Source organism: Lathamus discolor, chromosome 5 (assembly GCF_037157495.1).
Source record: "Lathamus discolor isolate bLatDis1 chromosome 5, bLatDis1.hap1, whole genome shotgun sequence".
NCBI classification, from domain to species: Eukaryota; Metazoa; Chordata; class Aves; order Psittaciformes; family Psittacidae; genus Lathamus; species Lathamus discolor.
The window spans coordinates 6,847,583-6,991,761 of NC_088888.1; the positions used below are offsets into that span (position 1 = coordinate 6,847,583).

Consider the following 144,179-nt stretch of genomic DNA (forward strand, 5'->3'; position numbering starts at 1 on the left):
AAGGAGGAAATTCTTTCCTGTTAGGGTGGTGAGGCACTGGAATGGGTTGCCCAGGGAGGTTGTGAGTGCTCCATCCCTGGCGGTGTTCAGGGCCAGGTTGGATGAAGCCTTGTGTGGGATGGTTTAGTGTGAGGTGTCCCTGCCCATGGCAGGGGGTTGGAACTGGATGATCTTGAGGTCCTTTCCAACCCAAACTATTCTATGATTCTATGATTCTTTACACCCTCTGTGTCCTCAGAGCCCTCCAACATCTGTCTGGACAAGGCCATGATCCTGGCTGGACCCACTTTGAGCTGGCGGTTGGACTAGAGCCCTCCAGAGGCCCTTCCAAACCTTCATTTTCCTGGGATGCTATAGCAGAACATAAGGACTGTACCTTAAGGTACAGAGACCAATTGGGAGACCAAGGTACCGCTCACCCCACAGCTGCAGCACCGAGTGAAAGAACACAATTGCGGGCAATTTTTGCCCAGGTTCCTCTCTAGTCAGAGTGTGCTTCTTTTGATAAGGAGTCTTTAACTTTGATTACTGCAAACACTCCAGTCAAAGGCACTCAGCAGGTAGCTATGGCAACCCCTGAGATAAGTGGTCTAAAATACACCAGGTAAAATAATGAGGGGATAATAATACGGGTTTAGTTCAAATAAACTATTAAGTGTGACTAATGGTTTTACATTAAAAAAATATTCATACACCATATTTCTGGGCTATAAGTTAGTCATGGTTTGAGGCCCATTGTTCATCCCGCTGCTGCAGGTGGTCTCCGAAGAATACTGTTAATATTAATGCCTCCTGCATTTTGTTAACCCAGCACTCGGCAGCGGAAAAGAAGAAGTCTTGTAGCTCCACAAAATAAAACTGTTAAAGGGAGAAGAGAGAGGGGAGGGAAAATTACCCAAGCAGAGAGAGCTGCAGCCCCTCACAGAGGCCGACCGAACCTAATGAATGTGACTCAATACTTCCCTCCCCAGACTGTCTGTATTTGGACCCAAATCAAACCTAGTAATTAGGAGGCAGGTGATAAGTGCTGTGCATACTCAGCAAGAGACAGTCATTACCTAAGGAAAGCTTATGATGATGTAAATAGTCTAATGTATTTTCTTACCTTGTGGCAAGGAGAAGGACAGCTGGAATTCTCTTTTGGAATTCCAAGGAGCTGGTCTCCTGCGATTGCTCCTCCAGCAGGATGTTATCCCGCTAGCAAGAAGGCAGAACTGAAGCTTGCTGGAGCTACTCTTCTGTTCCATAGGAGATCATAGAATCAAGCAGGTTGGAAAAGCCCTTCAAGATCATCCAGTCCAACCGTTCCCCAGCACGGCCAAGGCCACCCCTAACCCATGGCACTGAGGGCCTCTTCTACACGGTTTGTGAGCACTTCCAGGGCTGGTGACTCCAGCCCTGCCCTGGGCAGCCTGTTCCAATGCCTGACTGCCCTTTGGGGAAGAAATTGTTCCCAGTATCCAGCCTAAACCTCCCCTGGTGCAGCTTGAGGCCGTTTCCTCTTGTCCCATCCCTTGTTCCTTGGGAGAAGAGACCAGCCCCTCCTGGCTCCATCCTCCTTTGAGTAGCTGTAGAGAGCAACATCTTGATTTCCAGAATATAAAACAGGAGACCATATTCCCTCTTAACCTCCTCTTCTCCATATTGCTTTCCTGTCTTCATCCCATCCTGAGCACAGGCTCCCCCTTCTCATCTTTCCTATTGACTGTGGTCACACAGAAGCAAATAGAGCTGTCCTAACACCAGGAAAGAATTCATCCTACAGACCTGGCACCCACCCCAACGATTTTGGATCATAAATCCTGCAGCAGTCCTTACAGCTTATTTAGTTGGTTCACCTTGAAGCATCTAATACATAAAAGATTGTTATGTTATTTTTGTCCAAAGTACTGCCATTATGAAGTGGACATAGTAAACAAAAGTGGTCCGTGTCCCTTCTGTTGTTATCCACTGTCATTTCTAGGTAGTTACAGTAAACCCTGAAGACCACAAGCAAAGGGGCTTTATTGAGTTATCTTTTCTTATCGCCAATGAAAAATGACGTTTGGTTGTATTTTTGATCAATGGAGAGGATCACGTGAGGAAGAACACAGTCCGTGGGGTTGCTTTTCAAAATGGACTTTGTAATTGATTTTATATTTTAGACTCTTTCTGACCAATTTAAGTGCCTCCTCCAGGAGCTTTAGGTATATCTGCTTGGTTTTGTCAGGTATTGCCTCTGGAAGAAGTAAGCTTTGTATCACAGCAACAGCAGCTGAAATAGTGCAGTGTGCAGGGTTTAATCAGCCGTTACCCAGGGTAAGATTGTTCAGGTAGGGAAGGGAGAGGGAGCAGTAGGTGGAAGCCGTTTGTCCTCTTCAAGCAGTGGGTCAGGGCAGACAGGGGCAGGTACACTTCCAGCCCTCTGCATGACCCAGCAGTGTTTCTCCTCCCTGTTTGTCTTGTTCCCTGCTGTCTCTTAAGGCATTTTGAGATGAGGACACCTTACAGAGTGATGTGCTCTCAGCAAAGTGGGATGCTTTCTTAGGCCTGGGCTGAACTGGGAACCAGTGTTCTGTATCTTTCTGTTAATGTGGGCTTCAGCCAACCTTTGCTCACTGAGTGTCACCCCTCTGGGCTTGGCACACATGGCCTGGATGTCAGGACGGTCCAGCCCCTGGGATCCTTGGTGGTTACTGCCTTTCCCCCCCTTCCTTCTTTCTTTTTTCTTGTGATTTCCTTTTGCTGCCTCCGTGCTGCCCCTTGGACTACAGTGAGGCTTTCTCAGTCTCTCCTTTCACAAGCTGGGACTCTACAGCTCAGTGAGTGGGCAGCATGCCCTATGTCATCTGTTGTACTTAAACCCTATCCTAATCCAAGTGACAGCTCCCCATGTCCCAGCTCGCTTTAAGAAAAGGCGAGGGAATGCTTTGTTCAAGTCAAAGACCCAGAAGAGGCCACTTCTCAAGACGCCAATGAATAGGCTGCCTCAGAAAACGAATTCTGGGCTCCAGGAGTAAGTGCTTGAATTCTGGGGTAGAGACACACATAAGAATGAGACTGATTCTCTGCTTCCAGTGCCAATTCCTTCGTAATTGAGCTGCTATTAGCAACTCCGGGGCGGTGCACTGTGTGTTTTTATGGACCAGTAATAGACGTCGAGGGTGATTGGAGGCAATCAGCCTTCAGCCTAGAGTTTTACAAAGCCCCAGATGTGTGAAATGATAGGCCACTGAAGTCTTCCCTTCTCAGACTTATAAATACTCCATGCTCCAGAAAGCAAGCCAGCTGCTTGCTGACGGGGAACAGGCGAAAGTCCTGTGGTCATGGTGTTGTGTATGGCCTGGGTCACTGAATCAGAAGGGTCGTCCTGATTGCTCATTCCCATAGAGTCCAGCTGGGGTTAGTTGTAACAATCTGAGTGGCAGTGAATGGTACCAGTGAAATGGGGCATGGTAGATGTGGCAATGGTCTGGCAGTCCCATGCAGCAGCAAGGAGGTTTTGTGTGTCCAAACTGTGTCAGTTCTGCTCAAGCAAGGTATGGGCTGTTACAGAGGTGATGCTTGTAGCCAGTCTGGGCGTCCATGTAAAGGCATTTTCCAAACTACGTTTGAGAGCTGGGTACCACTGAGCCTTGTACAGGAGTCTGCTTGACTTCAAGGCAGCGGCTTGGAACTAGATGAACTTTAAGATCCCATCAAACCTGAGCCCTTATGTGATCCTGTGATTCTCAAAAAACCCAAATGTGTTCCATTCTCTAGCAGGCATTGAGCCTTTTGACTTTGAACCCATCAAGCAAACAGGAGACATGATGGATGCTAATATAAAAACGATTCAGCTGATGGAGGGAGCAGAATGGGGAGGCATTTAATGTTTCTCAAGTAAGAAATCACTAGGGGAAGAGGGAGCAAACTGTGCTTGAAAATAGATGCTAAGGTGTTTAAAGCCAGAGGAGAAACTCAAATCAAGGCATTCTCCATTTTGGAAGTGAAATGAAGACAAATATCTAGTACTTTAATAAAGAGGAGTCTATTAACCATAGCCTATGCTTACCAAGGACACTCAGTTGCGCTATAGCAGTGTGAGATGGATAACTTTGCAGTCTCTACCTGAATTGATGTTGCGGTGTTGTTAGCACTAAGAAACTCCTTCCCAGGCAGTGCTCTGCTTCACCCAGGAGGGGGCTGGTGTCTCTGTTGCTTTATGCTTTCTCCTGTACTCCTGTCTGAAACCAGGTTTCAAGTGAGACTGTGGGGATATCAGAACAAGCAGGGGGTCAATTCATGCCTAGGAGCTACGTGAGACCGTGAAGGAAGATGTGCCGTGAAAGCCCTACTTGGCTCAGTGCTGGGGTTTTCTTGTCACATTTAAAGGTGTAGGGATTTCTGTGTGAAAAAATAGCTGCTAATATAGAGCCATTAATGCTAATAAGAGTCTGGTTAATTAAGGAGGCTCCCAAATCCTGTCTTAGCCACATTAGCCTGTAGGATGGCTGTGACTGGGAGTTGTAAAGTAAAAACTTTGAGAGTGTTGCTGTGTTTCTCCCCCGGTAGGAAGGGAATTCTGGCTGTTTGGAAGAGGGATCTGGTTGGGAGGCAGCAGAGGGTGTCTTCAACTGAAGAACAGGAAAGGAGGAAAATGAAATGTGCTGGTGTCTTCAAGACATAAATCAAAGCATAAATCTGAGCCCATTATGGATCTGCAATAAATGTGGTGATAAATCAGAGACAGCTGATAATGTAAGAGTAATGCATGTTTGCAGTACAATCACCACATTATATTAAAAGGTAAGTGTCCATTTACAAAGCAATGATGAAGCAGTTCTGGATGCCTTGAAGTTCACCTTGTAAAACTGCTGGGTGAAAGGAAAAGATCCCTGTGTTGGATCCAAAGGGAATGCCAGAGACGCTGGAATACGTGGAAGAAGGCAAGCTGCCTTTGCTTGCCCAGCGAGGCTGGCCAGAGGAATGGGCAATTGGAACTGATCTCCCAGACTTGCAGTTCCAAACCTGCCTTCAAAATGAGGGATCCTACCAAGCAAGAAGGACAATGGTTTGCTTGCAGTGCTGCCAGACTGAAACTGGGCTTAAAAGTGCTGCAAACCCCTCATAAAGCACTTGGTAAATATAAACATCAGTTGTGACTGCGATGCGATGAAATGAAAGCAGTAACTAACAGCCAGGATTAACAACCACAGATTTTGTGTTGCTCTATAAACCTTGGCTAGGCAGTGAAGCAAGGAACAGGGCTGCGTAATTGCAGCCATCAAAGTGCAAGTGTTCTCACCGCATCAGAGCAGAAGAGTCAAATGAATACTGCAGAGCTTGGGAGGCTGTGAATTCATTTCAGTTCTGTAAATTTCCATCCTATGAGCTGTATCCTCAGCTGGTATCCTCGCTTCCATAGCTTAGACCCAGGGTGCGCGGTGGAGTTTGGGGCACTTGCATCCAAGACAATGACTGCTGCTAAGATGAAAGCAGGAGTAACAACATTGTTCATGGATGCTAAGGCTGGTTGGGGTCATTAGGAACCAGTATCCTGCCCTTCTATAATAATTCATGCCTTGAAGCTTCACCCAGCAATTTCTTTAGCTAGTCCATAGCTCCTGATGCAGTTAGGATGTGCATCCTATAGCCAGCTGGCTGTAGACCTTGGGTGATGGGGATCCTACCATGTCCTGAGTGATTGATTTCACTTCCTGTTAGGTATGTTCAGCTTTCAGTGTTGAATGTATTTTGCTTCTTTTGGAAACGGAAGGATTCATACTTCTCCGTAGCTTTTATAACCCGCACTGAATGAATTTAATACCGGTGGGAGCTTTGGGGTACATTTTTCTTTATAAGGCATCTTCCAGAGCTCCAATAGGCTTTTTTTTTTTTTTTTTTTTCACTCTTTTGGAGCATTCTTCCCTCTTTAACCTTCACCTGGAAAAATAGATACATGATCTGTTACAGTCCAAAAGCACTGCTTTGTTCTGATCCGGCATTCCCTGTGGCTGGACAAGAAACGTTTTGCCTGGAGTCTCTATAGTAGGAATTATTTGTATTTTTCGTTTTTAAATTTGAATATATTTCTTCTTCAGTAAAAATTCATCGAGGGCAGCCAGAGATTTTGCTGAAGACTGTGATTCTGTGAAGACAGAAGCATTTTTGATGAGCTCTTTGCTCTCCTCTACCTCCCTCCTGTTTCTGTCACGGTTTGCATGAGAAAAATGAAATATCTGGGTTTTGCCTGCCTTGATCCATTCGTTTTGCTGTCTGTGTTTTAGGTGTGCTGGTGTATTACCAATCAAAGTACATAGCCCATTAACAACCTTGACAACAGTAAGTAATGACCTTGGGTTCTTCTGGAGCAGATGGAGATTGAATTGCTGCATGCGATCAGAGAACAAGTTATTCCTGCCTCATTCCTTTATGTTTTGGGACCTCACTTGGTGGTTAACAGCAGCCAAGAGAGATGTTCTGATCAAATAGAAGCCTCACATCTGGATTTTATTTTCCCTTGTCTTCTCTGGTCACTAGGCGTGTTTGGCCTTGTATTGGGTGTCATATTGTGGCCTGATGATGGGCACACGGTGTAGGACCAGAGAGCATCTCCAGTGTCATTGTATCCACTCCATGTTGAGCTCTATCTTATGTTCACCAGTCATCTTGGAAGGCTATTCCAGAACACCCTGCTCTTAAGGTGATACATAAAACCATGGGGAGTGCCTCTGTTTAATTTACAGCTCTTACCGGACAAACTGTGCTTCTTTCAGACTCCTCAGGTCCCTCTTATAAATAATAGGGATGGTATGTGTCTACTGCTTGGTAATGAAGTTAGGAATTAGAGGGTTGGAAAAGAGAATTATTATCTTGGACTCGGTGGACTCCAAAACATGGGTCTTCAAATAAACCCCAGTAAAACTTGGTCATGGGGTGGCAGTTCTGCTTGTGGAGAGTAATTTATGCTGTTTTAGAAAAGCATTTTGACTCAGTTTTGCTTTGATGGTCAAATTCAAGCTTATCTGAGCTTACCTGGAACTTTAACAGGGCAATACCTGTTTTGATCAACTCAGCACGCAGTCTTCAGTTCCTGTACATTAATGCAGCACGCTGCTTGTGGATGGAGTACAGCATGAGGAGTATGCACCACCCATGTCTGGATTTCCTGGTTTGAACTTCTCTCTTGAGAGCTTATTCAGAAGCAAGTGGTTCAATAATTGAAACGTGGATGAAGCCATCTCTTTCTGGCAAGTCTGATCTCCTCTGCCTTCTTTTTTCAGGTGTTCAAGATCTACTACAGCTTAATTTCTCCGGGGAATCTTTGCCTTAGTTCCACTCGGAAAATTTCCTTGTTGAAGGAAAGTAACTGTGTAAATAACCCTCCAGCTTGGGCACCCTGGCCAAGTACCTTATGGCATTTTTCTCTTAGAATTTCATTTGCTCTGCTGGTTTAAAGTGCAGCATTCACACAGAGCTCGGGAGCCTCCGTGCTGCCCTTCATCCCTGCCTTTATCATGATCAGATGAGCCCTTACGGTGGACAATGAGACTTCTCTGCACTGTTAATAACAGTTCAGACCTATGGAGCTCCTGTTTGTTTCTGGCAGGGGACATTGCTCTGCAATGGCTCAGGAGCAATTGTAGCCCTGTGTGCTTGTAGGTGAGCATCAGTTTTACACGTACTGCAGGTTTGCACAGTCGCTGCCACCTCAAAACCTCCACCGAAGGCAGAAATGTGTTTTTCAGGTGGTGTTAATGTGGTTGTTGCAGGGAAAAAAGCCTGCAGTGCAGTCGCTTGGAGCTGTACCTGATGTTCAGGCTGTCAGAGACACTTAATTAGCACTCTGCTGCCTTCAGCTTCTATGAGCAGCCCACGAATCACTTTCAAACTGTAAATTTGGGCTGACTCTCAGGCTGGGTGACTGACAAATGTCCGAGGAACATTTGCGGGGTCTCTTACAAGCAGTCGTGCTCAATCTCAGCACATGAAGTGTGCAGGCTTTTTGGTGTGTGCATTTATTCATGTTTGTAAATGCGACCTACTTGCAAGAGAAGTGTACATTAAAAGGCTATAGGAATCCAGAGGTATTTAGCATGTTTTCAGGCTGTTTCTCTTTGAGATGTTGGAAAAACTATCCCAGCCTGCAGGAGAGTCTGCTGTTGCTGCCTATTAAGTACACTAAGCCATGCAGTGGTTGAAGACTTCCATGCATGATAGATTTCACAGGTATTCTTATGGCTGAATTAAGTACAGAAGAATAATTTTCCTCTTGTTTTTCACCTTTTAAAATGTAATGTTTCCTTCCAATATGGCCCTACCGATTTTTTCTAATGTGAATATCATTGGCTAGATTTAAAACTAAGCAAGAAATGAGCGAAATAGGAGGAGCCCTGGGTTACAGTGATGGTTGTGTTCAGAATTTCCACTGTAAACACTGTGATGAGTTTTTAATCAGAATTGTGGAAGGAGGGGATAACATCGAGTTCCAGTGTTGTGAGCGGTACATTTTGGGTTTTTGGGGGAAGAGATGTGCCATGTGTTTTAGCAACGCAAGGGCTCGGTGTCTGCTGGAAAACAACGGCCTGCATAAGTAATGCTGGCTGCAGTGTAGGGGCTGGAGGAGGAGACGAGGCAAAGCTATGGGTGGGCAAACAGGCACCTGATGAGGAAGGGACAGACCAGAAAGCTTCCTGAAGAGCCTTAGTCCTGGCTGCGCTGTTAAAAGACCTGCCATAACATGGAAATGGTGGTCTTGGTAGCGACGTTCCTCTTCTCTTTCACCTCTTCCATTGTCCAGCCCTATGACAAGGAGGTTAATTCTCAAACATCTGAAGAAGCAGCCCCTTGTTTATGTAGTGCTTCTTTTTCCTTTCACTCACACTGATGTTATTTCAGCCTCCTTTGGGATGCTCCAAGTCATTTTGGTTGCTGGGGCCAGTTTGCAGCAGTAGTTGCTTGTGCTGCTGGAGAGCTTGTTCAGCTTTGCTGCATGTGTGTTGCATCCGTTGATGATGGAGAAACTGAGATGATGGAGAAACTCTAATGGTGGAGAAACTGTAATGATGGAGAAAAGGAGAACTGTAATGTTACTGCCATAGGGAGAGCAGCTGGAATGACACAGAGCCCATGACTTTGGTGAGAGGAGCTCCAGCCATGCATGGGTGATGCTCTTAAAAATCATCCTGTTCTTTCAAATGCGCTGATAACCAGCTTCCCTACCCATAAAGTGCCCCACTTCTGTAAAGAGGAGCACAGAGGCGCTAATTTCCCTTGTGTCATCTTCTCTGGCAGGGCAAGGGTTCAGGAGCAGTGTATTGTGTCCATGAGGTCTACCCAGTGGAGTAGAAGATCCACCTCACATGGGTACCCCAAGGGCTTGTTCTCTGCAGCAGCTGGGAATGGAGAAGGCTGCTCCACAGGTAGAGCCATCCATGTGGGAAGAGGGATGTTTCCTCACAGCTGAAGTTTCATCTAGCAGAAAGGGGCCGCAACATTCCAAACAAGCAACGCAGGCAGGCTCTGTGTTGTCAGATGACCCAAGCAGACACCATCCTGCTTCCCTTGCAGCTTGTTCTGCTGCTATCAGCAAGAGGGTCCTGTTTCACTCTCCTCAAGGCCTTGAGTCAGGGAAAACCCTTCCAGAAGGGCACAGAGGCATGAAGAGTGTGTCAGAGAAGTGAAGCTGAAAAGCTGGGCAGCAGGATGGAGTGGCATAAGGGGCACTTAACAACTGGCAGAGTCTATGCTTCTGATGCTGTTGTGTGTTCTCCAGTTTCCTGCCTGCATTTTTAGCCAGAACTGCAGCTCTCTCCTAGTGAAGTTGCTGTTTTCCTTCTCTTTCCTTACTGTATTTCTCCTTTTATCCTAGTCTTTTTTCTTTTCCCTCGAAAAGCAACAAAAGCAAAGGAACAACCAAATCTTCAAGGCAATTCAGTCTGGCAGGCTCAAGGTAGCGCTGCTAAACTCACCTTGGCAAGTTCCACTCGGTTAAAAGACACATTTGGCAGCTTCTTGCTGCTTTTCTTAAGGAAAGTCTGCCCTTTTTGGTTTGTTAAGCACCTAAAATGCTGGCTGAGATTACAGCGCTGTCTTTTAATGATCCCAATAGAGGCTGATGCTGCTTTTTTGAGGCTTTTACTGCCTGTCCTGTAATTGGTAGCAGACAATTGACGTGCAAGTGTCTCATTTGGGGAAAACTGCAAATTTGCATGGTTACGATGCTGCAGATTGCAGAGAGGTTATTCCCAGCCTCGCTCGTGTAACACAGTGCCCTGCTGAGGCTTCAATACCACCGAGACACTGCAAGTGTGCAGACCAGCCCTACCTGCAGTGAGGGGTCATACAGGAGAGGCCAGGTCTGGTCTGCAGACTCCATACGGTTGCAGGGCTGTGTCAGCCCAGAGGAGCCAGGCTGTGGGTGGACATGGCCTTTGCTCACCATCTTGGCTGTACATCAGGAGGAAAGAGGAGTCCTTGAAGCTGAAGGGCAGTGCTCAGAAGAAATGAGGATGCACAGGGTGAGGGCCTGCCATGAAGCTCTCAGCAGCTCAAGCTGCTTGAGCCACTTTGCTAATGCACTCCTCTCCCTATTCCCCAGCCCCAAGGTAGTTTAGGTAGCATTTTTCCTCACTATCTTTGACTTTTCCGTGCTTTCTCCATCTCCTGGTATACCAGGACTGGTCTCCTCATCACAGCATCAAGTCACATGTGGTCTGGTGGTGGGCAAGGATTGTATCTCTTTGCCAAATCCTCATGCTGGGAGGTCACATTCGGTCCTGTGGCCATAGAAACTCCCATTTCAGGGTACAATCCCTGTTTTATGTGTTTCTTCTTGCTAGACACATGACTTCGCTTATTCAAGCTGACTCTGGGTGAGTGATTCCTGCTCACTCAGTGACCAGGATGTCTTGGTACAGCTGCCTCATCCCTATCACTCCCTATTGAGCTGCTGGCATTCACATCACTTTCCAGCTATAACTGCATCAACCTCAAAGCCAGGCAGAAAGCAGCAAACCATTCTGGGCACAGTCGTGCTCCTCATGCCACCTCACCAGAGCGATTCCTGTTTCATGCTGGTTTCTGCTGGTTGCTGCTGGGTGTCTGTCAGGTAGGCAGTTCTTAACCTGTTTAGTTCATGCTTTATTGATGCTACATAGTACACACTCTTTAAAACCTAATGCTACTTGATATTAAGTCAAAAGCCCTCTGAAGATGTAAGCGTATTACCTCTGGACAGTTCCCTTTATCAACCAGATTTGTAATCTCATCACAGAGTGAAATCAGGTTTGTTTGACAAGCCCTATTTTCCCTAAACCCTGGTTGATTTGCCTTGTTGCGTTCCCTTCTTTACTTCTTCAGAGGATGGGTCCTGTATGGAGGCTTCTACAACACTCCTGGACTGATGCTATGTATCTCTTTCACTCTGCTTGTGTTTTTGCAGCATTGGCAACACATTACTGCCCACCGAGGCTGCGGCGCTGGGATGATGGGAGAAGTAGTTTCTCAGAAACCAGGCTGTAACTGTGACTCAGAGCAGGGGAACAAGGGATCCCATGGGAGGCAGTTTGAAGGGCGAAGTAGCTTAGGTAGGAGAAGTGATAGGTCCTGAAGGACAGCACTGTATAGGTGCAAGAATGGCCATCCTGATATTAAAGACCCACAGGACACCTCCCAGGGGAATCATGAGCTGGCCTGTTTCATGCTCACTGAAAAGCGGACAGGAACCAAACTGAAACCAGTTGCTCTGTGGGAAGTGCAAATTCAGAGATGTGTTTTTAGGGCACTGAGCACCCAGGGGCTTGGGGCTTGGCTGGGCATGATGGGTGGTTACTGCAGTATAGACAATGATGTGACTGCTGATGGTAGTATATATATACTGCAGTATAGACTATAGTGTGACTACTCTTCAGTTTATCACTGTCCTTAGTCTCCTGGGGTTGGTGAACCAGAAAGGCCTAGATTTGCATGGGAACCGTGGTGTTAAATACAGCTTCTTGACATCTTCACCTTTTCCACCTGCCAAGCCCAACACGTTAGCAGTGACACTGGGAAGGCAGCCTTAAGGAGTCCTCCTTCTAAGAGCTGTCAATAAAGATTACCTTCTGTAATCTGCTCCCTGCCTGCCTGCTGGATGATAGGGACAGCACAGGGACAGTCACAGAGTGTCCAAAAGTAACACCCCATTAGTGCAGACAGGCCACCTGCCTGACACCAGGCAGCTTTGATAAGCATTACAGGGAGGTTTGGTGACCTTACATACCCCTCTGCTACTGTGCAGTTAATCTCACCTATTAATCTGACCTATTCCGATGTCCTATTTTGTCTACTTTGTGATGTTCTCCTTTGGATTACTCCCCAAGCTACATAAAACAGGGCTGAGCAGGGAGGTTGCCTTCCTACTGTACTGGCAGTGCTTAAAGAGATGAAGTGGGCTGATGTGCCTGAATGAAGCAGCTCGGATGCTGATGCTAGGCACTGAGGCTTCAGTGCAGCAGCTTCTCATCCCCCTTATTGTCACTGACTGCAGCTTCCTGCGAGCAGAGGTAGTGGCTGCAGGGCAGGTAGGTATGGTCATCTTTCAAACAGGGGAGGGGAAAAGATTCTACGGGGGAAATACACTCAGGAGACTAACCAGGGATGGCCATCTTCCATGGAAGAATGTTATACTCTGCTGGTTTTGTGTTGGTTTTGTTTTTGCTTTTCTTTATTTTTTCCAAAAGTAGGTAATTTCCCCCCCATTTTATTTAATAGAATGGCCTTGCGTGCTATAACCCTTTCTCATTGCCAGTGGGCTGCCCGAATTTCCAGATACACAGTTTAGGGAAGGAGAGAAGCTCACGGCAGAGGAGACACTAGAGGGCAACATCGTGCAGCAGTGCTGTGCAGGAGATGGGCTGGCTTCGTGCTGGAGTCAAACGCTTTTGCTGTTCAGCTTCATACACAGCTTGATCCGGTGGGCTCGGTCATTCCTGAACACTGAGGTCCCTTCTAAACCCTTTTGAGAGGTCCAGTGACCTTACAGAGGTGGAGACGCATTAAACAGAGAGGGTCTGTCTCGTACAAGTGCCCTCAGCCATGCCACGTTGGAGGGATGAGAGGAGTTTGTCTCCTGAATCCCATGTGCTTTTCCTGCTCTCCAGCATACCCCAGGGTTTAGCAAGTTTCTTCCTTATTCACTATGAGCCAACTCCTGAGAAGTCTTATTAAGAGCCAGATGTTGGGCTTGAGCATCTTAATTTGTGGTGGCTCAAGCTGATGTGAGAGCGTCGCAGCATCAGAGATGAGCTGAGGCTGGCAGTCCCCCTGCCCCACTCATGCAGGGTCACCCAGAGCAGGTAGCTCAGGGCTATGCTGAGTTGGGGTTTGAGTATCTCCAAGGATGGAGGTTTGACAGCCTCACTGGGCAAACTCTTCCAGTGTTTGATCACCCTCACAGTAAAAAAAGCCATACGTTTAGACATTAAGGTCTTGGTGAGGAGTGATGGGTGGCTTATCCTGCATCAGTCAGAGGCAACTGGATGGGGTATGATGGAGGTCAGTGCAGAGTCCTCCCTCCCCACTATGACTTATTCAGCAAAGAGGAAAGGAAGGACCATAATGGTCCCTCCTTGCATTTCTACCTAAGTCCAGCAACAGCCCCAGCTGTTGTCTAGGTCACAGTGAACACAAAGAGGTGGTTCTTCATAAACCATGTAGTTAAACTCCTTGCTGCTAGCCGATGCAGGACTTACATGGTGTACAATGACAGCTTTCCTGGTTAAAAAAGTCCTTCCAGGAAGAATTCTTCCACACCTGGGAATTGTGAACCCCATTCTCCCACCTGATTTGGGAGAGCTGCCCACCTCTCACTGCTCAACAGCCTGGAGCAACAGCTCTTTTTTTCTCCTCCAAGCTTGGCAGCTCATACAACTGAAAACAGAAAGCGGGCTCATAGTAAAACGTGAACATTTCAATTCATGCATCTAATTGATATTATGCCGTAATTAAATTATATTCCCATGGTGCGTATAGCATCAGGTTTGTAGTAATACAAATAATTAGTAATTAACTCTAATCAGATCAGTTAGCAAATGGCAGATTCCAGATGAATAAGCTGGCCAACAGCGTGTGTGGTGAAGAAAGCCAAGGAAGGAAGAAGAAAAACTCATTTGTGGTGACGGATAACTGATGGATAAGGGGAAAGTGAAAATAACTGGCAACTGATTTTCAAGAGATCGCAATCTTTAAAGATCCTCTAGTCAATTATCGTCACCCTGGAGCTCAGTTCTCGGAAGATGCTCCATTTAGACCTGCTGCACTCTGCCCTGAGTCCCTCCTATGCCTCCTACCATGCTTTGGTGCTGAAGTAAATCAAGGGCCTGTGCAGCAGCATGCACAGACTGCTTTCAGCCATAGGAACCTTCCTAAGCTGACTCTCAGCTAACAGTTCCTTGATGATGGCAAGTGATTGTGGCACCTCAGGGCCTTCCTCAGCCTGGCAGGAGCAATTTGAGAATGGGCTCCTAACCAGTTGCTCCCATTAATCTCCAGGCAACTGCAGTGCGGCAGAGCCTTGAGCTGCAGAAATAGGTGGAATAGGGAAGCCCAGGCATATCTGGTGGGAAGAATAGTCTGAAAATGCACCTGGGCATGGGACTCAGTAAGGACTGAGCGTTAGCACAGGTCATGGGAGACCAGGGTAAGCATCTTGATGGTGCTACAGATGCACAGAGCCTAACTTGAGCACACTGCAGTATGCCTCCAGCCAGCAGAGAATCACAGCCTTCCAACACATAGCTCGCAGCTTGCTCTGAACTGTCCTCTGGAGGCACTGGTTTCTGCTAGCTACTGCAGGAGAAAGCAGAGGCTAGCCCTCCCGGGCTGAAGCTGGTTGTCAGAAATCCCTTTCCCTGAAGGAGTCCAGCAGGAAGTTCAATGTTCTGCTGCAGAACGCCCCAGAGATACAGGCATGGTCTTCATCTCAGCTCTAAGGATGCTGAACTAGCTCCTGAGCAACACGGAGGCTTAGCAAATAGTTGCAAGTGTTGGAGTTTAGAGTCTGATGGGATCACAAAAGCGGGAAGAATGCTGCTGCCTGTTGACCTTGCAGAGCCGATCAGTTGAAGGTGTCATGTCTAACCTTCAGAAGGAGATTGATGTCAGGACTGGATGGAAGCCAGCGCTGCACAGAGGGAGTGTGCGTCTTGATGCCTGCAGCTTCTCTTCTGAGAGCACCTGTGTGGAGCTGCTTTGCTGTGTTTTGTCACGGGGCCCCAGCTCTATCCAGCACCAGCCCCACCAACCAGCACTGAAGTCTTGTTTCTGAGCTTCTGTTTTCGCTCCAGATGTGTGGGAGCATCCTCTGGGACGTGAGACCATGGGATGAGGAGAGTACATGAGGAGATCTGTGCAACAGTCTGCTGGAGCGTCTTACCCTTCAGCTCCAGGGTCATGATCTTCACTGCAGAAGAGGAGGAGTATGTAGTTCCAAGGATTCATTACTCAGCGCAGAGGGCTTAGGAGAGCTGTTCTTCATGGGGCCAGGGAGAATTTCTCTACAGCCCAATGACGTGCGAAAATCTGGGCATAGACTTCCTATGTGAAAGGCAATATTGCAATCTGAACGTCTCTTTCTGCATTGAAATACAGCAAAATATTGCAGTCTGGCAGTCCCCTCAAATAAGAGTAAAAAGAAAAGATTTGTAACCATTTTGGTTTGGATCTGTCAAACCAAGTTCCAGTTAAAAGAGAATTCAAGTTGTGCTCTTGCCAGCCCGGCTGCAGTTTGATCAGCATCAAATATTTGAGAGACATATAATTTCAAAAGAGAACAGCCTCCCTCGGAAAGGTCAGTGGGAAATATGCTGCCATTGGGAAAGGGTTTTGCAAAACGCCCTTGGAGCCGACATCTCCCTGCAGCCAAGCTCTCCTTTTGATTAAATGGCATTTTTCTGATGGAAAAAGTTCTAAGCACACATAAAATGATTAGAAAATGTAACCGGCTCTAATTGCTGCTGTGTGCCAAGAGTGAGCCAAAAGGTCCCTTTCTTGGAGGGAGGCAGGAAAAGGGAGGGTTTTTCCTTTGATGAGTCAAGAAGTCACTGGCTGCTTGGAAGTTATTGGTGAGAGTTCAAAGCAAGGCTTCAGAAATGGGCAGATGAACTAATTAATCACATGAAATAATAGAGGAAGGCGAGGACAGGTCGTGGTGGGTGCAGTCATCTCAGCTCCTTTCCAGAATCCTATGAATAGATGAAGAAATGGGAGAAAGAGATATATTTGTGTGTAGCACTTAAGGTGGGAGCAATGGTCTACAGGCCCATATAACGCGGTAGGCAGTGGTTTATCAAGCTGTTTGCCAACCCTCCAGAATGGGAAGTAGCCTTACAATGATGTATATATGTGCGTTGCTCTACCCGAACATGTAAAAGTGCATTAAGCAGTTTGCTGAACCAAGGGCTGTCTGCATGTTCATGTCTCTCTCCTTTCCTGGTTAGAGAGTATCTCTGCAGCTTTGGTGTGATGAGGGCAGTTGGCATAATGAGAGCTTGTAGTACCTCAGTCTGCTGCCAGGCTCAATGCAATCGTTGTTCCCAAAGCTCATAACTTTCAGATAGGACTTTTTTCTGCTTTTCTCTACTTGTGGACTCTTTCCAGAAGTGCCACTGTTTGATGTCATCTTAAAGGTCCTTTTCCTCCTGCATGCAAGCAAGCATTTGGCCTTCATGAGATGTTTTGGGTTACTCATTTAATGGCTCAGTTTTGTGGGTTGCTGTTGGCAGCGCAGCAGTTGTACCGATGCTCTTCCTGGTCTCCAAGATGGTTTGCTTGCTTGATGAGGCTGTCATTCTGTTACAGCTCTTAAGTTGCTCTTAAGTAACCGAAGCAATTTAGTAATAATACAAGCTATTGATTCATGAACCTGGTTTTGAAAGAAAATCTATATTATTTCACCTGCATCTTGGCTCATTTGAGCATTCATTTATTTCTTGTAATCAGTCTTGCCTCTTGGGTATGGCTCAAATGAGTAGAAAATAACAAATATGCCAGGACTAAGGTAGGTGTTCTTAAAATATACTGGATAAACTAATTCTAGGTCAGAATTAAGACATTGGGCCCCAGTACTAAATGTGAGTCAATTGCAGTCCCTTGGGTGCTCAAATTTGCTTTCAGTTTGGGGGGAATTCAAAGAGAAGAGTTGCAAATTCTTCTGGAAGAGCAGAAACTGGTGGTCAGAACACATGCTGTTTTGTCTTTTTGCTTGGTTTTACACAAAGAAAATGTTATTTCTGAGGGTCATGCAGCAGGTTTGTGAGAGATAAGAAGTTGGGGGAGCAGGCAATACATTGGAGAGCAGAGATGCCTCACGAAGGGCCCTGGACAGGCTGCAGAAATGGATTGCTATGGACATGGTGAAGGCCATTCACTGAAAACAAACGTGGTATCCTGCCTCTGGGACATGATGACCCAGTCTTGGGAAGCGTGTGAGGGAGTTAACTAGGAGCCAGTAGGTGCCCTTGCAGCACAGTAGGCTAATGGGCTGTGTCATCAGAGTTCAGAGTGAGTAGAGTGATTAGGGTGATTATAGTGATTATAGCCCTTTCTACTTGGGACTGATGAGATCTCACCCAGTGTGGGACTCCCCAGGACAAGAGACAGAGGAAGAAACTGGAGTAAGTCCAGCGGAAGATACTGAGCTCATTGGGGGCTGAAGCAGAGGGCATTGAGCAAGAGGCCAGAGTGGAGACCTTCAGAAGCCCCTGCAAAACTAATGTGTTCTATGGTCCTACATGCAGACCACCATGCCTAATTCCAAAGAGGATGGCTTCAAAGGTTGGTAGATAGCCGAGATGAACTGCCAGCCCCTGGAGGGCAGTACAGACTCTATTAAGGCTTATCATAGAAGAAATATATGGCCAATTTGGATGAAGACCTGCTGTCCTAGGGGCTGGGTCCCTTCTTCTGGCAAAACAGTGGGCAGCATGCTGCTAAGGATGTGTCAGTACCACTTCCATACACAACCATCAGCTTGCCCACACCCAATGCTAACAAAAGATGCATTGAGAAAGGTGACAGGGATTAAAACCCCAGCAAACAGCTGACTCAAAAGCAGAGAGCAGGGAAGCAGCAAAGCGTAGCTCTCACCATCTGTCACCCATTTCATACATCATTATTGATCACTATTGCTCTGCTTGTTTTGTGTTGAAATCCATGGCAGCATTCTCCTTAATGGAGAACAAGTCAATTGATTTCTCTTAGTCTTTCTGTACTGCATTTCACATATACGTGTGTGTGTATACATGCACATAGACACCTGTATATGTATGCATATGTATTTATGCACGTTTCTGTACATATATGGCACTAAAAAATGACATGATTCTGAAAGAGAGGGAACACCTCTGAGTTTTCTGGAAGGACAAATTGAATCTGAGAGGTATGGGAATACCTAACCTTGCATTGGGAAGGGAAAGCTGCTGTAACCCGCTGGGTACATCACTTCTGATGCTTCACCTTGGCACAAGCACAGCCTGCTACTGGTCAGGCAAGCCAGTAGAGAGGGGGAGTTTTGACCCCAGCAAGATAGTGTGTGATGGCAGATTGGATGTGGTAAATTACAGATTCTCTCCTGTTTCCCACCCCTTGAAGTCTGTCTCCAAGAGCCATTTCCCACCCCTCTGCTTCCTTCCCCAGACAGCCACTGCCATGAAACGGCTACAGCAGTCTGCCATAAGTACACTGGGACACAGCCAAGGAAGGAAATGTGATGGCATGAAGTGGAGTAGCTCCTACCTTCTGACCATTGCATGCAAGCAGGGTCCTCAGAGCTGCCTCATGACCAGCAAACAGGAGACATACGATGTCCTCACCGTATCACCATAGACTGCAACACTGTTGGCACCTCCTGCTTTCATTCCTTTGACACAGCCATGATCCTTGTGTCTGCAACACTGACTCCTGCCCATGATGTCTGAAGTAAAACCCAATGTTCTGTTCTGCACAAGGGAAGTGGAAACATGGGCTGCAGTGACCAGGCTGCCTGAGGAACCACCCCACAGCATCTTTTGTGCTGGCCTGATAGAGAAAGCAGAGGATGCTTTCAGGATGCTGAAAAGGCCTGGATTAATTTAGTTGGGAAAACTGGCACTGTTCTTGTCGTCCATCATCTCTGCCCCTTGTTTTACATTTGAAGTCATCTGAGCCCAGGACTAGGCTACTTGGACCGCATCTGGACCTGAGGAAACCAGGAACATAACAAGGTCTCCTAGGTGCAGCCCTTCTGCTAATGTTCATCTTGTGCTGCTAACAGCCAAGTGTAGTGAACTCTGAGACTGATGAAACCTGTTCTCCTGCAGACTCAGTGTGCACCATGGCCTGTCGTGCACGCTGACCAAAGCTCCACCGCTGGCTGGGGCTTTCAGCAGCCTAAGTGTGTGCTTTCTGATGTCTAATGCCCAGCGTCCTCTCTCTTTGTGCCCTTCCTCTGGGCGCAGCGATTGGGTGCATCTCCGCTGTTGCACTGCTCCTTACTGTGAAGTTTACAGACACTTTGTTTTGTTAAACATGTCCACTCCCTCTGCCAAGTTCTATCAAAAGTGGCTACTGAATTAACAAGTCCCTCAGGTTAGAAACACCCTCCAGCCATCACTGTACGCAGTGATGCAGGAAGAAACGAAGAGGAGATTACAGAGGAGCTGACGGTTGTTGGCTGCCCGTGAAATCCTTTTGGAGCTCACCACATGGCATTCCTCAAGTTCTGGAGGGAGGGTGCATGGCAGCCAGCCCAGAGAAAGTGGTTGCCACCGCCATGGGCAGGCAGGCTGGTGTCTGCCCCCATCTTTTCCAGCCTTGGGTTACAGTGATGCTCCCAAGCAGCCTCACTATGCCCTCTCCTTGCCTCAGCAGGGAGCTCTTGCAAGCTAGCCAGACGGTGGGTGTCGTGTGGAGCATGGGAGACATTCATTTCAGGCTGAGAGAGATAAAAATGCTCAAGGCTAGGAAGATTCCCAAATGAAGGCACTGAGAATCTGTGGAGGTATCAGGGGGTTGTGAATCCCGTCAGATAGCAGATGTAATGTGTAATTAGTCTCTGACCCAGCACATTATTTGCTGAGCATCTCTCTGTTCTCCCGAGCTCTGAGACATTCACAAAGAGGGTTTTTTTCTTCCCTATCAGTGAGTCTCCAGCACTCGTCATGTACCTTTTGAGGTTAATCCACAATGGCATCCTACATCCAACGATTAAGCTGGAGCCTTCTGACCCTGGACTTCACGGTTTGGTATTTTTCCTCATAGTAGATCTTAGCTCTCACTACAGTTTGTCATTGGTAAAGATGTCAGTGCCGCTTCTTTGACATTTCCTGATTGAGGAGTCTCAGGTCTCCTGGGTGAGACCTGTTTAGAAAGTCTCACTTATCATAGAATCATAGAATAGTTAGGGTTGGAAAGGACCTCAAGATCATCTAGTTCCAGCCCCCCTGCCATGGGCAGGGACACCTCACACTAAACCATCCCACCCAAGGCTTCGTCCAACCTGGCCTTGAACACCGCCAGGGATGGAGCACTCACAACCCCCCTGGGCAACCCATTCCAGTGCCTCACCACCCTAACAGGAAAGAATTTCCTCCTTATATCCAATTTAAACTTCCCCTGTTTAAGTTTGAACCCGTTACCCCTTGTCCTCTCACTACAGTTCCTAACAAAGAGTCCCTCCCCAGCATCCCTATAGGCCCCCTTCAGGTACTGGAAGGCTGCTATGAGGTCCCCACGCAGCCTTCTCTTCTCCAGGCTGAACAGCCCCAACTTCCTCAGCCTGTCTTCATACGGGAGGTGCTCCAGTCCCCTGATCATCCTCGTGGCCTCCTCTGGACTTGTTCCAGCAGTTCCATGTCCTTTTTATGTTGAGGACACCAGAACTGCACACAATGCTCCAGGTGAGGTCTCAGAAGAGCCAAGTAGAGGGGCAGGATCACCTCCCTCGACCTGCTGGTCACGCTCCTTTTGATGCAGCCCAGGATACGGTTGGCTTTCTGGGCTGCGAGCGCACACTGCTGTGAGGGAAGTAGCGAGGCAGTTGTAGCCTCTGAGAGACAGACTGACTTTTGGACTTGATGATGTTAAAGGTCTTTTCCAACCCAGCTGATTCTCTCTATTCTCTCTGTGATGCCAGGAAACTAAACAGCATCTCCCTGTGTGCAAACACTGGAGGGCAGAGCACTCTGCTACCCCAAAAGTGATGCTCATTAAAAATAAAGTAACCTTTAGCGTGGAGAGAGCACATAAGCAGCAATGGCTTCTGAATAACAGGTAGGTTTAAGGGCTAAGTTCAAGCTAGAATGATAGGTACACCAACTCACTTTCAAAAAGCTGCTTTGAAAAAGGAAAGCACCCACAGGCATTTTCTTGGTGTCCATCTGTAGATAAGGAAGCTTTCAAGGGTCTATCTTTACCTGTCAGTACTTCCTCCTTACTTCTTCCAATTCACCATTCACAGTAGATGCAGCATCCCTGTGTCTCCTCCCTGGTTACACAATGTCCATGAAGGGTTACACAACCCTTCCTTTCCCAAAGGAGAAGTTACAAACAAAGAGCAACCATCAGCAACAAGCAGCCAACAATGAATAATGAGTGTTTTAGCTCAATAATTTCTTACAGCTTTTCATAGCCACTCTTGAATGGTACGGCTCGAAACAGCAGGACTAACTGCTATAGCAATTTATGAAGATCTCTCTGTCTGACTGTGATTTCCTGGTTCATACAGGTATGTACACTGTGGCATTACTCAGAAACACCAATGTCATCCGGGTAAGGCAGATGTCAAATTTGCCTGAACACACAATAGGAAGTTCATGGCACATTTATTCTAGGAATCACAGAACCACAGACTGGTTTGGGTTGGAAGGGACCTTAAAGCTCATCCAGTTCCAACCCCTGCCATAGGCAGGGACACCTTCCACTAGAGCAGGTTGCTCCAAGCCCCTGTGTCCAACCTGGCCTTGAACACTGCCAGGGATGGGGCAGCCATGGCTTCTCTGGGCACCCTGTGCCAGGGCCTCAGCACCCTCACAGGGAAGAACTCCTGCCTGATGTCACATCTCAGTCTCCCTAGATGACTAGCAGTACTACATTGCTAGTCTCCAGGCTTAGTCTGAAGCCCAACAAATCAATGCTAAAAACTGCCAGTGACTGCAACAGGTCTTTGGGTCCAGGTACAGTATGGGATGCTCCATACGGATACTTCTCCATGTAGCTGAACTTGGGGTACTGAGGTTTCATTCAAGTCTAATGCTTCACATCCATCCAAAGAAAGTGTCACACGGAGCATCAGCAGCTGCGTACCATGTATTTTAATAAACTGTATAACTAGCAGAAAAATAGTTTTGGATGTGTTTGTCCTCCTCCCCCCTAAAATTAAAAGAAAAAAGTCAAATTAAACCCAAAATTATGCCAACCCCAAAACAGGAGAAAAATCCTGCCCCAGAGCAAAGCTGACACACAATACAGAGTTGGAAAATAAAGGTCTTTGAGACACTCTTGGGTAAAGAAATGTTTGTAAAACACAAGGCAGCGAATAATAAAATGCTTATTGTTTTGATCAGCTTCTCTCTCTGTATATATGTATATGGAGATACACATATATTTATGCTGATACACCCTTGGTGGGATGAAATAGTACATCTGTAAGACAAAAAAGAAATAAATAAAAGGTTGATTGTGGGGAAGCAAATAATTGTACCGTTTCAGTCAGCGGAGTAAGGACAGTGCTCAGTTTCCTTACAGCGTACCATTGCGCTGCTTATCGAGGGACAACCTTGTCTCTCCGTGGCTATGTTGTGTCCCTGGTCCACGGACGAGCTGTGAGCTTGTGATCTGAGTGGTCTCCTTCACTGCTCCATGTGCGAGCAGGACCCCAGAAATGCATGAAGCGTCCCTTCCCCTGGTTAGTTCCCATGCTTTACCGTGATTTGTAATTTATTAGCATTTCAGTTTGCATTCCTCCCCACCCCCCCCACCCCCCCGCCCCGGTTTCTTGCACTGCTACGCAGGTCTCCATGGTAAGACGGAGCGACCCAGGTGAGCAATATGCCACAGGAATGTGCCGTTATCACGATATGACCGGATGGAGGAATTCGTTTTACAATGGATCTCATGCTACTTCGACTTCACCCTCAGTCTGCGGAGCCAAGTCATGCAGCAACCTCAGCTGTTCTGCACTGGGTGGGCCTGTGGGTCACATCTTAATCCAAAAACAAGGAAAGGAAAGAAAAGAATACTTTTTTTTATTTCCTTTTCTCCTTCCATGGAAACCTACCCACACAAGAAGAGTAGGCAATGCCATTCTACGCTGAGGTCTCTGCTTCACTCTTAGGCAAGTAAGTCCTGTGTTCAAAACAAAAGAGAACATATTCTTCTTCCTGTTGTTACACTGCCAGCCACCGTCCAGGCTTTCCCAGCTCTCAGTGCAGTGCTTAACAAGCAAACCAAGCACAAGCTCATGCTGGCTACAAAGTTCAGGTCCCCGAAAAGGTATTGAGAGAACAGCTCAGTTTGCCAGCTGCTTGTAAACACCATATAGCAAAGAAGGAAAAGGCAAACACCCCTCTCCACACCTCCCCCAACTTCCTTTTCCTTTTTCCTTTTTTTCTTTCTTTTCCTTTTCTTTCTTTCTTTCTTTCTTTCTCTCTTTCCTTCTGTTTTCTCTTGTACGGGGGGTCACGAAGAGAAGCAAGACTTGTGCATCACAGACTGCGGAACTATCCCCCCAGCCAGCTTCCCACCCTACAATAATGCACAAGCCCACGTTATCCTGTACCTGCCCCCGGAAGGTGTTTGTCTCTTCATCTTTGTGGAAAGTCATGCAGTCTGATCTGCTGGGGGGGTTCTGCAGTGCAGGCGCCGGGTGGCTGGTTCTCCCCCTTTCCTGAGGCTCATAAATGATTGGTTTTGGACAAATAGGCAATAAGAGCCACGGCCACCCCAACGTAGATGCCAGTTCCGATTGTGATGGACAGGACAGCCAGGAAGAGCGCTCGCCGGGAGCTGGAGCTTGCATGGTGGAAGTCCCCCTTGGCTACTGCTTTGTTTGTCTGCAAGATACACAACAACAACAATGCAACGTATTTACTTGTTTCCCCTGGAAATGAAGATGTGATGCTCATTTCTTGGCTGAAACATGGTCCCGGGATATGACAGTGAACTGGTTGGAGATCAGGTACTTGTTCAGCTGAATGAGGTTATTTGCACAGTTAGGATGATTACTGAACCAATGGCATCTCAAGTGGTACTTTTAAGTGCCTTTAAGCTTAAACGTACCCTAGGATTTAATACCATGCATCATGATGACTGCTGCGATGGCTCAGCCTCCCATGAGAATGTGGACATACAGGCTGTGAGCCAAGGATCTGCCGTGTCACTTCCAGACACAGCTACAATCCTCTTTTGGTGAGGCACTGGAATGGGTTGCCCAGGGAAGTTGTGAATGCTCCATCCCTGGCAGTGTTCAAGGCCAGGTTGGACAGAGCCTTGTGTGGGATGGTTTAGTGTGAGGTGTCCCGGCCCATGGCAGGGGGGTTGGAACTGGATTATCTCGAGGTCCTTTCCAACCCTGACTATTCTATGATTCTATGATTCTCTGATGTGGCTGGATTCCAGCCTGGCTGGGAAAAGTAACAAAGGAAAAGCCCTATAGAAGTGCCACTTGCACAAAACCACTCTTCTATGTTGGCTGAAATGGTTGGTCTGCTCTTACCTGGAGAAGGACAAGAGAGGCTGAATTTTCCCTTCCACTGCAGTGCTTTTAAGCACACTGAGTAGGTGGAATAACTGGCTTAGCTTCACTCCCATAGTAAGGCCAGACACCATCAGTTCCCTTGCATCCACCTTAGGCTTGAGCTTTAGTGCAGGACAAACAGCTAGGAAACCAGAGCTAGTAGACACTCTTTTAGCCTTAATTCAGATGAACACTTATACAAGCAGGGCAGTTCCCTTGATCATCAGAGGGTTGACACACAAGCTTAGGAAAGAGGAGTTTCCATTTTGATGGTGTTTTTTGAAGTGGCTTTTGCATCTCTTGCCATGGTTGCCAGTAGCTCAGAAGACTGATCCAAAGCTCTGGCAATTGTATCACAACTTCTATGTAGCTTTGGTACCCAAGCAGGTGCCTTGAATTCAATCTGATCATCTGGAGCTCCCAAAGTAGTTTGTCAGGCTTTTTGGCTTGAGCACAACAAACCTCACAGTTATTATATCTCTTAGTACAGCTGTCAATAACGAACACAGAAAGAGTCACTTCCTCACTGATGGATGTCTCCTGTGATGATCCCACAGCCACACTGACATCAACGGGATGGCCACTGCACAAAGCTGCATCTGGAGTTTCAGAACTATTCAAATACTGGTTCTTCTAACACATCCTTCCTTATGCCTCCAGGACAAAAGCAAACCCCCTGCTCAAAACAGGAAAAGGCAAGCTAAAATTGGACAAGACTGATCTACCCATTGCCAAGACCACATAATGCCATTTCAGGGGGCCTCAGCCTCGCAACATGATGAAAAGAGGATGTCCTTTTTGTAGACGATGGTGTGATATCAGCAAGGTCACCCAGCGGGCAGTAACACATCTGTCACTTACCAGAAATGTCTTGTAGAAGCATATGAGCTCCGTAAGTTCTGAGACAGTCCCTGTTCCCTTGCAACAATGAGTGAGGAATTCATAATACTTTAATTGTATTTCCCCACAAATGCTCGATGTGCTGGGACATTTTCTGCTTCAGTGTCACCTATTGCTCTATTTATGTCTTTTATTTTGCTATCTTGCTACTTAGAGCAATTTACAGCAGCCAAATGACAAGCTTTCATGTTGAAAAAAAGGCTTCTGGCCTTTCTATCAATGACTTTATTAGGAGAACCGTCTCTTCTCATTCATCAACCTAATTTTTTAAGCATAATGCCTTATAAATGTTTCAGGCAGAAACCATGTCAAGCAATACGTATTGGAAGAGAGATAGACTAGGCTGCAGGCAGGGGGAAAATGATAATGTCAAAACAGCAACATCTAAACACCTCCCAAGTATTTATACACCTACTGCCATGTCCTCTAGTTTAGCTGGGTACTCACTTTGCAAAGGATGACCAGTCAGTGACCATGGATTTCATGAGCTTCTTGTCTGGGACCTCCGAACACTCAAAAAGAGCCCTTCCCACAAAAACCCCAGGAGCTTTAGGCATCATGGATGTATTTGTTAGAGCGGCTTAAAAGTTATGCCAAGGAAAGCAGAGAAAGCTTTATAATGACTTGGTCGTTCAGCTCTCCAAGCATCTGCTGGCCATTGCAGCATTAATAAAAGGCTTGAGCAGAGACGCTTCTATACACTGCAGTTAGGCTGGATTTGTCAGATGAAGGTAAATGCACTGCACTGAAGCTATTTGGGCTTTTGGACAGAGTGTGGTAAACGGTTTCACACCTCAAAATGGAGGGAAACTTTGAAAATGTTGGAACATTTCGATGTGACATTTCTGAAATGTCACGTTACGCTATGAAAAATTCGGCAACATTTTGGGTTGACCTCTTGGAAATGAAACTTTGTGCGGTTTCAAAACAGCATTTTTTCGCTGAAAAACAGATGGAAACTCAAAGGGAAAAGGAGCCATTAACCAAAATGTCAAATAATCTGAAAACTTGACAGTATGCCTTGATTGGATTCAATAAAAGAGGTCAGATCTTCCCAAAATGATGAGCGACCCAAAGGGATTCAGAAGGCTGATTTGTCAAGCAGTAATAGACCGTTTTTTCCTATAGGATCTTCAACCTAGAGACATACCTGTTCACAGAGAACAGCTTTTATTCTTGATGAGCTCTCTGATGACATTTGTGAAAGGATTAGACCTATGGTGAATATCTTCTGCTTGGGGAACAGGCCCAGGCTTTCACTGAAGTCCTAGTTTCCAACAAAGTACCTAATCTGAATGTGGGGTTTTTCCCTTTAACCCAATGCATGTTTTGTGACTTGGCAAAATCAAATCTGTCCTACATCAAATTCTGAATGTAGAGTGCATTGGTAAGGGCACATGAGAAGGACAATCTTATATTCCTCCTTTATTCCATTCAGAAAGGTTTCCATTGTGATGGAGAAATCATCCATGCAGAAGTCCCCCTCCATCAGTGTCAGACTCGTCTGGAAGGACTTGCTTATCATTAAGAAAATGCTTTGTTGCTATACCCTAATTAGCAAAACCTTCCCATTATCGCCCAGAGTCGCTATATGCAAATTGAAGCATTTCTGCAGGTTTAAGCTAAACAGATCTGGAAAACAGTTGCTACACAAAATGCAACTGAGGCCGGTTTTAATAGGTTAACATCTGGCAACTAATAAATGTTTTTTCTTGGCTTGTTTGGGCTTTTTTAAACGGGGATCAGGTCTTTGGTGTCCCTGTGCACGTTGAAGAAATCCCTTGGTTTTGGTAACCCCCGTGACAGGGGGATGGAACTGAACGATCTTTAAGGTCCCTTCCAACCCAAACCAAATCATTCCGTGATTCTATTATCCAGTCCATTCGATGCCTGACACAGAGAAGTGACACTCTGGGGCTTCCATGCCAGGGATGCCTGTGCTGTAGCAAAACCCCATGTGGGATATGAGAACAAGAAATGTCTTGTGTGCTCATCTGGCATCCCTATCCATCCTGGAAATGGATTTCTGTGAGTTCCTCTTCACAGGCTCAGCTCTGGGCTCACTAAAGCAATACTGGCTTTTTATTACTTCTTTGCCCTGACAAGCAAAGCCCCAGCTATGAATGTTACTGGGCTGAATCCTACCTGGTATTAACTAGTCCATCATGATTGATGCAGCCGGGACTGGCGGAAGAATGGAGATCCAAATGCCCTACTAACAAAGGGCTTGATTCACTACAGCCTCTTCAAACTAAGTGCTTTAAATTAACTATTAGGGAATACAAACAGCTATTCTAACAGCCTTAAAAGTGGCTGCAGAAGTAAGCACTTTTCCTAATCAAAATGATGTTATCTCAGGAGTTTTACGGTACTTCCATTCATTCGCTTCTTCCTTTCTCTGGCAAGACTGTGGCTGGCAGCCAGATGATTGATGAACCAATTTAATACAGTCTTTGGGCAGCAGCAGGACCAACAGGTTTGATAAACAGATCAGGGGACAAGTGCAAGACATGGGATGAATTATGAGTGGGGGATAATTCATCGCGTGGCACCGGACAAGTTCCCTCACTGCACAGCCAGAAGATGAGACACTTCTTGCAAAGTGCTTGGCTCCCAAACCCCCTGCCCCTTGGTTTTCCCTTGGTCTGTGTCCTCTGGATGCCCAGATATGACTTCCTGATCAATTTGCTAGATACTGGCACGGGTTGAGATTAAAGCTGGGTACTCCAAAGCTAAAAACAGGGGCTTGAGAAAATGCCAGCCCTCAATCAATCCTCTCTTTAGAGACCTTGGAAGTCAGCCAGGAAAGTGAGGAGGGGCAGGGGAAGGAGGAGTAAGGAGGTCTGGAAGGTTTGTCTTGCTTTGTATAACTAACAAAATGAATGTCTTGTTGTTTAGAAACACTTTCAAGGTACTTCCCTGGAGTTTCCACTTGAGCTTCTGCAAAACATATTCATCATGTCCCTGGGCTGCATGTTTTATGGGCTGGGAGAAGATGAATACTGTACCTCCATAGCTGCAAGGCCAGAAAATTCTGCTGCATCCCGCAGTGACTCATATATCACACTCACAAAATACCTTCTGGTACACTGTATCTGGAAACAAGAAACACATTGATCACAATTATTAATCCTGCCTCATTGCCCTGAGGTGGGAGAGCAGAGTGGCTCCATGTAGGAGGAGAATGGGGTATCCTGACCCCTTTGGTGAGGTGATGGGAGGACTTCTTTTCGTTTCATGGTGAAGGAATGGCCGGAGGGGAGCAGGGATGCAAGGGCTCCATGAAGACACTGGCCGGACCTTGGGTCTTAATTCTATGAGTGGCATGCAGAAATTGCCACAGAATGAGGAGTAACTCGTACAGAAAACGCTTCTGGTCCCGTATCTTCTCCTGTCTTCTACTCAAAAGCTCTGGTGACTGCTTTTAATTTGCCCAGCTTCTGCTGATCTCCAGTTTCTGGGCAGTATCTTGCACCTTCAGGCTCGCATCACTTCACTTTCATTGACGGTGAGAAAAAGACTCCAGAGACTTTGCTAAAGATACAGATGGGGAAGGGTGAAGTCAGGATCTGCCTCTGGACCATGAATGACAGCAAAGAGTCAGCAGTGGAAAACATGGGGCTGGCAGACACCCAGCACAGGGGCTGGGATATAGCAGGAGAGTTTCAGGAAAGAATCAGGAGGACTAGGGATTCTCATCAAACAGCTCCACAGAGTGAACTGGTGAATTACACAGATGACAAACGGTTCTTTGCTGTGTCAGGCATTTGCATTACATTATGCCTATCGTATAACAGAAGCTTCAGCCTGTGGCAACTGGCCTTTCAGGTACCAAAGAGCTCCTCTGGAGGTTTCCATCATTTCTGCTGGGATGTTGGTCCAGGAAATGGACATGAGTCTCAAGCAGACATTCTCTGTCTGGAGCTCACTGTGGAAACAGTGGGGAGCAGGCGTCACAGTGAAGTGCAGGCACTTCAAAACAAACACAAACCTCTTAGGCTTGATGCTGGACTTTACCACTTACACTTCTTTTCCTCTTCAAAGGAAGGCATCCAACCCAGCCTTCAGGCTGCAGTGTCCAAAATCAATTGCTGGATCACCTTCAGGAAATTCCCATCCACACTCCAGTGGTGATAGGTAGACGCTAGATAAGTTGCTCAGGATTGATGTCTTTCAGTAAGGGGTCAATCCCACCCTGAGCATTTAGAAGATAAAAGCACAAGATCTTGACCATACCCTGCTCTCTGATTATATGGTAGCACTGAGATCTAGTTGGGGTGGCTGATAAGGACAGTGAGGCAGTAAATGCTTAGCCTACGTGGAACTTCCTCTGGGGCAATGCTGAGATCTGTGAGTACTTGTGAAGCAGTGAGAAAAGGATGATACAGGGATGTCACTGGGGTTTCATTAACACACGGAGAGGGGATAAACTGGCATATGCAGCTGCTGCTGCTTTGCTCGAGGCTTCTGCCAGATGTCCTAAGTGCTCTGCTGCATCTCAGAGTGATGAAACAAAATCCAGTGTGAAAACCTCCCCCTGAAGGCTTCCTTTCAACAATGGATCCTCATTCTAGTAAACAGGCTTGTGGCCAGAGTATAGCACTGTGCAGTGTGAGTGCATAGCAGCGGACACTGCTTCCATCAGCAGCCCCTGTGACCTGCTTCAGCCCCTTCTTTACCATGGCTGGTAAGTAAAGGCAGAGAAACAACAACAGGCTCATCACAGTGGAGGCAGGAAAAGCTACCAGTGTGAAGGCAATGAGAAGGGACAGGCTGGTGACCACCCTGTGTCTGGACTAGTCTCTTGCTTTGCACTGGAAGTCCATGTGAGGTTTAACCCAACCTTTCTGCACCCAGCCCTCCATGTGGTATTCCCTTCTCTGTGAGCATCACCACCTTTGCCCTGCAGCAGCACATGAACTTCCAGCCTTGACAAAACCCTACCAAGCTCCTGGATAGGAGGCAGGTGAAGACAAGTGGCCTGACTAACAGGATCTCCACTGCCACCAAATCAAACGATGCCGTTTTGGTGGGAGGGGATGTAATGGGGACAATATTTATCCCTGGAAACCCATGAAAGGCTCAGGGGAAGAAAGTGTGAGTGTGGAGAAGAGGGAGTAAATAGAGACCAGCATGAGTTTGCCTCTTCTGCATTATCAACTCTCATAACATCTGGGTTTCAGTCATTGCATCATTTTGGTATCAATGTTTTCTGCTGGAATTTGAAATCCAACGGAGGCGAAGACGTGACTCAGCCCCAGGCTGGTGCTGCCTGTGGCGTCTGATTGTGCATTCAAGTGCAGATAAAACTATAAATGTCCGAGTGAGATTTCGACACTTGGAAAAACAAGAGCATAATAATGAGAACAGCAGGCATAAAAGGCCTGAATGAGCAGAATGTTTTTAGACAAGCTCCACAGCAACAGCAGTTCATTTGATTGCACTTGAGAGGATGAGACCTCAGCCCGCGATACAACGGCAGCTCTGTTTTCCGGGCATATACAAGAATTTAGGATGTTTATGGTAGAGAAGATAATTTCTCCCCCTCCTCTTTGCTTCTAGCCCTTCAGCAGATGTTGCCACTTTGTGATGGAAGAGGAGAAAACTTGAGACAGGTGGCATGTGATGAAGCCCGTTTTACACACACTGACTTACATATGCCCAGACGGACTTGCGCATGGGTTCATGTCCATACACATGCGTATGTCTCAAAGGAGATATTCTATTAGAATCTGTATTTCTGAGTTCATCATTGACATTTTACCGATGAATAGATCATGGATATTATTTGGGAACAACATCATGGAAGTATTATAGACGTCTATGCTTACTCTGCTCTTCAAATCCTTTCTTCCTATCTGCTTATGCCACCTCTGGACATGGGTTATTGGGTTGGAATATTCATCTGTTCCTAGGAGGACTCAACATTGCTGGTTTATAACGCAGGGTGATGTGCTCAGTTAATCCATTATGCTAATATGCCATTCCTGTATTTATTTAACAAAGCACTGTGGATTTTGTTAACTTTATTTAGTCTAAGAACTAAAGTACCACATTTTGAGCAAAACCACCCTGTTTATTCCCAATTGTAGTACACAAAAAGCACTGTGAAATCCTTCAGCTTTCTGCTAGTGTTTCTGTTCCCATTTTTATCAGAAAATTCTGAGCTGGTAACAAGCATGGGAATAAGATAGAGGGCTTTTGCCTTTCCGATAGACCACATCTTTCAAAACTAAATCTACTCATTTGCTTTCTATTTCTCTTCTTTCCTCCGGTTTTTAAGATGTCACCACTGCTGTTACAATAGGTCCTATATTTACATGGCAAAAAGATACTGACCAAAGTCCCATGAAAAACATGACTGTGACATTCCAGAAGATAGAAACTCAGGAGGAAGGTTTTAAAAGCTCTAGAGGACAACAAGAAGGAGATCTTATACCTTTTAAACAACTCAAACTGTATCCAAGATTGACTGAGCACGGGAAGAGACGTTTCTTTCAGACCAAGGGCAAAAGAGAGTGGAAAAAACTATGCTGAACACAAACCTGTGCTATCAGATTAGTTTTAAATAATGGAGGTTAATTTAAGGAGTTTATAGAGGCAGCTTTGAAATATTTCATGTTGCTTTCGAGCTTTCCTTTGTGTTTCGGTTTGGTTTTTATCTCTATATAAGCAAAAACTACACCTTTCAGATTAAAAACTTTGTTCCAAATGAAGAAGAGATTAGTTTTGTTCTACTTGGAAAGGTATTGATATGGGTTTTCGAAAGCCTCCTGAGAGAAGAAATGTCTCAAAACAACCTGTTTTCTGAAACCATGCTATATACATATTTATATACGTATCTATATATCTGCACACACAGTATTGACAAAGCAACTGCAGTTTGGCGCATAAATTCCCATTTGGCTCCAACATTGGTCATTATGCATTCAATTTTTAATCGCTTTTCAGTAATTGACATGTTGCCTCCTCAGAAATATGACCCCTTCTGAGGAAGACTCCTCTTGTTTGGGTTGCGATGGCCTCAAGTGAACAAACTCCTGTGGAGCAGTCACCTTCCTGAGAAGGGATGCTCTATGGGGCATTTTGTGCCTGCTGCTGGATGCAGACCTGAAGCTGCTGTTGGTACCTTGGAAAGCACCTAGACTAAAAGGGAGAGACCAAGGAAAGTGTTCCTGGCTAGGCTGCTTGTACTGTTGGGGAGAGCTGGAAGCCGCATTAAATGGGGTGATCTCCGCAGTACAAAGATGATGTTCCCCATCCTCCTTGCCTAGCCCCAAAACTGTGCTTGGATGGGAAAAGAATGAAAAAAGAGAAGAAAAAACTGTGCTGTGAGACAGGCATCCTACCCAGACACCCACCAGCATCTACTAATGCCAGGATACACCTCTGCACAGGCTGAAGAAACCAGAGTCATGCTCATCTCTTCATTCAACTCCGTTCTCAGTAGAGGAGGACTCAACAAGATCTCATTTTTCATTATGGGGAAAGTTCATCAGCTGACCTGGAACAATTGATATGTATTTGTCACCATTGCTGTTGGCATGGAGATGGAAGGTCTAACCTTGTATTAAGCTGTCAACACCCTGAAATGACTGCTCTGTCTTTACTATGACTCAGCGTCTGCAAGACAAGAACTCCATGTTCTCCAGCAATAACACATCACATCACCGTGCTGTCATGCCAGCAGATACTAGCCCCTAATCTCTCATGTACAAAAGTCCTCCCTCCTACCACTGCAGTACTCCCAGGCTCCTGTGATTCAGTGGTGCGGGGCTTGATGCGTGGGGATTCCATCCCAGGGCTTTATCTCAGTCCTTGCTCTTGCCCTGTAGATTTCTTACCCTTTGATCTCATGTTACTCATTTCTGCTCCCCTTGTTGCCCCTCTGCTCCCTGTTCACCCTCTCTTTCTTCTACCCAGGCAGCAGCCCTGCTTTTGTGTTATGTGGATGCTATCTCCACACCAGCAGGAGCAGAGCTCTCTGCAGAGCTGGGCTGTGGGTGTATAGAAGACATCCAGGCAGCAGCACTACCTTGCCAGGGGTGGGCAGCTGGAAGGAGCCCAGCAGCAGCTGGAGTGAGCTGGAAAGGCTTTGCTCATCCTCCTGTTGCCCAGTGAACGGGGTACAGAGGTGGTGATAGATCAGGGTAGCCCTCCTGGAAAGCTGTTGCTGAGGAGTAAGTCACCTGCCTGAGCACTAAACAGAGCCTTTCCCAACCCAGTCTGTCTGCTGGCATCATAGAAAGCAGAGAGACCTTATACCCGCAGTGCCTTAAGCAGCACAGTGAGGGACCCCTCCAGGTCTTGCAGCACAGAGCTGTTGGTTTCACCTCCACAATGGCAAGAACGTCCTGCTAATGTGCCTTCATGGTGCCCGAGTCAGCTCCTACTCTTGCCCTCAGGAAGAAACTAAATTGGCTTGAGATGTGCATCCTCAAGGATTGCCTAGCTTTGCTACTCTTTCTTCCTCCAGCATCTTACTAATGCCTACAGTAACCACCTTATAATATTGTCTGGCTGCAGGTTTGCTCCCCAAATCGCCTATTGCCATACTAAGAGAAAGGAGCAGGATGGAGTAGAGCTGCAGCAGTTCTTACACTGGCATCTTGGGACCATTTTATTTTTGATTCATGGGAGCCCCAGTCAGAATATTTGCTGCTTTGATGATAACTGGTGGAAGGAAGAGGCCATCCCAAAGGTCTCTTCTCCCTTTAACAAACTGCTCCACAGGGGTAGGGCTCTTCCTCACTGGAAACCCATTAGCAAACAAACATAAGTCCTCATTGTCCAACAGGGAGGGCAGAGATTGCTAATAAGGATCCTTCTTAGTGGCTCTGAGGGGTCATTAACAACCTGGCCAAGTTTTTTAATATCAAATTATTCCAAAGTGGGCAAATGAGAGCATGAAGGTTGCTTCTTTGCTTTTCCTCTCCTTTATTCTGTTGCATATATATAACAAACATCTTGCTGCCCGTGATTTAATTGGCCTTGCTGTGTCTGCCAAAAGCAATGAGAGGTGGAAATCAAAGTTCCTCTCTCCAGCCAGTTGGCTTGTCTAGCAGCAGGAGGGTCAAACCTGAACAGTGGCTGCCACAGAGGCCAGGTCCCTGTCAGCAGGAGGGAGGAGTGTTTGTGTGTGTGTCCCTGTCTGCACATCCTGCAGGAGGTGGGGACTGCACAAACACATTCACGGTGGGAAGATGCAACCTGTAGGGCACACTCTTTTCTATGAAGAGGGATAAAAGCCTCTGTAGGATGCCCTGGTTCAGCAGAGGACTCCCTCTGTGAAATGTGAATCTCAGGAGTCAGACCAGGGTCCTTCTGATCTGAAACGACTTTTGCTTCTTGCTCTCCAGTCCCTTCCCTTTAAATACTGAGAGCAGAGTGTGCTACCCTGGACATAGAACCACAGACTCATAGAATGGTTTGGGTTGGAAGGGACCTTAAAGCTCATCCAGTTCCAACCCCTGCCCCTGCCACGGGCAGGGACACCTTCCACTAGAGCAGGTTGCTCCAAGCCCCTGTGTCCAACCTGGCCTTGAACACTGCCAGGGATGGGGCAGCCACAGCTTCTCTGGGCACCCTGTGCCAGCGCCTCAGCACCCTCACAGGGAAGAACGCTGCATCTGGCAGGATGGCAGCTGCTATGGAGAAAATCACTTTCACATGTAAGTCCCTTTAGTTTGGCTATCTTGTGTCCAGGACTAATCCATCACAGTGAGATTGCTACAAGCCTGTCCTGCATCACAGGCTGAGATAATGGGCTCACCTCAGCCTAAGGCAGCCTAGGAGGAACCAGTGCGCCCTGGCACCTCATGGACCACTTTATCTTGAATTGGTTGTGCCAGGGTTTTCCCAAGAGCTCAGCCAGCTGGGGTCAGACAGAAGGGGCAGGCGATGCCAAACTGTTGTAAAACCTGCCCTGAGTAAGAGCAGAGTAGTGACAGAGATCTGGTCTGTCCCTGGCGACCAAGTCCTCAGAACTTGCTCAGAGTGACTCTCACCACTTGGAGAGGGCAGAGGAGGAGTAACAGTCCCACCCGAGTTATGCAACAAGGGTTTTGCACCAAATGATGTGGGAGAGAATGGACCGCGTCCAGAGGTGGTAGCAAGTGAGCAGGGTGAAAGTCGGGATGCAGAGATATAAACCCTGTGGGCGCTTAAACATCTTCCATCATACGATGGTGGAGCTATAAAAGGAGGGTCATGCCAGTGAAGCACAAAGCCTGCCCTGGTCTGGTATCTCTGTTGCATTTGTCAATCAGAAGTTTTCAGCAGGAAGTAATTTGTATGTGTGGGGATTTGATAATGAATTATTCCAGAGCTTGCCTGCTCTCCTCCCCCTTTTCTCTCTTTCAACTCTCTGCCCCACTGGGTTAATACGTGCTTCATGACTGAAATGTACCATGAAAATATCTACTAAAATATTCATGAACAACCGTTTTCATTATTTGCTCAGTGCTAAATGAGTCTATGGTAGCTATGCAGGCAGAAGTCTGAGGCAGCTGTCTGCCTTGGTGACCAGCACTCCCCCCGCCTCCTCCTGCTCCCTGTGTGTCTCTCTCTTGCTCTGTCTAAGCTGTAAGCCCTTGAGGACAGGCTTATGCCTTTCTTTTATCATTTCCAAGGTGTTAGCTTTGATCTGCAGAGCACCTAGCACAATAGGGATCCTTGTCCTGGACAAGTGCTGTTGGCAGTAAAGCATACACAGACATTAGCACACATACACATCCTTGTGACACTGTCAATTGTCCACACTTTTCTCCTCCACTAGAAAACAGCACAAGGCCAAGCAAATGTGGTTTCCCTGCACAGTGGAGCTGGATACAGGAGCTCAGCATCATGCTTTGGGGCACATCTTTGCAAGGAAGGGAACCTGGTCTCTCCCCCAGCCCTGTGTCTCGGCTCAGACCCAGCAGACCTCCCCACTCGAGTTCTGTGGTACCTAGCTGCCCACCTAGCTGTTGGAGCTGCCGAGCTGTCCACGGGAGGCTGTGAACAACATTTACGCTGTTTCTTCTCCTGGGAGGGCAATATATTCTCCTCGTGGGAAAGACAGACCTGGAGGTTCTCTTCAATGGAGCGCAAAGGACTGAGGGAAGCGCTCTCCATGCTCCTGGAAGTGCAGACAGGGAGCTTAGCTCCAGACAGGGCCACGGATGTAGCGATGGGCATGACAGATCAAGGTTCCTACAGTAATGTCTTCTGCTGTCACCAGAGGTACATCACGAAGCTGTTCACTGGGTGATGAGTGCAGCTTTCACTCCACATATGTACCAAAGCGGGGCAGCTGCTTTCTGGCACATCTAGGTGGGCACTTCTCTGACTGTCACCACTGTGTGAGCTGAGAAACAGGCAGTGACATGGCTCCACAGAAAGAAAAACACCAGTACTACCAATAAAAGAAGCGGTGTCACAGCCTGGAGTGAGTCCCCTTTCAAATGAGCCCTTCACTAGGGGGAAAGAATAGATGTATTATTTGCAAGGATGTGGCTTGAAGCAAGGCAGCAGGTCATGACAGCAATCTCGTTTCAGTTGCCATTGCTGCTGTTGCAGCAATTGGGCTGAGTCACTTCAGTGCTCTTTAAAAAACATCTTGCCTTTAACTTCATGTGATAGAGAACTAAGGTTCAGGCCCTTGCCCATTGTAAGGAAAGTAATGAAAAGGATGTCTACAGCAGTTTGAGGTTACCTTACTCTCTCCTTTCAGATTCCTAGTGCTTTTGGAGATCCTTAAATTATTTCCATGGCCTTTCCAAAACATTGGGGTGCTAGTGCCAGGGCACATCTTCCAGCTTCACACTGGAGAATCATGGTTTAATCTGGCTGGGGTGGCAGAGGGAAGCTGGCTGAGCGCACATAGGAAATGATAAGCCTCTTGAAGCTGTTTGTGTGTGACTTCCTACAGTCCAGGATTATATGTGGATGAGAATGCCTTTGGTCTTCAGCTTTAATGCTAATTTCTTCCTTCTTCAGTTCAGCTGCTCCTTTCTAACACTGGATTTCCTATTTCAGCAACTGCAAAGGCAGACTGATTCAATTACAAGAGTAATTCGAGAGTAGTGCTCAATTTTCCCCTTTTACTGAAGAAGTGCTTTCCTTTTATAGTAGCAAGGGCAATGCAAAGCTTATCCATAATTGAGCCTTGGTGGAAAGGCTATTCCAACAGGGTATCAACCTCCTCATGTCAAAAGGACATTCACCTAAAGGATAGCATCTCTCACTCCCAACTTCTTTCTTTACTTCCATTAACATTTTACTGTGATTTACTGTTGTGTTTGCAATTTCCAATAAAAACACTGAAGTTTTCAGTGTTTCCAAAGAACAGAGATGACTGGGGGAACATGGGAAGCTGGCTGGGATGCGAGGTACCTGATGTGTTTGCATGAACACCTCCTACTGAGTCCCAGGGAGCCCTTTTCCTGTGCTGTACAGGCAGATGAGATGCAACGTGCTTGTGGCATTGCCAAGGATGAGAAGCAATGTGGAGTGATGCCTACTGCAAAGTGTAGAAGCTGAAATACATCTCATGAGCCTATGTGCCATGAGGTCCTGTTAGCACTTACTTAGAAAACAAATACATATTTAAAAGGGAATGTAACAGCTACAGAAAATTGCCAAACCATTCTATGATTGCTGAAATTATTGAAATCCAAGCAAACAAAGGCATGAAGATGTGCAAACCCAAAAGAGGTAGGTGACAGAAGTGACCTTTATGGCTCAGGGTCCCCTCCACTGGCTTCCCTGTCCCTCTTGCACTGGGTACTCTGCAAACTAGAATGATTCACCCTCCTTGGAGCACTTCCTAGCAATAGCCATCAGCTTAATTACGCTACAAGGAAGCCAGAAAGGAGTTCATGCCTGAACTTCCAAGGGCAGGAGCTATTTGGAAGCAAGCCCTGTGGTTATCCATGTCTGATGCAAAGCTTGGTTTCTTTGGGACGCAAACGCAGGAGACCAATTGCACACCCAGTGGCAGGTGGAAGGTGAGGCAGGCTTAGTGAGACAATTACAGCTAATTTTCAAGCCATGTGCACTGTAATGTGCCGTGAATAAAACATCCATGTTCACATCCTGCGTCAGTGCAAGTCTGTGTGCTTATAATGAGATTTCAGTTAAGCAGGGAAAACTTCTGTAAGAAAAGCAGCTCCCCTCTCAGTGCTGCCATCCTAAAGCTGAGTGGCAAAACATCATTTTCCACATATTGATGGATGGGGATAGACTCGGAAAAAGCATCTGCACAATAGTTTATTGAAACATATTGAACTGCCAGTATATGGCCTCTAATACCAGGTATTTCAATACATGTGGTGGTTTAACCCCAGTCAGCAGCTCAGCTGAATATTTGCAAAATGACTGTTAACTGCTCACTAGGCGGCAGAGGGATGCTACAAGAGTGTAGGTGAGCAAGCAAGAAAGCTCTTGGAAGGGTTCCCCAGGGTCTAAGGACACACATTCTGCCAGCTTTCAATGTTCCTGCTATTAAAAATAATGCTAAATTACCTCAGTAATGCCATCATTTCTGGTGCCACAGGATTGCCGGGGAATATAAAGTGGCATTCTTGGAAGATGCATGCCTCCTCCTCTCTCAGCAAGTCGGCCTTTCCATCAGAGAAAGCAGGGCTCAAAAGTCATGCTTCACCAGCACAGCCTGCCCATGTGGAGCAAGCCTGAGGATCCAGGACATTTGTCTGTAAACCAAAATCATGTGGAGGTCCTCCAAGGAAATTCAGGGATGCATAGGCTAGGAATCAAGGATGATATCCTGATGTAGGAAAGCAGAGTATTTTGTTTATTGCCAGGAGTTCTACTTCTGAAATCAGATGGATGAGTTAATATGGTGGGTGGGTGGTAGTTACTGCATTGGATGATGGGCTTGAACCCACATCTGTGTATATTTTATAGTGCCCAGAGAAGCTGTGGCTGCCCCATCCCTGGCAGTGTTCAAGGCCAGGTTGGACAGGGCTTGGAGCAACCTGGTCTAGTGGAAGGTGTCCCTGCCTGTGGCAGGGGATTGGAACTGGGTGAGCTTTAAGGGCCCTTCCAACCCAAACCAGTCTGGGATTCCATAATACCTGATGTAAAGAAAATCACTGTAAATCAGATGCCATCCTCAAAAGAGCTCAAAATCCCTTGGATCAAGTTATGAGTGAGGACCATTCTTGTTTTTGGGGAAGAAATTACAGCTTTCCTGCCGCTGTCAGCTGATCCCTATGGAGCGGAGGAGGCATTCGTGTTTTGCAAATGGGCCCGGGCTATTTGCACGGAGCTGCTGCAGCTCCTCTCACTGTTGTTAAGCTTCCTTTGAAACTTTCCGAATCAGTTTTTTTACACCCGCCCACCAGGAGAATGACACACTCCCAACAGCAACACGCTCCTGCTGGGAGCACACACAGGGAGCAGCCGCATCTGAGACACCAGCTCTTCCCCACACCTTCCCCTTCCTGCAAGGACACCAGCGCACATCGTCAGGGCTCTTGCCTCGAAGGGCAGCATCTATCCTTTGCATCGGTCACCTCAGAGTGCAGTGAACACAGGGAGGGGAAAGCAAGATCTCAGGTCACGCAGCATAAGCAAGAACAGCCTTGGGTCCCTCAGACCACCACCAGCTGTGGCTGGTGGTTGAGCATAAATGAGTGGAAATTGCTCAAGGAAGCTGTGGCTGCCCCATCCCTGGCAGTGTTCAAGGCCAGGCTGGATGGGGCTTGAAATAAGCTGGTCTAGTGGAAGATGTCCCTACCCATGGCAGAGGGTTGGAACTGGATGAGCTTTAAGGTCCCTTCCAACACAAACCAGTCTGAGTCTATGATCTGAATCCTTGGAAATCTCATCTCTAATGCTGCCAGGCTTGGAGGAGAGACTGCGCTTTGAGATACAAAAATGCTGGAGATCAGTGCTTACTCCATCAGCAGCACTGCTCTGCCTCAGCAAGCCTGAACCAGGAAAAAATGAGAGCTTGTTTAACAGGAAAGAAGAGACACAACAAGCGACACAAGGCTCCCCTACACCTGATCTCCAGCAGAAGGAAACAACTGATGCCCTGGGAAGCGTAAAAAGGCAAGGCAAGGACATCATGCTATTTTGCCTAACCCACCCTCTAGTCTTCAAGGCAGGTTGCCATGGAACAGGAGTGATGCAGAGATCTCAGATCCCTTTGTTGCTTTGTTCAGTTCTTTTTGCTGTGAAGATCTCAGCAGAACCATCAGCCTGGCTCATGTAGTCACTATAAATAAACATAGCTGCCTACTGTAATATCAAGCAATGTTCCAGATAGGGGTGCTGCCAGAGCAGCTGCTTGCTGCCTGATCTGGGTGAAGAGGACGTGCATGTCGAGAGGGGGATGTGCAGAATGCAGGATTTGCAGAAGAGAGGGATGAAAATCGCTGTGGCTGCTTGTGGAGTGCTCACTGAAAGTGGTCCTGTTGGAAGCAGACAGATAAGTTGCAATGGAGGAAATAGCTGTCAGCCCCAAGAGCCCAGAAATACCGATCCCTGAGGGGGAATTTGTCATAGCCCTTTCTTCACCAGTAAACTTGCAAGGCAGAATCTTAGATTTACAGAAGCGAACAGCAGGGCCTGGCTGGGAGTTTTCTCTCTCTCAATGTGTTTTATGTCTGTTTGCCTGTAGATGGAATTTGACAGCACACTGACTGCTCTCCGTGAAGGTTTTCCTGGGGATGTGTAAAATAGCGCTGAGGAAGGGAAAATACTTCAGTTCCAATGCTCTGCTGCAATGCTGCTCCAAGGCAACTGCACTTCGCCTGCCCAGTGTCCCTCCTTTACCTGAGGACCTGTGTCCTCACTGGGACTGCATCTTCACCATGATGCGCCATGGACAGGAAGTGCCAGGATGCTCCTGCAGGGAGTCCTACCAACACTCAAGAGCATGAATATAAAGGAGAGCAATTCTGTGTGGAAACATATAGACTTTTAACTGCAAACGTGGGTTTTCTTTTGTTTTGCTGTGCCTAGTGCATTCTCACCAAAGCAGGTTTTTTTTTGTCGTTAAACTCTATTTTGTAGGGAGCTAAAAAGGAAAGCAAACACTTCTTTTGGACTAGCTGGCAAAACCACTTTAGATGGCCATAAATATATCAGCACAGCTTGCTGGTGTGAATTGATAACTGTTCTTAGTCATTCACGATGGGTTTACTGAATATTAAGAAACCCACATAACAGTTTTCCTCCTGCTAGAGGAAACTACCTTTCATTTTCAGAATCTAGGGGGTTAATACAATAACGCACCAAATGAGTAAATGTTACTCCAAAAATACACAGGCTTGAACTCAGCAATCCTGCAAAAGCAGTTAGCTCACCATCCAGGAAAGCCACCAAAATAGTACAGTATGTACTGTTTCTAGATGATGCCAGAAAAAGCAAACATGAGCAAGTTACAAACATAACAGAGCTCTCCTGTCGGTTTGGTGAGATTACCTTCGCCAAGCAAGGGACACAAAACCTGGAGGAGGAAGTGAGTATCATGCAAAGATGAACGCCAAACCCAAAAGCGGGGTCTGACTGAGTAATGGCACAAAAGCAACTCACAGATACCAAGAAGAATTCAGAAGGAGCCAGCCTGGAGTCCTGATCCGTTTCATGACACAGGAACAGAGCACAGAAGTTGAAAACTAAACCTTAGAGTCTTCAATACACTTTTTAATGGCAAATGGAGAGCTGTCGCCTCGTAAGGCAAGGTCTCCAGGTTGATTTTTAACCATCAGACCCACCTCTTTCCCATCTCTTCATGAAAAGCATCGAAAGTTCAAACCTGGAATTTTACCCAAAGGCAGATTTTTGAAGTCCGGAAAGAGCTCTCAGGGTGGGAAATGATTTTTTTTTTTTTTGCTCCAGGTGATGGAAAAACTAATGGCGGAAGGAAACTGACACCAGGCCTTCCCTGCAAACTCTACCTTGCTCCTTGAAGAAACGAGCTGCTTTTCAGTCCTATCTACCTTGAAAGCGTGCTGGCATTATGCTTTCGAACAAAGGTGAGCAGCAATCTTGACAGGAGAGCAAGTAGTCACCCACTCCAAGACTGGGAAACAGGCTAGTACGGGAAGGGCATCAGCTATCAAGTACCCAGCAAACTAGCTCCAGATTGAGATAGATTGCTGATGTGTAAGATTAAACACTACTGTGACTGAAATTGGTCACAGAGCAGCGAGCAGAGGCATGTTAATAAGTCAGTTCCAGTGTGTATCCAGCTGTCATAAGAGAGGATTTTAGCAAAACCAATTATAAGCTTGTAGAAATCTTAAACTCTGCTTATAAAAGCCATCCCTGACCATTCATCTGCACTGGTCTCTGCTGAGGTCAAGTGGTATTGCATTTCCCCTCTTTACCTCTAGAAAGCTTTTCCTAAACCTGAACCCAGACCAACCTCACTGCAACGTAGGACTGAGGGTTTTAGCCATCCTGGAGTGGATGTGGAGAAGAGCTAATTCCCTCCTTGTCTGCACTTGCCTTTCACATACTTGAAGTGCTCCTGCATTTCTCCGTGTTCAGTTCTTCTACAGGCTTTTCCTCTGCTCTGCTATACAGCAGCAAGGAGTCCTAGCTGGCATTCAGGCACTGATAGCACTGCCACACACTGAAAACATAGGCAAGAGCAAGAAGGAAGGGCTGGCACAGGCAGAGATAATAATATGTATTATGCTGAATTTTATGTCACGACCAGAAGGCTCTTTATTACATGATTTTATTCTTTACAGCTCCCAAAACAGCAGCAAATGCATATAGTAGACTGTAAACCTCTGCAATGTAATCTATGTAAATCACAAATATAAAGCCATGTAATGTTCCCTTGTGGTGATCCAACATCAGCATCATCAGCACCAACAAAGCCAAGGGGGACCCATTAATGCTTTCACTGGCATGTCTTTGCTATCAGAGATAAAAGAAAGGACTTTCTGCCTTGCTTGGGTTGCACTCCCAACACAAGTGGCCACTGCTGGCTAGGGGACCAGTGGATCGTTTTGTCACAGAGATCCTGGTGTGAAAGCTGACCCACAGGACTGTATAAATACAGCCCTGAAAGTCATCCCAGAGAATTCTCTTTCTCCTGCTGGAGGTATCTGGGAGCTGGAGGCTGAACTAAACCCTGGAGAGTGGGAACCCCAAATGCTTGAGTGGGAGCCCCACATGCTTGCATAAAGGGCAGCCAGTGGTTACTGCTTAGAAATTTCCTTGCAGTCAGGAGAAACTGAAAAGGATTCGAAATTCTTCCCTGTGAGGATGCTGAGGCGCTGGCACAGGGTGCCCAGAGAAGCTGTGGCTGCCCCATCCCTGGCAGTGTTCAAGGCCAGGTTGGATGGGTTTGGAGCAACCTGCTCTAGTGGAAGGTGTCCCTGCCCATGGCAGGGGTTGGAACTGGATGGGCTTGAAGGTCCCTTCCAACCCAAACCAGTCTCAGATTCTATGACAGGGATCTTCTGAGGATGTGGCATAGTTAGTGGAAGGGACCTGGGGTATCTCTGGTGTTGTGGTTTAAGCCCAGCCAGTTACTCAGAACCACGCAGACATTCGCTCACTCCCCCTTTCTCTCCTGGCTCCCAGATGGATGGGGAGGAGAATCAAAAGAATGTAACTCCCATGGGTTGAGATAAGAACAGCCCAGTAACTAAGGTATAACACAAATCACTGCTGCTGCCACCAATAATAATAATGATAAGGGAAATAACAAGGGAAGAGAATACAACCGCTCACCACCTGCCGACCGATACCCAGCCCAACACAAGCAGTGATCTAGCCCTTTTGGATAACTGTCCCCAGTTTATATACTGGTGTCGTGGTTTAAACCAATCCACACAGGTCGTCCACTCACCCCCCTCCCCCCGACCCTCCCCACTCCCGGAGGGATGGGGGGGAGAATCAGGAGAATGTAACTCCCACGGGCTGAGATAAGAACAGCCCAGTAACTAAGGTATAACACAAATCACTGCTGCTACCATCAAGGATAATAATGATAAGAGAAAATAACAAGAGAATACGATACCACCACCGAACGAGTTTGACCCCCCTGAAGAGAGAGAGCCTGCCCTTCCGGGTAACTCCCAGTTACCTCTCCGGGCATGACGTGCTGTGGTATGGAATACCTCTTTGGCTTGCTTGGGTCAGGTGTCCTGTCTCTGCTTCCTCCTGGCCTCCCTCGTCCCCACCAGAGCATGAGGCTCACAGAGTCCTTGGCCAGAATAAACATTACTTAGCAACAATTAAAAACAACCGGTGTTATCTGCTCTCTGCCCAGGCTGGAAGTCAAAACACAGAGCTTGCACCAGTCACTAAGAAGGAGCAAAACGGCTCCTGGTAAACCCAGGACAACTGGGCATGACGTGCTGTGGTATGGAATACCCCCTTGGCCAGTTTGGGTCTGCTTCCTCCCGGCTTCCCTCCCTCCCTGGCAGAGCACGAGGCTCACAAAGTCCTTGGTCAGAGTAAACGTTACTGAGCAACAACTAAAAACATCGCTGTTATCAGCTCTGCTCCCAGGCTGAAAGTCAGAAACACAGCATTGCACCAGCTACTAAGAAGGAGAAAAATGACTGCTACTGCTGAACCCAGGGCATCTGGACACAGCCATTCCCTGTATAAGGAAACTTACTCAAGAAATTTGAGAATGTGAACAAAGGAAGTGCCAAGACAAGTGTTACCTTTGACTTGAGGGAAAATGAACCCATGACAAAATGGGTTTAATGATCCCAGAGGACTTGCTTTTATTCCTAGCTGGGGTGTTGCATGAGAAATGAGTTCCCTGCTCCTAACCCATACACAAACTGCCCAGTGCTGCTGTGTCAACACCACCATGGAGCAGCAGCTGGTGGAATTCAACACTGCACGATTGGCTTCCCCTCCGAGGTTTTGAGGGGACCCTAAACTGGCATTCAGCCCATTTCTTGCCCTTTTTCCCACTTGTGACTTGAAAGGAGGTGAGGAGGAAGCAAAACAGAGGTACATTCGCCACTGCATGGGAATGCTTGCAATCCAGGACACGGGTGGCATGCTTCTGATGTTTGTGCCGCTTCCAGCTCCTGCAGGGAAGCTGCCCACAAAGAGCTCTTTGCCTCTGAGGAAACAGATTCACTTGCTGTGAAAGATGCTGCTTGGAGATGTTTCACTAGAGGAAAACTGGTTTGTGAACCAATCAGGAGCCCTGGCTGCTGAAATGATCAGTGGCACATAATTTCATGTTAAGAGGCATTTGCCACCTGAGGGCCATGTTAATGGAGTCTGACTGGGTGTTGATTTGGTTATCCTTTGCTGCTAGGTACACAGATAGCATCTTGCACAGGCAGGCAGGCTGCATGCTAATGATCCTTCCTCAACAGAGGCTCAGAGGCACCGAGCTCTCCGAGATCCTAGCCACGAATGTGAATCAGAGCAGTCGGGGCATCCCTGCAGGGGTGGCTCAGTGGGAGGTTGGCTTCCGAAGTCACTCCTGATACAGGGGGAAGGCTTAGCCCATGTCCACATGCTGCTGAGGCCACCGCAAAAGGAGCCCTGGGAGCTTCTGGAAGCTGAGGAGTGAACTCGTCAAGTGTCCCAAGAGCATCCCAAGAGAGGAACATCGTAGAATCATAGAACCATCGAACCAACAAGGTTGGAAAAGCCCTTCAAGATCATCCAGTCCAACCATTCTCCAGCATTGCCAAGGCCACCCCTAACCCATGGTACTGAGGGCCTCGTCTGCACAGTTTGTGAACACTTCTAGGGCCGGTGACTCCAGCACTGCCTTGGGCAGCCTGTTCCAATGCCTGACTGCCCTTTGGGGGAGGAATTGTTCCCAATATCCAGCCTAAACCTCCCCTGGTGCAGCTTGAGGCCGTTTCCTCTTGTCCCATCCCTTGTTCCTTGGGAACAGAGCCTAGCCCCCTCCTGGCTCCATCCTCCTTTCGGGCGGTTGTAGGGATGTTATAGGTCTTCACATGTTATCCTGTGGGTACCATTTCCAGTGAGCTCTCATGATGTTAGAGAACACATGTGGCCAGAAAACAAGCAAGTTGAAAAGGCAACTGCCCAAATGGATGCGCTGGCATTTGCTGATGCAAAGCTGTATTGACAGCTCCTGTAAAAATGCTCTCAGGACAGCATCCAGAGGATCTAGGCTTGCACTCAGTGGTGACAGCAGGTATGTCGGAGCAGCAGTAATGAGTGAATAAGGAGGAGAGGGAGTCTGGCTGGTTTGTGTGTGATTTCAGCTCTTAACTGCTGGATAAACATCCCACCTGCCTGTACTGCTCTTGGGAGCCCCAGATGTGAGCTGGTACCCTGTAGCCCTGAAAGATGGGCTCTGCCCCAGAGAAGTGCAGTGATTTGACATGCCTTTGTCAGGGGGCATCAGGGTCCAGGTATGCCAGGTCCTGTACAAAGGTGTGGTTACAGACCCTTTCTCCTCTGATTTCAAGGCCTGCCTCTCATACCCTGGATTCCTAGCAGACTGCTTTTCTTTCTAGCAGCCATATTTTGGCTGCTTAGCCCAAGGTGTTTCCAGTCACAGATGCTCCCCATCAGGCATTCTCTAGGGCAATACTGTTCCCACTGACTTCACCCCGTGGTTCATGAAAACCAGCAGCTCTGCAAAGTAATCCACTAAATCTTGAAGTCACCCACTCAAAGTGACACATGACAAAGCCGTTGCGGGAAGCGATGTGAGCAAGAGGAAAGGGGGGTTATTGGTAGGGGTGGAAACATGCTCCTTCCCTATGGAAAGACTTTCAGCCCAGAAAGGTGAGATCTGCTTCAGCCCTTCTTGACACTGCACGGCGCTGCTTTCATTCATGTTGACTTCATGGTCCCTGCTCTCAGACCCAGCTGATAAACACATATGACTAAAGAGTATCTCAGTGCTCTCCATTCTCCAAGAGAACATTGTGTCTGCCTCTAACATGGTTTTCTTGTTTACCGTTCTAAATAACAACCCAGTGGTTGCAGACTGATGGGCAAGTTGAGCTTAAAGGTCTTTGCCGTGCCTAGCGTCTATGATCTTATGAGTCATTTCAGTCAGAAAAAGAGGAGGCAAAACACTTGAATGGAACTAAAGAGACGTGACATCATGATCCTGATTCCCTTCTTTGGAATTAGAAATAAACTGAATTATGCTCAGCCACTTACCATTAACAAAAAATCTTTAATTTTCTTTCTCCAAAATACATTTTCCTTCTCTCCTAAATGAATTCAAGAGAGAAAAGCAAGAGGCTTTCTCTTGTATATACTCAAAGCAGAGCAGTCTGCTCTTTGAGCAAGTGATAGAATTTGAGGCATCACAAACAAATCAGCAATGTCTCAGCTACATGTACAGCCAAACACCAACAAAAATATTTAACAGCAGCTTCTAGCAGCACTTTTTGTTCTGGCTGCTTAGTTGAACATCCTGTCCTGCTGGGCTGGCTAAAAGGCCCTGGTGAGATCCTCTTGGCATGGCTGTTGATGCCTTTCAAAGTACTGCTCTTGCTGGCTCATTTAATTTTAAGGTGAGAAGTCAGGATTTTCCTCAGTGGACTGCATGGCACAGTGCAACTCACAGCGACACGTAGCATCACATGAAGTATTCACCTGCAAAGGGGCCTGAGCTGGTTCAAGGACTTCCTATCATTCCCAAGCAGTACCCCGGGTTTGAGACAAGACACAGCAGCAGATGATGGCAGCCAGCTATGAGCTGTAGTTTCATCTATAAAGGCTTGCTTAACAGTATAGGGATACTGGAGTATAATTCACCCTATCTTGAAAGACCATCCCTTCCCTTCACACCCCTTCGCTTCCCATCTCTGTCCAGCAGAAGAAACACCAGGCAGGGTATCTAGCTGTCACCACCTACAGTACCACCATTGCCTTCAGTCTCCCTGTTCTCTCCTTATTAATGACACAATCACACAGTGGAAAAGCAGTTGTTCCCATCAGCCCATGCAGTGGTACAGAGCTGCATCCCTGCAGGATCAGGGTAAACGTGCATCCTCCTGACTGCTACAGCAAACAGGTGTCCAGAGTGGACATCTAAGAGGACATGCAGCTCACATATTGGCCAGAGATTACAAACAGTGCCATTTCTATCTTTTACCCTTGATCCTCAGCGTAGCAATTGCTAGGAAAAATGATCTTCTTTGCTTTGCCAACAGATGCAAGCACATATGGTGAAGACTCCAGGTTGGTGAGGTACAGGCTGGTAGATTAAAAGAGGAGCTGAACATACTGGAAAGGTGATTTAATGCCGACAGTAGTGTCACTGCTCTGTGCTCATACTGGAGACAGCAGATGATGCACATTCTGCCAAAGAGATTTCACAGAGGTTCTGATTTTCCTTTGCACAGAGCTATGACAGCAATCTCTCAGCTTAATTAGCTATTGCTGAAATATGTCACACTTGGTAGGAGGTAAATGATTTTGGCCTTATCAAATAATTTGCGAACATGCTGTTTCCTTTGTGGTCACAAAAACATCACTGCTGCAAATCCACGAGGGAGCTGTTATGGATTGGGGTGGCGGGGGAATTTTGTGATAATAGCAGGGCTCTGTAACAAACCGGCAAAAGCAAGGAAACGGGAATCTCTGCTCTAGGTTTCACTGTGGCGTTGCTCTCCGTGAGATTGTTCAGGTTTGGCTGGCTTCCCAAAATGAGCGGAAGCAGCTATTTCCCCCAAATCACTTGAGGCAAATAGCAAGTCAATGTAATCTTCACACTTAGCCTATTTCAAAGGTGAAACACAAGCTCCAACTGCAGCTGCAAGTCTGAGCTGCAGTAGTTCACATTCCAACTGCTTTGACACTTTTCCTCCTAAAGACACCTTGAATTTATAGGCATGATGGCAAACCATGGCATCTTTTACATCTGAAATGACTGATGGATGCACCTATGTAAGGGCTGCAGGGTAAGGCCACCAAATTAGGAGGCAGAAAAGCAGCAGCGTGAGCTCCTTCATAGACGAAGTAAGGAGGCAGGCAGCAAGGTCAGAAATGGGAACATAAACAGTTGGGAGGCCAGCCTAAGGACAGCCTCCAGTGTGAACAAGTACTTCATAGGTCCCTGTAAGCCTGTCAGCATCAGCAAGCTTGGCCTGTGTAGAGGACATGGCTGTTCTCTTCCTCCCCACTGTTCACCCCCTTGGCTTTTTGAGCAAGTTTGGACTTTTGGTTGTTGCACTCCCACAAAGGACCCTTCTGAATGCATGGATTGCATTTGCTGTGCAGAAACCTTCCTGAATGCCTACCAAATGCCACATCACCTACCACGTCTTTCCTCCCTCTTTTCTAGGGGCCCTCTCTGATGTGCCAGGTGATCAGAGAGAACACAAATCTCATCTTCTGTGTGCTTGCTTTTGACACTTTTTGCCTATGAAGTAGCTAATGAATACAAGGGTGCTTCTTCAATACTGATGAACAACTCAGCAGCTTGGATCCCACTGGGTTTCAATGCAATCTGCATCCCTTTGCTTCTCTGGGGTTTAAAGATAAGCAGCAAGGTCCGTGGCATCAATGGATGTGCTGGTCTCAGCACTGCAAAAAGCACGGTTCCGTCAGCGTGCCCTGAAATCTGTGCTCCTCACAGGGCTGCTCCCCTGAGAAAAGCAGCATCCTGTGTGCAACAATCCCAAAAGTCAGATTTATTTCCCCTCTCACAAAGCTGCACTCTGCTGTCCCCATTTCAGCTCTCACAGCGCTGTAATTCATACGGCTCCCACCCACCGCCCCAGCAGCATTCCCGATGGCACAGGAGGAAAGTGAGCTCAACCTGCAGACTGGCAGTGGTGTAACTGCACCCAGCAGGACACTGTTTTCTCTTTCAAGGCAATTGAAGCAGAGCATGCCAGTGTATTTGTGCTTCCTGCAGGACAGATTACTCCCTTCTACACATTCTCTGGTATCAGGGAAGATCTTTCCTAGTGTAAGGACATTGATACTAAGTTTGCATTGCAGGGACGGGCTGCCTGAAGTATGCTGCTTTAATTAAAACAGTATAACTTCTGCTTGCAATTAATCCCTAATGGGTTTTGAAGATTGGATCGTTCATTTATCCTGGGCCCCAGTAAATGGGAAATTTCCAATTCAAGGAGTGTGGACCCAAGGGGCAGAGAGAGCAATAGCCAAACCCTTCAGATCCTGACTGCAGGGATAACAAAGCAGGGAAAGTGATGCTGTGCAATGGCCAGAGGGTCTTTATCATGGTCCCCTTCCAAAGCCACCCTTAAAACCTTCCCAACGCTCATAACCGTTCCAAGATGAAGGCCTTTCTGCTCCTGAGACCCCAGCTCCCTCAGTGAAGGGGAGCCACTGTTATGCCCCATTTAAACCCAGTTTGTATGGCTGAGTCGGTCTCATGTTGACACAGGAGTACAGGAACCCTGAACCAAGACATTCCTCCCATGCCACAGCGAAAAGCTGCTCCTTGAGCTTACCTTGAATTTTGCTTAAATGACACTTCATTCTTCCCTGTTTTCAGTATTTCTAAGTAACTTTAAAAAATATACAGAGAACATACACCTCTATTTGCAGTTTATGAGCAAAAAACCGGGCAAATCCAGTTCCCCAGGCTGAACCCAACACCCTGAAATACTTAAGGATTTCTTGCTGTTAATAAAGAAATGAAGGGACACTAATGCTGCTCATTCCTTTTCCAGGCAGAGTGCATATATGTGCTAGAAACCTCTACGATGATCTGTTTTCTTATCAGCAGACATATAAAGTGCATATTATGGTGTTTCTATTATACAACACAGAAGTTATTAGAAATGAGGGAGGGGTTCATGAGGTATCGCTTCTATGACCCAGAATCAGAATACTCGATGGCTTGAAAGAAGGTAGATGGGGGGGAAATGGTAAAGTGTTGGCAAACCAGAGTGAGATACAGTAAGAATAAAAGGCTCTGTCCATGTGATTTAAAGATTCATTTTCATTGTGGGGATACTGAAAATCCTGGGAAACAAGCAATTTGTGCTCACAACTATTTAGGAATAGCCACTGAAAGTCACAGGGCAAGGTGGTCTTCACCTCGTTTAACAAAGGAAAGCTCTCAAATGTGAGACATCCTGGAGACTCATCAGGAAAGGTTCAGGTGATGCTCAGGGTGAGTCCAGCTTAAGCTGAGCCAGCCTGTCACAGATACGGTTCAAACTGAGACTGGGTGGATGCCCTGAAGCTTCAGCAAAGACAATCTGGACGGTCCTTGGACTAATGCTGTGGCAAGGTCCCGTGAGGTCACTGAAGTTCTTGCTTTACAATGGCTTCTGTGTAAGTGAGGGGTCCTAATTAATTACTTAATTAGTTGTAGTGGGTAGAAACCTGCTTAGAACAACGCCATCTGTGTGACAAGGTCAAGGAACGGGGACACGTTCAGCACAATTACTGAGCGTCCTGTCTTGAATGGAATCCAGAAATCCCAGGCTGGGATAATTACTATTTAAATTAGTTCAAAGGCCCACATGTCTCTGGACACCAAATCCCATTTCCTGTGTTATCACACCTGGGAGGATTTGGAACTTACTCTGCCTGCCATTATCAACCCGAGAACCACCTTCACCTTTTGTGGCACGTCCTTGCTATAGTGAAGGGAAGTGCTGGGAGCAGCTACTAGGCTCTGAACCATGGACAGGGAATTCTCTGTCAACTTTTGGTCCCTGTTGTGAGGGGAGGACCTTTCACATCAAAAAAACCCAGTACAAATCCCTGCCAGAGGAAGCTTCCTGATCAGACCTGGGAAGAAAGGATTTGGTCTTTCCTGCTCTGACCATCCCATTTCTACACCTCTTGCTAGAGACAACAGCCATCAAGAGAGGTCCCTCCTGGTGATACACCTCATCATGGTGGGGCAGACACTAACACCATTGGCTATCTTTGGGATTGCAGTCTGGGAATTCTGGGTAATAGCTGGTTTGAACAGCATCCTTTCTCCTGGACTTCATGATGGCGAAGCACTCACACCAAGGAAGGCAGGATGAGGAATGGGGTCAAGCGGGGCTTGCCAATTCCATCTCTTCTGCCTGATGCTGTGACCCTTCTCCTTTCATCTCTGGCTTTGCCCATACCGTTGGATGAAGCTGAGTCCCTCAGTGGACATGTATGGACTTGCATTCACCCAAGCAAACCTGACTGCTTCACACTTCTTGGAAATACGACAAGAAACGACAAGATGTGGATATGTCATTGACAACTCCTTGCCCATCATGCCCCATAAAGAGTGTATTTTAATACTAAACTGGCACTCGGGATTGTCACAATGTGAAAAAACTGGTGTTTCCCCCCCAAGCACATAAAATACTATACTGGTTTTATTACCAACAATACATCATGTGTCTTGATGGGTGCATTTTAATGTTCTGCCTGCCTCTGTGGATACAGCTGGAGGCAAAGCATCAGCAAATGCTGCTGTTTAGATTAGGAAACAGTGTTTCGGAACAATGCAATAATATTAGATAATTAATTAACCTTTCACTTCTTAAAGAAAGATTTCAACCATTTAAGGCACAAATGAAACAAGGGCTGGAAACAGGGCTCTGCAGAGACTGGTGAGAGGTAGAGTCAAGACTGTTACAGGTCTTGGCCAGAGCTATCAAAGGAGAGTACTGATGTATCTGTGTGCCCCTACAGCCCCAAACAGTGGCTGCCTCAGGGAAGCTGCTCCTGCTGGGCTTAATACTTTGCCCATGGTCATGGGAAGAAAGTGCAATCTCTCCATCTACTTTAACGGGACAGGATGATTTCTGTTGGCTTTGCTGGCTCTCAAGGTTTTTGGCTGGCACAGAGCTTAACCTAACAGAGGCCCTGTGGCCACTGCCACTAGCAACAGAAGCTTGTCTTTCACTATGTTACCTTCCAGGGTCCCGTCGTAAGACCCCTTTGTCTGCTTTAGTGCTCACTTGAAGAAATGGTTGCACTCAGTGGGGAAGTCTGTGGGCTCACTGCTAGGACAGCCATTTGCCCTGGAGGAAAACCTCAGTGCACAGCCACTGGAGAGATGCATGCTCCTCAGGCACAAGAGCTGAAAACAGGGAGTGTCCTCCCTTCCTATCTCAGATATTTTATGAGCTTATACGACAGCTGGGTCCCTTACAAGGTTCCAGTACCTTCTACTACCTAAAGGGGACGACAAGAAAGATGGAAGGGGCTTTTGACAAGGGTCTGAAAGGACAGGACACGGGGGAATGGCTTTAACCTGACAGAGGGGAGATTGAGACGAGACATTAGGAAGAAATTCTTCCCTGTGAGGGTGGTGAGGCCCTGGCACAGGGTGCCCAGAGAAGCTGTGGCTGCCCCATCCCTGGCAGTGTTCAAGGCCAGGCTGGACAGGGCTTGGAGCAACCTGCTCTAGTGGAAGGTGTCCCTGCCCATGGCAAGGGGCTGGAACTGGATGGGCTTTAAGGTCCCTTCCAACCCAAAACACTTCGTGATTTTATGATTGTATTGTTCTGCCTTGCAGTGGGTCCTTGCTGAGGATCTTTGGATACGATGGTTAATCCAGCATTTACTCTAGGCTGAAAAGCCAAGTCATTACTCGTGAGCATGCAGTGCCCAGCTGCAGGTAGGTCTTAGTCTCTTCCTTTTCAGCTGATTCTTGTCATTCATCCCCAGATGAATATATGAAACCTTTTACTCTTTCCTGCTGCTGGGAAGTCAGACAACTCAATGAGGAGTTACAGTTGTCTGGCAAGGCACTTTTGCATGCCTAGATCACTATACTCAAGTCTTCACTTCAAAGTGTTTTCTGCAGCCCATTTGAAAGAGATATGTAGATTATAATCAGAAATGATCAGTTCAGTTTGCTGCGCATCCAAACCAAGTAGTAATTCAGCATCCCTCGCCAGAACAGCTGCTGGGAGATAGCAAGCTGTATATTCAAGATTACAATATAGCCCTGGGCCTCTGGTACATGATGTTAATCTCTTAGAGGAAGAAAAAAATACCCGAGTCTTCTGCAGACTGATGAAAGGTTAACCTTAAGCCTTTGCTGTTGAAAACATCCATTCACTTACTACTGCATACATTAAACTTCACATGCTTGCCTCCTTTTGCTTGCTTTTGTTTTGTAAAAGGGTGCATGCTACAGTGCCAGATGAAAGAAAGCTCTATTTATGAACAGCACCCAAAGAACACTCCAGACACACACTCTGTTCTCCTTGCCACAAGAGAATTCAAGGGAGATCATTTACCACCCTGGATGTGAAGAGTGTTGTAATGTCACCAGGCTCCTGAGGCAGCATCTAAAGCTTTTTGGCTTTTCTCACAACTGAAGCAGACACTGGGATGGGCAGAATGGGGGAACCATGTTCCATTCCCTTCTGCAATGGGTCTCTGGCTTTCTCATGCCTCTTTCAGCTGGGCGACCTACTAGGGGGGTTCAAAATTGTGTCCCCTGCTTCTGCCTCTGGACTGGGATCAGCATCACTGGGTGATTTTGTGAGTACTACGGACACACCAAGCTTATGGCAGGCGTGCGTGCAACCTGTTGAAGGGGCATTATTCTACACTGAAACAATCCTTGCTGTCTCATGAGCCTGCGAAATAGTGAGCCAATAGATGAGCAACAAAAAGTAACAGCAGGGTGAAAAGAGGATGCCAGGAAGGAATAATGTTTTGTACACTTGGAGAATGACTATATCGATATGTGTCTGGGCTCTGGCTGGCTCAGCATGAATGTCAAGCACAGAACAGTTCATGTGCAAAGCTATTGCGCAGGATGTTCTTGCTAATAAAAGAGACCTCCTCACCTCCTCAAACATTTTGAGTTGGTTTCTTTTGTGTCCCAAAATTTCCTTATAATTAAACACCTGCATAATGAATTTAACTCTCCTGGGAATGTTATTTGCCAGCTACCTTTCCAATTATTTAAAATTAGCTTAAGGGCTAAAGCAATCAGGCCACTCATTAATCTAATCCCTTTTTGTAGCTGTAGTTTGTGATTTGGAAATGTGACCACAAGATCAGAAGGACAAAGAGCAGTGAAGAGGAATCTATGCAAGACACTTATAAAGATCCCTGGCCCAAGACCTCACCTACAGTGTACTGAAATTAGCAGCTGCTGAAACCCAGCTCACTGCAAATGGACATTTTCTTGTGTACAAACACCTCTCTTCTCAGGAGACATCTGCCATGAAGGGAAAAGTTGGTGTCAGCAAAGTTCACCCACACTCAAACCAGTGGCTGGGAGCCAGCTCCCACCTGGAAAGCAGAGAATCAGAGGTGCTGGCAGTTAATAAACCCTGCTTCATAGAGTCAGTCACAGAATGGTTTGGGTTGGAAGGGACCTTAAAGCTCAGCCAGTTCCAACCCCTGCCATGGGCAGGGACACCTTCCACTAGACAAGGATGCTCCAAGCTCCATCCAATCTGGCCTTGAACACTGCCAGGGATGGGGCAGCCACAGCTTCTCTGGGCACCCTGTGCCAGGGCCTCAGCACCCTCACAGGGAAGAATTTCTTCCTAATGTCTCATCTCAATCTCCCCTCTGTCAGGATAAAGCCATTCCCCCTTGTCCTGTCACTACCACTTCAGCTTTAGCATCACCATCACCATCTGAAGCAGACCCTGGGGAACTAAAGGATCACGAGACATCCTCTGCCACTTCATCCAGGACTCGGATTTCCCTCCCCTCTGAAAGGAGCATAAGTTGCAAACCCTGAATGTACTGAACCATGTGATGAGCTTTTTGCAAAGCCAAGAGATGTCACCCAAATATCCCTAACCAGGGGCCAGGGACATCCATTTCAGAGCTGCTCTTCCAAGAACAAGAAACCCAGCCCTCTCACACAGCAACATATGTTCCTGGCTATCTCAGCAGGTAGTTTCTCTCCTTGCCACGGCTGAGAACAACAGCCATGTTATTTTACGCTGGCACAGGCTGTACTGTTCAGTATTCACTATCATCCTCTGCCTGGCTGATTTGCTATCTCTGCCTGCCCTGTGGGCTCTCCTGACCTGGGGCATTATCCTCTGAGCATTTGCCTTTCACTCTGAACCTGCACAGAGACACTTGGTGTCACTTGATGCCTGCCCCCCACAGAGTTGTCCTGGTTAGGACAGCGGCTATCATAACAATTTATTTACTCCCCTTAGCTGCAACCATCCCCCCCATGAACAAGCCAACTTGTGAGCCACAGTGGCAGCAAAAGCCCCTTGCAGCACTCATGAAATATTACATTTAATCCTTCGTAACAGGGGGAGCCTCAAACCTGCCTTTCTTCATGCAAGACCTACCTGGAAGAGTAAGCTGGCCCTACCCTTCCCACCCTGTGCTCATACCACACTGTGCTCCCAAATTAATTCTGGCCATCACAGCCTCTCTCCCACTCTTAGTTTCTCCGTCCAACACTGCGTATTTCCCTCTCTCGATGCCCTCCTTGGAAAGTGTGAGCGATCCTCAGTCTCACTGCTGAGCCTAGCTACTGGAGTGAGCCACAATGCACTGATGTGTGTGTGCATATATATATATGTGTGCATATCCATTTGTGTCTAGATAGGTAGATAGATAGGTAGATAGATAGATAGGAGGATAGATAGATAGATAGATATTCTCACTAGTGGACCTCCATCCTGCTTAGACAGAGAGGAGCAGGATGAGGCTGCTGGTGCTGTCTGCATTTGTTGAGTGCTCTGAGTGTCTTTCGGTGGTTTGTATGGGCAGTCATGTACCCATACAAATACATGGTGTATATGTGTGCTTTGTGTGTGTATGCCTGCAGCGAATGCACCTCCAGCCTTGCTGCTGGTTGGACCTGCAGGCATGGAGCAGCAGCAGCTTCACCCCTCCTTGGGCTTCTGTATTTTCCTCTAACAGACTCTACGTCTATGTCTAATGAACACGCATGCATGGCCAGGGTAGCACCAGTTGTGTCTAGGATGCCTGGGCCACATGCAGGCAGCCCCTGCCACAGTCTTTGAGTGCACAAAGCAGACAAGGGGTAAAAGCCATTAGCTGGAAGTAAACAGCACAGGCGAAACCCTTCCAACTGAGGCTCCAGTATAGATGCAAGTCAAAGCACAAGAAACGTCTGTCTGAAGCGCCATATGTAAGTATAAGACAGCTGTCTTGTGGCAGCTAAAATTATGGTGTCATTCGATGATCCTGAAGTGCTTCTCCTTGCAAGAACTGTGTTTCAGCAGGAGTGCACACATACGCGCTCATACAGAGACAGTTTGCAAGCAGAACTGTATGAGCAGTTTGCAAGCAATGTTCACCCCACGTTTCCTCATCGAAAACCTTGTTCTCAATGGTTTCAATCTCTTGCCAAACTTCAGGCCTGCAATCTAACATGTTAGACACAGCTATTCCTGTGTTTGCAAACGTGGCTGGAAGAACTCAGCTCTTTCTTAAGGTGATCACTCAGGAAAAGTACCAGAGCATACAGCTCATCCCAGTGAGAAGCTAAGTCGTGGGACACAAGGGTCTGAGAGCCACATAGCACCTAGGGGCAAAGTCATGTCAGTGTGGACTGGGTCAGCATTGCTTATGGGACCTGGCCCTTTGTGTGAGCCCCTGGCTTAATTCCCTCCTCAGTAAGACAGATTGGCAAAGCCAGATCTTCCAACACAAGTGAGTGGAGGGGGAGTGATTCCCATCAGCTGAAGAGCTGGCATGTCGAGAAATCACAGAGTTCTATGAGTCGGAAGAGTCCTTAAAGATCATTTAGTTCCAACCCCCCTGCAATAATAAATACTAACTACAGAATCCTCATTCACCAGCTATTAAGACTGAAGCAGGTTCAGAAGAGCCCGAAAGTCATGGTGTCTGCCATCTGCCTTACAACTACACGAGGGACGCAGCCTGGTGAGTGGTGGCCCTTGCAGGGGGTTCTCATGCAAGGACAGTGGCCATACTGTCACCCCTTGGTCACCTCAGCAAGACACTAGCACAGAGCTCTGCTGGGATGATTTCTGCCACAAAAGCCCTTAGCAGCTCCGTATGAGCAGGAACTCATTCTGACTTATTTTGACTCATTCCTGACCCAAGAGGATTTAATTGTCTGGAGGTTTTATTCATCACTTTTACAGCTCAAGGGCTGTAAAGCTTCATCAGAAGGCTGCCTGCATGTGCCTGCACTCACAAGCACACACAAAGCTGAAGAACTCAGAGATCTGCTTTTCAAGGGATCAGCAGAGCCAACTCAAAGCTCTGCATGACTGGCAGCAGAGACAGGGCTGGGTAGCCCTTGAACACCTCCAGTACCCTACATCCAAGCTGTGTGACCCAAAGTGACAGCCCAGCTTCAACTCAGGGATTATGTGATTGGTATCCTGGGCCAAGATATCAAAAAAAAAAAGGACTTTTTCATGTTATACTTAAGGAGGTTAAAGCTCATCTTCTTTTGACAGCCGGCTCTTTTGTACAAGCGCTACTTAATCCAACAAAGGATGCGGTGCTGAAAAATCAACAACCTCTCTGGAAAATGCAAAAGCCCACTGTCTGTTTTGCCAGCGTCACTTCAGCAGTGCTGAGCAGCACTCCCTGCAAGTGTACAGTTCAGCCTGTTACTGTGCATAAAACAAGTAAAGAAAAATACTCCAGGCTTTTGGGTTTGTCTGTGCCTTTTCATCTTGGGTACAAAGGGATTCAGCGTCACCGGTACAAGCATAGGCTCATGGTTGTGGATGTCAACTTCTTTATAAGCTATGACATTCTGTTTTCTGACAGAGAAAAGTGGGGCAGAGAGGAAAAACAAAACAGGGTGGGCTGGTAAAGCATGGAAAGGTCTTAGCAGTGCCAGCAGGCAGTCTGGTTGAATGTGGCACATCACACTGCCATCCATGTTTTTCCCTGTTGAGATGGGGACTATGAGACACATTTCTAATGAATAATAGAAAGCACTTGGCTGTTATTTTCCTGTCCTTTTCAGTAGTGGCTAGATGTCAAAATCTGATGAAGAAATGCAAAGAAAGAGAAATACATTCATGTATGCGGAGCACATAATCTCTGGTCTCTGATAAAGGTTAAGCTCATACTGTCTCCTCCCTCACAGCGGGGGGACAAACATTATTTCTCTCTTCTCCCCAGTGACCACTGGAACATGTCAAAATACAGATTTTTCAAAGCCTCTCTCTGAAAACTGGAGAGAAAGGCTCCAAACGTTCCATAAGTTATCATGAAGAAACACAGGCTCCTCCTCTGCCTGGTCATCTATGCCTCACATCGGGATGGAAACCAAAGAAAATCCTTTCACCAGTTTCTTTAAAGCCAATCCAAGCAATGGCATTTGGAGTTGTGCCCACTCCAGCAACCCATGGGATGTGGCAATAATTACAGAGCTATGCATCCTTCAATCATGGTATGAAGGAGGTAATTATGGCATGAAGTAAGAACAGCAAATGGTGAAATGCTTGCTCTTGTGCACTTGGACTCCGATCTGCCCCTGGCAAAACTCACATGCAGCTGGGAATGAAAGTGGGTTTGGAGGCTATTTGAGCTCCTACACATGCTGAGAAGTGTCCAGTGGGATTTTTCAGGTGTATTTCTGTGCCAGCTGGACACAACTCCATGAAGGTTGCATGGAATGATAGAATCTTAGACTGGTTTGGGTTGGAAGGGACCTTAAAGCCCATCCAGTTCCAACCCCTGCCATGGGGGGAACACCTTCCACTAGAGCAGGTTACTTCAAGCCCCATCCAACCTGGCCTTGAACACTGCCAGGGATGGGGCAGCCACAGCTTCTCTGGGCACCCTGTGCCAGGGCCTCAGCACCCTCACAGGGAAGAATTTCTGCCTAATGTCTCATCTCAATCTCCCCTCTGTCAAGTTAACAAAGTTAAAGAAATGAAACTTGGGATCAGAAGTTCACGAGGCGATGCGCTGCTCCTGAAAATTGGATATCCCAATGGAAAGGAACTGGTTTTGCTTTTACAGAGTGCATTTCTGAATCCACTGCTCCTCCCTGCTGACTCAGCTGATGCACATCTTTTCCACCATGCACGCAGACCCTGCACAGCTGCATCTTAGAACCCTAGAATCAGCTGTGTTGGAAAAGACCTTTACAGTCATCAAGTCCGGCCCTTCCTCCAGCATTGCCAAGTCCACCACTAACCCACATCACTGAGGGCTATAGAAGGTTTTGGCCTTAATTTTGGTTTCGTTTTTTCCACTGGAAAATGCCAATTTTTTGGGGTTTTGCAGAGCCAGTTTCAGTGAAGGCTTGTGGATTCTCAGGGTTGTGATAGAAGTGCTGGAGGGGATGCAGGCAGGGAAGGACAGACCGATGTGCCCATGCTGGACCGGGATGAGCAGGGACTTGACCATCTTTCTGCAAAAGATTTGGGAAATGAGTTCTCAGTTCATTCAGCTGTTGTGGACAGAGCTAAGACAAAAGACTGGAGCAAAGGAGAACTCGGGTGGTAGCACTATCATCATCATCAGTTTTTAGAGGGGAGAGTGAAAAGATTTCTACATCGAACCCAAAGCAATAATCAGAAATCAAAACTGCTCAGAAACAGTCCTTCCTCCTGGCTGGATTTAGCCACCGCTTGTCCGAGTGCATCCAAGGGGTTAACTAACAAAGGTTAATTTATTATCTCTCAACCTATTAAGAGCAAAGCACTTTGCTGACAGCTCCTACCTTTAGGGAGCCACATTCAGTTCTCCATCAGGCCCTTGCAACCCTAATGATTCTGTGATCATGCTAAAACAAACAACACCCAAGTTTCCATTTTCCAGTGCCTATATCCTCCAGCACAATACTGTTATCTTTCCCTGCCTACACATGGCCTTTTCCACTTTCCCTATGCTTCTGTTTTGTGGATTCATGCTGGCCCCTGGAATCAGTTCACAGTTAATGTGGACGCTCTGTCCTCCATACACTGGTTCTCAGCACCATTAGTTTCTCAGCCATACTGCTGTGAAGTACTTAATTACGTTGTTCATTTTGCGTTTATTGGACTGTGCTGTGCTTCCCCTGCATTTCTTAAAGTACCCCCCAGGCCTCCTGAAGGAACGCTACCACAGGACACGAAGGAGCACACTGTTCTCTCCAGCACAGAGCAAACACACTGCTAATGGTGTATTCTAATGGTGACAAACTCTCAGCCCTTCCTTGGCGGCAGCACTGGTGCAAACCCCTGCCTAGTCCATGTGTGTGAAGAGACATGGCCATGATGGTTTACTTTCCACTCTCATCGTCATCGGACAAATCCCTCGACCCAAGCTGGAGAAATCAATAGCACTCAAACAAGGAAACCTGTTATTTTCCACTGGACAAACTTTAGTTGTCTCAGAAGCTTCCATGTTCCATGCAGACACTTCATTCAAAACAAGAAATAGTGGTGCTCTGCCTTAGATATTGGAGACTAGTATTCTTCATATCTGAAGTGCTGGCTCTCTGACAAAGAGCCAAAGGTAGTTGATGTTTAGAGCAGACAGGTTAGAAAGACGGGAGAAAGGGTGAACGATTTCAGTGCTGTGGAGTACAGACTGTAGTTGGCAATAGACATTTCTATCACCAGTAGATAGAAATATAAGTGAATGTTCCCTTGCAGTCACTGATGGGACTTCCAGTGTGACTCCTTTTCTGTCACATTGCATTATCTGCCATTCTGGGAAACTCAATAATTACTCTGCAGGCACTTCTGAAGACACACTTGTCGGAACAAATGATGGGGCAAGACTTGATGGCTAGTTAGGCACTGGCTGGAAACCTGCATGCCCACCTCATGAAGGAAACAAACCAAACCAAACCACTGTCACTTCTCTGGTAAAAATATTCCCATATTAAACATGGACGAGAAGAACAGGCTGAGCAATTTTACAGGGGGAAAGGAAATGGTTCCTGGAAAGTAAATTAGTTTCTGCAGAACAAAAATTACTTTTCTGCCCCTGGAAGGATATTACGTGGTTTGCTCTTCCAGATGAGCAGTTCAGGAACCAATAGATTGGTTTCCCCAATAGGAAATCCAAGTGTTTGAGATAGCAAAGGTGTTTTACACTCAAAAGTCATGTCCACAGAAAATCCACAGCTAGAGACCACACAACCTGACATGGAACCTGACCATCATCAACTAAACCCTAAAATATTTTGTAGATTCCTCCCTCAGCAAAGTATCTCACAAGACAACCACCACTATCAGAGGGACATACCAAAGTGAGGAACATACTACCCTCTTTAAATACCTCCCATGGCCCCAGAGAAAGGATGTCTTGCCCCACATTTGGGGTTTGGTGAACTTCCTTTGCTGGTGCACAGTGATGCCAACTCCCTGGATACAAAACTCTGAGTTACCAGGAGATGTTTGAGCATTACCTCATGAGACAGATAAAAGGCAGCAATCCCCAATGGCCAGAAGCAGCAGAGCATGGAGAACACAGTGAGGCCGAGATGGTCTCTGGGTGGCATCATCAGGAAATTGTCTTCACTTTCGGTGTCACTTGAGTAATCGCTCTGGAATAGCAAGGGAGAGAGAAATAGAGAGGTGCTGGTTAGTGGCATCATGATCACTCTTGTGCCATGGACCAAGGCTGTGATCATCTCCCCGGTCACACCAGGGCAATTCCTCAACATCAAGACAGGTCTCACCAACTGTGTCACAGGCTCCACCACCACTGAATGAACTTGATGTGTTCTCTCTCTTACAACACAATGCCAAATCCTGAGCTTACTGGATAGATCTTCCCTATCCAGAAACCTTTATGACTTTGGGAACCTTTTGACAATTTGGCTGCATCATTGGCTGCCTTCACTTTGTTCTTGAGTCTGGAAGAGCTGCACCTTAACACAAGGAAGCTGTGGCTGCCCCATCCCTGGCAGTGTTCAAGGCCAGGTTGGACACAGGGGCTTGGAGCAACCTGCTCTAGTGGAAGGTGTCCCTGCCCGTGGCAGGGGGCTGGAACTGGGTGAGCTTTAAGGTCCCTTCCAACCCAAACCAGTCTGGGATTCCATGACACCAGAGGAGCTGGACATTAGAGGGTCCTCTGAGAAATCAGAATTACTTTCACCAGTTACAGTCAGTCTGGGTTAGATAACCAATCACCAATATGGTCCTTTCATGTTGAACAGTCTCTTTATGGATTTACATGGAACTTTTCACAATTACATCCAGATATCACTAACCTGTCTGAAAGCTTTTCACTCCAGCAGAAGTTACGGAATAGCATAGCTGATGGACTTACAAGGTTTTAGTGGTGAGCAAGACTAAACAGGCAAACCTTTACTTAATGTTAAGTTAGATGAGTTTAAGCAATCTGAAATACCAAACTATTAGGTTTTACTTTTTAGTGGTGTACCTCCAATGCATCCCCCAACCAAACAACAAGCAATCAAAAGAGAACCTGTGTAACCATTCAAAAGAATACCCAGCAAACAGCATCCATTTCCTGGCTGAGATATTCTGTTCATTGCTAGAGCAAAGACCCCTCAGAGTTACTCTCCTGACAAATCGCAGTTACTCCAGGCTTTTTACTGAGCTGGTAAAAACACAGTGTAGTTCTCCTAGAACAGAGCTCCTCTAACCTGTCAACCAGACAACACCACTATCTCCATGATGCTAGACAACTCTGAAGAAGAAACAAGGCAAAATACATCCAGATGAAGCTGCATTCATGTAAGTGACAAGAGACAGGAGCAGTGTCATGGGGTTGTAAGAAACTGCAGCAGCAGCTGAGGGTACCTTCAGGATGTGGAGGGATTTGCCCCTTTTCAGACATGACATCTGGCTCCAGCAGATTCCACTGCAATTGCACAACACACAATATGTACAGAAGGCAGCTCCTTTCCACGCCAAGTCAGGCTCTGACTTGGAGACACATCTTTGTGCTGCAACGGGAAGGATGTAACCTCGGGTAGGTGCACAGTCCTCCCGCTGGCCAGGTGAGCTGTGCTCTCTGCGGCCCATGCAATGTGCCGCTGTGAGAACACCTTCCTGTGCCCATGGCCACGCAGCAGGCATGACATCTCTAAATTACTGAGCACGCAGCAGGGATTTCCTGCTTCCAATGGATCCTTTGTAGCAAAAGATGTCTTAATTACAGCCACAACCCTCCTCATCCTCCCTGACTACTGCTACACATCCCTCACCAACACGACTGAAGCTCAGCTGAGAAGACATCACAAGATAAAGCAATCTCTGCCTCAGTTTACCCCAAAGCCTTTTCATGTCTGTGACAAGGAAGAGGTGACCTTAGGAGTGCAGGCATGACTGGAGCTGCCAGGAGATCAAGGTCTTCTCCCCAGAGCATAAACTGTTGCAGAAAGCACACAGCACCCTGCCCAGATGGATGCGGATTACAGTGAATGACAAAGAAAACAAGCAGCTCTTTCCTTTCCTTTTCATTTTCCCTTTCCCACCAGGTCCCATCCCTCCTATTCTCCCAGGTAATGTGGGAAAAGGACCTGAAGACAATGGCCTGTCTCCCCAGAGGTCTAGGTGACACCATCAGAGGTTTCAGGCTTTCACTGCATGACCCAGCTGGAGCAGCCCCACACAAGACCTTTGACTGTGTTATTTACACACGTTTTTACACGGTGCACATCTCTGCACACCTAAAATGCGTTAGACACAGGTGGTGTGGGCAGGACATAAACTGCATTTCTGCAGGAACTGTCGATGTGACAAAGGATGAAGAGGAGAAATGAGCCTCCCTGCTCCCAGAGGGCACGGGATTTTGCAGCAGCTGGCATTTGGGTGCTAGACAATTCAACAGGAAATTTTGACCTCTGTATTCAAGGGGGCTGCATCTGATGCTTCACAAATGACCTGAGCAAGAAGTCAGCCTTGAACATAACCAGAAACGTGGCCACCCTGGAGACTGGTAGAATAAAGCTCAAACATCGATGGATTTTAGTCCAGGAATTTCACTGGGTCCTCCAGCTGATAGCAATGCTTCCTCAGCAAATGAGTATAGAATAGAGGAGAGAAGAGGGTATTTAATATGGGATACTGGATCATGTAGACACCCCATTCCAGAAAGAACCATGGCTTGGGAGCAGGAATGACCTGGCACAGAGCAAGGCTGTCTGTACACAGTGCTGAACGTAGGGTGTGCGCTTTGGGCTGTATTTCACGAGAAGGACCGCTAGAGCAGAGTGTTCAGTGAAGAGCAAGTTGAAGACAAACCCCCTCTGTGATGCACCACAGGAGGAACAAACGTGATCCATGGAGAGGAAAGGTATATCCTGAATCCAGGTCTGGTACCACCATTTCCCATGTTGGAGAAATCAGGAATCAGAAGGCAAGTACATGCATCATGCCACAGAGAAGTCTTCTACCCGAGAAGAAAGAAGAGAAGCCGACCTCACTTCTAAGATAAATTTAAGATGCAATTTCACCACAGTCTGTAAGTGCCTGCATGAGTAGATAATTTCTGATCAGAGACAGCTCTTTCATTTGGCAGGAAAGCAGCACAAACCCCAGTGGCTGAAAGCAGAAGAGATGAAGAGCAGGCACAAGGTGCAGATTTCTAATAGAGATGGCGATGAACACTTTTCTGCAGCTGTAATGGATTTTCTATTACACGAAGCCCTTTCTTAAATCGAGGCTAGCAATCCCTAGAAGCTACGTGCTTTACCTCAACCCAGACATGATGAGTGCACAGAGGTTCTGCAGACAGCCTCCTGTGGGCTGCCTGTGACATACCAGAGGCTGGATTTGGTGGTCACATTGTCTCTTACAGTATTAAAACGCCAAGCACGCTGGAGAAGTCAGACAACAAGGTCTGCTGTGAACCACCGCTGCCAGTAACCTTTGATAGATATTCAGGAAACAGCCCTCTTGGTATTACTCCCTTTTTCCTTCAAAGCAACCAATTCAGCAACACGCACAAGCTGCACACAAAACTAATTTCTGGTCAGGCCCTGTGGGATCTGCTTCAAATCCAGATGGTCCAGCAGTCTGATTGGGACAGACCAGCGCACGATGCGACTGTAAGATAATATGTGCTCTGTTTCCCTCCACTAAATGCCTGTTTCAGTAATGCAGTTAAACATGATGACCCTGCTCTGAACAGCACTCTGCGTCCCTTTACTCTTACTGCAAGCAGTGTGAGTTCACTGAAATGCAGCAGACATTGAAGGCAGCAAGCTGGGTTGGAGGTCTCCCACCAAGGGCTGCTGCTTACCTCTGCTCTGCCTCAACAGGCTGAGTAGGTGTGCAGCATCTGGCTGATGCTTGTTGAAGAGGCCATGTGTCTAAAACCTGTTGCTATACAGAACCCCAGACTGGTTTGGGTTGAAGGGACCTTAAACCTCACCCAGCTCCAACCCCCTCCTATGCACAGGGACACCTTCCACTGGACCAGGTTGCTCTGAGCTCCGTCCAACCTGGCCTTGAACACTGCCCGGGATGGGGCAGCCACAGCTTCTCTGGGCACCCTGTGCCAGGGCCTCACCACCCTCACAGGGAAGAATTTCTTCCTAATGTCTCATCTCAGTCTCCCCTCTGTCGGGTTAAAGCCATTCCCCCTTGTCCTGTCCCTAAACGCCCTTGCAAAAAGTCCTTCTCCGTTCTTCGTCCTGGTGATGTATTCTTTATTAATTCTATTTTCCCTATTTGTTTATTTCTTTTTTACTATTTTGAGTTTTGCAGTTGCTCCCTTTCAGTTTCAAAGGTCTTTAAGTGATGCATTATCCACTAACCCTGACCTGGTCCAGCTCCTCCTGTTTCCCCAGCTCCCAGCCTGAATTGCCCTGTCAGTTGAGCAGCCAGCCTTGCAGAATGGGCTCACAGAGGTCTCTCCTTGTTTGGAAAGCTTTCCATATATAACCTTGCAAAACCAAAATGTACCAGGGGCAAAAAAAAAAAAAACCCTGGATACAACTATTCAAGCCTGTTCTTCCTCCTGTCTCCTGGATATGAACATCTGCCTTGGGTTGTTTTCCTGACACCCACAGCTGGTCTGCCTATAGCCCAGGGACTGCACTGCATAGCATCAGTCTGAAAGATCAGGGAAGTGCTGATGGGAAAGGGAATCACTCTGGGCCCCAGCTGATATTAACAGGATTCATAGGAGGGCACTTGGAGACTGCTGAAGGTGACTTCCCAGCCATTGCTCCCTTCACCTAGAGCTGGTTAATAAAGGTTAATATCCCTTGGCAGGACTCAGTATCTCCAGACTCCAGTGGCTTCTCCTTTAAGGGAGAAAGATAAATCAAGCACAAATGAAGTGTAATCACTCTCATAACCTCTTAATAATGTATCTGTGCAGAAATCCAGGGACGTAAAGTGTGTGTGTCCTATGGGGTCAGACCAATGGCCCATTGAGCCCCGTGCTTTGCCTCTGGCAGCAGCAGCAGGACATGAGATAAACCTGGCCATTTTGCAGTCCATCCCTTGCACTCCCTCAGCGCCCACCGCTGCTGTGTAAGAGGTATGCTGTGTTCTGCTGAGCGTGTCCCATGGGAGAAAAGAAACTAAAATTATGTTCCCAGATCCACAACACATCCCTAGGTGTGCCATGGCACTGGGTGCCCAGAGAAGCTGTGGCTGCCCCATCCCTGGCAGTGTTCAAGGTCAGGTTGGATGGGGCTTGGAGCAACCTGGTCTAGTGGAAGGTGTCCCTGCCTGTGGCAAGGGGTTGGAACTGGGTGAGCTTAAAGGTCTCTTCCAACCCAAGCCATCCTATGATGATTCCATGATTTACTGCACCGTTTTCTTCAGTTCCCAACGAGCAGAATGGAGAAGATACTGTTTTCCCATCTGCAATGACCAGTGAATTCTTTAGTGTAAGGTGTAAGACCCTGATGGGAAATGGCCATACAAGCAAGTACCTAAAGCATGCAAGACCTGCACTAGCCTGCCTTTTTGCCCACGCTGCAGAGCTCTCTGGAAAGGGAACCCCACCATGCTCAGGTCCCCAAGGGAATGTCCAAACATGTTTTCTGGATACCTGCTCTCAGGGATTGCTGAAGCTACAGGAGCTTGGGTCTTATCAGCACAATGAGGGACAATCCAAGCCTGTGCAAACTGGAAACATCAGGAGAAAGCAGGTATGTTGTGGGGCTCAACATGCATAAACACCTCCAGGGCCCCCTCTTCATGTTGTGGAAGACACATGACCAGGAGGTGCTTGGGAACACTGAGAAGAGGGGTTAGATGGAAGAGGACATGGCTTAGGAGCCACCTTCTCTCTTTGCATTTTCATGCTCATGTCCCAGGGATGAGTTTCACAGCAGCATCCAGCAATTTGTACGGGAATAGAAGAAGGCAGGTTTAATTTGAAAGCACTATGTTTCCTTTCTTCTTTCACTCCCCAGAACATTCTATTTATTTCATTTTCAGAAACTGTTTCAGACATACATCGCTAGGAAAAAAAGAAAAGGTTTTAAGAGAGTGCTCAGATGTATTCTTTTATGCTCACATATGAATAATTCAATTTGCTGCCATCAATAGCTTGGGTTTCTCTAAATAAGCCATCTATCTAGGGGCTAGGAGGAAAACTAGCAGGAGCGTAATATGACAAATGATGTTTCTGGATAAAAGATGGCAATGCATTTACACATGAACTCTAACAGGAGGGTATTGCAGCTGGTAACTCACGTAATATTTCATTGCCACCACATTTGACAAGTTGTCTGCCCATTCATTTTGGTGTAAAGAACTCATAAGATATATATAAGCATTCCAGAGATACCCAAATAGGAAATCATTAGATTTCAGGGCTGGGCACCAAAGAGAGAAGTTTAAAGCTTTGACAGAAAGCACAGCCTTCTGTGCCCAGGCCTGGTAATTGCTGGAGCAAAGTGGGGCTGTTAATGCTAATGAGAGATGTGTCTGAAACCTTTTTCCCTCCAGACAATTATGATTTTCTCAGGCAGAATAACATTGCACCAGGACCTGAGGAGCGCTGCTATTACAAACCAAATTAAACATGAACAAGTTGCAGCGATGTGCAGGACCCTTGCTTCGGATCACAGCATCCCAGACTGGTTTGGGTTAGAAGGGAACTGAAAGCCCATCCAGTTCCAACCCCTGCCATGGGGGGAACACCTTCCACTAGAGCAGGTTACTTCAAGCCCTATCCAACCTGGCCTTGAACACTGCCAGGGATGGGGCAGCCACAGCTTCTCTGGGCACACTGTGCCAGGGCCTCAGCACCCTCACAGGGAAGAATTCCTTCCTAATGTCTCATCTCAATCTCCCTCTGTCAGGTTAAAGCCATTCCCCCTTGTCCTGTCCCTGCAGACCCTTGTCAAAAGCCCCTCTTCAGCTTTCTTGTTGGCCACTGCAGTACCACTTTGAAGAGACACCCAGATCAAGTGCCCTACAGTGCAAAGGCACCTGAAAAAAATCCCACCAAGAAAAGGGAAAGGTTTTTGACACAAGATATATTTTTCCTTTGTCCTGCTTACTTTTCCAGCCCTTTTTAGCCTATTCTGCAACATCTGGCTAAAGACGGTCTTGCTGGGTTTGGATTGACAAGAGGGAGACGTATTATTTTTTGCTGCCTAAATGTGAGGCTGGATGTGTCAATAACACCATTAGGCAATTCCTGCTGCAGTCACTTGCATCACTACCGCATGAGAGGAACTAGGGCAAAAAGGCAGCAACTCGGGATTTTGTTTTGATTAAGAAAACGAGGCTTCCCACAGCCAATTTTGAAGTGCTGTAGAAGGGTGTGATTTGAGCAAACACCCTTCACATGCCTCTGGGAGGAACTTTTTGTCTCCCTGCGGAGGCACTGAATGCTGTATTACTGGCACACGCTGGGAAAAACACCTCTCTCTTCCTGCCTTATGAATACAGGGGGGGAAAGAGAATAAAGGAGAAGTCAGGCTCTTGTTGGGTTGCCCCTGTGCATGAACACAGGCAAGACACTGGTATTACAGGAGGTGAAAATGGAAGTTTTAGGACTTGTTATATCTCAATGGAGAAAAACCCAGCAGCAGAGACACACCAGCAAATAGTATCCTGATCTCAACCTGCCCATTCCAGCTGAAGCTATGGCTTTGCTCCATGTAGCCACATGGTCTCTGCTAGGTTAGGAGTCTGTTACCAACACTGAGTGAAGCAGCATGATGCACACCCTCCATTCCCACATACACAAATCTGTGCCGTACTTGGGCAGCTGGTTTCTGCCAAATCCAAACAGATTTCTTTGGAAGTAAAAACAATGCAACATTTAAGAAAGCATGAAGTTGGTTTCCATAGTCTGCCCCATTTGGGGAACAAAATGTGTCTTACTTTACTGTGAGCAATCAATGATGCACAGGAGCCTAAAAGAAACATTGCATTTGGGATCTAATGAAGTGTTTCACTCCATCAGCAAATAAAATCTTTTATCTCAGAGATATGGGATTCATTGCAGCTTGAAAGCCAAAGACTTCTGATTTTGTGTTCATTCACAGACAGAAGTGTTTCATATTTGATCCATAATGCAAAACAATCTGCTTATGCCTAGCTCAAAGCAGGAGAAAGTAAGAGACTATTATGTTGGAATGCTAAGACAAGCTCTATGTATGCGGATGGATGCTCCCGGCCCCAACCTTACACAGCATTTAAGCACATGGGTCATCTTCAGTTTCTGATCAGCCCATTCAGAGACAGGAGGGAAATGCTGGTCTCCATCAGGACCAGTGGGAATTTTGCCATTAGTATCCATAAAGTTGGAATTTACCCAACAAGCAAAGATGAGTGACCGCTCACTGTCCTGTCTGGAGGAGACGGTGATAGAGCTGCTCCCATGCAGACCGGCTTCCAAAGCAGCTAATCCCATGCAGACCAGCTCTTGGGAGCTGCACACTTAACCCCAAACATGTCCTCCTCCCTCCCCAGCCTTCCCCACGTATCCTAAATGACATCTGACCTCTAGCTCCTGGAAATCCTCCTCTTCCTCCACATCATAGGAGAGGGTGTGAATCTTGATGTCATCTGCTGAGAGGTCGATGAACTTGCTGTCCGTGTACTCCAGGCTGTCTTTGGTGGGAGAGCGGTCCTCGATGAAGGTAGTTTCACAGCACTCCGAGCTGATGCTCTCGCCCCATGAGCGCAGCACGTTCTCTGAGTAGAGGATGATGTTGGGCCGGTAGTGAGACTCCACTGTCTGCTGCAGCATGTTGGGGTCCAGGAGCTGCTGCACAGGGTCATTCCTGCTATTCTCCAGGCAGCCCGGAGAGGAAAGACTGCCTGCTCGGTGGCTCTGGTACTGCGGGGTCGGGTACACGGAGACCAGCCCATCTCGGCTCTCTGCCACCAAGTTCCTTGTGTTAATTAAACCATTCCTTTTCCCGGCTTCAGTGATCTTATTGTGCATTAGCACACTGTTCTGCTCCACCAAGCCATCCATAATGGGAGGTGTCCGAGGGAGTAGGACGAGTGGCCTTTATTTTCTTGTACCTTAGAGACAGGTCACACTGGGGCAGTGGCTCCCATTTTCCTGAGGAAGAAAGGAAACAGGTATGAAGGTGAGGACAAAGGCAATGAATAATGTATCAAGGCACCCAAATCAGCTTGTCTTCTGTATCACTTCAAGAGGTAATGAGTGGAGACTCAATAGCAGCCTTTCAATATCTGAAGGGGGCCTACAAGGATGTCAGAGAGGGAATCCTCATCAGGGACTGTCGTGATAGGACAAAGGGGAATGGCTTTAACCTGACAGAGGGGAGATTGAGATGAGACATTAGGAAGAAGTTCTTCCCTGTGAGGGTGCTGAGGCGCTGGCACAGGGTGCCCAGAGAAGCTGTGGCTGCCCCATCCCTGGCAGTGTTCAAGGCCAGGTTGGATGGGGCTCGGTTCCCCCTGAGCTGGCTTGAAAAATGTTCAGGGCTCCCATGGGACACCAACCATCCACCCCACTTGAAGCCAGAGAGATTTGGCATGGTCCTGGAATGCCTCAGGAGATAGGAGGGAGCTGGCGGTGTCGCTCAGTCCTGCCATGGATCTAAGCATCCATTTGGCTGGTGGGTACCTGCCATGCATTTAAACCAGCCTTGTAAACCAATCTTACAGATTCTGAGTGACACTTTTCCCTTAGGATGGAGGAAAAAAACCATCCAAAATGAGGCAAAGACAAGACAGGGACCATCCCTGCTACACAGAGCTCCTCCAGCAATAAGGCAATGCATTGCTCAAGACATCCTCTCCGGAGTCCCGCATAGCAGTGCAGCTTGCATGCCTTGGGGAAGGTCAGCAGAGAGAGATGCGGATGGCAGCAAGCAATCAAGGAAAATTGCTTAACCCTACAGTCATTCCTGCCTGTAGCTGGCTGTAGTTACCTTACCAAAGTCTGACCCGATGTTCTTGGCTCTGCAAGTGTATTTCTTAATGGTAAAGAGCTGGTGAGACTCTCATGCCACTTCATTGTAACATCTTAACAGGAGAAAAAAAGGAAATAAAATAAGGTGGCATTGATTTTTCCTTTCCAGGTGAAATTCCCAAGTGGCTGGCCATTAGGTTTAAATCAATAGCACCTTGATTGCCAGTGCATTCTGATGCATAGCTCTAACAAGGTCAATTGCTGTCTAGGGAAACTGAGAAACTGTTGAGGTACCCAGAAATCCTTCATCAATATAAAGGCAGGATTAAGAGCGTTGTCAGCTGCAAATGAAATTTCACGTCCTCAGGGATAAAAGAGAACCTCCCCTGGGATTTTCTCTTCTCAGCCACTGGCTAAAGGGAGTTACATCAGATTTCCAAGGCCTTTGTAACCAGCTGCTACCTTGGTGCTGGTGGGAGAATTAGACTCAAAGGCTGGACTCCATTTCACCCACTGCAGACACCCAAAGGTGCTTCTTGGGGGAAATTAATTGCAAGGTGAGCAGGACTGGTGGGCTCAGTTTCTCTCTGGAGCAACAAAACCCGTGTGATATACAGTGTGGGGGTTCTCAGCTTAGTACCCACCTTCAGATGAGTGAAGCCAGGTAAAATGAATCCCCTGTGTTCAGATGGAGGACAATGGAATGTGGCCATGAGTGATGCTCAGGGATGAAAGGTAGCAAGTGCTTATGCAGTGGCTCAGAGCCTGTATCCTGCCTTCAGGGACTCCTCGGAGGTGGATTCAGCCACCATCCTTTCAGCAAGGGCTCCCACTGACCTGACCCAAGCCAGGTTCACAGGCCTGCATAAAGATTGCTCCAGTTTCCAGGTCAAACTGCAGCCCAAAGGATAGAGCAGGTAACCTCCCATAGACCACCTGGGGGAACTGGAGGATGCCTTCCCTGCAGGGAGCCAACGCTCAAAGCCCAAAGAGCCACTCTCATTACCTTGGACAGCAGTGAGGTTTCAGAATGATGCCGACAGGAAAATGAAACTCATCAAAGACCTTTAAATAAGCGATCTGCTCAGTCCGCTCCGAGATGCAGGGTTAATTTAGTGGGTTTGAGTCAGGTTTCGTTTGTCCTTGCACAGTTTGAGTTTTTCCCCATAAACCACTCACTAGTACCCAGGCTGACCAGAAATAACTCTGCCTTTCAGACTCGAGGCTGGAACCAGAAGGGAAAACCAAATTCAAGCTACTGACAAATATATCAGACTTCACTCTAGTTTCTGCCTTGGGATTAGACATTTATACCCAGGTCTCTGGCATTCAAAGTGAAGCCATTAGTTACTATAACCTTCCTTCTTTCCAGTTTCTTGCATTTCTTTTCCCTCTCTCTTTCTTATTTTAATAAGAAGTTACAACCAGTGCCAAGATACTCAGTCTGCAATGCTGTGCTTTATTAAGCTATCACTTGTGCTACAGCAGAGCCCAGCTACAGTAGCTGCAGTAAGAGCTACGCTCTGCTGGGTGCTCTGCAGCCTCCTGCTATGATGACAGGGGCTGACAAACTAATTAAGCAAAGGGTGTGAGGCAGGTAAATGCAAGCTGGAGAGAGGGCAAGGAGTGAACAGCTGAACACTGCTCCCCAGCCCGACAAGCACCAGAAGCCAGCTTTGCTACTGCCTTCCATCCCCAAACTCCTTTGCTCTCCTATGGCCTGGCAGGATGCTGTAGTCCTCCTGCCTCCATGGGGCTCTCCCCTTTACACAGCTCTTGCACAGCCTCAGGGTGCTTCAGCCTCTTGCAGACCCCTGCCAGGTACCAGAAGTCCTGTATGAACAAGCAATTCAGTTACCTCTGAAATACCATGCTACAGCTGAAACACCCCAGCCCTTCCTTCGTGACAGAGCAGGACATTCATCCAGACAGACCAAACATCACCAGGTTTATTGGTAGGGAAACTTGGATACGATGGCAAGCTGTGGTGAGGCTGAAGGCAGGGTCCCCATCCACTACCAAGGCTTATGGACGTACCCACTGCCTTTCCCTGCAGTTCTCGCAGAGCATCAGCCAGGAGAAAGGGCTCAAAGAGCTCATGTGTCTCTGCATGGGATCCTGGATATAAGCAGAAATCTTCTCCCCATGAAGACAGTCAAGCATTGGAAAAGATTCCCCAGGAAGGCTGTGCATGCTCCATCCCTGGAGGTTTTTAAGACCCAACTGGATGAAGCTCTGGGCAACCTGGTGTGACCTCATAGTTAACCCTGTTTTGACCATGAGACTGGACTAGAAAATGCATGAGGTTCCTTCAGCTTGAGTTACGATCCTATGATCCAGCTCCCTCTGCTCCAAAGTGATTCCCACTGTCTTCCATGTTCCCAAAAAGACATTTGCTGCTCCCACATCCTTCTGCCAACCCCTCAGCGAGTCAAAACCTAGCACAGCATGGCCAGAAGGGACCACAACCACCCTTTGCAGGGCTGTGCCATCAGCAGGAACTGGAGCAGCCTCACAAATCCCAGATACACTGGTCTTGGGGCTGGTTCCCCCACTGCCACACACAGAAAGCAGAAGGGAGAAAGCCTCTTGAAGAGCAGACAAGCCAAATGGTGAGAGCCGCAGCCTGATAAAGGGTTGAAGGATGCAGGTTTCCTGGTGCAAGCTTTCAGTTGTAAGGGAGTTTTAAATGCATAATGCAATTAACTTCATCACAGTTTCCAAACATCTAGAAATTGCAACAACACATATGGACCTTTTAATTGAGAGAAACCTTCATGCAATGCATCGGTTTGGAGAGCTGATTACAAAGTGAAATATTTAAGGGGGGGGAGGAATCCCTTTCCCACTCGTATTTTTCTTCCTTGTTTTAGCTGGGCTCATTAAAGTGGTTTTGGTTTAAGAGAACATTGCTATTTCAGCAGCTGAAATTCCTTTTGACCTATTAAGTAAACTACAGGGAGTTTGGTAAGGCAATGCAACTAGCTCACACTGGGAGAATTAGGAATGCATGCATTAGTGATAGCTAAACGTTTACTTGCTAAGAGTGGAAGGAAGAAGACCTCCATGCAATTTTAGTATTATCAACATGCAGCAAATCCACTGTGAGATGTGGGCCTGTCCTACCCTGAAAGGAGGGACTCAAGAGTGCAGTGAAGTGGCCAAGGTCACATCAGACACAGTAGCAGAGATGGAAATAAAATCCAGGTCTCCTGATTGCCTGTCCAGAGGTGTATTTAAATGTGGAAACAATTACCATATGCATATTAGTTCTGTCTGAATAATTGATTGCTTGATTCAGTAGCTGAACCAAAGAATGGGGGAGGAGAAAGGAGGAATTACCTTGTGTTGACTTAAAACATTATCCCTGCAACAAAATATTTCCTTTTGAGCAGATGGAAGCGTCTCGCCTGAGCCAAAATTAAATGTAGAGTTTCATATATTTATTTTTAATTGAACAAACTGGGGCTTAGTTCAATTTTCCTCAAGTTGCCTCCAAGGAAAACCTGACACGTTCTGGCTTTTCTAGCAGTCCTCCTTCCCGACTGTTCCGAGAGCCTCAACTCTTGGTTGAGTTCAGTCCAAATTCACAACTTCTATCATCTGATGACAAAACTGCGCTTTCCAGGTCATAAATAACTGCCCTAACAAGAGCTGACTCTCATGTAAATAGCCCTAACTGCATTTCCACATCAGCAGTGCCTTTTGAGCCTGACACACTCTCTCTTGGCTGCAGATATAGACCCTCCACTCTGAGCCTGGCTATCCAGTAGCACATGCAGCACAGGATGTCACTGCATCAGCTTGTATCTCTGGTTCAGCACTGTGGTTCAGAGGGTCCCTAATACCACAGAACAGGACCATTTGAGAACCCCAAATGTATTCAGCCTCATCATACCCCTCTGAGCCCCACCTCCATTGCAGACTGGGGAGATGGAGTTATGAGCAGTGATTCTTGCTTTAAAAAGACCTATCTTTCCTAACAGAAGGCTAAGGTGACCTTCATTCTCCCTTCATCCATCCCAGAAAGCTGTTCCGTAAAACTCTCTTTATTATGTCCAGCACATTAAAACTAACCTTCGGGAGATAATAAAGAGAGAGACACATAATGAAGTAGCTCAGGTCACTACCTTCAGCAGCATGGTCAGGCTGAAGGCCCTTTTGCCAGCTGGAGGAGCAGAAAACTGTGCTGCCTTTCACTTTTGAAGCAAGCGAATACAGCTGTGCTCTGGGGTGTATAACTGCAGCCTTAATCGCTGAGTGTCTTCATGAGAAAAACTTCTTCCTAAGTGAGCTCCCCAGTCTTCTCAGTCCCTATGCCACAGCATCAGGATTAGTTGGCGAGGGTCAATCTAGATTTAAGGATTTGGGAAAGACTAAGTTACCACCAAACCCCTCTGCCTAGTTTTAGTATTGCAACAGAATTATCATTCTCCAGCTTAGTAGAAGCTACCTGATGCTCTGCCCTGTACGAGTCTGCAGCAAGCCAAAGTCCCTCCTGCACACAGCAGAGCATCTAAATGAACCCTGAGATGCTCACCCACGAATATCAACATTACAGCATCACCCAGGCCTCTTGGTCTGCCTGCAATAACTCCAGTGCTTCTCTTTAACACAAAATCCCTGTTTAACTGTGCCTTTAGCCAGGCTGGCCCACAGCTAGCGGCACCCAGATGTGGCTCTAGGGCTAAACTCGGGTCTCATTCCTGATGGGCAGCCAAGCACCCTCACAACCCAGTTCTTGCGTACACCCAGCTCATCTGCCTCTACTCGCACTCCCATGGCACATGTGAAAAGCAAAGCAGGACAACATGCCAGCCTCACACTTGTGCTGCCTGTAACACACAAATACTGTGCTCTAGGATGGGATTTGAGGTGTTCCTGAATCAGAAGTGGGAAATAAAGAGAGGACAGAACAGGAGCAGAGCGTGGTGGTGCTGGCTTGGTGCAAAATGAAGGTTCCCATTACCTCCTGCCCCGAGCAAAGCACCCCGGGGCTGGCAGTCACTTTGCTAGAAGAAGGCTTCTGTAATAGTGTGAAATTGCCAGTGCCAGTTTATCAGGGCGAGGATGATTTGATTAAGCAGCCACTGCTGGGGCAATAAAATCAGCCTTGGTTCATCAGGCTCCAGAAGAATTGCAGAGCCAGGAATACACTGTGGGACACAAGCTTTACGGGGTGATTCAGATGTAGCCAGACTGGTAGCTGGAGGCAGACAGGGCAGGCAGGGAAACACTGAAAAGTAGCGTCAGTGGGTGTAGGTTGACCTTTACAGACCTGTTTTAATCCCATACTCATCCTTCCCTGCAGAAATCAGAGCTGAAATGAATAATGGGGCCCTTTAGACTTGGGGCATTACCAGAGCCTGAAGAAAAATCCCATAACCCCCTCCCTCTGGGAGGAGAACAACCGTGGGACCAAGGAGATTTCTATATGGGAGGCACAGGCATCTGGCTGGCTGCAGATCAGCTCACCATTGCCTCCACGCTCTTGCAAGCCACGTGCAGTGGGGAGAAGGGATATGGTTTTGTTGCAGAGAGCACACGAATAGGAGCTGGAAGGCTTTAATTATGCCATGATTGTCTTCCAAGCAAATTATCCATTTGCAAGCTCCATTTCAGAGCTCTTCATTCTCCCTGGGGTTTTTTAAGGGGTCCAAGCCCTCAACTCAAGCACATAAACCCCATTAAAGCACTGCTCGAATGATGCCAACTTGATGTGAACCATCAGTTCATGCATCCCGTGCCTCAGTGAGCTAAAGCCTTAAAGCTTAAGGACAGAAATACTTCACAGCATGGATTTGGATGGATGGTTAACGAAGGAACTTCGCACATTCAGGTTGTATATAGATGCATATACACAGATACACATCTAGAAGAATGCTGTGTATAAACTGTGCTAACAGTGTGCTAACGGCTCCACCTCTCATGTTCTGCATCTCTGTTTTGAAATCCAGTCTTTGCTGGGGCAAGGAAAATAACCAGAGTTTGCCACTCTCTCCATGTTATGACACCAAACGCGAAGCATGTCTGTTGATTCTTAGGTGCTCTAAGTTGCACCACTCTACCCAAATCCTCAGGGTCACACCTGATGAGGGGCATTTTGCTGTGATCTCATTGCTCAAAGTCGTTTCCAACTTTTACTAGGAAAAGAGCATTGAGAAACCTTTGATTTGATAACCAGGGGATGTGCCTTCAGACAGGAGCAGATGCTCGCACACACAGGCACTATTCACATTTGTCAAAGCAAAGCCACTGAACATACAGAGTAATTTCCTTCTGTTTAAACCTCTGCAGTTCTTTCCCACTTTTTCCCAATGGCCCTGTACAAACAATAACCTGCAAGAAGCTGAATCTCCAAAGTGAAGAAAACATTTGGAAGTCCCAATATGTTGTCTGCAATCTTAATAACCACATAGGCAGTATTAAAACCCTCCTGGGCAGAAGCATTTGTAGCTGTCTGCAGATAGGAATTCACAGTAAAGACCAAACCCTCTTATCCAACTATGTTGCACCATTGCTCTAACGCTATCCTCAGAATCCAAAGTACTTTAAATTCACAAAGCAGCCTTCCTCAAGTTAAATGTGTAGTGGTGGTGCCCATCTACACCAGTACTGCATTGCATCTGCATTTGTACAACGAAGAGCTTCCCTGTGCCTGTGAGGCTGATTCCAGAGCCTATGGCACCAGTGGAGGGAGATGTCCGTTCTGCCACTTGATAAAAGGAGACTTCATTTAATTCCTACAAATGCATTTCTCCTATGTACAGCCTGGCATGACCTGTAGTTACCAGGATGCCAATAAAGTGTCACCTTGGCCAGTAAAATCAAAAGTGGCTTATTCTTTGGGGTGAGGTAATTGGAAACCAATCTGGAGAGCATCTAAATGCAGCTACTTTGAAGATGATAGCTCATTAACTATAATTAAGAGCAAGTCATTTAAATACATGAATGTAGAAAAGTGCATTCTCTGCTCTGACTGCAATAATCCCCCTGAAAGTACCAGCTAACTGGGTTTAAGAATATCAAAGCATCTTTTAATTGTTGTTAATGCCCTGTTTACGAGGGATTAATGCCTAATTATTTGTGATTTGAATATTTAAGCTCCCTGGAAAGTTTAGGGTGGTTTTTTCTTTGGCTTCATTCTCTCTCATTACGCACTGAGGCTGCAGCCTCTTGGCTCCGGTTGCTTTGAAGACACAGTTCAACAGATTGCTCTCCAGAGGAACTCCTGCCACTGCTGCTCTTATGGGGGGACAAAACCTACCACGACCACCACCAGTCCAGCACAGACCCTTGCACCTCTCCTCCTGCAGCACACTCGGGACCAGCAAGAGCTGCCAGTCCTGTTCCAGGAAGTCTTGCACTCCTGCAGTGCCAGTTCCAGAAAGGTCTCAACACACTTGCCAGCCTCTTCCTACCGAATCATAGAATCAACCAGGTTGGAGAAAACCCTCAAGAGCATTCAGTCCAACCATGCCCCAGCACCGCCAAGGCCACCACTAACCCATGGCACTGAGGACCTCTTCTACACGGTTTGTGAACACTTCCAGGGACAGTGATTCCCTGGGCAGCCTGTTCCAATGCCTGACTGCCCTTTGGGGAAGAAATTGTTCCTCATCTCCTGTCTAAACTTCCTCTGGTGCAGCTTGAGGCTGTTCCTGCTTGTCTTATCCCTTGTTCCTTGGGAGCAGAGCTCAGCCCCCTCCTGGCTCCATCCTCCCTTCAGGCAGTTGTAGAGAGCAGTAACGTGTCCCCCCCCCCCCAAGCCTTCTCTTCTCCAGACTAAAGGTTATTCTTGATCTTCTGAAGGGTTCTCCTTGATCCCTTATGGGATGTTGTAGGAGGATGGGGCAGCCATGGGGGACCTACCCAAGGTCACCCCTCTCTGCACCTGAGTAGCAGGGACCACTCCTGCCTCCTCACCTGAACCATCGCTCTCTCTAACTTGGCTGTCACTGCCAGCAAACTAAAGGATGGGAAGGAAAAGAAATTCAACGCGGCACCTCTTGAGCAGGGACAGGGCAGCACAGCCCCTCTTCCCCTTCCCAGCCCAGGGTCTACCCTGCACAGGCTGGATACCGGGTGCCGGCAGGGAAAGATGCTCTGCCCTGGTGAGCTGGAGGGGGTTCCTCCTGGCCAAGGGAAGGGAAAAGGCGCACCCCACGCACACCTTCCCTTCCAGTGCTCCCAATCCAAACCTTGCCACTGGAAAAGCCGGATCCCTCTTCCTCTCAACAGCCCCCCCCCTCCAACCCCGTGTAAGACCGGGCGTGCACGGCACCGAAGCAGCACCGCGGCGGGTGTCCCCCGGGCTGGGGCAGGATCCCTGCGGCCCCGGGGTGGCCCCAAACCCCCGGGGCTGCCCACCGGGAACCCTCGTCCGGAGGATGGGGATGGAGGAGGTTGGCGCATCGCCCCCCAGAGGGAATGGGATGGAATGAGAGGGGATGGAATGGGATGGGATGGGGAGAGGGGGTGTCGCTCACCTGCAAGGTGACCCGCAGCACGGTGCTCCCTCGCTCCCTCCCTCCCATCCGCCGGGGGCTGCAGGAGGGGCGGCCGGGGGGGGACCGGCTCAGCGCCCGGCTGGGGACACCGGCACCATCCCGACCAGCGGGAACCGGGACCGGAGGCTGAAGACCGGGGACCGGGCAGGGCTAGCGGGCGGCGGGGCTGCACCGCCGGGCTGCACTGTGCGCTTAACTCGCGGGGAGGAGGAGGAAGGGGAGGAGGAAAGGAGGAGAACCAGCCCTGCGTGGCAGCGCGGCCAACTTTCCTCCTGCAGCAGGAGCAGCATCACATCCCTCGCTGCTTACCCCCCCACTCGGCAAATTCTCCTCCTCCTCCCTGGCCCTTCCTCCCGGCCGGGGTGTCTCCGTTCAGCGCACACTCCGGGGGTACCGGCTGCCCCCCACTCCTTGCTCCCGCAGTCACGCAGGCACCTATGTGCTGGCAGCTGCCTGTGTTGCTGGGGGATGCACCAGCCCCGAGGCGATGGGGAGCTCCAGCAGGTCTGAGGAACTTTGGTGTTTAATTCCTCAAGTGACAGCGTGCCAGGCTGGGTGCTGCAGCACTGGGGAGGGGAGGAAGGGGGGTGTTCCCTGCCTTCCTAACCTGTGCGTAATGCGGGTGAGCTTGGCTCGTTCATCCCTCTTCGCGTTCCCAACAGCCCTGCTAGCCAAGTCATTGCCTAAAAGCTTCCCTGACACTTCTTTCTAGATGCTTCAACATCTATGGCTCAAAACGCTGCTGAAATATTACATGCCTGGTTTAGAGCACTGGCCACTGTAGGTAGAGAGGCACGAGGCCTTTTTATAGAATCCCAGACTGGTTTGGGTTGGAAGGGACCTTAAAGCTCATCCAGTTCCAACCCCTGCCACACGCAGGGACACCTTCCACTAGAGCAGGGTGCTCCAACCTGGCCTTGAACACTGCCAGGGATGGGGCAGCCACAGCTTCTCAGGGCACCCTGTGCCAGGGCCTCAGCACCCTCACAGGGAAGAATTTCTTCCTAATGTCTCATCTCCATCTACCCCCTCTTGTTGCCATTGCCTTTGCCTCTCTCCCCGAGTTAAGACTGATTTCTCTCCCTACCTGCTTATTGCTGGTTGTTATCCCTAATCCCCAAATAACCCCTGCCAAACCTGTGCTGAAGGAGAATGTTCAAGATTTAAACCACACATGAACTAACTTGAACCTGTCCTGGGGATTTTCTGCTCTTTCCCCTCTTTCACAACATTTTAGTTCTCTTCCAAACTCCAACTTTCAGCCTATCCAAGTGGTGCTCAGCAAAGATTTTTCTCTCCGTCTAAATATCTGGTTCATTTTTGCTCCAGTCTTCAGGGAGGGTTTGGGTCTTAGAGAAAACAGTTTCTTTCTTAGTGTAATAGGCACTGGGAGAGAATAAATACGTAATCAGCTAAAAAAATAACCCCGAATTATGATCACCCTGATTCTCCAAAGTGCTTTTCACCTCTGCTTTCTTGGGAATAGAAGCCTGTAAACCACAGTCATTATGCTTTTACTGAGTAACACTTTGAGGAAAAAGGCTGTCTTTCTGTTCTGCTTGTAAAGAAACACAACTGTAAGGGGGCCAGCTTCAACCAGATGACTTTGAGCTACTACAGTGCAGCTACTTATGACCAAGCACTGGAGATACCAGCTGTTTTGGCTGGATGGTAGATTCCTGGCAAAATAGTTTCAGTGACCACAAGTATTTGTGGGACAGGAGGAAATAGGGCAATATTTCCGAAAGGATCTGTTCCATTACTTTCTTTTTTTCCCTTGGAATTAGAAGCAAACAACAGCATTTATGAAGAACACAGCAGGGAAGGGATTTCTGGGTCATCAATCAGATTTTCTGGCTTCCAGGCAGCCACATCCTGTGATCCTGTTTGTTTTCTTCTGACTCTTCCCAAACAAAGTGTTTTCCATCCTGTTACCAAGGGGAGGTTCAGTGACATCAGGAAAATACTGATTTTTGCTAACGCCATTTCTCCACCTTTTCCATTCTTGCATCAAACTCGATCACGTTCTTCATTCAGGCCATGAAGACCACTGGCCTTTGTGTCCATGAGGAAACCAAGCCTCATTTGATTGAGTTCTGCAGCAGAACCAAGACCATCCCAGTGGAGCAATCCCAACCCAACACCCTCAGCGGTTGTCACTGTTGCTCCAGACCTTCACCCTGCTGCAGACCTACATTCTTCACCCTTTTCAGTTTTCAACCCCTTCTCTTGCTGAAAACCATGCAAAAGGGAGCTTACCAGTGCTCTGACTAGTGTTAATGGTGCCACTTCCCTAAGCTTGGCATAAATTGGCCTATTCCTGATGCTGGGAAGCTAATGACTACCCCCAATTTGATTGTCCACCTTGTACCCTGCTGATTTTTGGAGAGAGATTTCCAAAAGACCAATAGAATGGTACTTATGACAAGGTGAATTGCAGCAGTTTGCGATTTGGGGCTTCTCCAGCAGTGTCACTGAGAGTTCTATTCAACACCAGGTAAACATGCGCAGTGCATCATTAATGCATTGTGCCAACACGTTTCACAGCTTCCTGGGTGGGAAGGAATTGAGGAGATTCATGCTATGTGTCTAGCAATTGTGCCTAGCAATGGCTAGTGACCATCTTTAGAATCTTGGGTGACGGTTTAGTGCGACGTGTCCCTGCCTCTAGTTCCTGGTTGGAACTAGATGATCTTAAGGTCCTTTCCGGCCCTAACTATTCTATGATTCTAATCTTTCCAGTTCTAAAGGCACTTTTCATACCTCCGGGGCTGATGCAGATGCACCTCAATAGGAAAGGTTCCGTGACAGAGCACTGCAGTGACAGAGAGAAGCATGAAGAAGTGTTGGGAAGGGGCAAGGCAGGGAGGAGGAGAAGTCTACCTCCCTTGGGCCTGACGGCTGCTGGAGGCTCACTTGATCTGCTTGCTATTCTAAGTTTATGCCAGCAACCTGCTAGGACAAAGTACATAGCAACCAGGGACCTCTTCTTGCTTTATGAACTGGGATATGAGTAATTGCTCCCCAGGGCTTCCAAACAGGGCTTAGCTGTGGCCTGAGCTCCAGAGAAGCTGCTGTTCAAAGATCTGGTGAATAATGGGAACAAGATTAATCCTTGCAAAAAGGAAGAGTGGAAGGCAAGGCTGCTTAGAGCACAGGGAGAGATGGGAGGGATGCAGGGCAGCCTAAGGTTGGCTTGGGAGTCGCCATGAGTCTGCTGTCTGTGAGGGGCTAGAGATCTGGGGGTCATCAAGGCAGGATGTAAAGAGGAAATGCCAGCTGGAAGCAGAAATTACCAGAGATGTACAAACTACTGTTCCTGCAACGCAGGGTTTGGCAGAAGTTAAGGAAAGGATGGGTCTTTGCAGGTATATAATGTTATAGCTCCAGGGAAAATCATTTCACAGCTGGCTACTCTGACTGGGGCTGTTACAATGACTTACACTGACCAAGCATTTGACCACTGGCCTCAGTGTAACTACCCTAAGTCACAGCACCCGGCTGGAGAGTCACACAGACCCGATTGACTGCCTGCTTGTTGCTCCTCTGGATGCTCTGCAGGAGCACTAGCAGTCATTCTGGGGGAGCTCTTGGAGACAGAGCTGCTCCGAAAGCCTCCTGGCCAAAACCCCCTGGGAGTCATCACAGTGTGGAAGCAGGAAAGAGTCCCTGTCTGGAAACCACATGTGAAATGCTGCAGGAAGCGAGGATGAGCTTTGCGGTAGCCATGAGGATTTGGGGAGCATCCTTTGCTGGTACATCTGCTGATGGACTAAAACAGTCACGGGAGCTGGTGGGAGAAAAGGTAGGCTGTGGTCCTCAGCTGTGCAAACAAAGTCTGAGGGTCTCAGTGGAGTATATGCTCTTGCAGTTTCCAGGACACCCTGAACAGGAAAATGGAAAGACAGCGACCTGCAAGTGCATCCCTGGGCTCTGGGAAGAGCAGCAGCACCACCTATCACCAGAGAAGGAAGAAGGAGAGAGGATGGACCAAGTGCTGCTCCTTCTCGCTGCTCCCAGCACAAGATCGAAGCCCAGACCTTCTAGATTACCAAAGAAACTTCCTTCTTCCAGCAGAAGAACCTGGGTTACATCTTTCCCTGCAAGCTTTCTGCTAAAGGCTCCTGCTGGCTCTGTGGATGGCTCCTTGTTTATCCAGCATCCTTCACTGCAGAGGAAACAAAATGCCACTTAATACCTCTAAAGCAACATCTGGGTGGTTGACTGTCCCCTGCAGTCATCTTCAGTCAGCCGAAAATCCTGGCACCATAAGTACTGGTGTGGCCTGAACCACGTTTTGCTTGATGATAATTCAGAGCGATGGTACAGAGCAATCGGGAAGTAGCCCAAATTCTGTAACCTCTTCCTGCCAAAGGCAAGAAGAATCTTTCCATTTAATTGGATTAGACCCCGAAGGCATAGCCAGGAGTGCTTTTAGCTTTCTGGGAAAGAAAAAAGGATTAGCTGAGATGGCTGAGCTGAACTTTGTGTTGATTTGCTTGCTGGTAGCTCTGAAACAAGAATAAAAATGGTTAAGCCAAGCATTTTCATTATTATTATTTCTTATTCTGTATTTATGGCAGATTGAAAAGTAATATATATTTTTTTTTTGGCTGGGTAAACCACATATCTTAGGTCAAAATGAAGTGTTTAATTGCTCTGAACTCTTCTTTACTCTTATAAACTGGGTATGGGTGCTTACTTGCAAGGGGAAGAATCTATATGCAGTCACTGCCCTCTGCCTAACCTACACCAAGAAAGCATGGCTATGAGATATCCTCTGCTAGGAGGATGAAGTAAACATGGTGTTGGACTTCACAGCCGGTACTAGATTAATTTGGAAGGACCTGCTAGCAAAAGTGAGACAGGACCACATTTTTACATACACAAGTCCTCATCCCAGTCTCTGAAAGGGGTTGTCTGTACCTCCTTTGCTCTAGATGAGTTACATGAGCTGAGATCAAGTGACCCAGTTTTTCATATGTCCAGGAGCTGAGACACTCAGAAGTTTAGGAGAAAAAAAAAACACAAACAAAAAAAACAATCACATTGTTCTTATTTTGCCATCTGTGCCTCGTCTCCCTGCATGCAGCTCTCAGGTTTGAACTTTCTGGGATGCTTCCAGAAAGCCTTACAGCAAGGGCTGGCACCGATGCTTCCCTATTCATAAGGCAGCTCCTTGACCAGTATGGACAGCTCCAAGGGAGAGGGAGCTGTATCATTTCTGTGCTGCCTTGCATTACTGGCCTTCTGAGGTAGCCAGGAAAGGCATAGGTTAGTGCTAATTGAGATGTGGCCATCTGTCAGACAGGAAACATGCCAAGGCCACCTTGTGATTATTTTATAAGGGAAGGAACCAGTCATTGGTGGCAATATTTAGGTGCTACAGACCTTGAACAGACTCAGACAATCTGAGATGATAAAGGTTCCCTTTGGATATGTTAGAGATCTCCTGAGCTGTTTCACTTTAAATGCATTTCCATCCATTGTGAAACTGCAGCAGAACTGCTTTAAGTCAAATGCTTCTTTGCAGCTGAGTGCCACAAAAACTGAACTGTTATTTGTGTTAGAGTATTTCTCACACTCCCAGTATGTAGGGACATGTATATAAACATGGTAAGAGAAAGTCCTTTCCCCAAAGATCAGGTACTTTAACTAGCCACAACATGAAAAGTAGGGAGTAGAGGAAAGCATTTAGTCGCACTGAAGGCCTCGGGCCTAGATTTGAGCATGTTGATGCCTGACTAAGCAGACATTAAGTTAAACTAAATGAATTGCAGGTTGTCACATTGGGCTGATTCAGACACTTAAAGAGAGATTAATCCCTCTGTCATACGATGTCAATGGACTTGGCACGAGACATCTGGAAGAGCTGTACCTCTTTGGAGCAGTGGCTGGAGGCAGAAGGATGCCCCAGTGGTTAGGGAGCTGGGTGAGCCTTATGAGTCTGATTTTCACTTTGGCAACTGTGATTTAAGGAAAGGGCCAGGCCCTTTTCTTGCTGCCTGCAGCCTACATAGCCTGGGTGAAGCCTCAAAGCTTAGGAGCCTCAAGAGCATTTGTGCATGAAGGACGCGATGGTTTCCAAATCCTCCATCATCCTAAAGATTTAAACTAGTTGGTGCCTGTACTGGAACATCAGGAGAGTGCTCTGTGGCTGGCAAGAAACTAATGAAAAAGCCTTTTCCTTTCTGCACTAACAGACCATGAAAATATAGAGAAGTTCAGATTCCCAACTTCAGTCTCCTGCTGTAGCTCCTATGGCCAGGATGCAGTCCCACCGCTCCTCAGGATGCCTGCCAAGAGCTTGCAGAGGATGTGTCCTGTAAAAGCATGCAGGCAGATGACAGGACCTGGTCTCAGGCTTGGCTACCCGGACAGACCACAGGCCAGGAAAAAAGATGCTGTACATGAGGAATAATGGAACGAGAAGATGATGGAAGTTATGGATAACTCCATAAGAAACAATCACATTTCACAGGCAGGGAGAAAGAAGCCGATATGAAAAGTTGTGGAAGGGCAAACTGGAGGGGACAGACCAAAATGATAGGACATTATGGTTAGTAAGTAGCATAGTTGAGGACTGATAGCTTGAATACTCCTTAATGAATGGTCCCACAAGCATTTCACTAGATTCACTAAAGGATTTAATCTGTCTGGCTGATAAATACCTAGTTGTCAGGAGCGCTCATTAGGTTAACTGATGCCACCTTAGAATGCAGAGGGGAACATAAATTTATCTTTCTTATTAATTTCTATGTGCTTACCTGCCTTTTATATGATACAGGGCTCTTCTCCCCTGGAGTAGCTGCAAAAGGGAGAGGAAGGGTTTTCCACAAAGAAAATGTTCTAACAAATATCCAAGGGATTCTCTGGCAATTCCCTGCTTGCCCTGTGCAGTGCAGGAAGTCTTAGAGGTACTAGTTCACATGCTGTGTTCAGAGTGGTGTAGCCATGTTCGTGTGGGTAGGGATGCGTACAGGGAAGCTCTTCCGGAAGTCTGGACACTCAAAGACCCCGGTCATTCCAGAAGAAAAAAAGGCAACTTTTTATCTCTTGTCCTTTCTGTCCATGGGAAGAGGTCTGGATCCCAAACTCCTTGTCCTTTTTGTCTTGCTTATCCAGTGCTCCAGAATCAGATCTCCTTTTTCCCACAACAGGGAGGGGATCTCCTATAGCTTATAGCTCTCTGCTCTCTCTTTGTATATTCTTACAGCAAGAAGAGTTCTGAGAACCCTTTTCACAAAAGAGCTCCACAATGGAAAAGGAAGACATTTTCCATGTAAATACAATATTAAGGGAAGTCAGGCCCTTGGTGTTCAAGGAAGATCTCCCTGCCGGAATCAGTGGAGGGTTGTGCTTCCAAATTAATTGCATGCTTCTGTCCTTAGCATCTGGGCATAGAATCAAAAGTGACGAGCCAACAAAGCAGCACCGAGATGCTCCGGCGAACAGTCGCCATCAATAATGAGAAATACTAGGAGAAGTCCTCTTTGAAATTCAAATCACAAGGAGCATCATTTAAAAGGGAACTCAGGAGAAGCAGAAATACCATGCACCACACATTAATTGTCATGCATGTGACAAAATCCTCCGTATTGCTGTTACTTAGCAGCATTAAATGTATTCCCATATTATTAATGCCATACCTGTGATAAAGTAATTAAACTGGCAGCCCATTTCTTCTGAACTAGAGGCCAGGCCTTCAGCTGGTGTAAATCAGAACAGCTCCACTGCAGAGGCTTGGATTTACAACAGGCTGGGGAGCTGAGCCATTGCTTCTAAATAGGAGACCTGAAAGTGAAGTCAAAACCATCACCACTATAGGTTGTTTCTTCTGCCACAGGGTAAGGGTAAGTCAGGCTTAGGTTCCTACTGACGTGGAACCACTCACAAAACACACTGCAAGCAATCTGAAAAATCCTCCCAGCAGATTCAACAAACTAAATTGGGAAGGTTAACTATTTAATAGCATGCTAGTGATTTCTTCCAAATGGGCACACTTAGTCATGGCTATATCCTATTTCTTTTATAACCAGACTCATCTGGAATACCCACAAATCTGTTTTGACAAAAATGTTGCATTATGTCTGCAGGAGAAGAACTGATGGAGAGTTCATCACCCTACCCTCCCCTTTCAAGTTGTCTGGCCACAGCTGCCTCCTGTCCACCTTCCATGCCCCATCCCTGGCAGTGTTCAAGGCCAGGTTGGGCAGAGATTGGAGCAACCTGGTCTAGTGGAAGGTGTCCCTGCCTGTGGCAGGGGGTTGGAAATGGATGAGCTTTAAGGTCCCTTCCAATCCAGACCAGTCTGGGATTCTATGATTCAAGCCTGGCTCCTGATGTGCTGCTACTTCTGCAAAAGCAGGAGGACTCCACAGCATATTTCATATCATTTTTCCAAGTCTGGCCCCTGGACAGGAGAAGCGTTCAAGTGCATGACTGCAATGATAGCATAGCTCTTTCAGATTGTGGGTGTCCTGATGCCAGACACATCATTATTCTCTTAATCTTTTGCTCCTTCATGTAATTCTAGGAAAAATTTCCCCTGGATTTGCCTTACATGCATCCACTTCAAAATAGCAGCTTCTTCCCACATTCATAGGGCTAATCAATTGAACATACTTTGCATGGATAACACAGTACTTTTGACCTCCAAATGTCTGCCTTTTTGGTGCTAGATCACTGACTAGCCTTTTCTTTTCCTTTCTCCTCCCATTGACAGGATACCAATACATTATACCAGCTTATCTGGGTGCTCTGTAAATTTTTCTTTGCTCAGTTAGTGCAGATTCTTTCCTACAAAACAACATGTCTCCATTAATACCTCTTGCCTGCAAGCAGTTAGTCTACCAGCTTTATCCACCTCTTCTAATCTACCTGTTCTATAAATTACTGGAATCACTGAGACAGCACAATTCTTCTTTCTTACATTTCTGTAAGAAACTACAGCAGGGAGGCAGAGAGAGTTTAAACTTTGGGATTTATGGCAGTCATTGCTTCATAAATAATGGATCGTAATCATATAGAAACACTTACTTTTTCTGGGGGGGTTAGTCTGAAAAGTCTCCTTCACTCCAGGGAAATGCAGAGCTGGGTCCCATAGGGAAATTTGCTACAGCAGATTATGCTGGGCATACAACATGCAGAAACCAGCACAGTCTCCTCAAGATGATTGACAGAGCAGAGTTACTGAAGCCAATAGTCTGTACAACCCAGCTCTAACGTCAGTAGAAACTTCCTGAGGTGTGGTAGTGCAATCACTTCAAGCTCTTGTAATTTCCAGCTACAACACACCTACAGTAAATCAAGTCATTTGCACTTCATGTAAAACAGCTTCAGCTGGGGTGGATTAGCATGGCTGATGAGATTAGGCTGGTTTTCTTCAGGCAATACCCTATGGCCCACAGCCCTGTCTAACACTGCTTTTGAAAAACATAAAACATAAGAACAATGAGCTTTACATTTATAGAGAAAACCAATGTATTCTCATTGTTCCTTATGCCAAAAGACTTGGATGCACACTGCAGAGGCTGTAGTTTCAAGTGGTTTGTTTAGGGTTTATGTCTTGTCCGCCTTTGTTTTCTGTCTGAACACCTCCTCTCCCATCATTGTCATGACTTGATGTCTTCTTGGAGGCACCTAGGAATTTCCGTGGGTTCATTTTCTGGGACACACTGAAAACCAAACTGGCTCCTTTTCAGGCCGGGGGAGAAAGGTTGGACGAGAAGGCATTCAAACATCTTGCAAAACATCCTGAGGAAATCCTTATCTTTCATCCCTGTGAGCATCTGAAGCTTCAAGGAAAATGCTCACAGAAAAGGCAAATGTGAAGAGTGCCGAGGCGTTCACACTTCGATGAGTGTGTGCCTTTGGTGTGTGAGAGAGGGTCTTTCTCCTCCCACTGCTGCTTTGCTGCTGGAGAATGTCACGCATTGGCTTCTTCAGACACAGACTTTTTCAAGTGTCTTAAGTACCACAGAATCACAGAATCCCAAGGGTTGGAAGGGACCTCAAAAGATCATCTAGTCCAACCCCCCTGCAAGAGCAGGGTAACCTACAGTACATCACACAGGAACTTGTCCAGGCGGGCCTTGAATATCTCCAATGTAGGAGACTCCACAACCCCCCTGGGCAACCTGTTCCAGTGCTCTGTCACTCTCACAGTAAAGAAGTTCTTCCTGATGTTAACGTGGAACTTCCTATGTTCCAGTTTACACCCATTGCCCCTTGTCCTATCACTGGATATCACTGAAAAAACCTAGCTCCATCATCCTGACACCCACCCTTTACATATTTGTAAACATTGATGAGGTCACCCCTCAGTCTCCTCTTCTCCAAGCTAAAGAGACCCAGCTCCCTCAGCCTCTCCTCATAAGGGAGGTGTTCCACTCCTACCAGCTGGAGTATTCTCTGAGAATCACCTGCCAGCACTCCTTGCTGGCAAGGACACGATCCTTCCCCCATTGAGGGCAGTGGTAGAGCAGGATCATGGATTTCTTTAATTCCCTTGGACCTGGGGGTCTGCAGTTTGCTCCGCAATGATCCTTGAGCGTAGTTTTGTTCCAGATGTAATCGTCAAAGAAGACAAATTGTTGGCTGCTCAGTACAGCCAAGGCAGAGGGAGGTATCCACAAGGCCTCTGCCACTGGTTAGAACATCTCTTTGGGGTGGTGCTTTTGGTGAGTCTCAGAGATCTGAAAGCAGGGCTGGATGCACATAAGTGTGCATCATCCGGAAACAGAGGCTGCTTTCTGATCAACACTGCGCGCTGCTCAAGTCTCGCTGTCTGGTTTGGTATCTGGGTTAAGTACAGCTGTGCTGGTTTATACCTGGCAAATACTATTAGGAACTCTGTGTTGTGTCTCCTGCCTAACCCAGTTGGTCCTCTGGCATTTCAGTGTCTTGGATCGACATCGGGAGGATAACATCTGATGCATCTTCATGTGTGATGCCCAGCTGCAATGCATGTTCTGTATACCTTTCACAGGCAGCTTAACCATAGCAATCATTCAGAACCTCTCTGGCCGATATTTGCCCAGGAAACATTGCTTGAGGCTAATTTAAGTATTTTGCCACATGGAACCTCAGTACATTCTACCTGATTTTTTCTTGTACACCAACTTTGAACCTTAGTCTGAGCTCAAGAAAGAGACCAAGGGAGATGCAGCTGTGATCACAAAGCATGTGTGTGTGGATTCCAGATGCTGTGCCAGCTTGACAGAGAAATCACATCATTTGCATCTTTTATGAGATCATACTGACACTGATGACTCTTGGGCTGCTTGATACCTATTCTAAATCCCAGGCCACAGCAGTAGGGTCTGCCTAAGTGGAAAATGCACTCTGCCCGTGTTCCTGTTGCGATAATGAACCCAAAGCGAATTGTTCTTCCCATCTTGCTCTTTTATTCATGTAAAGGTCCTGCAGCACACGCAGGAGGTTATTTATGCTGCTGCCTCATGCATTGCCTCTTTGAGCATGGAATAGAAAGCAAGTTTCCTGTCTGTGAAGGCAGCAGGTAAAGGGCAACTGAGTCCTTGGTGTCTCTCTCCCAGTAGCTGTAGGACATACAGCACATGTGGCTGATCAACAGGAGTGAAACTGGATTGTTCTGGGTGTTGTTCACGAGTCAGAAGCAGCTGAATTCTGGCCAGGAGAAACTGGACATTGCTGTCCCGGGAGCAGACATGGCTGTGACTGGAGGACAGCCACTGCAGCCAGCGAGCAGGGATCTCACAGCATCCCCCTTCCACCCTGCTGGTGTCTTGCCAGATCCCTTGCCTCTCCAAAGCAGCGCACAGGGTGTGACTGTGGCTGATTCAGCAGCGTAGGCTTCTAGCTCCGCTGAAACAGTCACCCTCCGTTGTTCAACGAAACTGCAGACTTCTCAGTTCCCCCACTCATGTTCTTTCTCATGTCCTTTATGAATATGATGGGTGCACAGGTCAGTGAAAAGAAGGGGAGACATGTTCAGTAACCTTGCACTGTGAAAACAGACCCTTACTCCCTGCCTTGAGCTGGTTGTGAATCTGTAACATGCTTGATCCAGGTTTTATGTAGTTAGATCTTTGTAGTGGGACCTTGCCTACTACATTCTTTAAGAAGCATAGACAAGGTAAGACTGCCTGATGGCTAGATTCCTCCCAAGAACATGAATAGGTCTGATGACATTACTTGGGGTAGTGATTGTGATTAAGAGAAGAGTGGCAGAAGGGTCTCTTCAGTAAGCAGTTTGCAAAACAGCAAAGAAATTCGATGTCAACTGTAAAGAAATAGTAACATGGAAAAGTAATCCATGCAGTATGTGCTTACTAGCACTAGTGGTGTCCATCATTTCTTACAATCCCAAGTGCCCCATGGAACAGGTCCTTCAAAAGGCAAAGAGAAGCCCAGGGTCAGGCTTCTTCTATCAAAACCTTTTTTTTAATATGGGGTCTTCCTACACACTTCATGAACAGTGGTAAATGAAATATCCCATCTTAATATGGCTTTTATTTTCATTAATTTACTTGTGATCTGACAGCTTCTCCTTTGTTTCTGGTCCTTATTTCTTTCAGAGCATCCAGAGTACATCACTATGGCCTGCTCCTGCATCTCACACTCTTCCAATCATATAAAGAATCTCACATTCACAGCCTATTTCTTGTGGTACCAATAAAAACCCTCTCCATCCTTCCTTTGATAAATTATTCATGGTTTTCCACCTTCTTCTTAATTAAAGAAAAAGGAATGGACAAATTCTCCTTATGACATTCTCTTTTTACCAACAGCTCTTCACTATGTACCTCACTTGTTGTCTTTCTAATGTATCCTTCCAGCGGGATTATGCTCCTTTACCAAAGTTTTGGCCTGTCAGTTTTCTACTGTTTATACAGTTCTTAAATGCTCCTGTCATATCTTAACCCCGCTGGCTTTTCTCTTCATCTTTCCCAGCAATATGTAACCTGCTCTCACTTGAGGACGTGGTCATTAGCATACACAGCACGGCTGCTGCTGCTGTTATTCTCATTATTACCATAATGGCTGGGGCTAGAAGAGAGAAGCAGCTTCAGGCACCGTACAAACGCAGACAATCCCTGGCACAAAGAAAAAGCTGCAGCATTGTTCAAAACAATTCTGAAATCGTTCCTGTGAGTATCCTACCCTCCCTTTAAAAATACTCATTTTTACCCATCAGAAAGCTGCTACCAAATGCGATGTGTTCAGCCCTCAAGTTTTTTGACAGGGTTGACTGTTTGCATTAGCTCTTCATCACCACCTCACTCTGCAGCCAGTTTTAGCCACCACATTGCAGCTACAGCAGGTGAATCCCCACAAGACTTTGCTTGCCAGAGGTTTCCTATGTGCTTTGGGGAATCCAGCCATGCATTAAGTACTGCAATAACAACATACAGGTTCCCAGCTTTTTGAGAAACCCAGCCTTCATTTCATAATTGTACAGTCCCCCTTGTCCACCCATTTGCAAACAGCCAGCTCTGCTAGGTTGGCTTTTGTCTTAAAACCATTTTGGTCTTGAGATCAGATCTTTGCCTTGGAAAGGCATTTATTCCCAGCCAGCCACAATAAATCAGGAAGCTGAAGTCATGCACTTGTTCTGCTTGATCCACTGTCAGCAGAGGGACATCGCACCAAGCCCCAGTGAGACAGATACAGTTTGCATTTTGACATCTTGCCAGCACTCATCTGCACAGGAGATCAAAGGCAGTGGCTGAGACACAGAAGCAGCTTGTTAACAATTGGGCTGTGCTCATTAATACTGATTGATTACATTGTTTTCTTCTTAATTCATCCAGAGATTGTCTCTGTTGAGCCATCCTATAGAGGCCTGGATGGGCCACTGTGGCGTAGAGGAGCATGCTTTTGAGCCTTAGATGGTCATATAACTTTGGGCTGGCACCCAGGGCAGATATGAAAGCAGCATCAACAGGGCTACAGTAGAAGCAATAAAACATGAAATATGAATGGAGTATGATTTCTAAGCTCAAGGGTTAGAGGGTGGAAGTGCAGGAGAGGGCTCCCTTGCTCTCAGGAAGATAGGCACCAGACCAGGATCTTCTGGTCCTTCTGTCAGCAGGAGATTGATACCTCCATACCTCCCACATCTTGGCCTTATCCCCCCTCTGCAACACATCACCCACCTACAGAGCAGGCCAAGGAAGTCTTTAGAGTATAGAAGCAGGAGAAGAAAAGACAGCTGCAGGCAGCCCAGGAGGGCTGCAGGATACCATCACATCCTAACAGGAGGGCTGAAGAGCTGTATGGGCAGCACACAAGTCTCATGCTGAGTTTAGATTGGATATTAGGAAAAACGTCTTCACCAGGAGGGTTGTCAGGCATTCAGACAGGCTGTGCAGGGAAGTGGTGGAGTCATCACCCTTGGAGGTATTTAAAAGCTGTGTAGATGGGGCACTTAGGGGCATGGCTTACGGGTGGAGTTGGTAGTGTTAGGCTTACGGTTGGACTTGATGATCTTACAGGTATTTTCCAACCTAATTGATTCTATGATTCTAGGACATTCAGGAAGGTCCCCAGCCTATTTTGCCCCCTGCTAAGTCTTCTGTGAGGTTACTGCAGTAGTGCTCTTCGGGTTTATTGACTTGGATTACAATATTACTTTGACTGATGGAAGAAAGGGAAGGACACCATGGTGGGGAACATTAGGATGTGGACTTTCCAAAACCTGGGCTCTGTCCCTGGCTGGGGAGGTGTTATCTGGTCAAGACATTGTTTTTCACATCTGTAAAATGGTGATAATACTCCTGGCTGGTAGTCGAAGTCTTAATTGATTAATACATGGAAGACAGTATTTTAACACAATGTTATCATCCGTGGAAAAGAAAGAGATGCTAAAAATAGTGTAGTACATTTTGACAGAGCTTTTGTTATTTTCTTTCAATGTTCAATTTCTTTGAGTCTTGTCTTCTTCCTTCTTAGGAAATCCTAATTAACATTTTCATTTTCATTTCATTACTGGGTCTAGGTTTTGGTACTCTGTAGGCAGCCACTTATCATTCAGTCCCCAGATGAGATGAAGGTTTCTTGGTGTGAGGAGCAGTACATATGCAGAGGGAACCCTGCTCTCAATACTCTGGATGAAAGCAGTATAGGGGAATTGACCCACCTCTACAGTCAGACCAAATACAGGTCAATAGGAGTCCAGTTTCCTTTCCCCTATCACAATGCATATGGTGGAGAAGAGACACAAATGTAGATGCAGACACACTCACACTTGGGACCTGACATAGAAACAGCTAAAAGATGCCAGCTGAAAGCTATCTATCTGTACTGTAGTTAGAACAAAGGCTGTCTGGGAAATGAACAACCAGCTGTAGGGGGTCAACAGAAAATGTCATGCTCTGTATCTTGCCTCCAACAGTGCCAGCATTTGGTATTCATGGGAGGGTATGAAGGGGGCAAATATAGAGCTACACTTCCCCAGTACATTAATTTTGTATAAAACTTTTCTAAAGATCTATGTATAAATGTTGCAGTGGGAGAGGAGGTGTTTGGGCTGGAGGAGGAGATGGAGGGGGAACAGGAAAATAAGGAACGTGAGGAAGAGGAATAACAGAAGCAAGAACAGGAGGAGCAGGAGGAATACCGCCACCTTCTGCCATCCTCATTTCCATGTACTTTCTCCCCAGATAGGCTGCTGGTAGGGGGCCTATCTAGCACCTTGCTAACACTGCTTGTGTCACTAACAGGCTTGATTTAAGATAACGGGCTTGAGATTTAGGAGGCTGAACATGTGGCCTGGCTCCCTTCCTCTAGGCAGGGAGGCAAGTGCAGCATGATGGGGTGCAGATATCAGTTAAGTCTAAACAAATAAGGCTTCAACAGAGGCTCAGGCACTGTACGTCAGCGTCAGCACTTTCCTTGTCATGGGTCTGACGTATTCCCAAGCAGCAGTGTGAAGGAGGAAAAGAGAATTTAGTAGGACAGACAGGGGCTACATGGGTGCCACTTACCCTTTGGGCATGGCTTCTACTTAATTACAGCAAGGACGCAGCCCTAGGGACAACCAGGAGCATAAAGATGGTCAGACTCAGCAGACAGTCAGAGACCACCTCTCCCAGATTTGTTATAGCAAGTGCCTCCTACTTTGAATGTTGGTAATGAGAGCTATTTCACTTGTATGAATGACCTGAATGTCTTTATCAGCCAGACAACACCACGAAAGCCTTAACAATACCACTCATAATTATACGTGGGCTGAGTTATATGGGAGCCTCCCACCTCGCATGATCTCTGCCGAAAGAACTGTGTGAAGCGGCTTTGTCTGCATATGAATTAATCATGGTGTGAATCTCTGTGGCTGAGCTTTATGCTGCACCTGGTAGCACACACTAGCTGCATATGGAAAGGCTAAAAACTTCGCTCCCTCCCCTTCAAACTCCTGCAAACCCTCGTGGTGATGGTAGGAGAGAATATTAATGCGGCTGTCACCTCGTATTTCTGACACATCTGAGGACTTGTATTGCAGTACAGAACTTTATGGATGGATGGACGGACGGACAAATAAAAACAATCAGAAAATCTGTAATTCACATGTTTTCTCATGATTTGAAGCAAAGTTCTCATTTTTCTTGCTTTGTTCTCTGCTAGACATTAGTAAAAATAGCGAATTCCTTCTGAAAATGAAACCTGCTTTGGTTTTTCTGAAAGCTCCCTCTGTTCTTGGCTTCTGGAGGCAACAACAGCTACGGCAGAAGCAAATGAAACCCCACAGACCTATAGATGTCTCTTGTGACCTGAGCTTAAGCCTGAAAGCCATTTGGATTGGCTATAAATGGTTCTGCCTTACCCTCAAACTGGCTTCTGCAAGAACAACAGAAGATGAAATGGTTGTCCAAGCCCGGGTGCATCTTACAGCGATGATATAGATTAGTTTCTAGCACTCAGATGACTCTGAATAACCTCTAAAGTTCAGTGCAGCTTATATGAACCAGATGGTGTGTTTCCTAGACCCTAACTTTGCTAAAGCCCTCAGCTCTTCCAGAGCATGCATCCAGTAACAGGGTGGATACCAACCTCTGCAATAGCAGCGTCAGTTTTTGAAGAGCAGCACTCATTCTGTTGCTTTTTCCTTTTTCTGCTCATGTGTTCTATTTGTTGCTTATCTGGGTTTTACTTTCTTTCCTAAGTGCTTTCTATTACCATAACTGAGGATTTCCTTTGGGGAGTGTGTTGCATCTGATGATCACTGTATCTGCTATGAATGCTGACAGCCAGATTTCTGGGGTTGTTGGTTTATACTATTTCATGTATAAGCAGTTTCCCAGGTTTGATAGAGAAATCGTAGGGGTTGCTCTGATTGCAAAGCTTGTGAGGTGTCTGAGTTCATGGATAAATAGGTGCACTAAGCATGCTTATTGTAGGGGATTGGACTAGATGACCTTTGAAGGTCCCTTCCAACCCAAACTACTCCGTGGCCCTTTGCATTTGCAGCAATGACTATGTGTACTGAAGACCACATTACTTTCCCTCTAGGCTTGCCCTACATGTGGTTTCTCAGGTCCGTAGCCAGATAGTCTTTGAGTTAGAGCCTGGCTTTCTAAAACTGGAGCATGGACTAGTGTCTGGAGTATGGTTTCTCCTCTTGATCCTCAGGGCTGGTCTTAACCCCCATGGCAATTTTGCTTTGACTTTGATATGTGCAGGATCAAACCCAGAAGCAAGATGAAGCAAAAACCCTCAGTTGTTTAGACTCTCTTTTGCACAGTAGAACCTTCTAGCATACCTCCCTCTCAATAGCCTGGGTGTTTTAAAAGAGGGATGAATTGAAGCAGAACTGAGTGAATTGAAGGGAGGTGAAAGTGGGTTTTACCAGCCTCTGGCAGAGGAAACAACAGGCTCTGCATATTTATTGATTACAGTGTGCTCTACATCCTAGGAGGGGGTATTCAGAGCTAATGGTGGGTGTATTTGTTATGTCTGGTTCAGAAATCAGAATGAATAAATGATAAGCAGTGGAATGCAATTGGACTGCTAACAAGTTGTTTTGTCTTGCTTTCATTTGAGAGAAGAAGGGAGGGAGGGAGCCAAGCTGAGCTGTGAGCTCTGCACAGCTACAGAGGGACTGAGGAGCACACTAGACCTTGTCACCAGACCTGTTAGCAGGTCACCCAGCAGCTGGATGAATAGATGTCCTTGGAAATCATGCATATAGTCTTGATCCGTCAGAGAGCCTTGATACACTCAGCGGATTGGCCTGAGGAGGATGCAGAACTGATGGCCCCCAAGCATGTAAAACTGTGGTGGCCTTGCACCATGCCCAGTTACCCTTGCTCAATGCAAGTTGCATATTGAAGTGTATAGGAATGCAACAAAAGGGAAGGTAGACCCCTGCCTATTAGGATTTACCTAAGCTATCCCAGCTTGGCTCTCCTGAGTGAACCATTTCCTTTTAGACATACTTGTCTGCTCATACTTGGGGTGCTTCTGAAGCCATCCTCAAGGCAGTGCTTGTCTCCTTGGTAGGCAGTCTGCTACTATGGGTTTGGGTGGAGGCTGAAGGCAGGTATTCAGTGCCCAGATGATATCCCACATGGCACACAGCCATGTCTTGTTGGTGACTCCTCTTGCCAAGGTCCACTGCAGCCTTTCCAGTGCTACTTGGCAGGCACCCACCTTGCTAGTAGAAAGGTCCACTTGGCCACTGCTCAAGCCTGGGTGAGTGAACACCTGCAAAGTCCTTCATCATAGAATAGTTAGGGTTGGAAAGGACCTTAAGATCATCCAGTTCCAACCGCCCTGCCATGGGCAGGAACACCTCCCACCAGACCATGTCACCCAAGGCTCTGTCCAACCTGGCCTTGAACACTGCCAGGGATGGAGCATTCACAGCTTCAGTGGGCAACCCATTCCAGTGCCTCACCACCCTTACAGTAAAGAACTTCCTCCTTATATCCAGTGAAGAGTTTATCATCGTGTCAGTCATGACTTCACACTGATCTTTGGCCTCAGGAAGCTGAACATCTTTACCCTTACCTTCTTTCATTCCTCCAGAGTGGGCGCCTCTGGCATGTCTCATCGCTGCACCAATACAGGACCAAGACTAGCTATACATTTTACTGACTTCATGTTCCATCTAGACTTCCTTCAGCATTGTTATTTGTCAGTGTAATAAAGAAGTGAAGCTCTGGACCCATGGAAAGCATTGGTAATTATTTTGACTAGGTTCCGTTTGTTTTATTTTGGCACATTTTCCCCAGGAAAAGACATTGTAAATCATCTGTCAGTACAGGAAAGTTGGAAAGGAGTCCAGATTTTATAATCTGTGCTAGTTTGCCTAACACGAAGGAAAACAAACCTTCCATTTGGATCAGAGACAACGTCTGCTCTTTCATTCTGCTGTGGAAGGATTTGCTTGGGGAATACAAAATATTCACACCTACTGCTTGTGATAAATTTAATCCTCTCCCCAGCAGCAACATTAGGAACCTAATTTGGATTTACAACAAAGCCAATTCTTTTGCTGCAGCATATACAGCTTCTCATACGAATAAGAACCAGGCCCAGTGTGTCCCCATAGATAGCAGAGGACTCTTGTGAGAACTGAAAAACCCATTCACTTACATCTTCATGTTCTTAATGGTGTGTGGAGGTGTTCTTGTCAAGTCTGAAGTTGGAAGGAAGACCCCCAAAACACTTTAAGCTCCAAGCAGTGACTGGGAAGATGAGTTTTCTAGAGGTTTCTAGAGTCCTAAGACTCTTTCAGGGCATAGTAGGCAGTTACTATTCTCCATGTCTGGTAGACTGGAAGAAAGTGGTCCTGTTGTATCAGGGGGTATTTAAGCCAGGCATAGAGCACATCTGATATATTAGGTATAGAGTATATTCATCAAAAGAGGGGGTCCCAGGGCACTACAGTGGAGCTGGCAGGGCAAACTCCTGTAAGGATGATAGGGGTAGATTAGATTCCCTCAGAGCAGGTGGAAGGATTAGACCATTTTTGGGGGTCTCCTGGAGCCTGGCATTTCCATTTTCCTGAGATTCTGTTTCTCAGCTGACTACTGTAGCATCCTTCCTCATCTCAACAAACCTTTCTTCCCCCAAACCTGAGCTGATATCCTTCACCTCTGCAGGTCCCAGAGGTCTCCAGGTACAACCTGGACTCTACAAGGGCTGGGCTTCTGTCCCTCCACTCATCTTGCAGGGCCTTTGGGACCTTCAGTCCAGTCACCATGGATCTCATCTCTTTTCCTCTCCTTAATACAAGAAAGGCTCTCACCTCTAGGGAATGGGCACCATCACTCAGGGGACAGGCCCAGGACTGCCTGATGAAGATGCCTGAGCTGGGACAGTCTTGCTTTAGACTAGGACTCAGTGTGCTGAGCAAAAGGCCAGAACATCCTGACCCATAAAGGTACCCCGTGTGATGGTTTTGGTATGCAACAGTAGGATCCTGAGATGATACGTAATTATGAGACTTGAAATATGTTAAGAACACCTGATTTTGTTCCCAGTTACAAAAACCTAGTTTGGAGGTGCTCCGAACGCATTGGACATACTTTGTCTTCAGCCGGGATCCTGCCCCACACCCATCTGCCTTGGATCCCTGATATTTTGTACCTTCCAGGAGAAAATAACTTTGTGCAATGTACAATGACATCTCCATGTGATGTACCACCTCCTTGCCATATATCTGGAACCCACACAGGCCAGCATGCTTGAAAACCCAGCTGTGACCAAAAGCAGAGTAGAAAACCCGGGCCATGTGTATGGGCTGACCGCAGAGTACAACCAGGACACCACCTGAGCCGATGGTTTCAATCACTGCAGATCAACCTTCGCAGCTCTCAAACCAGAAACAAGCACCTCCACAAGCCTCCTGGGTAGGAGAGATACAGTGCATGTTGACCTCCAGGCTGGGGCGGAGATTTGCTTACAACAGGTTGCTGCTGCTCTGTGCAGCAAGCCCCTCAGCTAGAGTCTGAACTCAAGGAGTCATACGACAGCCATGGATTTTATGTCTTTTTGGCATTGCATTTCTAGCTTGTTTGGCTGCAGGCAACTGTTTGACATAAAAGCCCTAAGGAAAATGAGAATAAGCCAGAAACTGTTGTCTTTCAAGCTCCTGCTTTTAAGCTAATTCAGTTTTGGAGAGCTGACTTCTGGGTTTTCTTCTGAGGGTAGGAACTTCATGAGGGTGTCTTTGGCTGTTTGTCAGCCAGTGCCCATCAGTAGAGCTCCCTCCAAGGTAGAGTGAGGAAAGGCAACACCAAGGGAAAGCCTGACTCCAAGCCCCAAACCATCCTGGGATCCACCTTTCTCACTGAGGAGAAAGGGATTTCATGCAGCGAGCCAGAGAGACCCAGATACGGCACCACGAGGTCAGCATGGGCTTGGGGCTAAGTTGTAGACCCACAGATGAAGGCAGACCAATGTGCTTGTCAGCAGTTACGGATTTACCCGCCATCAGCATCAGGGTTTTTCATCCAGAAACTTTCATTCTCTTTTTCTTCATAGAGGATATTTTCTGCTTTGTCTTTGTACTGTTTTTGCCAGTAACTCTCAAAGTGAGTCACTGAGCAAGCTGGAGACAGGCCAAGGCCAGGGATGGGAATGCTGTTTTCCCTGCTATGGCAGATCCCTTAGGCTGTGCCACTGGTGGGCAAGCGCTGCTCTTGGCTCTTGCACAAGGCCATATGGTGGGAAGTAGGTGGGAAAAACCTTCCCCATCCAAAGAGAAGTCCTCTTCTGTTGTGTGCGCTCAGAGGATGATTCTTGCACTTGCTGCAGTTTTCCTCCTCTTTGAGACAAGCCAGAGGAACAGTTTTTGGCTGCAGGGATGGGATGGGATGGGATGGGATGCTCTAGGTGGGAGAAAACCAGTTCTCCCATTAGAAGTTCAGTTTGAAAAGTCCCTGGGACAAAAGAGGCAGGCAGATGCCTGGAGGCTCAGGATTACATGGCCACCAGTTTCTGCTGGTTTAGCCACATCTGTCTTGCAGAGCAGCAATATAATAAACTCCCTGACCTCCAGAGCAAAAGGGAGCTGCTGCATTTTGCAGCAGAGACTGGGTTTAGTCCTGCCAGGAGACAGCAGCAGGCTGTGAATCTCCATCACCCTGCTTATGGCCAGTCATCCGCAGCAGGGCGTAAGAGAGAAGGCAGGGCAAGGACAACCCACCTGTCTGTGCTGGAAGCATTTTATGCTCACTGTGCTCCAAGCCTCTGTGTGAGGCAGGGCAGGATCGAGCCCTGAGCCCTGCAATGCTGTGCTGGGAGTAGCTGGGCTCTGAGGAGGTGCTGGAGGCAAGATTTGTCAGGAGAGGTAATGTTTTTTTATGTTAGCAATTCACAGAGGTGGATAGAAGGGACAAGCTTTAGTGCTCCTGGGTCCTTCTTCATGTCTGAAATAGGAGAGGCAAGAGACAAAGCAGGGAACTGAAATTCATAACTCTGGACACTAAACATCATGGGCTCGATAGAGATATTGGTTTTACGGCACTTTATAATTCTTATCCCCTCCTCTCAGCTAACAGCTTCTTGTTCCACCAGCAATAAATTACCTGCTGCTCTCATCTTCTCTCTCCCCCTGTCTTTCCCAGAGGACTGAATGACTTTTTTACCTCTCCTCATACTAAAAAGTCCCTCCCCCACTTACCAGGTACCAAATACCTTTTGTCACCTAAGGTGTCACCAAGTTAATGAATCAAATTAAACCCTGGGCGGTTGTTCTCAGTTTGGAGTTAGCGCTGCAGCTCACATCTACCCCAGACCTGAAGACAGGTTTGTGTGCCTGAAAAGCAGCTGGTTTCACACTGAATACACTGACTGCTTTAATAAAAGGTATTACACTTAAACTGATTTGACGCAGCCAAATAAAGCCTGTGTGGTTCCTGCAGTTCAGGTGAATTGGCAGTTGTATTGGGAACGTTTTCTGGTGTACAGAGCTGCTGTATGATATTTAGGCTGTGGACTTCCAGTAAAGGTGATTTCTCCAACCCCTGGATGGCCGTGGGTTAGTCCTGCACTGCCAATAGCATATGCACAGGGGCTTGTTTCCAAACTTGGGAGCTTTGAACCACCAATTCTAACTCCCACCCTCTTACCACTTATGGGGCTTAGTCACTGTGCACAGGCAAATGAACTGCAGAGCATCCCTTGGCTCTTCCCACTGATGAGCCTGGGAATGGCAGAGGGAGGCTCAGGGCTGAGCCAGCCCCCAGCCTGTCTGGAAGGATGTCTCTTTGTTAAGCATCTAGAGTTTAAATAGTGGGAATCTGGGTCTCACAATTACTGAAAATAGAGCTGGCTACATAGGCAAGTGAATACGAGAGGATTGTTGGAGCCTTTTGCATCAAAGAAACAGCAACAGTGATGTTTTCCAGTCTCCAGCCCTAGCCAGTAACACCCCCCAGCAGCCATCCCAGGATGCTGCTCCTTGTGAGGATGCAGCTTTCAAAAGATATGGCAGCAAAGCATGACCTGGCATTTGCAAATGTGATCAAATGCACCATACACACACACACACACACACACACACGTATATGTATATATATGTGTATATATATATATATATGAACACACCTTTAGAGCTTCACAAGAGCTTGATGGGCTGTGGGTGCTGAGTGACCACTGCGGTGGGTGCCTGGCTTCCTGCGTGGCTCTGGCAATCAGTCAACTCCAACCAAGACTACATGAGGTGAGGACTCTGAGTCCCTCAGCCATGCAGTCCCTCAGGGGGGAAGAGAGGATGGGTGAGAAGAGCAGATAGAACTCAATCGTGTTAAACAATGAAAATGGATATTCTGGGGGCCAAGAGAGGCTGCGCAGCCGTACAACCGGTGCTACATCTCATGGTTGGCAGCAGCCAGCATGTTTCCAGGTTGCATCCATGACTGTACTTTCCGCGAGAGCCACAGCCATGAGATACGTTCAGCCAAATGAGCCCTTGTAATGCCTGCATTGCCAAATGTGGTGAATGTAAGCTGAGGGGGAAGTTTAAGAAAGCATTTTTGTGACACGATTTCTGCATCACATTGAAACAGTGGAGGTGAATGCTCTGTAAGACCTCTGGAGGAATAACACATCCCGGTTTCAACCAGTCCCACCAAGTCAATCCATCTCCCCCACTCCGGTCAAGGGAGGGGGTTCTACCCCTCTACTCCATTCTGGTGAGACCCCCCCTGCAATCCTGTGTCCAGCGCTGGGGCAACAACACAGGAGGTGCAGGAAGCTATGATGATTTGCTCTCCTGACATGGTCCCAAGGGCACTGAAGTGTGTAAGGACCTGGCAATGCTCTCTCATGCCAGCCAGTGCCAAAAGCAAAAGCCACAATGATGTGCTGCTCTCCATGACAACTCCCTGCTCTCTCTCTGCTCTCCGTGACAACAGGCTGCTCTTCTGCAGCCCGTCCCTAAATGCATGGAATTATGCACACGCAGGGATATAACCGAGCTCCGGGCCAGAAAGGAGTGCAGGGCTTTAAGTCACTTTTCTTTCTTATTGGAGAAAATTCTGATTGTGAGAAATGGCTGAGCCCTGGGCAGCATCAAGCAGCTGCTTCAAGGCAAATTCAAATGCAATTTCAGGAGAATAGAAATGACTTCAGAACAGTTCAGCTTGTGTAAGATTCACAGTGAATCAAAGCTCTGGCAGCAGACAGCTGCGGCAGCTATTGATCACTGTTTTGAGAGAAAAAATTGAAAGTCAAGGCTTTATTGACTGGCCGTTTGTCATGTGAAATGTGTTTTAGAGAAAGCAGAGGAGACACACGTAGCCTTAATGCTTATGTGTGGGAAACGGATGCCTGCTGCTCTGATGAACCCCGGGCCTGCAGGCAGGATGACTGGCAGCACGGCCACTTGTGCCAGCAGCTGGGCAGAACACTTCCATCCACACGCCTGGAATTCAACATTTGGATTCCTCTGCACTCTCTCCCCACCCTGATCACTTCCTGAAGCAGTCGCTGGTTTTTTCCCATTACACTGCATTAGTGCATCTGAAGAGCACTGATTTGGTTTCCTCACAAGCTCCCCCTGGTCCAGGCTCCCCAGCCCGTGTGTGCTGTGCTCCTCTGAGAGATTCTCTGCTGCTCCCTTTGCAGGGGTGAAAAGAAGGTGCAGCAGAGGACCCGCAACCATGGCAGAACAGAGGCACAGGACATGTTTCCAAGTAGGAACCTGTCGGTTATTAACCAAACATCACCATTTTTAGCTGAAATGTTATCAGTATTCAAACTTAAACCCTTCTTTTACACCCCCCTCTCTTCTTCAAGACCCCCAGTTAGTACATCCCCACTAAAACATGAACAAATGAGCATAAGCAACATGAAAAACAATGAGGTGAATATGGAAAAGCAGTGCTGTTACTTTCATTTAATATGAATATGCCACTGAGACCTGGGAACAAACCACTTCAGCCCCTGCAACAATAGGCATGCCATGGGTACAGACAAAAAGTGAATGACTCCCACGTCATGAAGGGGCTACTGGCAGTATGCAGAAGCCCTACCCCAACAGAAGGGAATACATGGATATTCAAAGCCATTTGCCAAAGCAGTGAAGAAAAGGGAAGCAATACCTCACTTTGACTTGGAATTCCCACTTCTGCTCAGCTGGGAGTGGAAGCATAATTAATCAAAGTGTTTAAATAAGTTTCTCTTTGCCTTAATCAGAGCTGTGCAAATAAATCTGTTTTTCAGTTCAGTAGCTCAACCTAAATAATAGCAATTGTAGATATATTTTCAAGTTGTGTGAAATGAAAGTTCAGGCTTCCCCAAACATTTCCAGTGAGCAGAAATATTTGATTTAACTGAAAGGAGATGCTGACTCTTCACTTTAATTGCTCTTTATTTACTTTAAACACGTGGAGCTAAATTTGTCCTTAAAAGGTTGTTTTGAAGGGTAATTTCAAAACAGATCTCTTAAAAAAGAGTTCAAATTAACAGTTCTGCCTGTCCTATTTCTTTCCCCATTTTTGGCTTAATCTTTTCACCAAATTCATATTTAATGTCACCCTGGTAGCCAAATGCGCTTGTCTAAAACAACTGCCACCCAGCTGTGCCATCCCTGAAACACTTTTACAAAGGCATTCCAGAGCTGTTTACAAGAAGCTGGGCAGAGCAAGGGGTAAGAGGGATGGGAAGAGAAATGATCATAGAAACACAGAATCCCAGACTGGTTTGGGTTGGAAGGGACCTTAAAGCTCACCCGGTTCCAACCACCTGCCACAAGCAGGGGCACCTTCCACTAGAGCAGGTTGCTCCAAGCCCCTGTGTCCGACCTGGCCTTGAACACTGCCAGGGATGGGGCAGCCACAGCTTCTCTGGGCACCCTGTGCCAGCGCCTCAGCACCCTCACAGGGAAGAATTTCTTCCTAATGTCTCATCTAAGTCCCTGTTTTGTTGTTGCCCCCAGAGCTGGGCACAGGACTGCAGGGGGGGTCTCACCAGTGGAGCAGAGGGGGAGAATCCCCTCCCTCGAGCTGCTGGTCATGCTCTGGGGATGCAGCCCAGGACACGGCTGCTTTCTGGGCTGCAAGTGCACACTGCTGGGTCATGTTAGCATGAATCTCTCTCCTTGTCCCCAGAGTTCGGCTGCAGTCCAGGAGGTGCATGCATCTCTGTAGGGACTTCAGTACTCTGGCTTGGAGTGGAGCCTGCAGGACAGTGCAGCTACAGTTTGGGACTGATGAGTCCCAGCAGACTCATAGCTTTCAGGTGCCACAATGGCCATTCTGTGCTGAGGATCTGTGACTCAAAGTCACAGCCGCCTCAGAGCCTTGTGGTCATCTTACGTGATCAGCATCATCCTCAGCCCTCTCCATCTCCTCAGTCTGGACCGCTGGCACAGTGGAGAGCAGGCTCCAGTGCTCACAGCATACTTCTTTCACAATGATTTTTAGCATCTGCTGGAAGTGGTTTGTAAGCATAGACATGTTTCTTGCTCATCTCACTGCTTCCTTGCCAGGGCCTGGCAGAGAACTAAGGCATCCTGACCCTCTGTCCTTCCCGTCTTTTCCTGTTATGCATCAACATGCTGAACTGAGGTCTCACAGTCTTCACAAGCCAGCTTTTCCATAACACAAGAGATTGTGTCCTAGCTCCCAGGTCATGCTGCCCATGGGGACCTCTGTTGTTTTTGGATTGCTGCTTAGCTGGAGAAATGCTGCGTGGTAAAGAGTGGATTCAGAGATGGAAAGAGAGGGGTTTAATGCTACCGCTTTCTGTCAGACACAGAAATCTCTACAGGCCAGGAGGGTTTTTCATTCCTTTAAAGCTGTTTCCTTGATGTCTGTTTAAGATGTTTTATTGAGACAGCGCAGGTACTTCTTTTCCAAGGGCAAAAATCTGTATGACATTTTGGGCTTAGACCACTGACAAAAGCAATGCCCCCCAGGAGCCGTGATTTGCTCCTACTCTCCCATCCTCTTCTCTCTTATGTACCTGTTCCCTCTTAAATTAACTATACTGAAAAACGTTTGATGAGACAAAATCCACATTATTTTGGCCTGAGCCTGTGAGATCTGTGGTGACCACTGGAAACTTCCATTTGATTTCACGCCTCTTCCTTTATTCCTGCTGGGGAATTCCCTGCTCCGCTACAAGTGCACATACATATAACAGCTTCTCCTTTGGGAGGGAGAATGATGAGCCATGCCCAGTGGAAGCACAAGGCGCTTTCTGGGATATGTCTGAGATCGTGACTCAGAAGGTCTTGATCCAAGAGCCATTGCAGCTTCCTTTTTTAGACCCTGCAGTTTATTGCAGAGCTTTGGGCAGGATTTAGTGCCAGCATATACTCTGCTTACGGCTTCAGTTTGTTCACGGGTGCCTCCAAACAAGCACAGAGCTCTCCTAAGCTTCCCTGTGTACTCGTGAATAAGTACCCCTGGTTGTTGTACTTAATAAATCCCTGGTTTATTGTACTTGTTACCCCAGGTACCAGTACCTGGGTACCCCAAGAATAAGAAGTCAGCCTCCAACTACTGAGATTCATTTAACCAGTTACGAATTTCAGAATAAACACCCAGAAAAGCTGAGGTCTTCTATGCATCTTCTGGATTTGTGGCATCCAAGGACCCTCCTTTTCATGCCCGATCGCCTACCCAAAGGCTGGAAACACATTATTTGGTTAACAAAAGTTGAATTATTTCTGTCATATCTTGACTCTAGGGAGTGGGTCTTTATGAGAGAGCCTTACAATCAGATGAGTTTATTACATGCCAGTGATGCAGTGAAATCCAATTAATTTGTTTGCCGTGCTTCCCAGAATGAGCAATAGACATGCCATGAATGTGAACGATGCCATCACTCCGCTACTGTGTCAGTAAGCAAATGCAATCTGGTGATGTTTTGGAGTCTCACTGTCCCTCCTGGCACCCCCCTGGATCCCCTGAGGCTCCAGGCAAGACGGGAGCACACTGCAGGAACACACTTTCCCTGGTACAGTGGTGCAGACCTCTGTTTTAGCTTTGCAACCACCCAAGACCCTGCTAAGAGCAATGCAATAGGAAGTCCCTGGAAAAGGAGTCCTTGGCTGGCCTGTTACCTTCCCAGTTCCCATGGACACAGGAGCCAAATGGGACAAGTGTAAGGTGTCAGTTGTTTCCCCACACAAAATATGTTTTCCAAAGATGCTGCACAAATACCATTGGACTAAACCCCAGCAGTCTGAGGGGGAGAGCAACAGTGGGGGTGGTTTTGTTTGGTTTTTTATAGGCAACCTGTGGAGTCTGTCTTCTTGTCTTGTAGGAGCTGAGCCTTCACAGGTCCCATTTTCGAGCTTTCCTCGTCAGCCACAGAAGGATGGAAGTTTATTTCTGGTGTAAGAAAGCTGCACTGCCATGGCAGGTCTTGAAAGGAGATTGACAACAAAGCAGCATCTCTTTGAAATTCAGATAATGTACCTGCTGTGCTTTCCAGATTCAGCTCTGCACACTCCATAGCAGCGCAAAGTCTTTGAGAGTGTATAAGATCTCTCTGAGATTCTTTCTCCCAAAGGATGCAGAGGGTGAGAGTTAGGGAGCTGGGGACAGTGCAGGGCTCAGAGGTCCTGGAGTTTTGTACCTCAGGTATAAAGTTCTTTGCAAAAGAACTCAAATCTCAAAACTGAAACTGGGGAAAAACTACGTTTGCTCTAAGACAAACCACGAAATACAGAAAGAGAGATGGGATAGAAAAGATTGCATCCACAGCCACCTTCCACTTGGCCTCAAGCTCTCAGGCAGTGGGAGACAGCCCATCCCGGGTTGTACCTCAGCAGTGTCACCTCAACATCAGACCTCTTCAGCCTGACATATTTGCACTCATTATCTGTAGGTAACATCATAGGATTCTTCAGGCTGGAAGAAACGTCATGGGAATGGGAGCAGAGAGCCTTACGGGCGGACACCTGTCAGGTCATGCACAAGTGGGTAAGGATAGCCTGATTCTTCCTTAACTTTCAAATCAGAAAAGAAGTGACAAGTGATGCTCCAAGGAGTCAGATTCAACAGCTAGCAGGATGTGAGCCTCATCCAACATGTGCTTGATCGGTGAAGCTCAAGCAGCAGGGTTTTGCAAAAGCCATGTGCTTGCATGGTTTCAAGGGAGACTAGGCAGGTGGGTGGAAGACTGATCCTTTCAGGGCAAGCAAACACGCAGAAACCAGTCTGGGCCAGGAGCCTTTCATAAGGGAACCTCAATAAAACTACAACAGTTTGGAATATAATGAAAGGAAACCTTTGAGTGTTGTTTAGCGATATAGGGCTCATCAGCCAGGAGATGGGAAAAGCAGCAGTAAAATGTGTGGTTCCTTGAAGAGATCGCAAAGCTGGCTGCAGACAAGCCTTTTGTGGCTGCTAGACCATAGCAAGCATTTAATTGTAAAATGTACTGGGACTGTAACAGTCAGAGTGGTGGGAGAAAGGACTGAACTGCGGTGATTTAATGTGTCCAAGAAATTAACTTGCTGTAGACACTGCAGCTGACCGTTCCAGGAAAGCTGCCAGAAAGTAATGAAAGCAAATAGAGATTCTGTAAAAAAACGGCAAATTCTCTGTTATCTGAGAGAGGAAATGCAGTCAGTTTAGAAGAGAATGACAGATCCTTTTCTATCTAACCTCTAAAAGCCCTGAAGCATTTATATAAGGAGGATTCTGTTGTGTGCAGCAGCACTGCTGGTAGATGTATAAGAACTTTCACATGGACTAGGGATAACTTTTAGAGTAGATTAAAGATAAAAGGTGAAAAAAAAGAAATACCTTTCTGACACTGTGTTTCTGGAACAGATTTTAACACCATCATAACAGAAAAGCACCCCAACAAACGTCCTGTGCTTTAATCACATTACAAGAAATGGTATTCGTGGTGTAGAGTAAATAGACAGCAACAGGGATTGCCTGGACTGCTGGAGTTAGAAGTTTAGGCAATATTTCATTGCTTGCCAACAGAGAGTAAACTATCAGTAGCGACAATCTAAAGAGCAGCATGGATGATTACATTTGCTTTAATTAGTTTTAAGGAATCTTGATTGAAATTAAAAACCCAAGTGCTGAGAACAAGCTGTTGTGCTAGCTTGGGGAGCAGGATGGTTTTGATAGTGCTTTAAAACTGATGGGGCAAGGAGCCCCTGCCAGCTGAGCGGGTTTGACAGCCCAGTTCAAACCCAAGGCAGGATTTCTGTAAGCTGTAATCCAAGCAGCATCTGTCAGCCTGAACCTTGGGTGTTACTTAAAGAGGGAAAACTGCTATGAATTTGTTGATGCCAAGATATATCTTAAGGTCTTTGTTCCATGAAGCACACAGCTAAGCGCTGGCATCGATTCTCCAGAAGAGCACAAGCATCAGCTTCCTGCCTAAATTCTTGATTTGGGCCAGGAAGTAATACTTGCATCAAAAGAAGCTTAATCAGTTATTGATGAGGTGGAGGAATTATCACTGTATAGGGAGGAAATACTTGCTTGGGAAATACAATAAACACAGAACAAGTCCAGAATGATGCTGGGCTTTCTCACAAAGCAAACAGCATCCGTAAAGGAAATCAGTTGAAGCAGTTGACATGGGAACTAAAGGCAAACCAGTGCTGACTCAATTAGAGATGTGAAATCAGGGCTTGACATGCTAAAAGCACTGACCACCCAGGCATGGAGAATGGTAGTAATGAGATGAGGCACCTTGAAGGGGGTAGCCACAGAGAACAGGGTGGGAAATGTGCATGAGGTCTGGTGGTGGTGGCATTTGGGAATATACGCTCATGTATGAGCACTGCTGGTGATGGTACGCGAGGAAGAGACCAGAAGAGACAAGAAGAGACCAGAAGTTCCTCCAGCATGGAGAAAGCAAAGGCAAAGCTGGGAGCTCAGCAAAGTTGAGCTGGTTTTTGTCACTGAAACTGGATAACTTGGTTGGAAAAAGGAACTTGGCACACTGTTTTCTCAGTAAAATAAAAGCTAAAGGTTTTCACAAAGCACTGGAAAAAGGTATTCATGGTCTTCAATCACGGTATTCAGTAGCCAACAGGCGCAGTTATAGGGAATAAAAGATATGCTTGATCTTAAAGATGCTACCGGAATGCAAATCCCTTGCAAAGAATGGAGGTAAGTCCAGTTTCAAGTAAATAAAATGGTGATGTCTTGAATGTGCTCGTATCAATCCAGCCACATAAAGAGCCGCACCATTAGCTCTGGTATTACTGAGGAGTGCTGAACACCACTGTAGCAGTCCCTTATCAGGATGGTGATATCTCAGTTCATTTAACAATGGGATGTGTACTTTTCATTATGCTGCTGTGGCAAAAGTGGGAGTGCTCATTTAACTTCCCCAGGAATCAGATATTCCTTCTGAATAAATATGCCTGTCACAGCTTTACCAGATCAGTATAAGGGGATGAGCTGTCCTGGCAAATTTGCAGCAGATTAAATTTGAAATGAGAGTGGATATTCAAGAGATAAAACCTTGACAAGATAAATCATTGTGGAAGGCAAGGCACAGTGGTTGAAGGGTCATGGGCTACACCAGCAGGCAGGAGGGCGATCTGTGGGCAACAGGGGGGATCTGCACCTCTTGGAGCCACGAGCATTATCAGACAGGCAAAGGAGGTGGCCTGGCAGGCACACGGCGAGGCCCAGAGATGATGGAAATGCAGAACAGATCTCTCAGCTGCCGCTGCTTTTTAGCTAAATAAACAGCAGTCAATCCTGAGCAAAACGCTGACATCTTGATGTTACAACCCTCCTGCACAGAGGAACTACCTGCAGTTGATAAACTCCATCGAGCGAATTGTCTAAGAAAGAAGCAGTCGTCTCTATCTAGACACAGCACTGGGGGAGAATGGAGAGGCAGGCATGCCCATGGGTTTGGGGCAATGAGGATAGCAACAGCTGAGTTTTCTTCCATTAAAGGGGATGGAGCTGCTGCCACCATGGAACCATGGCTCAAGCAGTACTGCTTCAATATAACCCAAGATGTTTATAGCTGGATTACGTTATTAGGTCTGAGAAGGTGCCATGCAAGAACCTGGAAGTACCAGTGAAGAGAGAGTGGGAAATGCAGCTCTGTGAGAGAGCCCTTCATCCTTTTGCAAAGAAACCATCAAGATCCAGTGGATAATCTGGCTGTCTCCAAGAACTCCTCAGGCTGAGGCTTTCCTGGGACAACACAGCCATTCCATGGGACTATCAATTGGGAATGGCTATACTGGATTTCAGAAAATTAAGTCAGAAGGCAGGGTCAGAACTCTGGAGAGACTGCATCTCCAAAGCTGGTTATATTTTTGCAATGCTATTAGATGGCTTTTGGCAAGCTCGTGACCACCAGGTATAGTCACAAACCAGAATTAACTGGGTTTTTCCTCCCCTTTTCATTTATCATTAATGCGCATCTTCTGCTAAGAGACCAAGCTTACCTCTGCAACAAGAAAAAAGGCAAGCAGCATAGTAACTGATAACTGGTGAAGAACCTAACCCTTGTGAGTGTTCTTGACATCAAAGTGCTCTTTCTCAGATAGCTGGGGTTTCTAGCTTTGAATAGCCTATAATTGGCAGAATGACATGATTAATTTTGTTTAGTGGAATCCGTTGTGCTTTGTAGGTATTGCAGTGTGGGAGCAGGTGCCTTTGAGTCTGCAGAGGTTGATGTCACAGTGCACTGCAATTAACTGATGGCTTTAAAAGCTAATTACCTAAGAAAATGGAAATGGAGGTGGAAGAGATGAAAGTGTGAGTTACTTTGAATACCTCTTATCATAAAACAGAACTAATTGCAGTTGATCAAGACTGCTTTTAAAATCACTGTGTAATCGTTCTTGGCTTTGAAAACAGGCAGCAAAGGGTTTGGGAGAGTAGCCATTGGCCTTGGTTCTTTGGACAGGTGTACATCAAGCACCATTTCTTAACAAGGGTCATCCGTATGTGAAAAATATCCTATTATTAAATTATTTAAAAAGAAAATTTGTTCCACAGAGACTTAAACCATTTTGTGTCTTTTTGCTTGGTTAAGAAGTCCACTCAAATGCAATTTAATTTAATAAAAGAAAGCTAATTAAATATAAAGAAAATTAATTTAATAATTATTTAATAAAAAGAAAAATTGGTGCCTTGTCTCAGACTACTTAGAAATGCATCAGGTGAGAGCTAGATGAAGAGATGGGAGGTGAAATCCTGCAACACCAGATGAGTCCCTGCATGGATTTCTAGGGAAACGGGACTCAAGCTCTGCTGAGTTTTTGCATCACTGCCTTGTCAGCATGTGCTGTCCAAGCTGGCTCCTGGGTGTCTGTGTTCAGCCCCAGGCAAGGCAAGCAGGGCTGTTCAATGCTGGCCTGTGCATCCCAGCACAGCATCACCTGGGAGATGAGAAGGCTCCAGGGAGACCTTAGAGCAGCTTCAGGTGCCTAAAGGAGCCAATAAGAAAGCTGGAGAGGAGCTTTTGACAAGGGCCTGTAGGGACAGGACAAGGGGGAATGGCTTTAACCTGACAGAGGGGAGATTGAGATGAGCCATAAGGAAGAAATTCTTCCCTGTGAGGGTGCTGAGGCGCTGGCACAGGGTGCCCAGAGAAGCTGTGGCTGCCCCATCCCTGGCAGTGTTCAAGGCCAGGTTGGATGGGGCGTGGAGCAACCTGGTCTAGTGGAAGGTGTCCCTGCCTGTGGCAGAGGTTGGAACTGGATGAGCTTTAAGGTCCCTTCAACCCAAACCAATCTGGGATTCTGTGATCAAAGAAGAGAATACCTTCTGCTGGCTGAATCCCACTCGAGGATACAGGGGAACCCCTCCTGCACATCTTGTTTCTATGGAAACTGATGTACTTCTTGGGGGGCGGGGGGGAGGGAAGGAACAGGGGGAAGCAAAATAAAAACTCGAATAAGCAGCAGACAAAGTAGGATGATTCCACACCTTCTGTTTCCTTTTGGCTTTGAAGATTTTCTCACTGAGGGCTGCCTCACCAGTGTCTGTATGGCAACGTCCCTTAGTCCCGAAGCAAAGGAGTCTCTTTGCCTAGTATGATGGTGGACTCCTGAGGTACCTGGTAGAGACCATGTAGTGCTAATCGTCCTCGCTCCAGTGACTTCAGGAGCACCAGATTGGAGCCTGTCATTTCTGACATGCAGGCAAGAATGACTGTAATTAAAAACCTGTTACGGAGCCTGCTACGTGGTACAACATCACATTTCCAGAGCTACCTGCACCTTCAGGCGTTGAGAAAACCTCTGCAAGTTTGTTCCTAGATAAGCTCTGACAAATGGGGCTTGCACATCTAATGCCCCATTTCAGAAATCCTGCAGCCTCTCCCAGATAAATCAAGCAGGAGAAGAACAAAAAACCCCCTCACATCCTTCCCATCTCCTAGTTAAATGCACACTGCAGCACATCGTGCTTTGCCTACTGCTCCTTGTGATGAAATAAAGCAATCAAATGCAATGTGTAACAATGATAGCTGTTTCCAGAACTGTCAGGGCTCTGCAGTGTCCAGGCCAAACACCCCCAAAAGCCTCTATTCAGCTACTTTTTTCCCCATACGCTGCACAGATTTATTACCTTTATTGACTTTCCAAATGTTTACTCTTGGAACATTCATCTGTCAAAGCTGCTTGCTGCATCTGCAATCAATCCCCGTGGTTTCTGTGCCATGGACAGCAATACGAAAGCCTTGTTTTAAAGATCGCTTAAACCCTGCATTAGTCATTGTTGCCACGTAAGGGAAGGTGGAATAATCTACCGAGCGTGCATGCCCAAAATTGTGTCAGAGAACGTGATTAGTGTAAGTTGTTGTCACAGCACTTCACAGAATCACAGAATCACAGAATCCCAAGGGTTGGAAGGGACCTCAAAAGATCATCTAGTCCAACCCCCCTGCAAGAGCAGGGTAACCTACAGTACATCACACAGGAACTTGTCCAGGCGGGCCTTGAGTATCTCCAGTGTAGGAGACTCCACAACCCCCCTGGGCAACCTGTTCCAGTGCTCTGTCACTCTTACAGTAAAGAAGTTCTTCCTGATGTTAACGTGGAACTTCCTATGCTCCAGTTTACACCCATTGCCCCTTGTCCTATCACTTCAGGTTTCCTGGATAGACAAGCTCCTAGGTACCTTGGTTTGGACATGGTAAATTGCTGACACGAAGGACAGATGAAACTTTACTTTCCACAGAGTCTCCAATGAGGCTTGAAACTCTTCTGAATGGGGAAACTGAGGCTCAATTTGCTGAGCACTTCCCAGCTCATCTAACGATCCCGTCAGCAGTTTATCCTATGGGAAGTTTTCCAGCATCTTGGCAAATTTCCTCCAGCCTTAAGACCAAAAAAGCAGGCTTTCAGCTGGAGGAAGGCAGACTGCCTTCCCTCTGTGAATGCCTTTGGAAACAAACCGGTGTACGTGCGCATCCAGCTGTACGGCAGACTGACCTGGATGTAAGGGCCAGCAGCCACCGTCTTTCCAATGAGTTCACGCACTGTAGAGCCACCCGTTGACAAATGTGTTCTGGTTTCCCTGTGACTGCATTTGAGTGAAGGCTGCTTGTTTTGTAAAGACTCTGGGCTATTTTTGTTTTTCACTTGACTTCAGCCAGCAATCTCATGCATTTATACATCTCATTCCCCAAATGCCTCAGCAGCTCACAACCTCCCACAAATCTCCTCCCAGACACCCTTTCAAAGGGTGGCTCTGTAAGTGACCTCAACTTACAGATGGCCCAGATTCAGGCCATGAAATTCCCATCAGTGTGACAGACATAGTGCTTCCTACCGGCTCTTTCCAGGCCACGACAAGTGCTCAGTCCCAGGTAATAAGAAGCACAGGGGCTTGGAGGGATTTTAGGTCTTGTAGTCCCCTCACGTCCAGCTCCTGCAGGCTGCCAGGTGACCTTCCAGCGTGCTGGACCATGCACATGGGCTTTGCAGCAGAGTAAGGAGCTGGACTGATACCCAGTGATGGATGGAAGAAGATGGCCAGCTGCTTTCCGTTTCAACAGCAAGATGAAACCCAGGCACTGGCAGACCAACCCTCTGCATCATGAGCATCACCTTCCTTGCTAGCATGGGAAATGCTGACTTCCTGCTCTGCCCAGCCAGAGGTATATCATACTTTGATTCTGCTGCTCTTTAGGGTTGTAGACTATAGTTACTTCTTGGGGACTAAACCCATTCAGGTGAAGGAACATCTGCAGTCTGTCCATGCCCTACCTCATGGTCCACATTCATCCATTTTCCATCAACACTCCCACTCTCTGCTTCTGTGGCACACTGATGATAACAGATTCCATTGACCAAGCACTAGCTTTGAGGTTAGCATGTCTTTGCCTACCCACCTACCCATCCCCCTGCTCGCTTATCCCCTTGTGCTGTTGAGCAGGATCTGTTATAATGCATTTGCCACACATATAAGGGTCCTTGACCACAGCCATCCCAGCAGGTAACTGGAAAATAGCATCATTTAAAAAGCAGTGACATTACCAAGCAATACTTCCCTCCTCATTGCCTCACTTGCCAAAGGATTTGTCACTCTGGCTCTTCATCAGCTGGACCCTGCTTGGTTATTTCTAGAGTGAGGTGCTGTTCAAGCCCCTTGTGAATACCCAGCATCCTTGGGCTGCTTCCTTCTCTAAGGAAGATGCGCAGAGAACCGCACTCACAGCAATGGCATTCCTAGAAGAGGTGGGTGCCAAAGCAGTAAAAATAGCTTTGGAAGAGCTCTTTCTGCCCACTCCACTCCACCCAAGCTCTGGTTCATTTTCCACCTTCAGCTTTGCTTCCTTCTTTACGTAGGCCAAGAAAAAGTGACTTTATCTGATGCCAAGCTTCTTTTGGGAGAAGAAAGTTTTGTCTTTTTTTGGAATAAGAAAGTTCCTGCGTTGGCACTGTTTCTTATGGAGCCGTGGACTTCTCTGACCAACCAGCTCACCTGAGCACCATAGAAAAAGGGCCCAGAACTGTCTGCTTGAGCCCCAGGCTGAGCCCTGTCCCTGATGCCATCGGACATCAAACAGAGACTGACACTGCTGCTTTCTTCTGCCTTGCATGCTAAGCCAGGCCCTTGCACACAGCCAGGCAGATCTACACATAGCTCTAGGAAACCTTCTTACAGAAGACCAGTCTAAAGTATCAGCTATTCAGTCACTGGAGAATAAAAGCTGAAGCAGAATAGCCCCAAATTTACAAAGATTAGAAAGTTAATCCTCTCCCCTCTACTTTCCCCATCAAAAGATGTGTAATGACATGTCAGGAGACACTACTAATGCCAAGGATGTAACAGGAGACAAGCCCACATTAGCTGCTTTTCATGGCTAAGGAGAAGGTGCTGAGCTGCAGCAGTGAAAATTTAGAGAGCATCTTTTTGGGAAGGCTGGAAATCCACAACTCCCAGCCTTAGAGCTGCCACTGCCTTGTAAAAGTCAGGGACTAATTCCGGTTTGGACAGATTGCCATTTCCTAGGGGGTCTTACGCCTTCCCAGTAGCAAAAAGGTTATGAGCAGTTATTCAATCCTGTCCAGCAATTCTGCTTTCATTAGCATTTCATTCTCTACCCTGGTTTCCGACTGCAGTCCCAGATGTCCTGGGGACTCATACTGCCTAATCGTCTGGCATTATGTTAAAGTTCCTATTTGGTCAAACAGGTACATTATGCAAACCCAAAGATCATTTATGCTTCAAATGCTAATACTCTTGCTGGTACTAATGCTTTGAGCAGTACCAGTCTCTTTGTCCCTCCTCACTGGGTTATTCTGAGAGGAATAATAGGCCCTCATGGCCAGACAAATACATTTTTCTTCAGCTGCCATTCACAGAGCGCTTTTTCAAGAACAGTTATTTGGCCTGAACAAATGAATCTTTGCTTTAAATCCCACGGGGTATGTTTTCATGCATACTTTATATTGCAGTGTAATTAATGCTATTAGTGTTAATGGGACTCATACCTTCCAATCCCTGCATATCCTGCTGCCGCTGTCCCACTGTGTGCCTCACTGAAATATGTATTCGAGTGAAGCAAAGATCAGAAAAACAGATCCCAGAAGACGAGAGATCAAAGGCACTAAATGTGAGGGATACACCTGCACAGGGAAACTCCACTCAGACAGAAGCCTCCCTTGGGGTGATCTTGCTGCAGCCCCAAGGACTTATTTCCAAGTGTGGCTGTGCCTGTCAGAGAAAGCATTCTTCTGGAAGATGTGAGCATGGAGACGGTGAGACGGACAGCCCTTAACACAGCTCTGTACCCTGAGTCCATCTCCGTAATTTTCACTGTGCAATATCACTCACCTTGATGCCCTGGCACCATGGCATGAGCCTACCATCTCCTGTTGGACTGGCCCTCAGCCGTGCAACATAACAGCAGCACATCATGACAGCAGGACTAGTGCTAGTAGCTAGTGGCTGATGCTTTTGCCACTTTGTGCCACAGTCCTGAAAAGCAAAACTGACCATAGTTCATGCTACAAGCTATAGAATCATAGAATCCCAGACTGGTTTGGGTTGGAAAGGACCTTAAAGTTCATCCAGTTCCAACCCCTGCCATGGGCAGGGACACCTTCCCCCAGACTGGGTTACAGAAAGAGTGCAGGGCAGCATTAGGAGATGGCCTGATGTCCCTGTGCATCCAGCAGGACACAAGGCAGAACTCTTCCCATCTGGGAGCAATTGGAGACACAAGTTCCTCTGTTCAGACACAATCTATATGATGTCTATATCTCTGCATTTCACTCTTGTTGCCCAACACTAAAGCATCCTAATAGGAGCCAGCTACAGAGAACATGAGACCGAAGGTAAGATAAAATTCACTAACTTATGTACAGACTTATGCTTAATTAAACAGAGAAGTTGTCCCTGATGAATTAGCAGCCATTCAGCTTAGTGGCTGAATGACACCCAAAATAGTTAAACTCACTTTGGATTTATTTTGCTTAATCTCTAATGGACAGTTTCACTTGGTTTTGGGCTTACTTAACAGCTTCTCAACCAGCTTATTGATGCTCTGTTCTTTCCCCCCCACACAGACAATTTTAAGCTACAAATGCAATGTGGAAACAATCAGCATTTGATACAGTTTAAATGATACTGGTAAATGTAAATGTTTTCCCAACTTAAAATGTTTTCCCACATCTTTCTGCAAAAGTCAATTTAGAAATAGACTTCTTATTTCTCCCCAAATCCTTGGGGTTTTTTTTTTTTGTGCAAACATTGTTTAACAAGAAAGAAAAAGCCCCACTGCCAGCTCACTTGCTCCTAACTCAGTGGGTGTGCTTTGCATTGTGAGCGTAGGGAATGTCACAACAAGTTTGTTCATTTGAGACTTCTTAAAATAAACAGACAGAGAAGGCTGAGAACCGTAAGTAGGCATTTGCATGAAAAAACCATCCAGTTAAATACTGAGAAAAATTAGCTTGCTTAGCAAAAGGACATGCCTCATAAAGCCAGTACTGGATTTTTCCAGGAGGAAATATATTGGTATGTGAATAGGAACCCATGTGGGAAAACTTGTTTATTTATACGAACGCAAGAGAAAATGGTTTCTTGATTAAAATCTCCCCATTTACATATTCAAATATTCACTAATCTAACATTTTACCTTCAGAAAAGCCTTACCAAAGCAGCGGAGCAAAAGCAGCATTACCAAGTCAGACGCACCCTGCATTAACCTCTGCAGAGAATGTTTATGTAAGACAAACATTGGCTTGTTCCAGAGAGAAACCCAGCAGCACTCACCACCAAAGAACACGCAGTAGCTTGGAACCCTGGAGCTTACATGACAATTTTCACCACAGCCTGGAGCAAACCAGGAACTGATTCACCTTCAAAGCTGTCCCCACCAACCTTCAAGTCCCAGAGATGACTTCTGATGCAAACTAATTTCCCTGCTTCCCTCCTTATTGAGGGGACAGAAGGAAATCTGCAGCTCCTGGGGCGATGTGATTCATTAATTTCCCCTCCTCACCTCACATTTTGTCCCTGAGTGACTACCCTTATTTCCAGTTGCATCTCTTTCTGTCCCAGATGGTCTAGATACAAGATGGCCCACCCTTAGGTCAGTGATAGGACACTGAGTCAGGCTGTCCAAGTACACAGACAGCTCAGCACCTTTCAGTGCCTCTGAGTTTTGGTTTGGCAAAAGACACTTTTGCCTTCTGAGAACCTCTTCTTTTCAAGCTACTTTCTTTTTTTTGTGCTCAGAAAGTGGATAAAAAAACAACCCTTATTTATTTGGGCCAAACCCATCCCTTACTAGGGGCAGAGAAGATGCTTTCATGAGGAAGAAGCGGCTTGCTGCCATCAGCGCAGGCATTTCACAAGAAATAAAGAAGTTAATTTGCTAGAGTCTTTAAAAAGCAGGCAACTTATCAGAGCCAGCCGTGCAGTAAGCGCTGGGCAGGGAAGATAAATTTCTTCATTTTTTACAGAGTTAAATCTTGCTAATTAAGAACACATTGCTGCTTGCCAGAGAGAATTTGCATTGATATCTAATATTTTCCACATGCACTTACCAGAAGTGAGCGTCTCAGCCTGTCTGCAGCACAAGCATTAACTTCCCCTGCTTCCCAAGAGCATCAGCTTGGGGAAACAGACCTCTTATTAGTGCTGTAAGGGCTGTGCCTCTGTAGGCCTCCTTTTTGGAGGAATATTTCTTCAGTATTCACAGGCAAAACCAGTCAGAGCGGTGCCCCCTCCCCATCTGAGGGCAGGGATTTCATGAGGGTGCAGGAAAGGTAAATAGAGATGCATAGGAAAGGTAAGTAGAAACAAGTGCCTTGTTTCAAGACACTTAACTAATACGCACATGGGACTGCAGGTCCCCTGGGAGAGTATTAATGGCTGCAAATTGAGAACAGCTGAAATCCTGCCTTCCAACTAGTCCACAAGGACCGGAGATGTTTTTCAATGCAGAGACTTAAAAAGGCTAAGAGCAAGATTGCAGATTTGCTTCTGTATTTGCTGGCTGGCATCTCGTTAGCTGATCATTCAGAACAGCTTTGCATCTGAACCTTCAAATATGAGGAACCTTTCTTGTACTTACCTGGCAGGTGACCCAGGAAAGGACTTGGGAAAGGGAAGAAAAGAAAGACAGGAAAAATGCTCTTACCTAAATGACTTACCAAACCATATGCCCTCATCCTGCCTACTACAGGGACATGGAGCAAGATGAGGCAGACATCTCCCATGTGCCACTTTGGAGCTAGGCAGAGGGCATATTTAAAGAGGAGCTGGATCCAGGGATGGTGGGAGGGCATCCCACCAGATTGAAGCAATTGAGAAATCCATGCCTCTGGGACTAGCAGTGAGCTGGGAGATGACTTCTTGCATGGTCCCATACTCTGGAGATTCCCCATGGAAACATGTCCCACACATGCGGGACCCTACTTTGCCCTAAAAGCAACTCCTCATTCCTGGGTTTCTCACTGTGACAGCAACATTGCCACTCTGCTCTGATAGCAGAATATAACTCACCCAGCAGGGAGAAGCAGTGAGCTAAGGAGGGGCTCAGGCTGAAGAGAAGCCCTTGTTAAATGGGTATCAATATGCTAACTGATTAAAGACTGTTGAATGCAAGACCATTAGCATGTGGCCATGTTTGCAACTGAAGGGAAGTGAAACTAAACCTTCCAGCAGAGTGCAGCTTCTGACTTAACTCATTAATAGAAAAAACAGTCAAAAAAGCTGAGATTTTACTGCAGAAATCCTCTGCACAAACCCTTTTTCCCAAAGTCTCAGCCTAGCCCAATGTTGGATAAACTCATAATCCCGACTTTGTGTTAATATTGATTGAAGTTTACATCCAGCAGCGCCAAAACAGCCCACAGCAAAGCAGGCAGCACACATTTGGCTTTAAAAATGTGGAAGACAAAACACTAATGCTGCAAATGGCTAGGTCCATTAAAACGAAAATGAATGTTAATATGTTTGTGTAAAGCCAAAATGGAATTTAACAGGGAAAGCTGTGAAACAGCATCTTCTGTCAGTGGAGCAAGTCGTCAGGAGGATTGAAACGCACTGGCTTGACATTATCAGAACACGCTGGGCAAGGTGAGGAGATTTGTCTTGACACTTACCCGTGGGTGGATAATTTTGCTGAATGGATTTTCTGACAGGAAACTAGTTTTGACTCTTCTGTGAAGGCTTAATGAGGCAGCAAGGAAGACCAGTGAAGGGCAGCAGAACAGGTCCTGAGCTGCTGAACCTCCACTGCTGTGCTGTCTCTGGCAGCAACACTGCTATTGTTGCTAGTTCTTTCCATTCGATTATGAGCCTTGGGAGGCTTTAGGGTTTTTGTGGAGTTTTTCCTTAGGTTTTCTGTCTTGGAGCTTTCACAGGCCAGGAGAGATCCAAGGCGCGGCTGCAGACCAAGAAATCCGTAACTCAACACTGATAAGTGATTCCTTTGTCAAAACATTGCACGAATCACAGCTTTTCCCACAGGAGGTGAATTTTCCAGCAATGATATGTGTGATTTCTCATCCCCTGGCTGATGTTAAGTTCCCTAATTATTTATAACTTTGGTTAATTAGTAATAACTTCTAAGTATTAATAACTAATTGCAGGAGCATGGCAGGTGCCACCAGGTCACTGCCTTCATTGATGGTTCTAAATGGAATAAAAGGCAGCCAGAGAGCAGGGACAGATCTACATCTGTCTTTCAAGGGAAATAAAGAGGAGTAAAGGACACTCAAGAAGAGAAGGGCAGAGAACAAGTCCTAGAGCTAAGCATGGGCTAATGACAAAATAAATACATATTCTTCAAGTGGGCAAGGGAAGTTCTGCAATTAGCAAGTAGTTTTTGGGTTCATAAATCAGCTTGGTAATGAGCAGCCATGGTAAGGAGTGAACCAGGCTGTTGTAATTGGTCTGGCATGTGCAGTGGATGAACTGGTCCTCTTCTACACAAAGGTGGGCCGTAACTCCTACTTCTCAGAACCTTGAACCTACTTGGAGCTGTTGATAGACCTGATCCTTGAAGAAAACTCCTAAAATCCTGCGTACTCCTCCATGGGAGAAACCAGTCCATCTGTGGCTTTAAGCCTAAATAATGCATCAGGGACTTTTAGGCTTGATCCATGCATGCATACACTGAGTTTACCCTTCCAGCCTAGCTCCTGCAGTGCACTGCTCACCCTGGGGAAGGTCAGGACCACTGTCCCCGCTGTGCTGATGGAGAAGAGAAAAGCAGTTTTGTGTGAGTCCCCCTCAGACTCCAACTCTGCTGAGTCTGGGAAAAACATGAGGAGCCCTGTGGACACCAGTGCTGCCTGATGGGCTTCAGTATTGCCCTGGGCTTTGTCTGCACATGTGCAACAAATAGAGCCAGAAGGTAAATCCAGACCTTGTGCGGTTTAGAGCTAGGGTAATTAATAAAGTAAGAATGCAGCTGGAGCGTTTCAGAGCTGAGAGTAGACAAATCTCTGCTGGACCCATCCTCCAAAGCAAGTCTGAAGAGCATCCCTCAGGGGCTATTACAGCTTGGCAGCCTGCTGGGTAGGAAAGCAGGTGGGAACTGATCCCTGGAAGCATGCCTCAGGAAATCTCCTCTCAGCTCCTCCAGAGACGTCCACTCCCTGCTGCTTCTGCTTGGCATTTACCAACAGATTTTCCCAGGCAGCCTCCCACCTGCTCAGCTCCTCTCCAAATCTGGCCCCTAAAGGGGAATTCAGCTCTCGCAGAAAAGCTGTGATGAAAGGAGCGGAACAAAAGCGTGCTGACACCCATGAGAAGGTCCTTGCTGGTTCTAGCAAGCGGTGGCTCATGCTGATTCATTTCTCTATTCCCAGCAAACCGGCACGGTCCTAGAGATCAAGGTGGAACAGGGGCACGCACTTCATCCTGATGTAGCATAAAGAAAATACATGCAGTCCAAAGAATGATTGAAGCCACACTTTCAGTTCTTAACTTACTCTAATTGAGGATATCAAAGAAGAATAAATTCCATTATCAGACTCAGCAGGAAAAGCTAAGTTGGAGGGAGGTGGTTCTTTATTGATTCATATGGCTGTATATCACACAATGTCTGGCAGAAAATAAAGTGTTTCAACTTGAAGGGAAATACCAATTATAGCTGAAAAGAAACAGTGCTCACCCTAACCTTTTTTCAGCAACACAGCTTAGAATCTTAAGGCAACTATTCCAATTGTTATCTTTAAAGTAACAGAATGGTTACAATTTCTGAGGAGAGGCGTGTTTTCAATCATACACAAAAATGAAAATCACCACATCTCAGAGAGAAACCCAACAGTCCGGATCCCATTGCATCTGGTGTAACGGATGAGATGGTCCTGGACCAATTCAAATCTGTTAAAGAGCTCACCATCCAACCCAGAGTTGGCCAAGTGCTGTTCTTGTAGCATTTTGGATCGTTAAACACCTTGATCTTTTCAAGCTAACATGCTCTAACACATGGCAAGGACACTGATCGCAGAAAAGATGAATTCCTGAGAGCGGAGGGCTGAAAGAACAGTCCTACCCTGGATGTGAGCCAGGGCTGTGGAACAACATAAGGATGGCCTGGCCCCAGAGAGCTACAGGCTCCAACTTGTACCTCTGAATTGGTCGTGAGGTCCCTTTAGTATCTATTGCTGCCTCTTGAGTTGAGAAACCAGAAGAAGAAATGACTTTGAGAGAAGGGCTGGGAAAAAAACATGAAACCAGGTGTCCCAGCACAGGCTGGGTTCTCCTGCGCTGGTCTCCTCTGGGATGGGGGCTGAACACAGATGCCCAAAGAGCTGTGTATTGGGTGACCGGTTCTGCTTCAGCTCTCCTCTGGCAGCAAGGTGTCTGGGTGCTGCCTGCCTCCGTGGTCACTCACAGACCATCACAACAGAAAGCACCAGGAGGTCCTGGCCTCACCTTTCTTTCCCTAATGCTCTGATGTTTTCACTCTTCCCAGCCGTCAGTGGCCAGGAGCTCCATGATGCAACCACATGCTGTGTGAGAAGACAGCAGAAACTGGGTTTCTTGGTGACCCTCCCTCTTTTGACCCCCATGCAAAGAGTACCCTTTAAAGCTGAAAGAGCTGTCATGCTGAACTCTCATTAAAAGCCAGACACTCTCTTTTCCTCCTGCTGTCCTGCTGCACCAGTGGTGCTGCTGCAGTTCCAGGTAAGCTTGCAACACTTGCGAGAAGTGAATGGTGGTCTTCTCCCTACTTTGATTTCTTTCTCATCTTGTTATCTATTTACTTCTCATTGCAGAGGAAGGACTTGCAGGCTCTACCTAGGCTGCCACCAGATACCACGTGTTAGGTGACTGGTTAGAGGTCTCAGAGCTGCATTGTGAGAGTAATTTATATTCATTAGACCTGTCCAAAAGAGAAGGTAATCTAGGAGAAGATTGAAGCTGTGGATAATTCATTAGATGAACATCTTAAAGGAAACTGTGCCAGACATGAGAATCTGATATGCTCCTGAATACCTGGAATTGATGTAATGTTACCATGGAAAATAGATCTTTCACAGTTATGTATTTTGGAAAATTTGCCTTTGACTGTAGGAAATTGCCAGCTGGTCTGGGTCATGGAGGGTCTGCGGCTCACGTAGATGTGTTGGCATGGATGGATTAGGAACTGAAAATCAAAGCCCTGTTTCCACTAAAGCATGTCATGAAATTTGGAATAAGTCTTCTAATTGGAAGTTAATTGGTGTTATACTGAGAAATGCAGAGCAAGATGGTGTTAATTAAGATAGTTTCCTTTCTCAAATATCAAGGACAAATTAAGGTTCCCACCAGTGTTATGCAGTGAGATGCATTTGCATCTGACACTGAGAAAAGACTGCCCACTCTGGGAGCTGTGTATGCAGCTTTCTGTTCAAGGGCGTCCTACCGCTTCTTGCAACAAGAAACACAGAGTTCCACAAAACCTGAGACCAGCAGAAGAAGCCTTGACACCGTTTTTCAATGCATGTGTGTCTGTCTCTCTCTATCAACCTGTTCTCCTGCCACCCATCCTTTTGACCCACTCCAAAGACCATCTTCATTAATGCCATTTCATAGAGAGGCCCAGCTCCTAGCCAGAGGACCACATTGCCGAATGGCTGCTGTGATGTGGAGAGGATGCTGTACCACACTGTGCTCCTTCTCTGCGCAGCTTCCCAGGTCAGCCTCCCCAGTAAGGTCTTTTCAGACACAGTTTTCAGGAGAAGGGACAACCGTATCCATGTTGGGTGAACTGCTGCTTGGGCACAGTCCATCTCTCCCCATACAGCAGGTTCCTCCCTCTGTAGATTCCCCCTGTGTGGATGGTTTTTGCAAGGGCTTTTGCCTCAATGTCTGTCTACCCAGCAGATTGGGCTGCTAAAAAAAGATAGACTTTTTCTCAGCAGATTAGGCTGAACAGGCCCCCAAGACAGAATCACTTGGTGGCATCGTTGTTTATGGGGAAAACACATGGTGGCAGGATATATCATATTAGCACACTACAGCTCTCTGCATTCCTGCTGCACAGAGTTCTGAAAATTGGGAAGTATTTCACATTTTGAAATAAAATATTTAAATTTTCCTTCCTTATTGAAGATTATTTGCTGGTTCATCCTGTTTTCACACTTTATCTGCTTCACTTCACTGTACTGCTAACCGTGACTCAAGTACAATTTATGATTCAAGTCAAAAGCTTGATTGCATTTAGTTTGCTGGTGACAGAATCAATTCATTCCCGGCAGGTAGAGTGATGTATGGCTTGTCAGCCCCTTACTGGTCCACGGATTATTGAGAAGCCTAGTGCATGGCTTTGTATGGTTTGGAGTCATTGGTTTTCTGCTTAGATAGCTTCATAATTACTGAAAGTCAATAATTCTCTCCTCATTGGAGGTTATGGGAATTCTCACATGGAGAACAGAGTGAATATATCCTGGCTTGCAAAGTTCTGGTACAGGGACCACAAGAGGAGGTACATATGACTTGAGGGCTGCCAAAGGAAGCTGTGGCTGCCCCATCCCTGGCAATGTTCAAGGCCAAGTTGGACGGGGCTTGGAGCGACCTGCTCTAGTGGAAGGTGTCCCTGCCCATGGCAGGGGTTGGAACTGGGTGAGCTTTTAAGTCCCTTCCAACACAAACCCATCTGTGGTTCTATGACTGCTGATATTGCTGCAGAAGGAATAACACGTCAGCACAGCAAAGGAGAAGAGTGTGTGGTGACCTGGCACTAAAAAATGATCTGGACCATCACTGCTCTTCAAACTGCCTGTGATCCCCAACTTCTCGTGACTGTCAGATGTAGGTGTCCTGAACAGCACCACATCCTAACACCATGTGTCAGGGAGAGCCTTGGCTGGGCAAAAGGCTGGAAATGGTGGAAACCATCATCCCCCATGGCTTCTACCTCCATCCTGGCCTCTCTCCCACAGGCAGTGGCTGTCCTATAGTGAGGGTGACTGGTGTTTCAAACCCATCATCCCTCCGAGGTAACTGGGGTGAAAAATGGACTTGGGCAGAGGCCATGTTGGTCACACAGCAGAATGGCCCTTGGTTAGACACTGGGCTTTTAATATGATGCAAATACCAGGTACAGCAGAGACTGGGGAGGAGCCAGGGGAGGGGAAGAGGTGGTTTTGAGGAAGATTTAGAAATAACATCAGTTGGAGCTTTTCCAGCACAACTTTTTTCCTCCAGAACAGAGCATTTTCCTTTCATCTTCTCAAAAGTATGTGAGTCTTGATAAAATTACAGCCTACAACAAGGAAAGTACTGGAAAAAAATCTTTCCAAGAGTCTTGATAATACCAAATCATCTCATCCTGCTGAGGTAAAGTAAATAAACTCCTCTTTCAACTCACCCATTTCCATTAATTTCACTTGAACTTTTAGGATAATATCAAATATTAATTTTAATATTATATTTCAGTGCTGGATTTAATATTTGCTGGTATAATGCTTTGTTATTATAGAAGAAAAATATGTGTATCTTATGGAAATGGAGCATTTAGGTATTGTTGGAACAAAATTATTTGATGTAGTCAAGACCATCCAATTTGATTATTCTCATTATACATTTCTGGAGGAGGGGGAAGGAAGAACATTTTATGTTGGAATTCGATTTAAACCAAAAAATTACTTCTGATACGTTGGCATTTTATCAGCAGATAAAACTGCTGGTGTCTGGCAGCAGTTTTAGCTGGTGATGGTATCTCTGGGGTGAAGGATGGCCTCGTCCAGCCCATGCTTACATCCCCATAAGCAGCCAAATCGAATGGGCATATAGGATTGAGATGATGGGCTGGAACTGAGGAGACCTGAGGCTGTGTTCTTGGAGATCTGTAAGTATCTAATCACAGGATGTGGACCTAAGGGCATGCTTGACTTGTTGCATCCCAGGGAAAGTTAATTCCTGCGTTGTCTATCTTTCTGGCACAACTCACCCACACTCCCAGTGAAGACACAAGGTTGAAAGAAAGGTAACTTGAAAGTGCCCTCAACAGCAGAGTTGAATGCAGTTGACATATGGATGAGGGCTGCTGGATGACCTTCACTCCTTAATGGATTCACTCCTGAGCTAAACACATCTACAGATTTGGCTGCATCTATTCATCAAACTAATGGTGTGATGGTACTGCTCTCATTGGATTAAATCAGCGCTGAGACACAGGTTTATGCTAACAAGCAGCGAGTTTCCCAAAGTCCCTCAAGTATGTGACATCTGCTGGCTGCTCCTCTGATGGGCACTGTGTCAGAAGATGCTTTGTAAAGTGTCATAAAGAGTCATGGAATGATTTGGGTTGGAAGGCATCTTTAAGCTCATCCAGTTCCGCCAAGATGTTATCATGTATCTCAAAGAAGTCAGATTGAAGGTTTACTCAACACTGGTCTGTGCCTGAGTTAAATGTATGCCCAAGTCTCAGACACGTGATGAGTCCCTGATGCTCAGGAGACCCTGTAAGGCACAGCACTGTCCTGGCCCACTTGGGAGCACAAGGCAATGTGCTGCCTGTCCCTGTGACACATGACTTGGTAGCATTTAACATTGGACTCCTCAAGTCCGCTCTTTTCCCTCCTGTGGTGGGAAATGGGGAAGAAGGTTTCCAGGCACTGATAAAAAACGGATAAGCGATGTGTGGCACCCTGCCACTTGGGGAATCCTGCGATGGCAGTTGCTCACACTGTCCTGGAGGGAACTAATTGGATGGCCTGGGAGACTGCAGAGCATGGTCACACATCTTATTCCCAGCACTGCAAATAGCTCCTTGCTTCAGACCCGTTTTGTGTAAAGTTTGTCTAGGGCAGGCAACAAAGACCAGAACATCAGAGCTAGGACCTTGCCTGCTCTTTCTTCTTGACGTTAACACCCCTGCTTAGAGAAGTGGAGGAGCAATGGTACCTGTCTTTTAGCAGTGCATCCCAGCCAGGACTCCCCGTGCATTGAAACTAGAGTGCATTGGATGCCACTACATACAGGACACCTTCTTAACTCCAACTAAAGCTTTGCTTTAAGCTGTGCATGCGCTTGAGTGTGCTCTTTTGCTAGCAGAGGTCTGGATGGAGGCACTCCCAGCCACTATTTCCTGTAATAATTTGCCTCCCCAAGAATTCCCCCGGTTTTCCTCGTTCTCATTCGTTATTAGTGACATCTAGTGACCAGCAAGAGTCGTGCAGCAAATTAATGGAACCGTAATTAATAAGGTAGACTGAACTTACATGACATGAAAGAACCTGGTCAATTAATTTAGCAAGTGTTTCTTACGGCTGCCAATAGAGAATTCAGACAGGCAGGATCTCCACTATTTGAAACCGTCCTCCCATTCTTCAGCCTTCCGCAGAATGCCAAGGGCTGCCCCAGCTCCTGCAGGAGGTCCGACAAAGAAGGGCCTCAGCTAAGGCTTTCCAGGTTTTATGATCTGGGTCACAGCCTTGGGGTTTGCATTTGGATGTGCTTTAAAGGGCCTGATTTTCAGGTAGGGAATCTTCAGCTCCTTATAAACCAGGTTTCTTCAGGATACCTCAGTTCCCATCTGAAAAGTCGAGCAATTCTAATGCCTTTTTGAACCTGCTTTCCTGATAAAGTAAGAATGTTTAATCACTTAGTGTATTGCCACCATTTCACTGACTCTCTGCTCCCTACCAGTTTGCACCCCAAGTGATGAAGGACTCTTTGACTCCAAGGCTGTTTTGGGGTTTAATATACCTCCACAAATGCACACAAAAGAGGCTAAGCCCATGGTTTGTGGCTTAGAAGCAGTTCATCCTTCCAAAGCATCCCATCACTCTTCTCCCTTAAGGCTACAACATTTTTCCCTTATTAGCTTTTGAGCCTGGGAGCAGTTTGGAGGGCTAGTAGCAAAATTCATGTTTCTCTTTGAGCCTATGCTGTACTGGTCTGTCTGCTCCTGGGTCCACACTGGTCCCCAGGCTGCTGGAAGGGTGTGTAAGGACTATGGACCCTGCAAGGTGAGGGCAGATTGCGCATGCTCCAGCCCACAGGCCATCAAGGTGGATCTTAGAATCACAGAACCACAGACTGGTTTGGGTTGGAAGGGACCCTAAAGCTCATCCAGTTCCAACCCTGCCACAGTCAGGGACACCTTCCACTCAAGCAGGTTGTTCCAAGCCCCTGTGTCCAACCTGGCCTTGAGCACTGCCAGGGATGGGGCAGCCACAGCTTCTCTGGGCACCCTGTGCCAGCACCTCAGCACCCTCACAGGGAAGAATTTCTTCCTAATGTCTCATGTCAATCTCCCCTCTGTCAGGTTAAAGCCATTCCCCTTTGTCCTGTCCCTATAGGCCCCTGTCAAAAGCCTTTCTCCAGGTTTCTTGTCAGCCCCTGCAGCCACTGGAAGGTGGCTCTAAGGTCTCCCCAGGTCCAAACATCTCAGCATCATTTCCTCTGACAGATGCTGCAGATGGTATGACCAGTAACAGACTGAACACACAAGGTGCTGCAGCCCTGAGCAAACCCAGAGCTAAAAGGACCACACCATTATGCTGTTAGTCAGCACAGATGCTTGTGACAGTGGCAGTGACCTGAAACTGTTAATCTTGTTACTCAGGGAGGGCCTTCAGCCATGGGACTGGCAAGTGTGGAATAAATAAACCTGGCTTTTCTTTCATTCTCTGAGCTGCCTGCCACATTCGGCCCCCACTTAAGGCAAAGAGAACAGTGAAGCAGTGGTGACAGCTGACAAGTGATGCCCTTCACAGCTAACCTGCTGGTGGAAATAGCTGCTGAGATGAATTCCAGACAAAGCTGGCTTAGTCCTGGGTTTGTAGCTGGGAGGCTGTAACCTCCCACCAGGTCTGGTTTAATCTCCTTTACTCAGACTCTTTACGAGGTTTCATTCTGCCTGTACATCCCCAGCCCCTCAGGGAAGTGACTGCAGGCTGCATCTTGCATGTTCACCCTCACATGTAACAGTACAACCAGAAAGAGCCATTGGCTGTTTCATGGAGCATGGGGAGCTCCACAGCTTCTGCACAGCCATCTACTTCAGGGAATTTGTGCCCAGGTAGCAGGGTTTGGTGCTAAAGAGAGTGAGCTTTCTGTTGAGATCAGTTTGATCTGCATCACTGGTGCCTGTGTTGAGATAGAGCATCTGGGGAGCTCTGGAAAGGCTTTTAGAAACATCAGGTAAGATGAGGCCAATTCACAGTCTGTTAGGCATTTTGTCTTCATTGGCATCAACAGGCTATGTCTATTGTGACATCAGGTCTTGCACTAGAAACCTTCTTAGCTGTACCAATGCTTCCTTGCAAAAAACCTGACAAGTTAGTTTAGCATCATTGGTCAATCTTTAGTTCTGCTGCAGCAGCACATTGTGGTTATTTAATACAACTTTCCTAAAGTAACAGCTGAAGTGCTGGGACTTGAGAGAGCTGAGTGTAATTCTTTGCTGCTCCAGACTCAGATCTTTGGCAGATCAAAGCACAATGCTCTGATGTAACAGAGGTACCCAAATACACCTCAGAGCCCTGGATGAGCGGATGCAGTGCAACAGCATAATAAATACACAGTTACTTTGCGTGAAGGTGTAGAAAGAAGTAGAAAGACATCATATGTGAACATCATGATAAAACTTACATGAAACAGTTCCACGAGAGCCTAGCCAGCTCCAAAACTCAAAAAAGAGTCTTAAATTGCTTTGTCTCAAAACTTGAGCACAAGAACATTGTTCCAACCAGTAAAACCAGCATCCTAGCACTCCAGTGAGGGCTGAGTGGCTGTAACAGGATTTGGGTGCTAGGAAAAACATCTTCGGGTCATGTGTTGCTGATTTTAAACATCTGCAAGCAAATAGCCTGTGATTCTCACATGCGGGGAGTTACCTGGCTTATAAATGTACCTACCTTATAAAATTTGGCATCTGTTTGAGCTCTTCTGCCATCAAAAGGCCCCTGGGGGGTATTTAGGATGTTTTCGCATAGAGAGAGGGAGTGAAACAGATTTTTAGCTCTAGAACACCACCAGCTGCCTGGCATGGGCTTCATGCACACAAAGATATAGGGTCTGGACACAAAATCTGGTATCCAGGCACAGTACTGGAACCTACAAGCTTCAAGGCTGTTTGTGGAGATGTGACCAAGAAACGTCCTGTTTTCTCTGTGAGTCAGTTGATCCCAGTGAGCACTGGCACAGACCTCGTGTGTGGAGCCTTTTGGATGTCCATGGCTCTCTATGACGGTGCCTTTACTCTCTGACTGCTCCTGTCCTTCAGCTGCCCATGTGGAGCCTCTCGGCAGGAAGAGGGAAGCACTTGTGAATAAGAACATGATGAGTTAATTAGTTAACATGAGACAACCTGAAGGTGGGAAGAGGCTACAAGACCTTAAAGGTCATTGTCAGTACGTTATCAAACTATAGGATAGCTTTCCATAAATGCCACCTTTGTGTATTTCTCATGGAAGGGATGTTGTCGATACTGAGAGAATTTTTCACCTCACAAATTACTATCGAACAGCTTGGCACCGTGCTCCAATTTGAAACCTATCTTATTTAGCAGACAATATGAAAGAATGCCTAAATTATTTTCCAGCAATATTTAAAGCACACAAAGGTATGATACTAAAAATCCATCTGAATTGAACAGATGGATGCAGAGCTTGCAAATCAAATCAGATCAATCAATCTCAAATCAGATTTTATAAATACCTTTGTGTCACAGTCTTTCTTTGCCCTTTCTATAAAATGCTTTTATGATGACAACTTTATTGGTGATGAAGTTATTTCTCTCCTGACTTTCAGAACACAATAACCTTGTTTGCCTTCTGAGTATTACGTATTCTTATTTTTCTCCCAGTCATAATGGCGTGCACTATTTCCCTTTCTTTTGTTACAAGTTATTTGGGTTTCTTTCCATAGTGATGTCTCCTTGAGAGAAAGAGACGCGATAATTAAAAGGATGGGATATCTCTTGATGTTTCAAGTCTGTGATGTGTGAAATATTAAGAATTATTAAAGAGAAGTTGAGTAAATTTGTCATGTCTTTGAAAACATAGACAAGAATCTTCATCTAGGTCTTTCATGTTTTTTACTTCCAGGCAACACTTATGCAGGCTTTCTAAAATTGCCTTATTTCACCCAGGATACTTTAGCTTCTCCATTTGTCCCATGCATTGCAGCCATGTTTTATCTGGCATGGTCCATCAACGTATCTCAGGTATGTCTTGAACGCAGCCAAGCAAAGGTTACACCTGGGAGAGATCCATCCGTAAGGGAATTCAAGGTGAGTACATATATTGGCAAGTTATGAACATGGTTGTGTTTGTGGCACGTGAATTTAAAAGGCCTGCTAAAATTGAATGGACCAGAGATGCTCTTGAATAGAAATGAATAGATAAGAATCATTTTCTCCTTTGTCCCAATGAGGAAGGAAAGACAATCCTTTCCTGTAAGGTGATGAGCTGCAGAGACCGTCACTTTCGGGGCCTTTGGCTCATGCTAGTTGATATAAAAGGTCTGTTTGTGTTGGGGTAACTTTATGGGTACCACCAGCAATACATCATTGAAGCTGCTCATTCTTCCAACATGTTTGTTTTTCCCTTTCTGACCCTTGTTTTGCAGCCATTATATTGAAAAGCAACAGCAAGTTTTATGTTCATGGAGTTTTTAGCTTACTGGCCTTATGGTAGCAGCTGAAAATTGATCAGGTAAGCTCTAAAGATTTCAAAGGGTTTTGGCAGGGAAAAATTAACCCACATAGTGTTTTAAACAAATCTCACCAGCCATTCTGTGGCAGAACTCCAGGCTCGCAATAGCTCTGGGAGCTCATTAAATTGCTTTTCTGATCAGTGTGCATTTCTGTATTTAATATGACACGGTTAGAATCACAAACAGAAACCAAGTGGAGACGATGCTGCAGACCTTTGTAAAGAGATAAGTATGTCTTGCTAGGATAGCTCAAGGCACTTCTAAAACATTAGGCATTGCTTATGTTTGGCAAGCAAGCAGGAAAGCACCTCCTGGGCCATTATCTGCTAAGCTTCTGGGCTCACATAAATCAATTTTCTGTATCTTCATCTGTTAGCAGCTCTGGCATCTCTTCCCTGCCTCTATCGTATCTCCTTCAATCACATCTTTAAGGGACCCATGGAATGCTTAAAAAGGAAATGTGACTTAATTTCATCTCAGATTTTGGGCCTCTCTCTGCTCAATTCATTAGCGATAAAGAAGCTGTCTGCAGCACTCTAGTCCCTGCAGTGGTGGATCAGTCTTCTTCCATATGTCTGCTCCTAACGAAGAAGTTGAAAAGGCACCAAAGAAGGATTTAGATCCCTAAAGACAGGTACCTAGTGCCATTTGAGATGTCTTGGGATAAACAACGCATCCGTATGTGTTTGATGAATAGGACATGAGATTTATCAGCCCCTATTCTCCTGGAGAAGCAGCTGAACATGTACCACAGAACATCCCTAGAAATCCATATTTAGGAAACTGAATCCTACCCACAGGGACATATCAGATCTCATGATGTGGAATACCATGCTCATCTCCATGAATCCAGTAAGCCCCTTGAAACCAAAGCCTTGGGCTAGCTTAAGACCCAGAGCCTTAGTTTGGTTTGAACACTCATCACCAGCTGGATCCAAACAAAGAGCCTTTCACTTTAGATTGTCTTACAGAGAATCCAGTCCCATAGGCAGGTACAGGAGTCATTTTGAGGAAGTCAATAGACTTGTCCTGGCCAAGGTTAATGTGCAGCTTGCATTGTCAGTCCCTGGGGTGCATGATGAGAAGGAAGGGTGCCGACAGAGGATCTCTCCATGGCAAGCTTCCTGCCAATACGCTGTTGGCAGCCCCAGCCTCAGCCACTGCTCTTGCTCTGATATACAGAGCCAAACTCCAGCCAGACCTGTCACTGCAGTTTCCAGATGATGTGGGAATTGCGCTGCTGCAGCACAGTGACAGCTACACAGAGTCCTTTCGTGGCTGGAAAACCAGAGAGGGAGCCTCCCAAAAGCTATAAAAGAAGAAAAAGGAGACACAATGAAGGAAGAGCACATGCATGCAAAAATGCAGCGAGAGACAGGCTACAGATGACAAGGAATACTAATGGGAACTTGAGCAGCATGAGAAGGAAGACAAAGGAGCATATAGCTTTTGTAGTTACTGAAAAATAAGAGCCCAAAATATCTGCCATGGCAAGAAAAGCTTCATTTCCTTCAGCCTTCTCACTGAAAGGTAAACTGTGACCTCCATTTTACTGCATTTAAAGAAAGAAGTAGCACTGCAGACCAGAACAGGAAAAGACCTGGTTAAAGAATACTTAGAGAAGTGATAACATCCTGAAGAACAGGCAGAATTTCCCATCCTGCTCTTAGCAGTGAGGTGAGCGGTTTCCTGGACCCTTAAGGGTTATGTTTGCCAACTCCCTGTACCTAGGGAATTAAGGAGGGCAAACAGCGTAGTTTATCTTTCAGGAGTGAAAGAAGAACCCAGGAAACTGGAATAATCCAATACCCAGAAAGACAGGAGAGAAAATTATTGAACAATCTCCTCGCATTCATCTAGGGAATAATAAGCTGATAAATCCAGCCAGCAGAGATTATTCAAGAACTGACTTTCTCAAACCATCTCTAATTTCATTCCTTGTCAGAGTAACCAGCCAAGCGGATAAAGAGGAAGCAGCAGATGTGATCTGTCTTGCATTTATTGAGAGTATGACGTTGTCTTGCATGACATTCTCTTCAGCAAAGAGGGAAATCGGGCCTGGCAGGTGCACCCATCAAACTTGTGGACGATTCTGTTGAGAATGATACCAAGAGCTCTGGAGGACAGGATTAGCAGAGGCTGGATTAGTTGGAGAAATAGTAGGAAATCAATGCAGATAACTTCCTTAAAAATAAACGCAAAGTAATACGGAATTCAGGCAGAAATGGATGATTTCTTCTGTATATGCCACTGCTGTAGCGATTCTTTAGAAACTATTTGTCTTGCAATGTGAATTGTGTGCTTTCTTTCCATAAAGAGTCACTGGAAAAGCACAAAACTACCAGGCTTCATGTCTCCAGAAAGAGCTGAAATTCTCCATGCAGGTCTGCTCCTCTCCTCAGTTATTCCAGCCCTGTGCTATCCACCAAACCTCATTTTAGATAGTGTTTCCAAACACTTGGTCTGTCAGTTCCCAGCAAAATAGTCTTCATGGAAAAGAGCATCGCTAGCAACATTAAGATTTCCCTTGGCAGAGGAAAGGATGATGGCTTGGGATGAATCTTGCAGAGTAATCAGTTAATTATCCATGGCTCTCTTCAGTGCTGAGTCCCCACTTCTGGTTGAAAATTGAAGTAAAGGGCATTGCTGGGGAGTTGAATGCTTCATTTCTATATTGCTGTAGATATTACCTTTCCCCTATTCCTTTTGGAAAGATGCACCTGGACTATATAGCTGAAAGAAAGGACGTTTGGGACAACTAACATCTCAGACAATAACAAATTGCTTGGATTGAGTAGCATATGCCAAAGACTTTTAATACCAGAAAGACCAAGCTGCTAACAAAGCTATAGAAACTCTTAGTGAAACATGCTGCAAGAGCTTAGGACATCTACCAAAAAAAAAATCCCCTGTAAAAACTAAATCCTGCAGCAGACAATTTGCCTGGAAGATTAATTAAGTATAAAGAGATTTCTGCAGCATTTGGCTTAGCATGATATAAAAAGGACAAACCAGCAGCTGAAAAGAAAAGCGTATGTGTCTCTAGTTTACTAAATGCTGGGGAAATGCCAGAAGAATACAAAGCTAAGGAGAGCCTGGATGTACCCGTGTGCAGAGCTGTAGGTATAGGGTATGCAGACACAACAGTACTTTCAAAGCTGTTCCCAACCTGTTACTTTTCATGTACGTGACGTAACTCGCACAGAAAGACATGAGTTCTGTTTACAAACATAGAGGACAATAAAGAGATTTGATCGGAGAATTACACTTTTTGAGGCAATATTTAGAGGGAAACCTCCACATTTTTTCACTACACATGGAGAAGAGCAGGAAGGAGGGAGGAGAAGGAGTATTGGGAAAACAGTTGTGTTTCAAGACAACATGCCTAGCTACAAAACCCAGGAGCACACGTATGTGTTTCCAAGAAACATACATCCTGGAGCTCAGGTTAAACGCACAGACTCTGCCTGTGATTTCCGATGTAAACTGAAAACTTGCTGTTGTCTTTTTCCCCTTGAGGGACTTTGCAAAATTCATCAGGTCCAAGCTCATTGTCCCTGTCTTCTGGCCAGTATTGCCTTAGTAAATACAATATATGAGCATTGGCAAATGCCTTGCACTGCAAACATGTCAATTTTAATATATCAATACATTATTTGCTTGTAATCACCAATGCAAGGTATGTCCAATAGAAGCTGATTGATGTAGATGAGACACTGAGTCTGCAACTGTCCTCTTGCTAACTTAGAACCATTTCAGAAAGCAGGGTACCTCCACTAAGATTCTGGATGTATGGGAGATTTGTCCAATTTTAAGTGACACCAAAAGCAGGTGTGTGTTCTGTGACAGCCATTTGTGAACAAAACTGTATGTTGCTTCCCTACCCGCTTGGCTCCTAGAATGGACCCCATTTACTCTGGACATGCGTCTCCACTCTTTCCCACTAGTGTAGGTCAAGGGGGCTGTTTGTACTCCATTACCCATGGAAGCTTTATCATCCAGGAAGAAAACTGCCCTGTGTAACAAGTCCCCTGGCTTTCCCAGGCAGAAGGTCCATGTGTAGCCCAAGCTACATAGCCACTTCCTCCTGTGCTTCCAGCTTGCTGCCCATATTGTCGCACTCTACAACCTGGCAGGGGTGTCCCTGGGTCCCCTGCTGCTGTCCCAGAGCAGTAACATCCTTTAGCTCTTTAATCTCAATGCATACACCATCACAGACATGTCCTTGGATACTTGTTCCAACATAAGTTAGACGACAACTTGATCCCTTCCAAAATTACGGCTGAGTTAGCTGATCATTTCCTCCCTTCGCTTGGCTGCATACATTGCTGCTGGGTGCCTGTGTAGGCTGCCTCCTCATTTGTCAGGTTTGCAATTCCTTTGTCAAAATCAGCCTCCACCGTTTCAAGGTCAAAAGTTTCCTAGTACCACGGCAGCTTTTTGGGTGCAATGAGAGATGAATTGCTCATCAGAAAGATGTCAGAATTACTGAAGCATAATTAACCCTTATTGTTTCCAGTGGCAGGCCAAGTCTAACCAGCCCCAGATGAAATTAATTTGCTCTATAAATCCTAGTTATGCTAACATTTGATATTATAGATGTGTGCAGCCTGACAGATGTATTTTTATTAGGCTGTGTGCAATCTCCATTTGCATGGTAATGAAGCCTCCCAACAGCGTTCAGCAGGTGAGATGGGAGATGAACTCCTTCCATCAGCACCACCACTTGCATCTCACCATCAGCGGTATTTGTCAGACACACAAAAACCTGATTAAACTGACAACCGCTGCAGCATCGCTTACATCCTTACCATTAAAGTGCAGGACTAGTGCAATGCCTGAGCACAGGGCTAGGACCTGCCACCACCAGTGATGGGCTGAGCTGCTGCTGAATCATAGTTTAACCAGCCCAAAATTGGTTTTAAGATAAACTAATTTATACTCACTGTTACCATAATATTGGAGACCTTTTGCCATCCTCATTGCTTTTATGGCCCAGCGTGCTGAGCTTGCTGCAGGTGGCTCTAGACTTTAATTCCTGTAAAAGAAGAATTATCCCAGTGCCACATCTCAAGGTTAAACTCTTTATAGCAGGACCTCTAACTGCATGGGCAGCACCCAGTGTCGTTGTGAAGGGGACTGATGTAATATATCAGACCGAACCAATGATAAACTCCTCCTGCATTCACCTTCCAGGTGTGGTACCCTTTTAAAACAAAAGCAAAGCCATGCAGACATCTCATTAAGTCTCTATTTCAAACCTCAATTGGCTCCTCAGTTGATTTGTGGTTAATTGATGCAATCAGGGACACAGCTGAGGCACACTGAATGCTTAGCAATTGTAGCACAGTGGTTCCTGACAGCACCTCACTAAGCATAGCACAAGGAAATCCTGCTTCCTGGGAAAGGTCCTGCACTCTAGGGGAGCCTGTCACTGCTGTTGTGATTGCTCCTGTCAGCCTGCATTAAGAATGAATCCAGGTTCAAGTTGCTAATACCTGCAGTTATCCGTCGTCTGCAGGCAGGGGTTGGGGATTGCCCTTTCCCTTTCTTCAGGGTGCAAGGATGGACATGGGGGAACCCCTCATATCTCCTTAACTCAGCATCACTTCCAACCTCTGCCTCCAAATTTCTTCCCATTGGATGCTCCAGTGCACATCTCTGTCATCTGTAATTATGACCCCCATGTCCCTGGTAGCACTACCCACTCGCAAAGCAATGTGGTGCTTTGGGACTAGATTTCCAGTTATTTTAGGTTCTTCCCAGTGTTTTATAACCTGGGTAAACTTTGCATGGCCCTTCTCCTATCTGCAGAAAGCTGCTTTGCAGAAGGCTTCAGTCAAATCAGTTTCATTGCTCTGGATAAAAGGAAGGTGGGATTTATTCTTTATATTTATTGTTTTTAAAGGCCTCTGCTTCTTCCTGTAGGGATTCACCCCTACCCCCAGTGCTCTGGAGGAGAAGCTCCAGATTCGGTAGATCCATCCTTCATGTCAGGAGCAGCAGCAACTATGAAAAACCACTTCCATCTGTCAGGAAGACCGCAGTAGGGAAAAAAGCCTGTCAATTGCATGGCCAGGGGCAGTTTAGGGCTGGAATTAAATCCAGGGGAGAGTAGATCCACGCTGGACACATCTTCAGGCAGCTCAGAGGGATTTCTGCATGGAGGAAGCACTCAGGTTGGGCTCTCCCTAGTTCAGGTGCTGAGGAGGAAAGCAGGGAGCTGGTCTTGCTCCCACTGAGCTCTGGGTTGGCCAGAGAAGGTAGAAGGTGCCAGGTCAAGAGGCATTCGTACCCTCACTAGGAGCCTAATGCCATGCAAGCAGATGGGACGTGGGCTTTCCTTCTGAGAACAGCCCATTAAACAGGTTCTTGTTTGCCCATGAGTAATTTTATTTTAAGCATACAGCCGCTATGCAAATAATGATGTTCTGAGTATTTGTGTGCTATGTAACCCTCCTGTTTTGGGATGGTTCTTGCATCACCAAGGGGCTTATTTTCATGCTAAGCTGGTTCGTAGCATATCCAAAAACATAGGAGTGGTATTTACCCTGGGTAAAATGTTTCCTGATTTCTCATTTTAGCCTTTTCTTTCAGCACCCCAAGCAAACAAATGTAAAAGCCTGCCGTAACAGTAATGAGAAGAGTGGACAAGAGACTAGAAATGATAATGTGCCTGTTTAACTGAGCTCTGGTGGGCTCTAACCCCTCTTTCCTAATGAGACTGGGTTTGCACACTGCACAGCACCATTCATCTGCCCGTCTCCCTTCTCATGACTAATACTGAAGCTGCTGCCCAATTTAAAGCTCATCAGACATCATTTGAGCTCCGGAATGTAATTAAATTCCTCTAAGTTGTGTAAGAGTTGCTGGCTGAGTAGAGAGATGCAAATTGAGTGCATCCTCTGAGGGGAAATTGCCAGGAAAAGCTCAGCAGTTACTGTGGTTGCTGGCAGGTTCATAGGCACAAGAGTTCCCGATGGCCAGGAGTGCATGTGGAGTGCGGGTCCAGCTTCTCATCAGCAGAGGTTACTGCCTTGGTGGTACTCAAGCCAGTGGGAAACCAGGCAATGTTTCTTGAGCTGCTGCAGGGATAGGAGTAGATACAGTGGTCCTGGGCAAGGGGCTGTGCTAGGCTGGATGATACTTCCCTGAGCACTGCCTCAGGTTCCAGATGTTTTCAGCTGGGATATCCCATGCAGAGTTCACCTTGTGTGCTCAGTAACCACCTGTGTAACCCTCTTTTCTCCGGTCCTCCATCACACATGTAAACTTTCTTCATTGCCACATTTCCAGGCCAAACAGTCCTAGCCTGCTTGTCCATGCTTTCCTTGCACAGAAACCACAGAATCATAGAATGGTTTGGGTTGGACCAGGACAGACCCTGACCATCCCCACTGGCGTTTGTTGAAGTGCCTCCTAACAAAACCCCGTGAGATGCACAGCCAGGAGCTGTACACCCTGTCAAAGCTGTGGGCTAGCAGCCATCACCATGATGGTCTCCAATACCTCCTTCAATCCTCCTCCAATGGTTTCTAGCACCAGATTTGTTTTTCCAGCACAGGCTGGCATTTATTCAGGGATCCACTAGCGCTATCTGTGGTGATTGAATTTTGCTGATGTCATAAAAGGATTTGTTCCTCTGTTGTTTTCTGTAGCATCAAGTAATTCCCATTAAATAGTAAGTAATTGATTTACCCTGTTTGTCTGGGGCTTTTTTGCCTTGTGGTTTGTTGGGGTTTTTTGCAACTAATTGATTTATTTAGCCATTGCAATTACAGTAAATCGGTTAACTAAAAATCATGCCAACTAATTAATTTACTTGGTATTTAAATATAAGGAATTGCCATGAATGACTGCAAATTACTCGCAGACAGGGCAAATTTTCTTATCACTTGCAGGAAATGGGATGATTAATTTTCTAATGTTATTTATATGTGCTCTTCTCCTGCCGTTCCACCTGCTGAGCAATCCACAGGAAAATCCAGTTAGTGAGGCTGATCACAAAGCACTGAGTCCCCTGGTGCTCCTTTTCCAAGCTCTTCTTAGCTGTATGAGGCAGAGTTATGTTCCCAAAAAGTATACGGGGGTAAAAAGAAGCGTTCTAATGTAGGAGTCTGAATACCTTGCTAATAGGTTTCAACTCTCATCTGAGGATTCTCTGATGTCTAATAAGGCTTAACTTCTTTAAAGAGGGAAAATCCAGTTAGAATATATAACCTTTGTGATTTGTCCCCTGGTGGAAAGTAGCTGAAAGAGTAAAAAAAGTGATGGAGAGAATCACAGAATCACAGAATCCCAAGGGTTGGAAGGGACCTAAAAAGAAGTGTAAGGGAGACAGATACCACCAGGAAAAATCACAATATCCTTGCTTCTATAATAGGAAAAACTATGTGAACAAATAGATTTCATTCCTTTCAGGAATGAGGCTGAAGTATCTCTGTGCTGGGAAGGATAGGATTAATGGTGTGTACTGCTCTGAAAGCTCTTCATTCCTAGCAA

At 46.6% G+C, this 144,179-nt stretch overlaps 1 protein-coding gene and 1 long non-coding RNA gene across 11 annotated transcripts; both read right to left on the reverse strand.

Moving 5' to 3' along the window:
* Positions 1-22,106: 22,106 nt before the first annotated feature.
* On the reverse strand, positions 22,107-81,540 carry SYNDIG1 (synapse differentiation inducing 1). 7 transcript variants are annotated; one of them, XR_010612822.1, is made up of 7 exons: positions 81,181-81,442; positions 71,303-71,872; positions 62,811-62,948; positions 28,621-28,707; positions 23,756-24,029; positions 23,255-23,322; positions 22,107-22,620 (listed from the first exon to the last, which is right to left on the reverse strand). XR_010612822.1 is itself a non-coding variant. In XM_065679583.1 (5 exons), exons 2-5 carry the CDS (start codon positions 71,780-71,782, stop codon positions 23,871-23,873), a joined length of 864 nt encoding a protein of 287 aa, XP_065535655.1. In that variant the 5' UTR covers positions 71,783-71,872; positions 81,511-81,540; the 3' UTR covers positions 22,977-23,870. The 7 variants fall into 7 exon arrangements, 4 of the variants coding, with proteins under 4 accessions (XP_065535655.1, XP_065535654.1, XP_065535656.1 ...); XR_010612823.1 differs by lacking the exons at positions 22,107-22,620; positions 23,255-23,322 and adding an exon at positions 22,977-23,179; XR_010612821.1 differs by lacking the exon at positions 22,107-22,620 and having other exon boundaries at positions 22,977-23,322.
* An 885-nt stretch (positions 81,541-82,425) lies between these two features.
* On the reverse strand, positions 82,426-90,475 carry LOC136014678 (uncharacterized). Of its 4 annotated transcripts, none has more exons than XR_010612825.1 (4): positions 90,241-90,475; positions 88,851-88,995; positions 87,969-88,009; positions 82,426-85,369 (listed from the first exon to the last, which is right to left on the reverse strand). It is a non-coding gene; the product is annotated as an uncharacterized LOC136014678 (long non-coding RNA). The 4 variants fall into 4 exon arrangements; XR_010612826.1 differs by lacking the exon at positions 82,426-85,369 and adding an exon at positions 85,722-87,524; XR_010612827.1 differs by lacking the exon at positions 87,969-88,009.
* Positions 90,476-144,179: the final 53,704 nt, after the last annotated feature.

Coding starts and splice junctions, on each gene's coding strand:
- SYNDIG1 (XM_065679583.1), bottom strand. CDS start 71,782: ATGGATGGCTTGGTGGAGCAGAACAGTGTGCTAATGCACAATAAGATC. Junction 62,949..71,302: donor AGGATTTCCAGGAGCTAGAG/GTCAGATGTCAT, acceptor TTGCTATTCCAG/AGCGATTACTCAAGTGACAC. Junction 28,708..62,810: donor CCTTTTATCTGTCTCATGAG/GTAATGCTCAAA, acceptor TCTTGTTTCCAG/ATACAGTGTACCAGAAGGTA.